The sequence below is a fragment of the Phyllostomus hastatus genome, unplaced genomic scaffold, assembly GCF_019186645.2.
Source record: "Phyllostomus hastatus isolate PE091 unplaced genomic scaffold, TTU_PhHast_1.1 phas_contig_477, whole genome shotgun sequence".
NCBI classification, from domain to species: Eukaryota; Metazoa; Chordata; class Mammalia; order Chiroptera; family Phyllostomidae; genus Phyllostomus; species Phyllostomus hastatus.
Window position 1 is genome coordinate 2,402,797 of NW_025333889.1, and position 139,278 is coordinate 2,542,074.

Genomic DNA, 139,278 nt, shown 5'->3' on the forward strand with positions numbered 1-139,278 from the left:
TCCTCAGCCGTCGGGGGAGTGAAACAGGGGTCTCGGGGCCTGACCGCCGGACACCCGCCCGAGGGGCTGAGAAAACCGCTGGGCATTGACAAGGACGCTCAGGCACCTCGCCCCACACACGGAGCTGCTTCTCGCAGGAGCAGCGCAAGGCCGAGATCCTCGTCCTGAACGCCCGGCGCCCTGCAGACCCCGACGGGGTCCCCCGAGCGGGACGAGGGCAGAGCTCCCGCCGGGCGTGCCTCAGCACCCGAGGGGGACACCGGAGCTGCCCGCACCTGCCAGACAAGGCTGCGACCCCGTGTGCAAACCCGCCGCGATGTCGCACTGCCACAGAAGTTTCTGCGTGCTCACTCTCACTGTCCGGACTCGCCGCGCTGCACACGGGGCGCAAGGGGCTCGCAGCCCGCGCCCCGAGCGACGCCGCCGTGCCCGGGTGGGGAGTGAGGACGCAGCGCACCACTTTGGCCGCATTCGCCGGGGTTGGCCACACATAGACTCTGTGACCCAGAAATCTCATCACAAGGTGTTTGCCCCCCATAAAGGTGTGGTATTACCCACAAAAAAAATGGGCAAGAATGTTTATGACACAACTGTTTATAAGAACCTCGAACTGGAAATGACCCAATGTCAGCAGGAAAAAAATATCACAGACCAACATCGCTTAGAAACATGGACATAAAACCCTTTAAAACAGCAGATCAAACGCAACGATGCAACCGTGACTAAGTCAGGGCCTCGCCTGAGAGGCGAGGCTGGCTGGACACGCGCATATCGGTACCATTTACTGCGTCGGTAAAATGGAGCATCGGAAACAACTCAAAATCAATTCATGATAACAAAGCTCAACCTAAAAACAGAACAGTTTCTCTTTGATTTAATTCCTCGATTTGATGCAGGGCATGTATGAACCCGCTACAGGGCATGGATGGACTGGATACAGGGCATGGGTGGATTTAATACAGGGCATGGATGGATTCGATATAGGACATGTATGAACTCGATACAGGACATGTATGGACTGGATACAGGGCATGTATGGACTGGATACAGGGCATGGGTGGATTTAATACAGGGCATGTATGGATTCTAAACAGGGCATGTATGGACTGGATACAGGACATGTATGGACTGGATACAGGGCATGGGTGGATTTAATACAGGGCATGTATGAACCCGATACAGGGCATGTATGGATTCTAAACAGGGCATGTATGGACTGGATACAGGGCACGGATGAGCCCGCAGAGCTGACCTCCCACTTCCTGGTGAGGCTGGAACCCTCCCGACACTGAGGGCACGGCGAGGACCCCCGTTCCTACCACTCCCGTCCCGCACGGCACCGCAGGCCCCGACGAGGGCCAGGGACACGGGAGAAAACAAGTGACGCCGGGCGGGTCGGAAGGGAAGACGCATTAGCAGGCGGTGGCCGTTTCACAGCATGCAGAGTCAGCACACAAAAGCCGGTTGTATTTCTACCAGCAACAAACAACTGGAAAATAAAACTCCAAACTCCCATTGTGGGAGCATCAAAAGCCATAACATGCCTGGGAATACATTCAGCAAACGTCACGGGGGGCCTCCACGAAAACAGCCCCGGGGGAAAGTGGGAGAGGACCGGGGTCAATGGGCGGGCCCACCACACTCTCGGATCGGATCGGGGATGCGATCTTGTTCCTACGTCAGTTTTCCCCGAACCCACACATAGATTCAACGTAGTCCTAGTCAAAGTCCCAGGTGGCTCTTGTGTAGATGCCGGCAAGTTGATTCTGAAATTTGTATGGCAACTCGAGAGACCTAAAACCAGCAGAAACGACTTTGAAACGGAGGGATCCTGGGGGACTCTCCCTGTGGGCCGCCGGGACTGACCGCGCCGCTGCGGCCATCAGGGTAGTGGGGCGTCAGGGGGATAAAGGGGCTGGGCGAGGGGGCCCGCTCCGTCCGAACACAGACTCCCAGGGACCGGCGATGACAGGCACCGAAGGCATCACCGCCATCAGCAACAGTCGAGACCAACCCGTCGCCGCGTCGCGGTGGCCACCAAACCGCCGCTGCCTCTTCAGCGGGTCGGCCGGGAGGGGGTTCTGGGGCGGGGACAGGGCTCTAGTCTTGACTGCGCTCGTGCTGACCTGGGTGCCTGTGTTTACCCGGCCTCATCACACCGCACGCTGAGGGCTGCGCTTCTGACCAAATTTCCCTCAAAGAAGCCGTAGAGTAGACGCACGAAATGATATCCTGCATTCCAAATCTCGAAGCACCTCGACGAAAGTTCGCACTGTCTGCGGCGAGGCACGAACAGCCCACGTCGATGGCAGGAAGGCTCCCCAGCCACCTGGAGACGGGGGTCACCCCCGGGAAGACGACAGAGGGGGGCCCGCGGAGAATCTGCACCGTCTCCGGAATATTTTCATTTCTTCAGGCGAAACGTTCCCCCTTGTTAGGTCTTACCGGCGGCGCGCAGATGTGCCTTCCACGCTTGCCGTTCTCCGTGTTTGAAATGTTTCGTTTCGGCCTCTAAGGTGTCAGAAAGGAAAAAGGAGCTTGAATAGGAAGTTCTGGGTGAAGCGCCGCTTCCCCCACTTTCACTCCATTGTCGAATCTGACACGGAAAACGGTATTGTCTGATCTCTGCGGGAGCCCGGGAAACTTCTCCCTTCGGGGGTGCACCAAAGCGCGGCCGCCTGACGGGGTGCCGGGGCAGCAGGTCACGGCCGAGCCCCGGTTCTCTGAAACGCTGGCGACATTCTACAGCATTGTCATCGCAGACTGCCCCAGCTTCAGCGCACAGAGCTGGGCCTCAGAACCTAACGGCGGTTCAGCTCAGAAGTACCTAAACCTGAAGACAAAGATGAAATCCCTGAGTATAGCACAGGAAATCCTTTCAGTGGATGAGGTTTTTAGGATGACAAATTTTATATGGGCTGATACAGTTACGTATTTTAAATTCCGTTTATGTTTCAAAAGACCTCTAACGAGCTTCAAAATGCCATGTTGGTTCAAATTAGTAAGGGGGACACCTCCTTCCTTCCTTCGTTCTCCTTCCTTCCTTCCTCCCTCCCTCCTTCCTTCCTTCCTTCCCTCCCTCTCTCCCTCCCCCCTTCCTCCTTTCCTTCCTTCCTCCCTCCCTCCCTCCCTTCCTCCCTCCTTCCTTCCTTCCGTCCTTCCCTCCTTTTTTCCGCTCATAAAGAAAAAGGAAGACATGGGACAGATCAGGATCTCACTTTCAAAGGACACTTTTCTTAAAAATCATTAACAAGAAATGCCCAGAATTTCTATTTAAAGTACCATTAGCTCCCACTGAGACCCTGTCCCAAAGAAGCCAGCCATTGGTGCTCTCGCTCTCATTTTTTTTTAAGTTGGGAAGGCCACACAGCCAGCGGTCTTTGCTGGTGATTGCCAGAAACCGGCCCTGAGCGGGTTTAGGCAGAAAGGAGGGGTTTAGTGGCCCCAGCAGCCGAACCAGGGCGAAGAGGGCCCGGAGCTGGCCTCGGGGTCGGCGGGACCCAGAGACTCCGGGGGCATCGGGACTTCCTCTCCGTTTCCCCTCTCTGTCCTGGCCGCATCCTCTCGGGCTGGAATCGGGGTGCCAGGTAGCTCCTGGAGTTCTCGTGTCTCCACTTCACCGCCCGGGGCGAAAAGAGACTTCTTTTCCCCCATTTCCAACATGGGTCAGGCGTCGCTCCTTCGGCCGGTCACCGTGGCCAACAAGTCAGGGCAGGCGGGGGTGACCACGCGCTGCCCCACCGTGCACACCCGCAACAGGCCTGGGGGAGACGCCGCCCGCTCTGGGAGAGAGCCCTGGACGGGCGCAGGTGCATGCGCGCCGGACTCGGCGCAGGGAAAGGGCTCTGCCTGGGTTGCCAGGGAGCCGCGGGGATGTGCGGTTCACAAGGGTCGGAAGGGGCGGGGAAGCGGCAGAGCAGACAGACCCAGTTCAGTAGCTGGACGAGTGTCAGGCGGGCGACGTAGATAATCATCTCCAGAACCAGAGCCGGTGGCAGCTGGTTCCGGCTCCGTGGGTGGCGGGGCCGTCTCAGGTGTCACTGCAGGCAGTCGGCTACATACGAACAAGGGGAAGAGAGCCAAGGGAACGAGACACCGGGTTCAACGGGCTGGGGAGCGGGAGCCCGTCGTCCTCACCAGGGCGCTGCAGCTTCGCTCCCGGGGGACCACAGCGCCGCGCGGCCACAATGCAGCGCCTCCCTTCCTCCACCCGGCACCACGCTGTTGGAGGGGGGGGGCGCAGGGGGAGGAGCCAAACCACCGAGGCCCGTCGGTCTGACCGGGCAGAATCTATCGAAAGACCATAGAAGCTTAGGAAGTTGGTGGTCCTTTTGAAAAAGCACCTGGTCCATCTCAAGCTTCAGCGGATGTAATCACACGGGAACAAAGAAGCGCTCTCTCTCGCTCTCTCCCTCTCTCTCTCTCTCTCCCTCTCTCCCTCTCCCTCTCTCTCTCTCTCTCCCCCTCTCCCTCTCTCACTGGGGAACCGGCACCCGCCCGTCTGTCCGTGCGCTCTCTCACCCAGGAGCACGCGGCCCTGCCAGTCCGGCAGCTGCTGAGGTCCTCGACAGACCATGTGGGCTCCAAAGGACTAGCATTTCACGGGAAGCAGAAACTCCGGACTCTGGCTTTTGTCTGGGCCTTGCTGAGGACACGGTTGGACTTTTTCCGTGACAGGGCGGAGGGAGATGACACACTGGAAGCCTGGAGGGCAGCTCCCAGTGCCACCGGGATGAGTCACTGGGCCGCGCCACGGTTTCCGTGCACGGGTCCCTGGAAGGCTGTCCTCGTGATCCCGCGGAGGGGCCCGATTCCACCAGCGGCCCGTGGCTGCCTTCCCGCGCCGCCTCAGAGCCAGCCACCGCTCACCGGGGCTCCCCAGGACCTTGGGAGTCCCTCCCAGACCTGACACGCAGTCAGACCCTGCCGTGATGCCCACACACATGTGGTCTCCCAGCCACCAGCTCGCCTCTCTGCCTGCTCTGTGAAAATGCACATGAGCCCTGGAAGTGGGTTTGCGTTGCCAGCTGGCTGGATCCGCGGCTGTGTCCGCGGAGGGGGCGGAGAGGCAGGGGAGTGCCCGGTTCCCTCAGCCAGGGCACCCGGAGGCAGCCAGGCACAGCCCGCGGCACCCCCGGGCGGGATTTCTGTACACAGCCCGGGTGCCCTCTGTTGGGGGACTTCCCCACGGACAGCTCTCCCGGGGCCCCAAGGACAGTCCTGCAGGGCCTGACGGCGAGTCACCGTGGCCACATCCCTGCCCCCCCGGCAGCCCTGGCTGTGCCCACGTCAGCGAGGCCCGGGCCTCGGCCCCGGGGTCGCGGCTGCCCCGGTGGCTGCCAGTCCCGTCCGCTCTCTCTGCTCCTCAGTTGCCGTCCTCCGTCCCCAACTCTCTGTCACTGTTAGCCATTCCGCCCGCCCTGCCCAAGTTCAGGTCACTGTGAGTTCCTCTCTCTGGTCTGGGCCCTGACCGGTCCCCCGCCTTGCTGCTCAGGGAGCCCCCGCTGCCTCCCACTGGGGATTCAACACCCCTGATGGGTGCGGAGACGCTGCAGGATCTGGGGCACCAGCCTCCGTGAGGCTCCCTGTTCCTTGTGCGAAACACGGAAGGATCCAGAAGCCCTGGGGGGGGGGGGGGTGGGCACGTGTCTGAGTCACCTGTGTTCCCGCAATGGAGGAATGGATAAGGGCAGGTACGGAGTCACCTGGGCGCTTTCTCTATCTTGAGACTTCCATCTGGAGATTAGGTGCCACGGAGGACTGAGTCCCCCTAGGGCTGCCAGCGGGGGGTCACCACAGCTCCTTAGGGCCCCGCGCCCAGCCCCTCAGGGAGCCTCTGCCCCGCCCCCACCCCGGCAGGGGTACGGACAGAGGAGGGACACAGCCCCAAACGGGACACATTTCCCAAAACGACTGGAATGAGTCGAGGTGACATCATGAAACCACCACCAAAGAAAACGCTTTCCTTTTCGGAAGCTTGAGTTTTTTGAGGCCCTCCCTTCCCTGCCCCGTAGCAGATGCTTGTGAACCGAACCGCCACGTCGCACGAACCCAGCACCCTGTCCGGTGGAAGCCACTCTGAACACAGCCTCCCGGGCACCCCGCCCCCGCCCCCGCCCCCCGACCACTGAGTCTCCGCCCCGGCCGCAGAGGGACCATCGGCCACCCGCAGAGGCAGCCGGCCGGCTTGCCTTCCCCTCTCAGGTGCCCGCCGGACGCCCCGTGGCCGCGCCTGCATTGACTGCACCTGTGATCCGGCTCCGACGGCAGGTCCTTTTCCGGCCCAGCCGGTCCCCCGGACTGTGACCCTCAGGCATCTGTTCGGCCCTTTGGTCGTTGGCTTCTGTGTGCCGGGGTCCTTGCTGCCTCCCTTAAAGGACCACAGGTGTAAACATTCCCAGGGTCACCAGGGCCATCTTCAGGTGGGGGACGTGTGGGCGCTGAGACCTGCGGTTTTCTCCTTCAGATCCTCGTCCCGCCCTTCCGTGCGCCCTGGAGGCCCAACCCTGGACGTGTCCCCGGGCTCCTGAGCACTCTGGCTTCCCTGGGAGTGGCCAGGAGAGAAATGTCACTGCCGTCCCACCCTCATCGGGTGTCACACAGAGCCACCAACGCCGGGCAGCTCTGGCTCCTTCTCCACAAAGGTGGGTCCGGGTGTCCTGGGCGGGGGGGGGACAGGGCTCGGTTAGGTGGGTCCTCTTGAAGAGAAGAACACACAGTCACAAAGAGAAAAGGCCAGTGGCGCGCGAAGGTGCCGGCGTGGGGGATGTGCCCAGGGGGACCTGAAGTCCGAACTTCCTCCGACGGTTCCCAGTGTCACACCCGCCCCACGGCTGCTCGGGGGCTGCGGACCTGTCTGTGTCACCGTCACCCCCCTCTAGGCGGCTCCCCCCTCGGGCCTGGTACCCATGCCCTCTGGGGACAAGCGCTTCTCTGTTGTGATGGTGCCCTACACTGTGTGTCTCTAATTCTTCTACAATAGCAGACGTCGTCATGTTTTCCAAATAAAACTGCCCCCTCACCCCCATCCAAAAAAAAGAAGTTGTCTGGGGTCACTGAAGCCCTGCACGGTGGGGCAGGACGCCCAGACAGGGAGCACAGGCTGGAGGGGGATGGCAGCCCCTGACGGGTGGTCTTCCCTGGGAGGCCGGGCTGTGGCCCCCGGGGGGGGGGTCTGACGAAGGCGCTCACTTCGCCTCCCTTCCCGTGTGAGCCAGAAACCGGCTGAATGAGCTGTGTCGTCCAAGGACATGCAGGCGGAAACAGGTCCGCCCGCCCTCCCCTCGTCTGTCCCCTCCTGTCCCGTCACCCGGAGGACACGGTTACAAGTCCCGGCCCAGGGCGGCCCACCAGGAAGGTGGCCCCCTATCACACCTCCTCTTCACAACACACATTTGCATCTTAAAAGATCATCACCGTTTTGCTCTGGAAAGTCCCCTGGGTCTCCCCGGGAACATGCAAATCACTGTGCGCCTGTGAGTCAGGGCAACGTGGGAAGAAGGGGGGGTTCTCAGGCAAGGAGCAAGGCCAGAGTTCAACCATTGGCACCTGAGTCCAAGGTCGGGTGGGGGGGCGGGGCCTGGGTCCCCGCTCTGCTGGGACAGGAGCAGGGGGCGGGTGCCAGCGGCTGGAGCAGAGCGCCAGCGCCCTGGGATCCAGGCAGATGGAGGGCTGGGAGGGCGGGGCTGAAGGATAAATCAAGCCGCCTGGGACACTGACCATGGGAGGACTGTTATTTCAGCCAGCCCAGGACACTGCTGTTGTTTGCAAACTCTCCAGCTGCCCTTTCGAAGCCATCACTCCGTGGATTAACGGGGGGGCCCCCTGGGGACAGGAGACAGGCCCCACATGACCTGTTTTAACGGTGGCATCAGCAGGCAGCCAGCAGGACAGTCCCCTGGTGCGGGGCCTGCTGTGCCTCACAGGTCAGGGGCACCTGCTTTCTGCAGCCCCCCCCCCTCCCCTGGGACCAGGAGCACACTTCCTCCTTGTGGCCGCAGGGCTCAAAGTCACAGGTGTGGTTTCTGGGTGGGTGAGCAAGGGACTTCAGCTGGCTGGTGAGAGGGGCCCCGGGCTCTGCCCGGGCACCTGGTGGGGCCTGGGAGGGACCCCGAGGCCTGGGAGGGTGAGGGAGAAGTGGGGAGCAGGGCACGCAGCCCCTCCTCAGTGTACCCAGGCCCCTGGGGTTCCAGCCCTGGGGGGGATAGGAGAGGCAGAGGCGGGGGGCAGGTGCCCTGCGGCTGTGTGGGTGCCTCAGCAGGGGGCCACTGTGGCCCCTCGGGAAAGCAGGCACGTCTCCAAAACCAGGACGTGAGTACGAGGCAGAGGCTCAGCCACCAGACGCCAGGAGCAGGGCCCCAGGGGGTCCAGCCAGCTGGTGAGCAGGCTGCGTCACCGCTGCCTCCCGGGGAGCCGCCAGGTACCGTGTCCATGACAATGACTGCGATGACAAGTAAATAAATACTCACTGAGTGTCTAGTCTTACTTCAGGGGAGACACTGCACGCATCTCTTTGAACCCTGGGACAGCCCTGCGGGAGGGATTAAAAATGTCCATCAATGTCCCTGTTTTGCAGGGGGTGGACCCGAGGCTGCGAGAGGTCCCTGCCTGGCCCAGCCACGAGGGGACCTGGGTCACAGGGCTTCGGAGAGGCCGCCGCGCCCGGGGCCAGTCTGGGCTGCACCGTGGGGAAACAAAGCAGATCCTTGCCCAGGCTTGAGTTTCCTTGAGAGTTGATGCCATCAGTCAACACGTCCTTGATGGCCGGGTGACAGGAAGAATGTTGACACACCAGTCCTAACTGTGCGGCTGGAACCCGAGACTGCGTCTTTCACCCGGCCCTGCGGGTCGGCACGCCGCCGGCCCGGCAGCTGTGCAGGCAGTGAGGTGTCCGCCCGACCCCCAGCGCCTCCTGCCGGGCCGTCACCTGGCAAAGCAGCCGGCGCTCCTGCATTCCAGGCCCCCTGGAGCCCAGGCGGGGGGCCCGAGGAAGGACAGTCCTAACTTCTCCCGGACGCCCCTCGGACCGCACGGAGAGGCCGGGGACAGCCGGCCCCTGGCCTGATCAAGGGTGCGGGAGAAGACAGGGCATGACCAAAAACCCCTCTGCTGGAGGGCTGGCGCCCTGGTGCCCAATCTCAAGGCGCACGTGTCCGGGGGCCGGTGGGCATCCCTGGTGGCCGGTCCCCACCAGCAGAGTCACAGCACCCACAGCCACGTCGGGACTGCCAGAGAGGCGGGGCCTCTCTCGGCTGCACCAGGGAGAGGGGCAGTCTGCAGACGCTGCGAACCCCCTAGCCCTCTGGAGGCCAGTGGACTGATCCGTGATCACCGCCGCTCGTCTTCCTCCAAACCCGAGACTTAGGGTGCGTGTCCCCAACGCGCTCCCTGGGTGGCCCCACCCCTGCGGTACCGTGCACCTGTCACCTGGGGGTGACAGGTGAAAACTCGGAAGGGCAGGAGGACCCCCTGAGATCCGCCTCGTGGGCCCTGCAGGAGAGACACAAGGGAGTGGGGACGCCATGGTCCCTGGGGGAGTGGTCAGAATTTTCCAGAACTGATGAAAGACACAAATCCTCAGATGCACGAAGCGCAGTGACTCTCAAGCAGAACACGTGCGCGTACCAAGAGCTCCACACGCAGACACATTACAAAGAGATTTCAAAGCACTGAGGCCAAAAGCAACGAGCTTAAAAGCAGACCGGGAAAAGACAGGCACCAGGGAGCAGCCACTAGCCAAGGCGGCGGAGGCCAGAGCCAGGCATCGGCGCCTTTCTCGGGACGCAGGAGAGCGGCCGCCCGCCCGCCTGGGGTCGCGGGCCAGGGGAGTTGCGCATTCAGAGTGAGCGCAGCACAGAGCCTTCTGCAACCACACACCGCGGAGCTCGCCTGCGCACGCGCACGCTCCGCGGTCCCTGCTGGGCTGCAGGCACCGGAATCCAGTCTCAGAGCGCCGTCGTCAGCCCAAGGACACGCTGAACTTTTAAAATTATTTGCAATTACTCATTTCCCAGTGAGCATTTCGACAGCCAGAAATACATCTTTTGGACTATCAGAAATTGAGGTTTGTTTGTTTGTTTGTTTGTGTTTTAGCAACCAAGCTTCCTTAAAGGAATTTCTTTAAAGGTTCTACTTCGGAAAGAAATTTTTCAAGAAAGGAAAAGATCTGACAGTCGGAAAAGGAATGAATGGAGAAAAGAGCAAACTTGCGCATAAGCCTAAGCAAACTCCGACTGGGTGTCTGTGGAGGTCATCCTCCCCAGCCTTCCGCAGACACGTGGGGACACGTTGTCTCTCTTCGGGGCTTCCTTTATCTAGGGCCCAAACTTCAGTCACTGTGCTTACACTCCCAGAGTGCAGGATTTGATTTATGCTAGGAAGAAAAAAATGAGTATCATGTTTTGAACATTCATTATGTGTGTGGAGAGGCTCTGGACAACTTTTATATTCTCCTTTATACTTTAGTCTGTCTTCTGCATTTTCTAGAATCATCATGGCTGAGGTCTGAAATATGAAAAGACACGTCTGCCTTCACTGGGGGGGCGGGGCAGGGCACGCTGGCAGGCCTGAGCGCCGCCCCCCTGTCCCCCCCCCACACACACACACACAAAGCCAACAGGCGGTTCCTCCTTGCATTTTATAACATCTCAGAGGACACTCTTCCTCCCTCAAATCCAATTTCTCACTCTAACCCCCACAGCCAACAACACGTTTCATTAAATTCTCAGAGAAAAAGTAGCTGCGAATCACAACGGCAGGGAGAGCCGCGCCCTGGCTCGGAGAGGGCCCGGGAGAGGCCGGGAGGAGGCTGCGCTGGCTGGTGAGGCCCCGCGGCTCCGTGGGTGGGCCCAGGGAGGCCAGCCTGCCAGAAGGGGGCCACGAAGAGGCCAGTTCCCCTTGTGGGCATGCCGGTCATCAAAGTGACCGTGTCACCTCTCACCACGTAAGAAGCGATCTTCACATCGGAAACTCAAGACGCTCAGCCCAGGCCTCTGGTTTCCCCGGGGGACCAGAAAGCATTCAGGGGCGACACGCGAACCTGGCTGCCGTTCCGAGCTTCACGTCGCACAGAGCCGCATGGCGTGTCTCCCCCAGCCACACATGGAACGAATCTCCGAAAAGGAAGCAAAACTCTTGTGGTCAGAATGTGGCTCCCTCCTTTGTAGTCGGGCTGCGCTGGAAGCCAGCTGCTCCCTAATAGCTTCGTTTCCTTTCTCACGTCCTGGAGACTCGAGGTTTTTCGGTTCTCATCGCACTGCGCGTTTCAGGCATGCGTGGCTCGGCGAGGACGCACGAAACCATGCACATAATTTAATAAATAAACACAACTTCTCTTTCTAGCAACGGAAGAGTGTTTGGCTTGGAAAAGCCAGTGGACTCCGCCGTCAGAGCTGTAAAGTATTCACAGGGGTCTTATCTCACCTCCCCCCAAGAGAAGGGGCAATATTACATGCCGTGAAATCCCCCCGTTTTATAACCCAGTTGTAAAGCGGAGCATTAAAAAGCCGTTGCGTGGGGACTGCGGTCCAGGCCGACCCCCCTGCCCCTGCCCCCCGACCCCACTCACTGCTGAAGACCAGAGTCTCCGTGGGGGAGGGGAGCAGACCCCGCCCCCCGCCCCGCTGAACTTCTGGCCTTTGTTGGCCTGAACTACACTCGCAAGACAACTGCACTGCGTCGGCTCGCCAGCTTTCTCCCTCCGACGGTCTGTCCACACCCATCCCTCCCCGGCGCCCCAGCACGGCCTCCGTCCTCGCTGCGGGTCTCGGGCGCCAGTCCTGGAACAGTTATCACGCCCCACTGGCCCCCTGGCTCCCCGGAGCGTTAGGCAGCCACGTCTCCTCTTCAAACTCAGCACGGAGGGAGGGGCCCAGGGCCCAGGGCCCGGCGGAGGGTTCCCAGGCAGGTGGCGAGAGGAGGGGCCCCCGAGTGCCCAGCAGCGGAGTGGGCGTGTCAGCGCCGTGAGTGACAGCCGCAGCCACCAGTCCCCACTGTCCGGGGACCAGAGCCCCCAAAGGCCAGGGCACCTGTCTCCCATCCTTCAGTCGCTGAGACGGAAGCGTCCTCACCCTCGCTTAGGCTTCTAGAACCGACGGAGGAATAGAAAGGACGAAGGGTGGCCCGTGAAACCCGAGGGAAGCCAAGACTGGCACCCCGAGGGGCCGCGGCGAGCGCGGAGCGTCAGCCCCGGAGAGGCCAGGGGTCTCGGGGCCGTGTCCCCGCCCCGCCCCACCCGGCTCCACCCCACCCCACCCCACCCCGCTCCACTCTGCCTGTCCCCCGCTGACTGTGGACCCGATCTCTTCTTCGGGGTGAAGAACAGTGGCCTTGTCCCCCCATAAAGATATCCAAATGTCTTCAGTTAAAAAAAAAAAAATTCCAGCCCCGGCCAGTGGGGCGCAGTGGGTGGGGGCGTCGCTCCGCAGACCGAAAGGGCGCAGGTTCCGCCCCGGCCAGGGCGCAGGCCTGGGGTGCGGGTTCGATCCCCAAGCAGTGTGCTGACAGGGCGGCAACCAACCGCTGCTTCCCTCTCTCTAACAGCAATGAAAAAAACGTCCCTGGGTGGAGGGCAAAAATAAATACACATATATAAATAAATTGCATACTCCGCCTTCTAGGTTTCTGCCACGCTCGCTCAGATTCTTACAGTAACTGCCTGCACTTCCCTCCCCCAAATCCATCCCCCAAATCCAGCCCAGACCTCTTTCCCCAGCCTCAGACCTGCGTCTCTCCTTCCTCCACGCACCTCACCTCGGATTCGGGGGCTGAGCCGAGTATCGGCCCCTCTCCCTCGCATCTGCTCCCCCTCCCCCAGCTCAGACACAGCCTGCAACTCACCCGGCTGCTCCCCCGCCCCCAAGAGAGGAGACATGTCTTTACTCCTCTGTCTCCCCTAGAGCCAGCGCCTGCACCCTCCCTGCTCCCACGGGCCCATCTTCTTCCGGAAATTTCTAGAATGTGCCCTCAGCTCTGCCTTCCCAGTTCCAAGCTCTCACCATGACAGAGCCCCCTCGCTCGTCTCCCTGCCTCCAGACCGGGGGCCACCCTGTCGGGCCGGCCACCCCGACACCGGAGGAAGCCCTGGAAACCAGCACACTGCAGTTCAGACCCCCCCCCCGAACCCCTCTCTGTGTCCACACGAAGCTCCGTGCCCTTCCCCCGGGGCCAGGGCCGGGGGGAGACACGCAGATCTGCAACCACCGCCCGGAGGAAGCAGGATTCACGGATTTGACACGTTAGTTTTGCTTTGGGTTCCACTGTCGCTTCGGTTTGCTGTGGGAGGCTGGTTCTCCCCCTCCCCTGGGTGGGATGTTCTCCCCCTCCCCTGGGTGGGATGTTCTCCCCCTCCCCTGGGTGGGTTGCTGTCGACCAGCGCGCGTACCCCAGCCAGCGGCGGTTAAAACGTTAGCGTACGTGTAATGGCTTTATCGGAAGGCGTCATTCTTGCTCCCCTCGGCAGCTCCGCCTCCGCAGGCTGGGGGCTGACCGGGGAGGGGAGGGGCCGCCTCTGTCCCCCCCGCTGAGTGTTCACGCAGCCACCCACCCCCCCGGGGTGGGACTGGGACACACGAGTGCCCACCACTCTTCTCTAGTCATGGCAGCCCCTCTCTTGTAACCTCGGCCCCCCAACTCGGGCCCGAGGTGAGAGCCATGCAACGGTGCTGTCTTCCCGCCTTCGGCACGGCGGCCTCGAACCCCACCCTGGACAACGACATCCGTTTCTCGGGGTCTCGGCTGAAACTGAAAAGAAGTGATTCCTCCTGTCCACCCCTTCGCATTCCATTCCCAGGGTCCCCAGCACACGAGCCCTGACCTTGGAGCCTGCCCCCCTGCTCCCGCTCTGCCCCCGGGAGACCCCCAAGGGCCCGAGACCCTTCCCGGGTGCTCTCTCTTCCCTCCATCTCCTATCTGCTAGAGTAGTTCCCACGCATAGTTTTACACTCCAAACGGCACCTCCTCCAGAAGGCCTCCCTGATTTCTCTTTGGGTTGAGTGACGCATGCATCACACTGTACTGAGTTGTTTATTTTCTCTGTTTCCCACAACCGACACGTAGCCCTGGAGGGCAAGAACCACATTCTCTGTCGAGTCAACGTGGAGGGCCTGCAGAGTGGGTGCGGGACAGACAGTCCCTAATGGATAAGTAGATGGGGCCCGAGGGGACAGAAAGCAGGACGAGGAGCCCTAGAGTCAGGGTGCTACCCGAATGTATGCAAGACCCCTTCAAAACACTGGGGGGGTCCCCTGCGGCGTGCACGTGCGGGCGGGGTGTCCCGGAGCGACGCTGCAGGTTTGCGCTGCGGACCAGAGACATCACGCGCTTTCTCATTTACACGGAAACCCAATTCCAGCTGAAACGCGGCTCTCCTGGCAACACCACACTGCCGCCCGGAACACGATCTGCGCCACTCCTCCCTAACCCGAAACACATGTAAGTGGGATTATGGGCTTCTCGCTGCCAATTTGCTTTGATGGCATAAAAGACCCCAGAGATAGGCCAAGTGCTCCAGGGTGATTGCTGCGCTACAGCTGGTTGGGAAGGTTTCCAACACTCCCAGGCAGTGCGCCCCGGTGCAAATAGGTGTAGCGATTTTGGAAAGGGGACCTTTGTGTTTGGCGATGGCGGGAGCGAGGGAGTGGCATGCAGGCGCGCCCGTGCCCACTCGCCGGCGGCCTCTCTGGACAAGGGCTCCAAGGCTGTGTGGGGCTCGGTCCGCCGTGGCCTGTCCGGGCCCCTCCACCCTGGGCTAGGGGTGCCAGGTTCACAGGACAGAAATCCAGGATATTTGGTTAACTTTCAGTGTCAGACAAACCACCAGTAATTTTTTCACGTTCCATACAATATCTGGGGCACGCATGGCCCGTACCTGCATACACCCTAGTTACGCCAAAAAAGCATCCACTGTTCCTTTAAAATTCAAATGTAACGAAGTACCCTGTGTTTCACCTGGCAGCGCCCCAGGTTCCTGTCCCCTTTCCGAGGGCAGGACGCCTACCGACCAAGAGGCCGACCAGGCCTGGTCCCGAAACCCACAGCCGACCTCCCAGAAGAGAGAAGGTGAAGATGGTCCCCGCCCCCCCGCCGGTGCTGTGTCCCCTCTCTGCTGGGCGGCGGGTCTTCCCTTGATCCCTCAAAGCAGGGAGGGGCACAAGTCTTGCTGCCCCTCTACGTTGGGAAGGCCCCCCCCCAGGGGAGAGCTCTCTGGTTCAAGTAGACCCTCCTGACCACATTGCCATCATTTCAGACTGGGAGAGTGTGTCACCAGTGAGCGGCTGTCTCGTTCCAGCCGGCCTGCCTTTCCGTGCGGGAGCCGTCAGGAGTGCCGAGGGGGGCCGTGGCCGTGTGGAGCGCCCGCCCGCGGTCCCAGCCGCCGGGTCAGGGCCCGCGGCCCCTTGGGCTGTGGCGGTTCCGGGACTCCGACCCCAGGTGTGCGGCCCCTGACCGGCAGGGAGGCGGGGGGCGGGCGGCTCGTGTTGCTTTTCGCACTAGGAACAAAAAGAGCCTTTTAATCAGGACCTGTTAAGAGTTGTTTGGGGAATTATTTTTAAAAGGAGCACTTTTTTTTTTTTTAGAATACCTACTTTGAACATAAACACTTTCTTAATGGGTTTTTCTTTCTAGCCTGACAACTGAAGAGCTATAATTTGCACGTGCTGATTCCCTAAAAGAAGCGCATTCCTTTGCCTGAAAGAGCATGAATATGAGTCAGTGAAAGAAGGAGAGAAAATGCGATAAGGAAATTATACCTTTTGGGGAAAGTGCAAGAAGCAGTGTGGCGCTGGCGGGGGCGAGCCGTGCGATGCACATCCCACCCGGGCGTTCTCCACAGAAAATCACGCCGTCTGGCTCATGACTGCTAGTAGCAGAAAGACAAAAACGTGAAATTAAAAGCAGACCGCATTAAAAAAAAAAACAAAAACTAAACTGGAGGAATTCAAGCCATTGCGAAGGACGGGTTAGACAGGTCTCACAGTGCGCAGGAGTGTCGGGACCGCCCCCCGGAGAGGCTGGGAACATCTGGGTCACGGGTCGCTGGGACGCTGAGACGAATTACGAGCCTGCCCCCCCGGAAAAGTGCGCACAATGTTGCAGCCCGTCTGAAGAGGGTCACACCCGCCCCCCCTCCACTTCTATTCACAGAGCCTGGGTTCAGAGCTCTAGTGAGAGCCAAAGCCACAGCCTAACAACCCTGCTTCCTCGCGGCTGACCTGCACGCGGCCTCTCGCACCCGGAACTCTCCCATCTCCCAATCGGCAGGCGGGGATCCCACCTCCGTGTTTCTGGAATCGGACCCCGAGTCCGCTGGCCAGGCGACAGCGGGCTTCACCCAGGCCGCAGTGGGCGTTTGGGGGCAGGGCCGCTGGCCTCTCCGCCCACAGCCAGAGGGCGGCAGTGAGGGGCCCCGCTGCACCACGTCCCGCCCCGCGGGGCCCGGGGAAGGAAGGGCCCTTGGTCCCTGAGTTGCTGGGTCCTCATCTGTACACGGGGCTGGTGAGAGGTGCCCCCTCCGGGCTGCAGGCAGGGCCACACGACGTCACGCGTCCGGAAGCGCCCGGCCCGCGGCAGGCGCCCCCGAGAGCCGTGTCTTCTCGGTCTCACTCCCACCCCTCAGCTCTCGGGTCGCCTCTCAGACACCCTGCTGGCACGGGTTCCTTGTCTGGGGACCCACTCCGGGAGCTCAGCCTGGGACGGAGCACCACGACGACGTTTACTGCGGTGGGCAGTTCTCCAAGGGCAGAGGCGGAGCCGGAAGCCTGGCTGGGGGGGTCCGGTTGTGGGAGCTTCGTCCCGTCCACCGAAGGCTGTGGCGGGGAGGACACCCAGATTTTGGGTTGGGTCCCCCAGTCGGGACGCATGCAGGAGGCACCTGATCGAGGTTCCTCTCTCTCTTCCTCTCTCTCTAAAAATCAATAAACATGTCCTCGGGAGAGGACTAAAAAAAAAAAGATGGGAGTGATACAATAAGACAGTCCAGTCGGGGACCACCCGGGCACCGGCAGTGGAGGACGGACCGAGGGGCTGAGGGGGAAAAGCCACCGGGTACTGGTGCGGAACGGAGGGCCGTACACGTGGATGGACCCTCGTCCCCCGAGTGCGACCCCTTCCCCGGGAGTCGCCTCATGGCGTGGTCGGCCTCTGTGCAGCCGGATCTGCGGACTCAGGTGTGGCCACCTGCTTGCCCGGAACGCAGTGGCTGTGGCTTCCCCTGGGCAGGAGCTGGGCCCTGACAGCCAGAGAGAAACCCGTGGCCACGGCCTTGGGAGGGGGGCTCCAGGGCACCCAGGCAGTGTCTGCCTCGGAGTCTCCTCTCCTTTCATCTTCGGGGCCTCGGCTCCTCCTGCAGTCAGAGGAACCAGGCCGCAGCTGCCACCGTCCTGTCTCTGGGCCTCTGGACGGGGCCTTGGAGGGTTTAGGAAGGGGAGGGGAAGGTGGGGAGAAGACCTCCCCGACTTCAAAGAAGGGGAACAGTGACGGGACATGTGGCCCCAGTGTGCTCTGGGAGTGCTGATGGGTGACCCCTGACCCCAGCCTGGGCAGCAGCTGGCCCTGTCTCCTGGTTAACCCTCCCCACGCAGCCAGCGCCGGGACACAGGTCAGAGAGGCATGTGTCCGACGGGGCGAGGAGGCCTGTCTCCTGGTTCTGTGGGATGAGAAGATGGGCCAGCCTCGGCGGCGGAGACTGCAGGTGAGGGGACACAAAGGGTCCAGGTGTGCGCCCGGAAGCCTGCAGGTGTGCCGCCCGTCCTCACCCCGTGTCCACAAGCTGGTCGGGCGCGAACCGCGTGATGGCTGCATCCGGGCGGCAGCGCGGCTTTTCTGGCTGCTTCCCAAACACGGGGCGTCGCTTCGGGACTGAAAATAACGGGTGGACAGAGTCCCTCCTCTTCAGAAATCCTCAAGGGCGACCAGACAGATGAGAGCATCCTAAACCACTTCCTGCCGGGGACGACGGAAGCTCTGAGCGTGTCCCCTGATGGCTCGTGGGAGGGAGCAGTGCTCTGCCTTACCTACGAATGGCATCGCTCGCGCGAGAACGTTTGCTCACACAGCTCTGCCCGGGCGCTCACCAGCTATCGGAGGTGTTTCTCGTCGATCCGAGGGGGCTGCCGGCGTCTGTGGTGGATACTTGTGCTGTTGTGTGTGCCGTCCTGTCCCTGGCGCTGGCTGTGCCGGGAGGCCTGCCGGACCTTCGCCTGGAGGCTGCTCGGGGCGCCGTCTCCCCGCCGTGCGCTGCGGCTGAGCGCCCCGCGACGGCCGGGGGCCGGCTGGATGCGCCGTCTCCGGATGGGGCTCGGATGTCTGTGCCCACAGAACGGAGAAGTCTGGGGGCGAAGGCTGCCCGTGTTGCCGAGTTCCCTCTTCTCCGTCGCCCGTTCCGGTGTTTTCTCAATAACACTCTTACTCTTCCGCGGCCTACTTTTCATTCACTCCTTACACTTTCCTTCCAAACCCCGCCCCATCGACCCGCCCATTTCTGATGGGCGGGCTAGGTTTAACTGTCCACGCTGAGGATCAGTAACTACTCTGTATAAAACTCCTACCCTGGGCAGAATCTATTGGAAAAACGAAGGAGCTGAGAATGTTTTGGTAAGACCCATGGCCACGTGTCTCTGAAACTTAGTGTGAAACGCCGAGTGAAAAATGCCTTGTTAAAATGTCACCTTCTTAAAAACAATCGGCCGTCGCGACCTGGCATAAAATAATCTCCCTTCCCTTCAGCCGCTCGCGTGTTCTTCAGCGAACGGTGCCAGCACCCCGCGCCCTAGTTTCGTCTGCTGTGCGCTTGCTGCCTGGGAGAAGCAGCGCTGGCCAGGCCGAGTTGGAGGTCAGAAGTCTGACCAGGGGATGGGGGACGCGGGGGGGGGGGTGGGGGCAGAGCAGACGTGGGGCAGAGACCGCCAGGCAGGGGCGGGGAGGGCGGCGTCTTCCTGGCGTTTTTCCGGAACTCTGGCTCTCGCGGGGTCTCCCACGCCGGCACTCTAGGTGTGTCCTGGGGTCTGCGGAAGGAATGCCACTTTGGGGTACATCAGTCGACGTGCAGTTCTTTCCCTCTTGCCCCGCAGTGCCAGCAGGAAGTTCCAGTGGTGTTTTCTCAGATTCTCTCTCGTCCTGTGAAAGTCTCGGGGTCAGCCCCGGCTCGCCGCTCAGGAGCCACCTGAACTTGAGGAAGTCCTATGACCTTCATTTCCAGATGTACACAGTAATACCCATAAAGCTCGCCTCATTGGCATGGGAACAGTATGAGATGGGTAATAGAAATGGGTATCAAGTATAAAATGCTGTATATAACCACTGGATATCATTTTGTCCTGAAAAGGCCCCTGGGCGTTTTGTAAGGAAAATAGCCCCTCGGCTGTTTTCTGGGTGAGGACTCCGGGGGGGGCACACAGTGCGGGCGCCAGCCCAGAGCTGGGCCTGCTGCATGGTGGCAGGGTCGGGGCCACAGCCCAGGCCGGCCGGGCCGGGCTATGTACACAGGCCCACGCTGGTGGGGGTCAGGGGGCGATGCAGATCGGGAGTGTGGCTGCGGGAATCTGGGGCTTTCTTTCGGGAGAAAACACAAGTCTAAACAGCCGGTGGCAGGCAGAGCCCTGGAGCCCCCCATCGGACCCTTTTGGGGGACTGCCCGGGCACTACGAGGGCTCAGACTGTTTGCACCGGCGCAGTTATCCACATGGGTGGGGGCCCAGCGCTCCGTCTTGCTCCTTGCCCGCGGCCTCCTCCCTGCGTCCCTTCACTCTCTTCTCGGAGGGGCCGGAGGGCTGAGAGCGGACAGGCCTGCCGTGGAGGCGCCGGAGGCCCGCTGAAGACGGGGCGGCGTGAAGGGTGTGCGCACCCCCAGACTGTCCCCTCCCCAGGCACCCGCGGTGCAGACTGCGTCGCTGTGGTGGAAAGAGTGGCTTCAGTCTCGGGAATTGTGGCTGTCCGTTCCGTTCTCCTGGTTGCGTGGAAAGTGTTATTTGGGCACACGCTTTGCGCTCATCTCATCAAACTCAATATTCTAGAAATTCGGCAAATGAAGTCTTTCCTCCTTGGAAAGCAGAAAGAGCCCGGCCGCCACCGCACAGAGCACGTGCTGTCGGGAACACACCTCACATCTCAGGTTCGGACGAAGCCGGCGCCATGGGTTGCAGCGCCGCAGCCCGGGCTGGTGTGTGCGCTGCAAGGTGCCCGCACCTTCCGCGGCGTCCGGCACAGCCGGGGGTGTGCGCCGCCGGGGCGGGATGAGTCACAGGCGAGGGGGCGGGGCCAACGCTCCTCCCTCCAGGGGTGAGTCACTTCGACCAGAGATCAGAGCCTGCTCACAACACGCAACAGCTTTAAAGTGAAGCAGGTCCGTTTGCCGTAAGTCCTAAAAGGTAAAAAGTGCTCGTTACCTACCCGTCAGCGACTATCACTTTCAGTCATTCATAACAGAAGTCGCCCGTGCGATTCCCAGCACCCGGACCTTCCGATCACACGTGGGCAAGACCAGCTCGCTCGCAGGCAGACGGCACGAACAAATGCGGCGGCGACCCAGGGGAGAATGCTGCGGGTCCCGCAACCCGTCCACTCTCTGAGTCTGGCCGGGACTCGGCCTCCCCGAGCTGGGGCTGGGAGAACGCTCTGCCCGAGCCACCAGGCAGGGGTGACACCGGTCCCAGGGGACAGAGCCCAGAGTCTGCCGACCAGTGAGGCTGACTGAGTTCCGCAGGTTAGACCGCGTTCGTTAGCCCCTGGGCTCGCCGCCAGGGTCAGAGGCCAATAAACATCCCCTTTCCTTAAGCCAATTTGGGGTGGCTTCTCGGCCGTTTACAGCCTGAAAAAATAAACAGCAGCCCTGCCGGGGTTTTGATGAGGGGGAGAGGGATCTGGGGGCTAGGAGAGGCTGGGGGCGGGTGGAGGTGGGCTCCCCCGGTCTCTGGAGGTCACAGAAGGACGAGCTGCCTGAACACAGGGGCACGAAGCAGGGACGGAGCTTTCTCGGCAGCAGAACCGGAAGGGGCTGAGCAGGGTCACCGTCGGGAACGGGTCCCTCGGTGAGAGGTCTGGGCCGGGAGAAGCAGGAACGGGGCTCCGTCCCGTCTGTCTGGGAAGAAGGCTTCGAGACGCAGAAAGAAAAGGCGGTGATTCTGGTTTTGTGCCTTGTACCCTTTCCCGGGACCGGGGGTGGTAAGAACCGGCCCTGCTCCGGCAGACAGGCAGCCTGTGGTGCACGCACCCGGCACTCTCCGGACTCACGGTGCTCGCTGACCCCGGGGCAGGACCCCGACCGCGCGGGACTCTCCAGCCCAGCCCAGGGGATGCTGACGGAGTTGTGGCGGGCAGGCCCCGTGTGCACGCGTCTCGGCACCAGGCGGCCCTCCCTGCGCCCGGAGGAGGGGAACGCTGTCAGTAACGCCTCTAACCTCGTTCCAGGCCCAGACCAGGTCGCCGGGTCCCCAGTAATTCCCTCGCCCAGACGATTTATGTGCCCACCGAGGCTATGGATTTTATCTCGGAGTGATAAGCCTTCTGGCAGCCTTTGCTCTGCTGACTGGGCCCTCAGCCCACGCCCCTCCACGCGGTGGGAAGACCAGGCACCGCTAGGTCTGCCTGCCCCCTAGCCTCGCCCCACCTGGGAAGCCGGTGGCTCCCGGCTAGTGCAGCCGCCCTGGAGGCCACTGGCCGCCACTGCGCGCTTGGGAAGTGCGTCTGTGCCCAGCTGTTTCTTCTTCGTGAGGCCGGAGGAGCTCAGAGGGGCACTCTGAGCGTGACGACACCTCACGCACGGCTGTTGGGAGGACGCCGTTCTAACATGGAAGCAGCTCTAAGAAGGCAGAGACCTCGGAGAGGGGCCCGCAGGGAGACCCATTTCCTGGCCGGCTGCGGGCACTCGGCATGCTCTGGGTGAGGGGGTCGGGCGGCGTCTGCTCGGGAGGACCCTCCCGGACGGCAGCGGCCCCCCTGCCCCGCACTGCATAGTGACCACACTCAGCTCTACACTGTGATGCACTGACGGTGGAATTATTTTCACTTTATTTTTGATGACACGGAAGTGGTCACAAATGTGACTGAGATGCAAATTCTAACTTGAGGGGAAATAGATGCAAAATACAAGAGAAGCTCAGGATCGGGGGTGTGTTAGGTCCCTGAAGGCAGCAAAGGTGCCTGGGGAGCGGGAAAGGGGGGGCCTCCCCTGTGGAGGGGAAGAGGGCTCAGGTGATGTCGTGTGTTCTACTGCGCACGTGGGCATGCAATGCACGCACAGACACACGCATGCAGACGCGCACAGACATGGTCTCTAATGTTCTTGTGCTGAGGAGCAGGGTTCATTTTGCAGAAGCTTTTCACATGCGTGGTCCCAGCCGGTCTCACAGCCACCCACAGAGGACAAGGTTTGGTTTGGTTCTCCGCCTGAGAGGGACTGGACACGGAGACCTTTCTCCCAGACAATGTCTATCTGTCATTTTCTTTATTAGCCAAAGTGTTTTTTTTTTAACCACCTGATTTTATAGCCTGTGGCAGGGAGAATTCTAAGAAGGCCCCCGAGACTCCCACCCCTGGTGGGGGGCCCCTATCGCCCCCTCCCCTGGAATGGGGGCAGGCAGCCGGTGCCTGGGGAGGGTCAGTGGTTCCTTTGATCAGGTTTACAACAACCCGCAAGACTCTGTCTCTTGCTCACAAGAGAGAGTCGCTCCAGCTGGCTTTGCCGAAGCGAGCCGCGGCATGCTGTGACAGGGCCACAGGCTGGAACCTCGGGGCAGGTTCCGGGAGCTGAGTCCCGGAGCCACCCCACACTGCAGGACGCCGCATGCTGTCCACAGCCTGCACGGGCCGGCCAGAGGACGCAGGCCCCCCCACCCCGACCCGTGTCAGCCTCGCGGGGCCCTGAGCGGGGAGCCCACGGGAGCCGTGCTCGGGCGTCTGACTGCAGAGCTGGGAGAGATGCGAACCAGGTGGTGCTCGAGCCACCGAGTGTGTGCTCCCTGGTTGCACACGGCAGTGAGCACACAGGGTGCCGTCTCCGGTCTTTACCCACGTCCCCGTTTTCTTCACATCTGTTTCTTTTCTCCACTTGCCTCTGCCCGAGCCCATTGCCCTGGGTAGCAGTGATACAGCCTCCGAGTGGCACACAGACACAGCGGAGGTGAGCCCGGCCCGTGCACCCGGGGCCTTGAGATGTGCAGACGTGGAGGCCAGCTACTCTGACCTCCGCTTCGGTGGGACGCCCTGCTTTGGCCACCGGCCTGGTCGGGCCCTGGGTCAGGGCTCGGGGCGGGGGCGCCGACTCGGAGGAAGCCAGAGCTTGTGTCGGAGTCTGAAGACAGGCAGGCAGCCCCCCACCCCCCACCCGGCGGCAGCGGGGGAAGCGCAGCCTCTCGGTTTGCGTCAGCAGCGCGCACACAGCAGCCGCGGACGCCCCGGACTCCGGCTCCGAGAGCCACCTGCGGGCCTCTGGCACTCTCGTTCTCTCTCATCCCCCACCCCCACGCGAGGAGAGGCGCTGAGGCCTCCTGAACCCCGAGCTTCTGCAGGAGGAGACTGGGCAGGGGCCCGCGTCGCAGGGGACGTCTGGATCGGATGGGGAGACGGAGGCGCGTGTTGGTGAACAGCGCAGCAGCGAGCGGAGGCGGCGTGAGCGGGTGCAGTGAAGGAACCCGAACTCACTTCCACGCCCATCGCCTGTGTAAATCCCGGAGGACGCCAGCGACTTCAGAGCTAGCATTGAAGAAAAATTGAAGAAAACACGGGCGGGGTCACTGCGGGAGACTTTTGGGCCGTGTCTGCTGGCGGTGAACACCTGCTCCCACGCGCACCCTCTGGCCCAGCGGGGTGGGGTGTGCGGGCGTACTGGAGCCCGCACGAGAGGGGCCGCGGCAGCGCTGCCCAGAAGGACCCCAGCCTCGGAGCGGATCCGCTCCACGGTACACAGGGCAAACAAACCGTGGTCCCTTCGTGCAACGGAATCCTGCCCAGCAACGAAAACCAACGTCGTCCGCGTGCAACCGCAGGATGAGTCCCGCCCCCCACGTCAGCGGGCCCCACCCAGTGCCAAAGGAGCGCGCGCCGTGTGGTTCTTCTCACACAAAGCCTACGCAGTTTCATCATGCTTCCTTTATAAGGGGGAAATAACCTTTGGGGTCAGCAGGCGTGCTCGCAGTGGGGAAGGAGACCGGGGTGAGCTTGGACGGGCCCAGGGGAGCCGCTGGGACTCCTCTGTGTCTCTCTACCCAGGCGCCGATCACACGCGTGTCTGCAAACTGGGAAAAGGCCCTGAGCCGGATGCTTGAGAGCCGCGCACTTCCTGAACTTATATTTTAATAAAAAAGTATTTTAAATGTTGTAGCTATCATTGTGTGTGTCTGTATTTTATGTGTTAGGACAACTAAAAAGCGTGACACGATTTTCTCAGCATAAAAGGCCCGAGCGAGCCGCTGCGTGGGCGGGCCTTAGGCAGGCGCATGCGCGTGAGGATTCACTACCTAAGCCCGGCGCAGCACCGGCGGAGCGCAGCCCCCTGCAGGGCCCCGCGCTTCTCCGAGGCCCTGTGCTTCTAGGCAGAAGGGTAAAGAGGGGAGGACGCCCAGAAATTCAGCTGGAAGGCGAGCGGAGGAAACACGTGCACGTGAAAATCCTGACTAGCCTTCTGCCTGATTCCTTAAGACCAAGATGATATTTCTGTTGCGTCTGGCCGTGAACTATGGTAAATTAATAGGCTAAGTAGATCTTTCCTCTGCTGTTAAAACTCTGGCCGTGAACTATGGTAAATTAATAGGCTAAGTAGATCTTTCCTCTGCTGTTAAAACTCTGGCCGTGAACTATGGTAAATTAATAGGCTAAGTAGGTCTTTCCTCTGCTGTTAAAACTGCATTTCCCCGATCGAATCAGGGCCATGGACAGTCCAAGTCTCCAAGCGGCATTAATGCGCCACCTCTGTCTTACGAAAAATGCAGCTGTTACTGGCATGCTGCCCCGGCGCCCGGACAGAGCTATTGTTTTATTGGAAGCAACGTGAAAACGGCAAAAAGGGGAGGGAAGTGGCTTGAGAAAACAAAGCAAAGCAGAAATTGGGCAGAAGGTGCTAGTTACTCAGACGCATTATCAAAATATTAGGAGACGGTCATTCTTGAGGTGGGGTTCAGACGGACTCGATCAATGGCCGGTGGAAACCGTGTTCGTTTTGAAAGACAGCAGGTGTTAAAACAATGAGAAGTGACCTCCTTTGCACCTGGGTTACAAAAGCTGCCCCTGCGTTTGTGGGAAAAAACACAGGATAATAACCAAAATAAAAAACATCCTGCCCGTGGCTGGTTCCTTTTCGTTTTTTTCTCACACTGGGCAGTTTTATTTATAGACGATAAGGCAGCCAAGCAGAAACACACACACACACACACTCACTTCCCAGCGGAAGTGATGTTTATCGGATGGAGAACAGCCCTGGTCTTTGTATCTTCTGTTCTCTCTGGGATTCCACCCAGAGCCCGACGGACGGATGGCTCACACCCCTTTCAAACCACTTCACTAGCATAGTTTCAAGAAAACCTGTCAAGGAGGACTCATTTCCCGGCCAAAATCTGCTTTGCGGTGTTACCGTCAGGGCCTGGACGGCAGCCAGGCCGCACGGCCACACTCTGCTCAGGGGGCTCCTTGCTCTCAGCTGCCGGCGGCCGCCGCTGTCAGGCGGATGGCTGCGTTACCAGCCTCAGCCGCACACCCTGGGAGGAGCAGGTCTTTGACAGCTGGGACGCCCCCCGAGGCTCCTCTGGACCCGTGAACTGGGAACGCTGCTCACTGAGCTGTGGGCTTCGAGCAGACCCCCGGGCGGCCCCTGCAGCCGAGGGGACCAGCCGCTGCACGGTGGGGTGCGGCCTCTGACTCGCGCCCAGGGCTCTGCGCACCAGGCATCTAGTCCTGGTAACAGCCCCCGGAGGCCAGCGGCACTGTCCCCGTTCCAAGTCACAACGTGTCCCGGACTTTGGGGGGTGGCTACAAGGAGTCGTCAGCGTGGATGCGTGTCTCCGAACACCAGAGGCCTACTCGGTTCCCTTTAATAGTCACAAATGAACAAAACACCTGTCTTATTTATTCCCAGCTGCGTGGGACAATGCAAGAAGCAGCACCTCATCAAGCTGCTTCTGTGCAGACAGACGTCAGACCTCCCAGGTGGCCTGTTCCAGCAGGAAGTTCAATGCCGGGCATTTTGAAACACAGCTCTTAAGGAGAATGACGCTTCGTACTCGGAAGCACAGACAACGCCTCCCCTCCCCCACTCCACCCCGCATCTGAGCTGACGGGGGCGGCCTTCCGACTCCATTCAAACCGTGCCCATTTGACGGGGCCGGGGCCGCCTTCGCCAGCTGCTGGGCCACCTGGGGGTCGGGCAGTGTGGAGGGACCTCACCGGAGCCCGTGCCCGTCCTTGGCAGCGCGCCTCCGAGTCCCCTGAAACCTCAGACTTCTCCGAGTCCAGTCCCCAAGGTCGTGGGCGAGCTCCGCCATGGCCTCGTGACAGGGGAGGGGGAAGAGTGGGAGGAAACCACCGGCAACACTCAGGCACCGAGTTTTCAGAAAAACATTGCAGGAACGAAATCACCCTTCTTCTAAGCACCGAGGGTCGCACCCTTGGGGGTTCTAGCACGCCCCACATTGGGAGCGAGACAAGCGGGTGTTCTCCACATGTAGAGATGGACCTGGGTGCAGAAACGTCACCGGAGCCGCTTCAAGCCACACTGTTCGGAAATGAAGGGTTGGGACCGGGAGTCTGACAGCTCCAATTGTCCCCAAGCCCATCCGTATCCTAATAAAGCACCCACTGTGTTTTCAAATGAATGGTGGGGCTTCTCATGTGCCCGATGACAACGTAGCCTGTTTTCAAGTGTCGGCGGAGTCCCCCAGCACCCTACGGGAGAGGGACCACAGGAGACTGGTGCTGTCACCGAGCCACGGCCGTAAGCGGCTGTGAGACGGCCTCCCCGCCACCCCTGCTCTTCAGGGAGGTTGCCGAGCTTCCTGTTCTGTAAGGGCTGGGACACTGGGTTTCCTGTTACTTGCATTTGAAAACGTGCCAGTGTGTAGCGAGTGCTCCGTTTCCTGAGGGCCTTCACACTTGGGAACATTCGCTTCAGTGAGCAGGAATAGCTTGGGTCACGTCTCCCCCAAGAACTTTGTAAACGCTGCTACTTCTTCATCTGACAGGGATGGGGACCCCCATGCCACTGTGGGGACCTCTTGCCATTTCTCCTGGAAGTTGATCGACATGTCCTGGGCATCGTTGTCCCCTGTCAGTGTTTCCTGGACCAGAAGGAGAACGTGTGATCTGCAGATGCAGTTCTTTTATTTCATAAATGTGCCCTTACACCTTCAAAAAAATTGACGTTACGAGTCTTGCTTTCAGGAACACCAAAGAACCTGTTTCTCACGGCTGCGACGCCTCGGTCTTGTTCCGCAGGCGGTGGGGCGGGCCAGGCTCTGCCCCCCGGGTCAGCGGCTCAGACGGTGCCCGGCCTCCTTCCCGGCCGTCCTGCTCCGGCCTCCGTGTCGGACAGCTTCCACCTTTCACCCGGTCTCCTTCGTCACGGAGCCTTCTGCCACTGCTCGCTGTGTTGTTTTATGCTCTCTCCCGGCTCTCATTCTGTGGTTTTCATTACCTCGCCTACACAACATCACCGACACAAAACACACGTATAAAGTTTTCTTCTGCTGGCTCACATCTTCCTCCGGACCAGGCTCCTCACCCGTCTCAGCCCCGCTGCTGTGCTCGTTTCCCCCCTTTTACCGAAGTCTCGGATTTGAATGCGAAATGTGCTGCTATTTGCTTAGTGATGTTTAACATGCGTTGCTCTCTGCAAATTTTCTACGTGAGAAATGTAATGGGGGCGAGTTCGCCATGTATCTGAATGGTGTTGCCAGCTGGGTGAGTGCACTTTTATCTGCTTGTCGGAAGCCTTGCCTCCTCCCCCCGCCCCCCCCCCCCCCGCCGCCGTGAGGGTGAGAACGGATCCGCTGGGTCTGTGCCAGGTCCGGGCTCTGCCCTCTCTTCTGAAAGTCCAATAAACCCACCAAGGGCAAGTCCACCATGCCCTTGCCCTCGCTAAGCACGCATCCTATTCCTCTGACAAAATGCCCTGCAACTTGGACACTTTGCCTCCATTCACTGCAAGGCCCCGAAAACGGTCAGGGCCTGTGGGCGGCAGGACCGGTCCCTGCTGACGATGGTTCTATCTCCCTGGGTTCTCCCAGGTGGCTTGTTTATTCTACTTCACACTTGCTTACTCCACCCCGTCAGCTCACTTCGTAGGCGGGGGTCCCCTTCGCAGTGGAACTACGAGTGAGAGTTCTGGTGTGCTGCCGCCTGGTTTCCTCCCCCGCAGGGAGTCACCGGAGGCGGGGGGTGATATGTGGATACCGCTCTGCGGCGCAGTACCGAGTGTCCAGGCTCCGGCATGAGGTTGGACTTGGCCTTTTGTTCGGTCGCTCCTTTATCTTTGGCTGGTTTCTATTCTTCTGTTGGTTGCACCACGCACGGTGGGACAGAGGCTCTGCGACCCCAACTGGGTCACTTCTGCGTGGCGGTCCTTGCCCTTCTGACTGCGTTCCTTCCGACTCCGCTCCTGTAGGAATTGCAGGGTATAACACTGGCAAATAAGTCTCAACAGTTCTACACATGTGTCACAAGCGTATGTATGTTTGTGACACCGTCCGTCTTGTCAGTCAGTCGGGCAACTGCGCGGCTCACGGCCCGCTGAGCGGCCGGCGCCAAGGAGGAGACCAGAGCCACACACAGTAACTGCTGCGCACTCGGCGTTTATTGAATGCAGGCAGGCTCACTCAAAGCAGACCATCAACGTACATTACTGTCCTACTCGCACTCTGCCCATCTGTGAGAGGAATATCACACACCCAGACATATCAGTGGGGGATAAGGAACCCGAGTCCCAGAGTCTTGGTCTGCGGTCCAGGAGACAGAATGGTGGGAAGGGAGTCATCAGCGTCTTGCAAGGAAGGATCTCCCAAGCCAGGTGGGCGGCGGGGCAGGCGAAGTGCTCCGCCCAGCAGGGCAGAGGCTCCCCCGGCTGACATCGAGGGAGACCAGCGTGCCTGCAGCAGCGGCCCTCCGGGGCGTGGAGCTGGGCTGTCTCAGCGGTGCTCCGGAACCTGCCTCGGTTATACCTTGGAAGTGATGTCCTCCACCCTGCGGGGTGTCTTGGTAAGTGTCTTGGCACCCCGCTGCCAAGTGTGGACTTTGCCCAGGCCCCTGTGGGTGGTACAAGGCTGTTCTGCGGGACACCCGGGATCTGACCACGTGTGCAGGTATCTTAAGTGTCTCCTTGCCAGCGCGTCTGCTCTGACTTAACACAGCTTCCGTCTAGGACCCAAGTGTCAGGGCGCACCGGCAGCCATTTTGGTTGACATGAATGATTCCACTTTGTTTTACAGGCTTCGTACTATCTTAACCGGACCAAGGCCATTTTGTTGGTCCTGCGCTCCACAGTGCAAAGGGACAAGGACGAAGAGAACAATGGGAGTGACTCGCTCGCTCACAAGGCACTGGCAGCTCCACTTTCATTCCGCCCCCGAAGGGCGGCGTCAGCGCCTGCGTCTGTCCTGCACCCCCAGCCCGAGTCGGCTCCTGGCCGGGAGCCGCGGGCCGGGGACTCTGAACGAAGGAACGACTGTTACCTCCCTTTACAGATGGGGAGACGGAGGCCACCGCATTCGAGGCCTCGTCCAGGACTACATTTCGGAAGATGGAGAAAATGGGGCAAACGGGCCCCAGCGGAGGATGGGACCTGGGGCCTCCCGAGAACGCCCGCGGGGCGGGCCCTGCGGGAGATCCGCCCCTCCCTCCGGCTCCCGAGCGGTTGCGACTCCAACTGCTAACCGCCAGCTCCAGGAGGGGCTGCCCCGGCTTCCGGCGTCAGGCGCGGTTGCCACGGAAACAGCAGGCGGAGGCGCAGGCGCGTAGCGAGCAGCGGGGGCAGGGCGCGCAGCTGGCCGGAGGCTGAGAGGAGGGGCACTGCGCAGGCGTAGCGCCTCCGTTGCTAGGTTCCGGCTCGCAGTCACGTTCCAGAGCCTCGGGGTAGCGCTGAGATCCATCTCATCCCACTCTCTGTGCTTGCGCATCCCTGGCTGGCACCTTTCCTTGGCCACAGTGCGAGGATCCCCCAGACACCTGCTGCTCCTTCTGGAAGGACCACTTCCTGAGTGCCTGTGGTGGGGTCCTGAGACCTGCAACCCTGCAGGCCTTTTGGAGGGCGACAGAAGAGGTTCCGGGCAGGCGAGGGAAAGAGGGAAAGTAGCCAGCCATGTCGAACAGGTAAGTGATGCGCTGCTGGGCCACAGCCTTAGGGTGGTCTTCTCCAAACCAAAAGATGCTTGCTGCGCTTTGCTTTTTTCTTCTCTTTTCTTCTCCCACCTCCTCCCTTTCTTTCTTTATCCATTGTAACAAATAAAGGTACTTCACAGGCTAGAGTATCAGCTTCTTGTGGACAAGGAATGTCAGACACTCAGATCTCCCTCCTCCCCCTCGCACTGCCTCCTCCAGGCCCCCTGCTGGGTCCCCTAAGCCCTGCTCATGTACTTTCAAGGAAGCAGAACCTTCAGAACTTCATAGCACATTGCCTGCTTTTATGTTACATTTCACAGTAACATATGCTTGCTTTGTGAAAGCACCCAGGTTCCAGTATTACATCAAGAAAGGTCCTGAAGAAGCCTTATTATACCCCCTGCTTTGCGCCAAGCGACACCAGGCAGGTGGCAGTGAGAAGGGCCTTGACCTCGCCCTGCCCCCTGCCCTTGCACCGCAGCCTTGAAATAGAATGACTTTCAATCTCACGACACCCCTTGAATGCAGAGGTGCAATATTATGTCCATTTTACAGATGAGGAAACTTGGGCACCAAGAGGCCAAGCAGCTCGTCGGTGGCAACGCAGGCACGGTAGCTCAGCCTGCACCGTTAACTCACCCCGTTGGCTCGGCAGGAAGTGGGAGTGGGGAGGTCAGGGGCCTGCCGGGGGTGGCAGGCGGGGGAGATGAGGCATCCAGCGTCGGGGGCGTTGGGTCGGAAGCGCCAGCTGGCCGTCAGACGGAGAGCAGGGAGGCAGCCGAACGTTCTGGTCTCGAGTTCGCGAGAGAGGCCCGAGTATGAAATGGAAACTGAGAGCCGTGGGTGTGTGGGTGGACTTCGTGAGGCACGGAATGAGGGCGGACGGGGGCCGAAGAGGCCCAAGGGCTCGGACAGTCAGAGGCTGGGGGCAAAGGCAGAACACAGCAAAGAGGTCACAGGCGTGACCGGTGGTGGGGAGGAAGCAGCATTGCGGGGTCCTGGAAACCAGGTTGAAACGAAAACGTTCCTCGGAGGAGGGAGTGACAGACTCTGTGAGATGCCGCTGAGGCAAGCCCGAGGGGAACTGGGAACTGACCGTCGACGTGGCTGTGTGGCGTCCGGCAGTGACCCTGACCTTCAGTGGGGCGATGGCGCGGAAAGATTGAGTCGGGTGGTGAGGGCAGGAGAGAACGGGAGAGAAACGGCAGACGGGGAGCGCAGCTAACTGTTTGAAGGAGTTTCGCTGTAGTTGGTGGCGGGGAAACGGGACCCGGAGACAGACTTTTTTTTAAAGATAAGAAACAATGGCCCATTTGTTATTTGGGGGGAATGGCCTCTGGTCAAGGAAACGGGATGCTCTGGCTGGAGCGGGGGACTCCGGTGACGTCCGCGCCGGAGAGGGCCCGGGGCCCAGCTCCAGGCCTTGGCTGCAGATGGAGGAGCGGTGGCCGCAGCCCCAGGAAGGGCAGAGTGGAGGCCCTGCAGAAGCGTGTGGTCCCAGCGTGGAGGTGGGGGGCGGGGCGGGAAAGATGGCGTAGACAGTGGGCGAAGGCCGCATCGAGGGACATGGGCAACACCTCCTGGTGCAATCAGGTTCCCAGCTGGGGAGCAGTGTCAGGGCGGGAGAATGGTCTGGAAGGGGCGACAGGAGCCAGGCGGGCCCTTGACCCTGCCCCCGACCCTTGGGAGAAAGGGAGCCTCCCCGTGAGGACTGCGGTGTCCTCAGGAGACAGCCAGGCCTCCCTCCACACAAACAGGCTGAGGGAACATTCCAGAAAGAGAGCCAACAACCAGATAATATTGGGAGAATGGAAGGCTCGGCGTGTATAACATGACGTGGCGAGAGCTCCCACTCTGCAGCGCTCGGTTTTCCGTGGAAGTCCGAGGCGTGTCTGCGCACTCGTGCCCCCCGCCCCCACTGCAGCCTGGGAAGGCAGCCAGGCCGCGCATGTAGGAATCTGGTCTTCCTCAGCTGTCATATTCCATCTCCTCCACCCGCAGTTGCCCTGACTTCAGTCTCTGTAACATCTCTAGGTCATCTGCTCAAGTCTGAAACCAATCAAGTACTTAGAAAATGCTAAGTAGCCTCATGGATAAAATAGTACCTTCTCCTTACAAGGCGCATGTAAAGTCTCCAGAACACTTCCACATCTGTTATCCCCCGCCGCGGTAATCCTGTGGGGTGTCCGGGGCGGGCGCCAGCACCCCGCCGGAGGAAGGCAAGGCACGGGGGGGTGAGTGAACGGCCCGAGCCCGGCTACCTCAGGAGGCAGGTTCTGACGTTGCGCTACGAGCGCTTTGCCTTTGAAGACCACCTTGCCACACCCAAGAGAAATACAAACACATGCCCACACGAAAGCCATACGGAAATGCTTGCGGCGGTGTCACTCACAACACCCAAGAGGCAGGACAGCCCAGGCGTCTGGCCACGGAGGCATGGGCACCCACAATGCGGCGTCCGCGTGCAGCGGCACGGTAGTCGCCACCAAAAAGGAGCGAAGCACAGACGCGAGCTGCCCCACGGGCCAGCCCCGAGCACACGAGGGCGAGGGGTGGGCACAAGGACCACCTGTCGCATGGTTGCACGTAGGTGCCATGCCCGGAGCAGACAGAGACAGATGGGCCGGTGGTTGCCTGGGGCTGGGGGCGGGGGGCGTGCCCAGGGGCTCACAGGGCGAGACTGCAGACGAGGGCGGAGTTCCTTTCTGGGGTGGAGAAAACCTTCGGAAATCAGATCCACGGGAGAGTTGCGCAACTCTGGCAACGTGCTAAAAACCACCAAATGCGCCCACTTTAAAAGGGCGCATTTACGGTTTGGGGGTTCTCTTGCCACATCCCTCATCTAGGGTGCCCTGTGCAGGTCTCCAGGATGCTGCGACCTCAGGGCAGGAAGGCGGGGCGGGGCTCCAGCGGGGTGGGGCTTCGAGGGAGGTGGGGGCTCCACAGGCTGGCCTGGCCGAGGCCCAGCGTCCAGGCGCCTGGCAGCCGGGGGGATGGAGGGGTTGTGATCAGTGGGCGCACGTGGAAAGCGCCAAAGACAAAGTCAGCCTCCAGGGTAAGGGGTATGATGCAGGGGTCAGCGTGCTCAGATAGCCCCTAGTATTAATATTTTCCCATCAGCCAACCAGCTTTGCCTGGTCTCTCCAAGGAAGGTCCCCAGAGAGACAGCAGGTGGGGGAGCACCGGCCAGAGCCCGAATGGCAGGGCCTGGAAGACTCAAGCCACCAGAAAGGTCTCTGGCCAGGAGTTCCAGAGGGGGGCCAGCTCCGCCAGGGCCTGAAGGGGCTTCTGCGCCTCGGAGCCCGGGTGGGAGCTGCACAGGCCCCGAGCTGGGGTGGCAGGGCCCTGCCTGGGTCTGCTCCAAGCACAGCCCGGGCGGCCATGGCTCTGGATGTGCTCCCCTCCGCCCCCTGGCCCGCATCCCCCTGCGGAAGCCTCCTCTCCCCCCAGGCCCCGTGCCCTTGATGGGTCTGCAGCTCTGTGGGGTTCAGGTCACCCCGCCAGCAGCTGCACAACCTTGAGGCTGACGGGTGTGCGAGGTGCTGTGATGTCTGATAAGATGCCCTTTATCTGTTAGTGTCGGCTCCACCCCCACGTGGGGAGCTGGGACTGGAATTATTTATAGAGCCTGCACTGCATTAGTGCCGAATTCCTGGTAATATTAAATCTGCACGTCGGTCTCGGGGGCCTGCTCTCTTTATATCTTGTCTCCGCAGGCAGGAGCGGATATTGCCTTCTGCCTGCGCTGAACTTCTGCCACTAGCATTCTGGAATTTTCTTCGGCTTAGCTGTGGGTTTGATCTGCGTCTTTCCACTTTGCTCTGCTTGTCGACTTCTATTTTGTTGCCGATTTCCTTGGGTTTTGCTGTGGAGTCGTTCATTGGCAGTTTTTAAATTTCTTTCGTATCAATCCCTTATCCCTTTCTGCTTCCGTTTTTCTTTCTTTTTTAAAAAAAATTATTTTTAAGGAAGGAAGGGAGAAAGAGAAACATGAATGTGCGGTTGCTGGGGGCGTGGCCTGCAACCCAGGCATGTGCCCTGACTGGGAATCGAACCTGCGACGCTTTGATTCGCAGCCCGCGCTCAATCCACTGAGCTGCTCCAGCCAGGGAATCTGCTTCTGGTTTTCTGGGGGCATTTCTGGTGTTTCCCTAGTGGAATTATCGTTGGCGTCTGGACTCCAGCGTTCTGAAGCACCGTCGCCCTCTGTCCTTTGGAGTGTGTAGATAATGCTCTTAATCAGGCGTGTGCCGTAAATTAAAATTTATGGGGCAGCATCTTGGTATCTGCGGAAACAATCTCCGGTTTTGACCGTCCCGTTGCCGGGTGTAGTTCGGCGATGGGCTGCCCTCTTCCGGATCCAGAGACGACCCCCTACCCCGAGGTCGCAGGGAATGGTCCTTTTGATCTGGCGCCGCGTTCTGTTTGCTGAGTGGAATTTCAGATCCAAGTTTAAACAAAACCAGCCTGTAATTTTCTTCTGTAATGTTGTCCTGACAGGTTTAGTCCCTAAACCCAATGGAGGCCACAGGGTGAGCGCCGGTTCTTCTGTTTTATGGGAACATTCGTTGAGCCCGTTGGAATGCAAGGCCCACGGCCCGGCGGGTCAGCGGGCGCCTCGGGCCGCTGCCCCCTCCCCGGCGCTGGAAGCCGGGGCCCCTCTGAACCCTACAGGATTTTACATTCTCCAGGCGGCGTTGGCTAAGCCTCTGGGCCTTCTGCTCCGGAGCGCATCCATCCGGCCCCTGCCCCTCGCTGCTGCCCCCCACCTCCCGGGTCTGCGTGTCTGTGTGAGCCGGGACAAGCGGAATTGCCGAAATGCCCCCGGTACTTTCACCAGGGGGTGACTTTGTTGCTCTTCTCTGGGGCTGCTTCTGGTAAAGAGCCCTGGTTTCGAGGAGGCATTAGTGGGGTGCCCTGGGCTAAAAATGACAGTCTAGCTTTCTGACAATCACCTCCTCTTTTCTGATGGGCGTGGCTAGCACAGCGCTCCTGTCTAGCACTCCTGTTAAAAGTGCAGCGAAGTTTGGAGAAATCCGGTTCTTGAACCCAGCGGGCGGGCGGGGCGCCGGGGGTGGGAGGCAGTGCGCAGACTCCCTGGGCCGCGGGGGCAGGCGGGGGAGGACAAGGGGGACACGGGGGCTACAGATGTTTGTGCCCTTTTGGTGTCCGACACATCCAGGCCACACGGTGCGTTTTCTCCCCCGTCACCTTGGCAAGAGCTCTGGCTGTCTATTTTGTGGTGCCGGGGGGTTCTTCTATTTGCGGTACAGGCAGGGGTGGCTCGGTGTTGAATGGTGGTCCGGGCTTAAATCACACAGACCTGGGCTTAAGCGCTGCCCCCCACCCGCCCACTCGGGTGCAAGCCATCTCCTCCCCCCGATGTGGGGGTGGGTGATAGGAGCCCCTTTTCGTGGACCGTCACCGGGATACCAGTAGGACAAAGGTGATGTGTGGTTAGCGGCTCAGTGAGGCTCACGACTTCTCGCTCCCGGGAAAGGGTGGCGCGTGGCGAGGAAGGGCCCCGGGGCCAGAGCAGAGCACGGAGAGGGGATGCCTGGGAATGACCTCGGGGGGGGGGGGGCCCATGGCAACAGGTGGATCGAACGAGCATGTCTGCCGCCACCTCCTCCCGAACCCCCTCCCGCATGCCAGTAAAGAGTTTAAAGGGCTGTAAACACCCGAGGGCCAAGAGGACACTGGGGCACTTGATGAGGGGTGTCACAAAACTGTAGGAGGAGGGAGAGGCGGGTCAGAGACCGTGGTGCCAGGGCCAGGGGTGTGGGGGGCGGGCAAGGGAAGGCACAGCCCTGGAAAGAGCGCGGGGAGGTCTGGTCCTTCTGGGCTGGGCTGGCAGGGTGAGGACTGGCTGGACATCTGTAAGGGGACCCGTCCACCCCAGGATCCTGGCAAGGAGGCACGCGCAGGCGGCCCGGGGACTCCAGGCACGGGGGGAGGGGGTCGAGGAGGGGCTGCCTGTGACGAGGAAGTGAGAGCCCTCGGCGCTTTGCTGGCAGGGGGTTGGGGCCGCCCACGCAGCCCCAGGGAGACGCAGCAGATGGGGGCCGACATTCTCGGGGGGCCCCGGTCCGCGGCGGCGGCTGGGGTCCTGGCCACTCCCTCACACCCCGGCGATGCCCACTGACAGATAAGCCCCTCTCCAGACACGGTGAACTGCCGTTAGCTTTTCCCGGTGAGTCTCGGCTCTTACATAGCGTAAAAGAGCCAAAAATCACCCAGTATTTTTATAGAAAGTCTCCGCCACGCATGACAAGAGAAGAGTGGCACAGCCAGCGGTGGGGACTGGTGGAGGGAGCCAGTGACACAGCTGTGAGCTGAGCGCAGGGGACCCGCCCCAGAGTGGGGTGGGGTGTCCAGGGTTGGCAAGGCCGGGCCGTCTCCAGCCTGAGCCTCGGGTAGAAGGAGGCAGCCAACCGCGTGCCGGCGCACCGGGCGTCGGGGAAAGGGCAGACCCCCACCCCCCAGCCCAGCGCCCTCTGCTACTTCCCGTGGGCTCCCGCCTGGAGCGCCCAGCGCCGCCGAGGGAGTCCTCAGAGGACAGCCTCCCAGCCACCCGCTGCGCCGCGCTCACCAGCCTCCACACCGCCCGTCTGTGAGGTCCGTGCTGGGCGCTCGGCGCTGCGGTCCCTCGCGGTCACCGCTGGGCGGCGCCGGCGACCACACCGCACTGTGCTTGCTCCTCCTCCTGCGGATGGACACCCGGGTCACCCCCGGTTCTCGCTGTCGTGAAGACGCGTTTCCGCGGCCGTTCCCGGTGCGGGTTTACGAGCGCTTCTCTGGGGAGGCCCCGTTCCTCGGGAGGGACGCGCGCACGTGTGCGCACGTGTGCGACTTCACGAGACCGCCCCGAACCGCTCTCCGGAGTGGCTGACCCAGCGTGCCCGCACCGGCTCTCCCCGTGGACGGATGCGCCGACGAGTCTGCTTGTCGGCTTCCGCGCGGGCTGCGCCGGTACGGCCGGGATCCCCTTTGCACCCCCTTTGCACCGTTCAGGCGAAAGGCTTCCTAACCTCTCCCTTCGGTGGCGGCCGCAGCGGCCGCACACAGAAGTCACACGCCCCGGGACAGCGGGCAGCGTCCTGGGCTCCCCGTTGATGACGAGCAGTCACAGCGGGCCGCCCCGGACGCCAGCCCGCGTGCCTCCCGCAGCGTGGTCCGTGCTCACCGCGCTGCCCGAACTCCGTCTTTTCCAGAACGTACAACCAGATGTGGCGCCAGACCCAGGAAGCCCTCAATTCCCTGCTGGACAAAGAGTCTCAGAAGAGGGCGGAGCCTCCCAGAAGCGAAGTGTTCATCTTCCAGATGCTAGCCACCTTCTACATCAAGTACGTGCAGATCTTCCGGAACCTGGAGGACGCCTACGACCAGATGGTGCACCCGCAGAAGCGAATCCTGATCCGGAAGGTCCTGGACGGGGTGATGGGGCGCATCCTCGAGCTGAAGAATGAGATGGTGGAGCTGGAGCTGGCCGAGTTCCACTACTTTGACGATATCTTGCAGGACCTGAAGTTGACTCCGGTAAGTACCCGGTTTTCTCGAGAGCGTCTTTTTGTGGTCGGTGAGACGGGCAGTCCCGTGGCCGCTGCTCCGCAGGCGGTGCGGGCGTGTCGACCGGTTCTTTGCCTGCAGAGGTTGAAAGGCAGCCCTCCAGCAGACGGCACTGCTGTGGACGTAGCTCGGGGGGGCCCTCATTTTGGGCACAATCTTTACAGCCTTCGGGTCTGCTGGACACTGAGGTTACTGTGATTTTGCTGGTCACCGTGGCGTCCGTCCGGGCCGGTTGGAAGGGAGATCCGGTGACCCCTTCCCGAAGATCCGGTGGCACAAACCTTCCCGGTTCCCGTGAGCAGCGCCCCTACTTCTGTTTCCCAAGGAAATCTCTCTGGCCTCTCCCTCCCGGCCCCCCTCTGCCTGAGCAGCCTTCGGTGGTTGCTGCTTCCCTGCTCCCAGGCAGATGTGCCTCCTCCATTGTTCGGGGTCCACGGTGACTCTGAGGGTGTGTGGCAGTGGCCTCCGAGCCTCGGACCCCACGACGGCCCCCTCTCCCAGGCCCTGGAGCTCTCCTGCTGCCACCCGTGGCCACCGCACCTTCCCGGGACTTCTGCCCCGCGCTGCCCTCCGACCCCGCCCGCCACCCTCCCAGGATCTCCTCCGACGCCCTGTCGCTGCCTGCCTGGCGGGTCTCCCAGGGGTCAGTGGGCGCCGCACTCAGGGGCACGGTCCCCAGAGCCCAGGCTTCCTTTGGAAGGAGTGTTTCCTTACAGTAGAGTTAAAGGGGGGAAATGTTTGACTGTCTACATGGAGGTTAATGTTTCTTCCTTTTGAAAATATGTGGGCGTCCTTGAGGGTTACGTTTCCTGCTGGGACAGAGTTTCCCAGCCGAGGCCGGCCCCGTGTCAGGACAGACTAAAGAGAATAACTGAAATGCAGGAAGGGGGTGAGGATCATTCGAAAACTTGCGTGTTTTTCACATTACAGTTTTTAGTGTGTGCAGCTTACTCACCTGCGTTAAAGTATCGTGAACAACTGAGGGCACACGTGAGAGGAATGGTCATTCAATCATAGTCCTAAATATAATTACTTACTTAATATTGAATTGGTTTCGACCAGGCCTGGTGGCTCCTTTGGCCGCATTGTCGTCCTGTGCCCCGGAACATCATGGGTTCAATTCCCGGTCAGGGCGCGTGTTCAGGGTGTGGGCCCGCCCACCAGTCGGGGTGCGCATGGGAGACAGACAGACAGACAGTGTTTCTCTCCTACGTCTCCCTCCCTCCCTCCCCTCTCCTTGTCACCTTTCCCCTCTCTCTAAAATCAATAAACATATCCCCAGGTCTGGATTACATTTATCAGTTTGATTTTAAGAATATTAAATAATATTCTCAAACCTAAGGCATGAGTTTATACAGTTTATGGGGCAGGTGTGTTCGGTTCCTCCCCCACGTTTCTTACTGCTCCAGCCGGTCTGTCTGCTCAGAGACCGACGCGTCAGGAGGGGCCGCGGAGCCGCCGGCTGGGCGCCGGGAGGGACGGAGAATGGGTGACGCCCTCCGGGAAGCCTGCGCCGCAGGACGCCGCCGACAGTGTCTCCTGCCGGCGCTGGAAGGTGCGGACCGAGCCCGGCGGCGGCTCTGAGGGCCAGCTGGTCCGGGGGTGCCTCCGGCAGCAACAGTGTGGGCTCCTCGGACAGCGTCCCGGCCAGGGAGACACGCCGATCTTGGGAAACGTCCGTGCGGGCCAGGCCCGCATTGCGGGGTGGAGCCCCGACCGACCAGCCTGCTCCGTGTCTGGGCTCCTGGAGCCCCGTCTCCTGAACAGCCCGCAGCGCCCTGGGGCCAGCACCCGGCCCCTTGTACCACGTGACCAGCACCCCTGACCGCAGCCGGCTGGTTCGGGGACCTGGTGCGGCACCTGGTGCCTCCCTGAAGGTCTGACCCAGGACGGAGGGAGAGACTGGCTTCCCTCTTGGGTCCGGGTTCTCATCCCCCGGGCCCCGTCAGCGGGTGGAGACGGTTCGGCAGAGTCTCGGGACGGCGGAGAAGGCTGCTCTTCAGAGAGGAGGAGAGAGAGGAAGCAGAGCAGACTCCGGAGGAGCAGGAATAAGCGTCAGGGCCCTGAAGGCATCTGCGTCCCGGACACGTCCCTGCTGCGGACGGACACTGGGCTGCGTCCCTGCCCTGGCTCCACAAGGTCCCCAGCCCCGCCATCGGGGTTCTCTGGGGGCTAAACTAGCCAGAGGACCGTTTCTGGAAGCTGCCGCATCGGGAGCCCTCCTTGCTAGGTCCTCTAACTCGGAAAAGCAGGTAGGGGGAGAGGTGCTCCGCCCCCAGAGGTCTCCCAGGTCCACCCGCGGAGACCAGAACCCCCGGCGTCTGTGGAGGGCGTGACACGGGCTGTGGACGGAGGCCCCGAGGCGAGCCCGGACTGCCCAGCGCCTGTCCTCCCTCCCTGCCGCGCTCAGTCGGCCGGACTGCCCCGGACCCTGCCTGCCTGCAGTGTCCTGGGTCCAAGTGGACCGGATGGAGCCCCGCCAGAAGTCTCGTCTTCGAGGTCGGGGCAGCGCTGACCTGCGCGTGCACAAGCGGGATCACAGCGCGAACTGCAAGTGCGGCTGTCTGACCCCGGGCTGCCCTTGGTCCCCCGGCCACGCCCACCGTGGACCCTCGAGCCCAGCCCGCCCCAGCACTCCGTCAGCCTGAGAACGGCTTGGTTTCAAAACCGTCGCCGCCCCCCAGAAGTCCTGGGGGTACCACCCCGCCAAGTCCCCCCAAACACACCCCTCTGTGCTGTCACGTTTATGCAGGGAAACAATTTCCCCTGGAAATTCCTGGGCGGGGAGGAGGGTGTGGGGAGTCACATCGGAGTGGGGAAGAGGACAGCTGACTCTGGACACCGGTCCACGGGTCTACCGGCAGGCCGCCGGGAGGGCCCGGGAGCACCAGGGCAGCGTGTCCCGGTGGGCTGGCCAGGGGCTGCCTCTGACCCTCCCTAGCCCGTGTGCACTCCCAGTTATTGAACCCGGACTGGCAAGTGTGTCATTCGACATCCACGACTTTGAACTGTTGGGTAACATGTACAGTGAAGAATAGAAGTTTAGATTTGTTGTATAAAAAACAAGTTTCCTAATAAAGCAAACTCATTGTGTCAGTGATTTTTATAATGGGGTAATTCAGGTAAAAACAAACCAGTTATTAGAGAAAATATGACTACTGTAAACAAAATTGGACGGTGCTGACGCTCAAGGACGAGGTTTGATTCAACAATCCCTGAGCGCACTGCTTCGCTGTTCGCATTGGCGTTGTTGTTCCAAGTAGACCGAGGTGATGTTATGTTGCTTGGAAGAAATGCATTAAGTTACCATTAGTTAGTGGAAGCCTAAGTGACGTGAATTATTACAGTGTTGCTGTAACCATGACAACCAAGGACGTGGCCACAGTTTTCCTTCTGACTGTTTATGTGACGGGTCTCCTCCCCCTGCGGCCCTGCGTGCTCACACGGGGAGTCAGGTCTGCCGCGTGCTTGCTGTGTGTTTTAATCGGGTCTCAGTCCTGGGCTTGTGACAAGCGTGCTCTTCACTTGTTGTTGTTGTTTTTTTTCTCTTTCTCCAGCAACAACTGGATATTCCCATACCCAAGTATTTCTTGAAGGAGAAGGTGGAAGTCATAAAGGAGCGAGAGAAAATCCTGGCCCAGATCCTGGCCGACTCCGGAGTAGGCCTGCCCATGGTGGTGTGTATATCCTCTTAGCAGCCGCGACGCCCCAGCCCGCAGAACCCGCTCCCCTGCTCCCGAACGGGATTCCTTTCGGTGGGGGAGGGCGGCACCTTCCCCCTTGTTACTCAGGACCGAAGCCTTCGGTGACTCACGTCCACTGTTTGTCAAGGACTCAGAGATCCAGGCCAAACCCCAGTTGTCTGCCGGGCCGGCCGGCCGGCACCTCCAGGGCCGGGTGGGTTGTCAGGTCCGTGCGGTGTCGTGTCCCAGGTTCCCCGCGCCCGCCCGAGAAGCAGCCCGGCCCTGCTCCTGTGGGACAGTCGAGGGCGTGCTCAGAGCTGCCCAGGTGACGACACTTTCTTAGAAGGCCGGCTGACGTTTCATGATGTCAGTTTGGGTGGCACGTGAATCACCCACGTCAAGGGGACTGTCTTGAGTGAGGACAGAAAAGTCCTCAAAGACCCCTCGGGAAAGCAGAGAGCGTCCAGCCCTCTGGCCCCGCGCAGCCGCCCGGCGGTCACCAGGGCTCCCGGGTCAGGGAGACCCATGGCTTCTGGGCGGCGGCCCTGTACGTCCGGGTGACTTCTCCGTGCTCTTTGGGGTCTCGCTGCACCGCACTGTCACCCAAGCTGCTTATTTCTTGAACACACGTGCCGTGTGCAGCCCAGTCTCTGCCCCTACACGGGGGATGCCTGCCTTCTCCTGGCAGCGGGGGGGGCCTGCACCAGCTCCGGGAAACCTCCGGGTCCCTCAGAGGGGGCAGGAGGGAGTGCAGTTGTTTCAGAGCAACGGTGCGGAATGGCCAGGGAATAAATACAGGGACGGCTCCCGCACGCTGGCCACCTGCTCTCTGCCCCAGTGCCCTTGCGCACGTCGGCCGACCCGAGCCCCGAACGGTATCCACCCTGACGTGCGACTCGAGTTGTGGAAATGCGTGCGCGCCACACACGGGAGGGGCGAAGGCTCCCCCAAAACTCTGACTGTGGCGCCAGCCGTGTCCCCCAGGTCACCCTGTCAGCGGTGTCGAAGTCAGCACTGTCCCTCACGTGTGTTTCACGTTCAGATTCTCAGGAGCGTTTGATTTAGGCGCTCCTGTTGCATTAGTGACACACAGATGGCCACTTCGAGTGTCACCGAATCCGTCCCATTGAAAGTCCCCGTCGTTTGCTGCCCGCCCACAGGGCGGAGCTAGTCAGTGTCCAGTTTGGACCGGTAGCAGGCGCTGCAGGGGTCCTTAGAGGGGGGACCGCAGCGCAAGCGCGCGCCCTGCGGAAACGCGCATGGCTCACGGGGAGACGGCGGGCGCCGAGCAGCCAGCACCCTCTTCGTCGGCATCCGGGAACCGCGAGGTTGGGTTGGAGGGAAGCGCGTGACGTTCCTGGGGTCCGCTGGTGGAGGTAAGCGTGCAAACGTTGATTCATCTGGACTTTCCAGCAGAAATCCCCTTCCAGGACTATGCCCCTAGAAGACGCGGTGAAAACGATCCAGACGGCGGAGCGGGCGCGGCAAGGCCGCCTGAGGGCGCTGTTCATGAAGCACATCTTCCTTCAAGAGTTCAAAGTCAGGCACTCCCGGATCATTGGCGAGAGAATAGCGGATGTGGGGGCCGCCGCCCTGCATATCCAGAAGGTGAGACGGGCAGGGAGCTCCTGGCGTGGGGGCCCAGGCGTCTGACGCAGCCGGGGGTGCGTGTCCCAGGGTGTGGTCAGCTCGCAGCCCGGAACTCCGGAGCCCTGCCTCCGGGAGGACAGGATCGATTTTCTCACCCTGGGGGAGCCGTCCGCTCAGCTCGGCCACGTCGTCTAACCTTTATTGTAAAGAGGTATGAAGCACAAGGCGTTTTCTTCACATGTTTTTTAAATCCTTGGTAACTATTGGGGAGAATGCTAGCCCTGGCTGGCGTAGCTCAGTGGATTGAGCACGGGCTGCGAACCAAAGTGTCGCAGGTTCGATTCCCAGTCAGGGCACAGGCCTGGGTTGCAGGCCATGGCCCCCAGCAACCACACATTGATGTTTCTCTCTCTCCCCCTCCTTTCCCTCTCTAAAAATAAATAAATAAAATCTTTAAAAATAAATAAATAAATAAATAAAAAGTGAATGAGCAAATTTAGAAGGATGAATTTAAAAAAGAAAAGAATGCTGCTAACAACTCAGAGAGGCTCTACACCCTCAATGAAATTTTTAAAAATCCATTTGCACACGGGCATGCAGTTCCAGGAGGGTTAGCGCCTGCTAGCTCGCCGACGTGTGCACACCCACGCAAAGCCCCGCGACCACCGCCACCCCTTTTAAAAGCTTTGCCATTTCCCGCATCAAATGAGCACCGTTGGTTTACTCCCCACCTTTTCTCACGTAAAGACTACGTCGCTCCCAGGGATGTGCGCAGCGTAGCCCGTGCTGAACTAGAATCAGGCTGGAGCGGAAGCACAAGGATGTGAAGTGGAGCAGATAGGTCAGGACGCCTGTCCGTCACCGTGGCTGAATGGCGGCGCGGGGGCGGGGGGCGGGGCAGACAGCGGGGGGGCGGGGCTGGGGGCGGGGCAGACCGGAGGCTGGTCTCTGCGCAGACGCAAGCGCTGGAGGTCCCAGCTGAGCGGTCCAGTCGGATGTTTCGTTTCCCCACACAACTGCAGGAATTTTTCTTTTAAAATCGTGAATTGACACCCTGACATCTACCACCATGCTCCTTGCAGTCTGGAAGTTTCTCTCGAAGAGACCCAGGCAGGGGCATCTCACTGAGAAGTAGAGGTCACCTCTTTTTTTCTCCATCCAGCTTTACTGAGACTTTTTCGGTGTATGACAGCCTGTAAGTTTTGAGGCGTGTCCTAAGGTGACACACGAATACATTGTAAAACAAGTATCGCAGCAAGTTAAGCATCACCCCCATCACCTTACACGGTTACCATTTCCCTTGTAGGTCAACTCTCCTAGCAGTGTTTAAGGATCGGACCCAACGGCGTGAACCGTAGTTGCCCTGCTGAATGTCAGACCCCCAGCACTCCCCCGTCTCGCCCTGGAAGTCGGTCCCTTTGCCCGCCTGCGCCCGCTTCCCTCGCCCCCAGCCCCGGCCGCTGCCCCCCCACACTGTCTCTGTAGACTCCGTCTCTGTAGAACCCACGCACGGCGGGACCACACCCTCTGTCCGTCTGCCCCGATGCACTCCCCTGAGCACGGTGCACCCGGGGTGCGTCCGTGCTGTCTCCATGGCGGGATGCCCCTGTTCGCAGCTGAGCGGCAGTTCCTGCTTCCTCCTCTCATCCGCCCACAGCACACGGGGTGTCCCCACGTTGTGGCTGAGCACTGCGGCGAATGTGGGGGTGCAGCTCTCTCTTTGAGATGCAGATTTTATTTCCTTTCAATAAATACCCAAAAGTGGGAATGCTGGACCCCGTGGTGGTTCTGCTTGTTAAAAAACAAAAGCTTTTAGCGGCCTCCATGCTGTTCCCATAGAGGCCGCACCCGTTTCCATCCCCACCAGCAGTGACAAGGGTTCCCCTTTCTCTGCGTCCTCGCCAGCCCTTGTCACCTCCTGTCTTTTTCACGACAGCCCTCCTGGCTTGGGTGGGGCTGTCTCGGGGTCAGCGGAGGGGTTCAGGTCAGCAGGTTTGCTCCGGGGTCTCAGGCCAGCGTGGGTCCTGCCTGGTCCCTGGGTGAGGGGGGCTGCTTCAGGACTCCCGGTTCACTGGGGGGAAAGGGGCGGGCTCTGGGACAAGGGTCCGCTTCAGCGTCCCCAGGCGTGTCCTCAGACAGCAGGGCAGGCCGCTGCTGGGGTTCATTCTTTCTGCAGAGATATTGCCTCTGACCCCAGAAGGAGGACGGCTCCGTCGGCCTGGCCCGCACGGGCGGGCGGCGCCCCAGGCGGCGCGCAGCTCACGTGGCAGGACCGCTGTGGTCGTGTGTGCGTCTGCGTCCTTCTGCGCGAAATCAGTGACCGCTTCTGTGTTCGTAGGTGTGGCGAGGCTTCCATCAGTGCCGGAAAACCAAGCTGGAGAGAGAGGATGAGATGGTGTTCCTGGGCATGGTGAGTTCCCTTCCGCACACGGGGTGTCGGCTGTTCTCCCACGGGGGACCCTGGAAGGCCTGAGTCTTCCTCAGAAGGGTCCTGAGGGAAGAAGGGGAGAAAAACGGGTGGCCGGTGGCTCAGGGAGACACCAGCTGCACCCCCTGAAGGTGGAGACAGCTGGAGCTGCCCACGACACGCTGCCCCGTCGGCTGTCAGCGGTGGTCACGGGACCAGGCCGCCCTGGCAGGGCTGCCGTGGGGGGCGGTGACCCATCAGAGTTGGAAGGCTGTGCTGGTTACACGCCGCTGCGGAGCAGACCCCTGCTGACTGGCACCGCTGCTGGCACCTGCGATCTCCGTCACCGAGCTCGGGGGGCTGTGCTGGGCTGGGACCTCTGCCCGGCGTCCGAGAAACAAGGATGGGCTGGCGCGGGGTCCCCTCCGTGGCCCAGCAGGGGAAGGGCCTGCTCCCAGGCTTGCGTGGCCGTTGGCAGGGTTCCGCTCCCGGGGGCTGTCGGACGGAGGCCTCGGTGTTGCCCATTGTTAGCACGGGGGCCTCTCCGCGTGCGAACTTGCCCCCCAAAGCCAGCCAGGGAACCATGCTGCCCGGTCCCGCCAGGGCCACGGGAGCGGCGCACCTCACCCCTGCCCTCTTAGGCTGTGTAGACACCAGTCACGGGGTCACCCACACCAGGCAGCGGGGGGGCACGAGCACCAGGAGGTGGCAGTAACTGGGGGCTGCCTTAGAGCCTCTGTCTCTGCTGGGGTGTGTCCTCTGTCCCCTCTCCTGCATCCCTCCTGAGCCACGGGGAGACCCCTGCTTCCCAGGGCAGCCCATGCCGCGCACTGTGGACGCTTCTTCCTGACGTTCAGCCGCAGTCGCCTCCCTGCAGTGTCCATAGACAGGCTGGGCTTCCGTCCCTGCGGGAGCTCAGAGTGTCTGGTCCCCCTTTCTCTCGACAGTCCCGCAGGCACTGGAAGGCAGCTCCTGAGTCTTCGCCTCCAGCTCTCTGATGGTCGTTACCGTCGGAGAGGGCAGCCCCCGTGGGGGGCCTGTCGGGAGAGCTGCTCGGCTCTTGTTAAAGGGACACGGCAGTTTAGAAAGGAGAGGAAAGAAAGCCTGGGGAACCCATTACAGCCCCCAGCAGAGGTGTGTGGGCGCGAGCCGGGCCCGCCTCTGTTTTCTAGTCCGGGCCTGTGGGCCAGCCACACGGGTGAGCGGCCCCTGCCCGTCATCACGGGTTTTTAGGATTTAAAAAAATATGTATTTTTTCATGGGGTGGAATATTATTCAGTCATGACAAAGGAGGCAGTCCTGACACAGGGTAGGGCATGGGTGAACTTGGAGGATGTTCTACCAGGCGGAATAAGCCAGTCACAAAAAGACAAAGGCCGTGCAACTCTAAAGGGGTCAAATGCATAGGAACAGAGAGTGGCATGGTGGTCGCCGGGGGTTGGAGGGAGGGGCGGGCGGCTGTGGCTCCCGGGTACAGGTTCAGTTCTGCGCAGTGGGGAGTTCTGCAGTCTGCTGGGCAGCACTGCGGGTACACTCAGCCTGATGGAGCCTCGGACTTAAAAGCGGCTAATAAATTTTGTTACGTGTTTTTTATCACAGTCCACATTTTTGAATTCACTGGGACCCTGACCTGTGTACTGAGATGGTCCCTGTACAAACCATGGCTGTTCACAAATGGCCCAAAAATACAAATGAGCAATTAAATGAGATACACTGTTTCATGGAATGTGAGATGTTGTCAGTTGTAAGGTACAATTGCCTTTAAAGAAAGACAATTCTTACTTGCCTTCATTTGCCTTTAAAGAAAGACAGTATTTGGTCGATTTTTATTTGAGTTCAAAGAAAGAAAATATTTGTTTTTTTATTTGCCTTTAAAGAAAGAAAATATTTGGTCGAAGAAACCAAAAACCCATCCTTGATTGTAATAAGCACCCACCCCTAATTTCAAACACATTAAACCGAAAAGGTCGCATCTTAGGGCCGGCGGCCGAGGGCGAGCTGCGCCTGTTCCCAGCTGTAACTATGGACAAGCGCGTGACGCACGCCCACTCTTGCACACGGTGCGTTGGGTGGGCCCGGCCGTTCCGAGCGACGGTGAGCCAGCCGCCACGAGGCCATTACGGTCTCTGTAGCCACCCCACCCCCCCGATTCTGTCGTCAGAAATGGAGATCTGCGTGATGCACACACGGAACTTCCCCGTGTTCTTCTTAACAGTGAGCATGAGAATGAGCAAACCCAGCGTTGAGAGCAGTGACGCAGTGAGCTGACTCACGGTGGGGCCTCCGTCCCCGTGGCAACGTGCCGCCACCAGGAGCATGTGTTTATGACTCATGTTTGCTGGCACGACAACACGCAACGTGAAACTGCAATTTAGGATTACACGTATAATGTGGTTTCAACCAAACACACGCAAACCCCCATTCACTTGCAGACAAAGGAAAGGAAACACACCCAGGTCAGCGGTCGTTTTCCATGTGGGGCCTTGGGAACATTCTTTTCTTGTCCGTAATTGTCTGTATTTTCCAAAGCGTTTGACTTTTGCTGCATTGGCTGGAAAAACAGTACACATTCAAAGATAAAAGTAAGTGGCCCAGCACATGGTTGGTGTGTTCTCCTGAGACCCCCACACGGAGTGGGGTCCCTGCAGAGGCAGCCGGGGAGCCACGCCCCGCTGCTCCTCCTCTGAGCTGCCCTTGCGGGGCGCACAGGTGTGGGCCGTGACGATACAAACAGCGGCCGTCCCCAAGTCTCTGCTTTAAAAACTGAACTCAGAGTCCGAAGGCTCACTCTGAGATGACCTGAGCTGAACGAGAAACCTGGTGTTACCAGCTGCTTCAATTCAACAGCCCCCGTGTCCTTGACCCCCGCCCCACCCACGTTCACTGGCCGCCTGCTGTGTTCACACGCCGGGAACCTAGGGGACGGACGGCCACCCGGTATTTTTTTTTCATCATCGAGTCTTAATATTTTCCATTGATACCACATAAAGATAGAATTACACGTTTTTTGTTTTGATTTTTTTCTGTTTTGCTTTGTCATTTCTCTCTGCTCTGCTCCAATAAAAAAAAATGCCTACTCATTTTTCAGCAATGCTGAGTTTGGATAGTATAGAATGACTTGTCTGCTTTCTATTAAATGTGACTTTCTCTCAGCGTTCACGGCCTGTTGAAACTTTACACCACTGTGAAATGCATGGACTCAATTTATAGAGAACGCTGTCTTCTGTCCGCTGGCTGATCACCGTAAAAATCCATTACCCCCAGTCCACACAGTGAGTTCAGTTGAGTGTATTGTCCCCTCTATCACTAATTCAGGGGTACTGTCTGCTCGCTCTGGTGCGCCGTGCCGTCGGGGAAGCCGTTGACCGGAACGGTCTCCAAATCTGCATGAGGACCTGGTGAGTTTCCGGGGGCAACTGCTTAGTGACCAAAAGCAGAATTGGAGCAAGAGACATTGCATTGGAGCAAGAGTCACATATTTTTTTAAAGATTTTATTTATTTATTTTTAGAGGGAAGGGAGGGAGAGAGAGAGAGAGAGAGAGAGAGAGAGAGAGAGAGAAACATCCATGTGCGGTTGCTGGGGGCCGTGGCCTGCCACCTAGGCGTGTACCCTGGCTGGGAATCGAACCTGCGATGCTTTGGTTGGCAGCCCACGCTCAATCCACTGAGCTACGCCAGCCAGGGCTACACATTTTTTTTTGACGTGGCCACCTTCAGTGCGGACGCTCTGACACCGGCCGAGGAAAATGCACAGCACTCTGCAAACCCACGTGCGGCCGCTTTAACGGGCGGCGCCGGCGGGGTGGGCCCAGCAGAAGGAACCCTAAGGGATGCGATGCGTTTCCTGCTGTGGGTCCCTCTGAAAGCAGCTGTCCCGCGGTCCCCACCGTCTCATATTCTGTCACCCTGAAGCCATCGGTGTTTGCGTTGGAATGGCCACCGGGGGCGCTCATTACAGAGAAAGCTGCCCCTCTGGAACGCATCCACGGAACCCTCCAAGCACCGCACCACCCTGCTCACGCCCAGGCCCGAGCGGGAAGCAGGCTGCACGCCGGGTTATTTTTTGGTCAATAGATTAGACTCCTTCCTTAGTAACGAACACCCCCCTAGGAGCCTGGGCACCCCGGAGCACCCCTCCCCCCCGAGGCGGCTTCCCGCACCCTCGGCCCCCACGGGCCCCACCTCGGAAAGGGTTGCCAGGGCCAAGGCGGGCGAGGAACCACGACGGAGCGCCTCCATGTGGTCCCACTTCAGCGTCCGCCAAAGCCGTGCCGTCCAGCCCGGCCCCGGGTGTGAGCTGTTACCTTCGGCTCCCGATAACGTCGTTTGCTGGTTTCCAGAAATAAAGGCATTCTCCGTAAAAGGACTGCCATAATGTGGGGTGTTTTGTTTTGCGTTGTTTCAGATTTGTTTTAGAGTTTAAAGGCAGAAGAGCAACTGTCCCAGAGAGAAGCAGTGTCCTAGAAGTGGACGGTGCGTGTGCACCCCCAGCGCTGACGTGTCTGCTCGCCGTGCCCGTGAAGAACCGGGATTGAGGGGGCCGGCTGGGGCGTGTGCCCGGCTCTGCCGCGGGGGGGCCACTGCGGGGGCTGGAGTGACACGCCCTCCCACCCTCCGAGTCTCAGCCCCCCCTGTCCCAGGCAGGCCCGTGCTGCCCGGTCTGAGGAGTGTTGAAAGCAGGAGGGGATGACATGCCTTCAAGGGATGGTGGCCGAGCCAACCACCTTGGAAGGGTGCAGCGTGTTGTCATGGCAACTGAGTGATTTCCTACCCTGGCAAGCTGTCGAGAAGTGTGCTAACTTTTCTGTGGAACAAAGTGAAATTCTTCACAGCAGGTCGCTGGTTTCAAAATAGAAAATATCTTGGCCTCTGTCACTCGGATCCAGCAGCAGTGCGGTGGGAGCAGCCCACCGCCTGCGTCGCAGGTGCAGCTGCCGGGGGAGATCCGGCGAGTCCCCGTGGGAGCGGGTGCCGGCCACGCACCTCGGGCACCCCATGTGCCGAGGCAGGAACATGCGCAGGCGGCGCCAGGCGGTGGGCCCGGCCAGGTGTGGGGGCTGCGGACCGGCCTCGGACGGGGGCCGAGCTCCAGGGAGGACCAAGCCCCCTTTGTGACTTCAGAAGTCCCCCTCAGGAGGTTTTGGGGGAAAAGGAAACATCACAGGTTGGTTTTTGTTTTTGTTTTCTGTTACTCGGAATTTTACAATCTGGGGATGTAGGAACTTGAGTTTGATAATTCAAGTTTTAACTTAACCCTTTTTATTATTACTGTTACTTGGCCTCATTCCTGTGCCAGTGTCCAGGTCATCAGAAGGTAAATGATGAGAAGTATTCCCTCTCTCTTGTCTCCGGATCCCGGGACCCCCAGACCTGCCTCCTCACCTGCCCCGGTTTATCTCGGATGAGGGCCCAGCCCAGGGCCCTTGAACATGGCGTGCGGAGTGGGGGGGTCCGTGAACTGCGGCGGCCCTGCCCCCGCGCCCCCCAGCTGGGTGAAGTGGGGTGGTGCCTGACCCCGCACAGCAAACCGGACGCGGCCCAGCCCCGGCTCACGGGTTTGTGCTGCCCGTGGGAGAAACCTCTGCAGAGCGTTCGGAACCGTCTGGCACACTGCACACAGTAGGTGCTGCATAAGTGCTCGCTGGTAGCTTTCTTCCGACGGCTTACAATCAGGTGCAGATGCTCACATCATCCTCTATGCAAAGAGGCTCGTTTAAAAGTTGCCGTTTTTGACCTGTTGAAGTTAACCAAGGTCAGAAACGTCACCGTCACAGCACTGGCAAGTCTGGGAAACGGGCCCCAGGGGAACCGTGTCGGGGGGCGGGGGGAGGGGAGGGACTCGCCAGCCTCTCTGCCTGCGGCGGACCGGCGACGCCTGCTGACATTGCAGGCGCACGTGTCCAAAGTGCGACCCACGTGCCCGAGGAGTGACATTCCCGACAAAGTGCTTTCAGCTGCAAGGCACCTGTCGCTGCAGAGGCCCAGCGGAGGTGAGAGGGCGCGAGCAGAGGCTCTGGAAGCGACGGCCCCAGGGCAGCCCCGGCCTGCCGCTTCCTGGGGTGTGGCCCTGGGCGCGTTCCTTGGTCACTCCGTGCACCAGTGTGTCTGATGCTGCCTGCGCGGAAGGCTGTTACGAGAACCAAATTCGTTAGTATCCGTGAACCACCTAAAATATTGCTTTGCAAACTGTCAGCACCAGCAAAGTGTGTCTTTAAGAACATTTCCAAAGGAAGCAGGACACAGAAGTAGCGGATTCCGTCTCCACCACCAATTAATTATAAGCTCAACCACAATCCCTTCCAGCCGAGCTCCTAATGATGTGAATTTTAAAACGACTCAAGATTTTTTAGAAATCAGGCTTCATGGACGAGAAAATTTTTAGCCTTAAATCGTTTGGCACCCCCTGAAAATTGCGGCCTCTTCCAATAAGGAGGTAACCCCACTGTTCCTTGAGCAGACGGCCGAGGAGCCCCAGCCCTGGAGCCTCGAACCCCGAACAGCCTTGTCTCCACGTCCGCTGGCGGCAGTGCCGCGGGGAGGCGTGCTGGTGTAAACACGGGTGTGTAAGCCCCGAGGCGTTGCAGTGGAATGATGGAACAAAAGCATTGCCGCCGTAAAGGAAGGAACACACGCGAGACGTTGAAATGGACCGACCGGAGAGCGGTTTGCTCTGCAGCACCCGACGTGCCTTTCTCAGGCCAGGTCAGGGCGGGGAGCCGCGGGCCCTGGGGGCGTCCCAGCGGGCACTGACGCCTGTGGTTCCCGGAGGAGCCTCGCTCACTCATCTCTGCATGGACCACAGCGAGAGATTCCGCGAGACGGTCGTCCGCCTCACTCGACGCCCCTCTGCCCCTCCCTGCAGTCTGCGCCCCCAGGGACGACACAGCGTCACGAAGGTGCCGGACAGGGGGCCTCACACTCGCTCGCTGGCAAGTGTGTGCGCGACTGCCGACCTGAGCAGATCTTCACTTGGACAAATGCCCGTTTCACGCAGCTCCCTCGAACGTGGGTGTGTAAAGACGGAGCCCGAGAAACGTTAGCTAAGCATCTGGAGGTAATGGTCCGTGGAGCCCTATTTCCCTGCAAGCCCAGGAGGCGTCCCCACCGTGTCCTGCGTTGCGGCAACATCAATTATTGAAATGTGTGTTTTTGCTGACGGAGGACCTTGCCTTCGACATAGGTTGCGCTGTCCGGCCCCGGGTCATTAACTGCGGAAAGGCTTGTACATATAACGGTTTGTTCCCGTGGGAAGCCTTCATCAAGACGCGTGGTTCTGCGGCTAATGTGCTGCGATACACCATAGGTCGTCACGCTCTCGATGTCCCTTTAACATTCGTCATTCACTTTGAAACGAGTTGCTGTTTACGTGACGACGCGTTCCCAAACTCAGACTCCGTGGGATCCAAGTCTCCAGGGAGGAAGAGAGGATGTTTTAGCCCCAGGGAAAAGCTGCCCATTAACGCAGGACCCGGGCCGTCGATGGCCTTGACATTCAAAAGCAACGAGACAGAGTCTATGTGAAGAAACACGCGTGAACACACACACACACACACACACACACACACGTGCGCGGGCAGCACAGCGTGAGGCAGCAGGGACTCGGAGCCCAGGGAGTTGGGAAGCTGCACACCGGCCCCTTCCTTCAGGCGGAGTGACTCGGGCGTCGCTGAGTTACGCCCTCCCTCTGTGGCCTCATCTGTCCAAGGGGACGGTCTCGGCCTCGTTCCTCCCTCCAGGGTGGATGTGGACGTGAGTAAGGGACCCCAGTGGAAGAGTGCAGGGGCTGTGGGGTTGTGACACAAGTCCTAGGGGAGCCGGGGTCCCCTGTCACACGCACACAGACCTCGGAAGCAGCAGAGAGACAGCAGAACCCTCCACGGAGAGCAACCCGCAGGGCACGCGCCCGTCACCAATGTGTCACCTCAGTTTTGGGGATGAACGGGGGGAAGAAGGCCCAGCAGAAACATGTTCTGTGTGTGTGCATCTGTGCAAGAAATTTGCTGTGAATCACCCTCAGAAATGATGTAAGTGCAGGGCGGAAGCAGTTCATGCGATTCGCGGAGAGAGAGAACCCTAACAAGACTTCAGACCAAGTTTACGCTTTCATCGGAGATGAAGGGATCCGGGTCGTTGGTAGCAGAGGCCCACTGTAACACATTCACAAAGAACGATGAGTTTTGGACGGTCCTTGGAGAAATCAGGGAGAGATCTCTACGAGAATTAGAGACGTCCGTTTCCCACGTCTAGGGCGCCGACACGCGGAACGGGCGACATCCCCGGGGGACAGGAGAGCGGGGTGCTTCTGTGCACGGTGCAGTACGGAAATCCCCGCCCCTCATGTCCACACAAGACGCACGAGACGACTGTGCGGGCCTTGGGGCCCCTCTGCAGCGAGGCGGTGCCGTTCGGTGGAGATTGTGCCTCTGTGGCCCCCGCTCCAGCTCCACTTCTGAAGCCGGGGGAGGGCTCCCCCCCCCCGCCAGGACGCCACACCCCCGCAGTGCCCCGCCCCGAAACTGTCGCTGGTCCGCTTCCCTCGCCCTCCTCGGGCGTGTTTTGACAAACGGCCTTACGTGCGCTGTTCTTTTCATCTTCCTAACTCAATTCCGTGTCACCGAGCGGATGCCGAATTCCAGCCGCATCTGGACTGCGGTTTCACGCTGAGAAATTACCCCCAGGGGCTCCCGGTGGTTTCTCGGAGACTCTGTGTGTGTGTGTGTGTGTGTGCGTGTGTGTGCACGCACGCTTGTTACGTGTAACTGTGCCGCCCATTTGGAACTGATTCCAGTGTGTGACATGAATTGAGTCTTTGAGATTATCTCGGTTTCCCCGAGTAATTGATTTACGTGTGTAGTTCTGTCCCTGGGAACGGAGCCTGGACTTGGGCCGTACGCTGGTTCTGCAGCTTGGGAAACGGGCGTGGCTGTTTTGCTCTCACCCCGGGATTGTATTTACCGGGCAGCTTCCTGGCTTTCCTGGGCTCTGTCCGCGTCGGTGCTGGTGCCGCTGGGCCGCGACAGCTGTCACCCTGTCCCCACGCCAGTGTGCACTGCCTACCACACCCCGGGCCAGGCCCCGGACAGGGCTTTCCAGGGGGGCCCCCCCACCCATTTCCACGGGGGTGCGGGGGCACAGCCAAGACCGACACCCAGGCGTGCTGCCCCGAGAGCCCAGAGCCTGGCTCTGGACCGGATGAGCTGGGGGTGGTTCCCTGCCTCGGGCAGGGGTCAGCTGTGTGCCCTTGGGAAAGTGGCTTAGCCTTTCTGGTGCGGTTTCCTTACATGGTGGCCACACTGCCTGGTGGGAGTGTGCGGGAGGGTGGGAGGAGCTAGGGGATTGTTTCTGTCGGGGGTGGGGCGGGCACGGAGCGGGGGCCAGGCAGGGGTCCCTGCACCGGTGTCTTTGATCCCTTTTTCCAACTCTTCCCTCTCCCCATCCTGTCCTTCTTCTTCCTCCCCTCCCCCGGCCCCCCTCCTCCTCCTTCTCTTCCTTCTTTTCCCTCATCGTCCCTCTGGACTTCGCAGGCCACACAGCCTGCGGCACAACTATTCAACTGGGACCATCTAAACAGCAAAATAATAAAGTGCTAGTCTAGGATTATAACCCGAAGTATAAAGAAACACCCATGAGTCCACACCGATACGCATAAATCACTGAGTCAGTTCATAAACGTGGGAGAAGGGACCCATCTTTGATGAAGAAGAATCCCAGACACTTTCAGGCTCCCCACCCCCCGGAAGCGGAGGGCGCCTGGTGACCCCCTTCCGAAGGGGACAGTGGGAGGTGGGGACGGTGACGATAGAATGGGGAACCCGGTGGACACTCCGCAGGCCGGGTGACCGAGGTCAGCAGGCTGGCCTCTCGCTAGGACGGGATGAGAGTGACGCCTCCCCCGCCACCCGCCACCCGCCCCACCGCGCTCTCCCTCTCCGTGAGCCAGACCCCGTCCAGTCCTCACCAGACAGAGCTGCGCCCGGTCTCCGGGGCCCCAAGATTCAGAGCCGCTGGTGGGGACCAAGGGTGAGGGAGCCGCCGATTCTTCCGCCCGGCCCGGCCCGGCCCGCCTCCTGGCCGCGCACCGCCCACCGGCTCCCCTGCCGGTCGGGGCCCTGGCTCGTCTGCTCCCTGCCCCAGGGCGAGGAGGGCCTTGGGTCCCCTCCAATCCAGCGGACACCCTCCGGGGCCAGCTTTGCCCTGGCTTCTGCGGGCTCTGGGAAGGGAGGCCCGCAGAAGGTGGGCAGTGGGTAGGGTGCAGAGGGCCAAGGAGTGACCGGGGAACCTTCCGGAACAGCGAGGTGCAGCCCTCAGGGTGCCCAGCGCTGTCTGTGCTGGCGACGCGCAGCCGTGGCTCTCTGGGAACACGTGTCACTGAGGTGGAGACGGTCAGAACGGGACACGGAGCCCTGGAGTGTGGCGTGGGCTGAGCCCGTGGTGCGGTGGGCGCGGTGGGAAGACACGCGTGTGACACAGAGAACACGGGGCCCGGGCGACATCAGGAGCCTAGTTAGCGGTCAGTCCAGTGAAAACGCCCGGGCAGCGATGAGTCGTCACTGCTGATGACGTTCGCTTTTCAGATAACCCCAGGTTTGTGTCATTTCGCATTCACAAATGGCTGTTTAACACCTCGCTTGGGGAATTCCTGACGACACACCTGCTGGCCGGCTGGCCGGAGCCCCGGTGGGCCGGCTCCATCTCGCCCCTGAGTCGGCCCCTCCTTGCTGACCGCCCCGGGCTGAATCTCTGCGCTCCCTGCAGCTCCGGGTCCCCACCTGCCGGGGGTCACTGCCTCCCCGCCCTCGACCTCGAGCTGTGACTCCTGGCACCGCGAGCCCCGAGCGAGTTTTCCCTCCCCCGCCCCTTCTCGCCCTGTCCGCCCGCGCCCACGGCGTGGCGCCATCCCGGAGCACCTGTCGGCCGTGCCCCGCGGCACTGCCGTCCTGCCCGCCGCGTTCCCCGGGGACTCCCAGCCACAGAGTTCCGTCCCAGCAGCCCTCTGCCCTCGCCCTCGCCGCAGCCGCCCGGGGGCTGGACGCGAGCTGGGGGCTTGGTGGGCGCTCCACAGCCAGGCGTTGGTGGGCTCGAGGATCAGCAGATTTGGGGGGAGCGCGAACAAAGGCACGCAACATCCCCCTGAAGGTCTGCAGTCAGCAGGGAGTGCTCGTCTTTGGAGGTCTGAGCAACACAAGAGATGTTTCCACAGCCGACCCGGGTTTCGTTTTTCTTGAAATCGGAGCGCCCAGGCCCTCTCCCGCAGCCCCTGGCTTGCCTCAGACGCTGTCCTGTTCTGCAGTCTTGGCCCTCCCGGCAGCCAAGAGGGTTGGGAAAAGGCTCGTTGCATGCGCCCGAGCACGCCTCTGTCGCACTGACTGGCACCCCCCACCCCCCCGGATTCCGGGAAACGGTGGGGAGTGCACCCCCCACCCAGGCAGGGACACACACGACTCCCAGCCCTGTCCGGGTCCGGGTCCCGGGTCCCGGGCTCCGGGCGTGCTGCTCCGGGCCTGCGCCAGGGCGCCCCCTGGGGACGTGGACGGGATTCGCGGCGCGTGTCGAGCGCCTCCCGCCAGCCCTGCAGCCGCCGCGGTCTCACACCTGTCCGCTCACGCTTTCAGAACCCACCGCGCCTGCTCGACAACCTCAGCGACGCGATGGTCCAGGCCCAGAGGGTGGCCTGCCTGCGGAGCTCTGTGCAGAGCAAGCACGAGGACAACTACCGCGAGGCGCTGGTGGCCATCAAGGCCGACCTGAAGCTGACCGAGGGCCCGGACATCAAGGAGAACCTCCAGGACCAGATCCGGCGCTGGTTCATCGAGTGCAGGTGAGCGGGAGCAGCAGGCGGGGCCCTCGGGGGTCTCTGGCGCAGAAGCCTGTCAATTTGTATCCACAAGGTTTGGGGCTTCATTTTATTTTATTTTGTTATTTTTAGATTGTATTTATTTATTTTTAGACAGAGGGGAAAGGTGGAAGAAAGAGAGGGAGACATCAGTGTGCTGTTGCCTCTGGTGCGCCCCCTACTGGGGGCCTGGCCCGCAACCCAGGCACGTGCCCTGACTGGGAATCGAACCTGCGACCTTTTGGCTCCCAGGCCGGTGCGCAGTGCACTGAGCCGCACCACCCGGGGCTCCGGTTTCACTTTAGCAGAGGGAGATGGCAAGGCTGAGAGTTCGGGAACTAACTCTCGGTAATGAAGTCGCTGGTGCCTTTGTCTCTAACGTGGGCCACGCGATGCTTCCGTGACCCCATGGGCTGGAGCCCCGCCCGCCCCCCTCCCCGCCGCCTCCAGGCAGGGCACACCGCGCCAAAGGGCACCGACCGGCAGACTGGAGCCGTGGTGCTTCGGGCGAGGTTGCTGCGTGGCTGCGTGGTCGCACGTGTTTCCGCGGTCAGTTTCCTCCTCTGGGGCATGAGGACAAGACCGTCCTGCGTCGTGAGGGAGCTGGGGCGTGCAGGGCAGGGAGCCCTCTGTGCGGGGCGGCTGTCACTCTGTTGTGGCGTGACGTCTGCTCGTTCCCGCGGCCTCTCCCCCACCTAAACAACAAGTGCTGGAGGGCGGGCCCGGCCTGGGCATGCGGCAGTGCGTGCCCTTCACGCGTGTGCGGGGAACACGTGTGTGCGGGGAAGCGCGTCGGCCGGGGCACTGCGGGCCGTCCCTGTCACCCAGGCACACCCAGGTGTGTCTGGAGGAAGTGGGCTCGGGGTGGTCGCATGCCAGCGGGGAACACTCCGGTAGAAAGGCGTGTTTCCGGCGAACTGAGTCTTCTCGTTAAATGTCGGGGGGTCAGAATGAAAACCTTCGTGTCACAGTTAGTGGGGACGGCACGCCCTGTGTTCTCGAACTTCCGTCGTCAGGGGCTCTGCTCCCTTCTCCGGGGACTTCAGAGGGTGGGCGTCCACGGGAACGTGCTCTCAGTGACGTGAGTCTTTACTTTTACGTGGACGTTTCACAGTCTGATTCGTTTGTAGGTGGCGAAACCAAGTTGAAAGCACCATGTACAATTGTAGCCCCAGATAAGCTAAAATCCATAAAACACACACACACACACACGTGTGCATACGTGTTCGTACACACACTTACCTTAGTGATCGCATGTTTGCCCGTGCACGGACACTAGACACCGTCCGCACGGCCACCTCTGGACACGAGGGCAGCGAAGTGACCCTCTATTTCACGTTCTTCTGTCCCCTAGAAGTCTTTCCCAGTAAGTATTATTTCTATAATAAAAAGCCTAGTTAAAAACATATTAGAAGAAAGACAAAGCAATGGAATTGGAGATCATCCCAGATAAGCATGTAAAATTTTAAAACACCCTAACGTTTCAAAAGGTTATTGCACTACGGGCACGACACGGTGGGAAGGCGTCTCTGATCAGAGACCAGGGAGACGGCGTTGTCCCCTCCCTGAGGGTCTGGAGGGGGGTGGGGATCGTGGGGGTGCGGCTGCCGCAGATCCCGGTGTGGCGGGGAGCTGGAGGCTCCCTTCGAAGAGCCCTCGGGGGCCAGCCCTGTGGGAACACACACCACGGTGTCCCCGAGCCGGCCGCTGGAGCCCTGCAGAGGGCAGCGCCCGCCCGAGGGTGTCTGGGTGTCCTTCACGGAGACGCAGCGACCCCTCTGCTGACGTGGTGGGTGGCGGGGGCGAGTTTATCTTCCCAGTGGGACTACATTTATCCGGCCGACTTTGATACTATCCTTCTCCTTGCTTTTTTAAGCCCAAGACAAATAAAAAGCAAATATTGTCTTTTAAACCATGAAACGAGACCCGCCCTCGGGCCGCATTCCAGCAGGGCACACGGGGACGGCCCAAGACCTGACCAGAAGGGACGGTTCTCACACGCACGCACGCCGTCCGTCTGGAATGCCTGGCCTGGGCTCCTTCGGTTCGTGCTCACAGTTGCCAAAAGGGTTATGCTAAGATTTGTTTTATCTAAGTCAGTGTTCAAACTACTTTACAGGGGGACTTTTTCCCAGTGCTACGAGTAACGCACGCGCCTTGCGGAGCGTGCGCCGGCCGGAGGAGTCCCAAGAAGGGGGTTAAAACCTCTCTGAGCTCCGTGTGCGAAGGGGGCCCAGGGGGTTGCTGGGGAATTTCCTTCATTCAGGTCTTTTTCTCTCCCGTGGGAGTTTTCACGACTATGGAGTCGTTTTCCGGTTTGTTTTTTTTAATTTAATATCGAGTTTCCCTGCGTCCTTAGACTATTTCCCAAAAGAAGTTTTTAATGGTTGGTTAACACCCTGGTGCATGGATCTTAGTGAATGGCCGTCTTTTTCATCTTCGGTTGATTGACAAGAGAAAGTGCCATCTCAGTACAAGTAGTTTGCATTTATTCTATGAATGGGAGAGGACCTGAGGATCTCTTTGTTTGGGGCGGCGGGGGGGGGGGGGCGGGGTTCAACAGCGTTTCTTCTTCTGTGAATGTCCCTGTCCTTCACCGGCTTGCTTTTCTGTTAAGTGACCTCTGAAGTGGACTCCCGAGTTTGTACCCGATACCAAAGCCTGACTGACACCTTGTTGCACTGACGGCTTCCCAGTCCTCCTCGCCTGTTATTGTGTAACTGGCCGACAGGGAAGCTGGAAAGAGGGAGAAAAAAACGGAAGGAGAAAGATCGGCGGTCACGAAGATCCCGGGGCCCAGTCTCTCCGACCACCCACGCCCTGACCAGCCTGTCCCCGCTCTGAGCCCACCCCGGGCATCCCCGCTCTGAGCCTCGGCCACGGCCCCCACGGCCACGTTGATTCGGGGACTGAAGGAGACGGTGCAGATAGAGACGTGGGCCCATGAGCTTCCCGGTGAGGCCACGTGGTGTAGGCGTTTCTCCTAGTTTAAGCGAGGTTCTTCTCCAAATACTGCTTTGTGTTGCTATTAATTCTGCGTTTCTACGTAGTTTGCACTGTGGCCTAACCCGGGTCTCGGGTCGGTTCCGATGGTTTTCCGGTGGATGCCCTGGGACGTGCCTGGAGTCTCAGTCCCGGGGGCCTGGGGCCGACGTGCTCTCCTGTCTCGGGCAGGAGACGCTCTGGAGTCTCCTCCCCGCCCGGCCGTGGAGCGGGGCGGGGGGCGCAGCAGGCGGCCAGGCAGGGTCACCGTCCGCCCCACCCTCTGCTGCATCTCCCTGGGCTCCCCCCCCCCCCCGCCCCGTGTCCCAGGGCCCGGCACCTCGGGACAGCGTGCGCCCGCTGGGTCTGCTGGCCTGCCACGGGCCCGTCTGTCTGCTGGCCTGCCACGGGCCCGCCTGTCTGCTGGCCTGCCACGGGCCCATCTGTCTGCTGGCCTGCCACGGGCCCGCCTGTTTGGAGCAGCCCTTTCCGTCAGCTCCCGGAGATCTGGTTTCAGCTGCGGGTGCCTCCATGGGCCGCCCCCCCACTGCTGCCACGGGAGACGCTGTGCCGGGCGCCTCCCACGGGTGCCCTGCTGGGGCGCCACGGCTTAGAAAGGCTGAGTGAGGTTCTCTCGGGCTCGTGGCTCCCGAGAGGCAGGGCTGGAAAGCAGACTTGGGCCTCGGCTCCCAAAGCCGAGACGCTTGCAGAGAGCGCCTTGTTCTGAGCGTGGCGGCCACAGAAACCCTGTCCTGCAGGCCCCCCCCAGCCCCAGGGCGCAGTGAGTGCGCCCGGCCATCCCGCGGGGACAGGGGGCAGTGGCCGAGGCAGCGAGGCTCCTTCCCTGTGACCTGGGAGCCTGGGGCTCTCCGTGTCCCCGACGCCCCCATCCTCCGGCGTCCAAGCCCGGCACGAGGAGCTGGGGGACACTTCTGTGCAGATGAAAGGGGGGGAGAGAGGGGGAGGGTGGGGGTCCAGAGCAGGGCTTGCCCAAGTATTTCATGGGCAGCAGGGTGGACCAAGGGAAGTCAGGTAACTCGGCTGAAAACTTGGGCCGTTACCGGCAGAAACAGACCTGCGCGGGGGACCGGAGACGGTCTGGAACGTGAGCGTCCTGTGCAGCCGGAGCCGGGTCTCGGGGGAGGCTCGGAACCGTTCTCTCGGAGGGCTGCTGAGGACACCAAAAGGAGCCGCCGGAAGGCCCACAGCAAACGTCTCTGGGCAGCGGGGTCAGGGCTCTGTCTGTCCTTTTCTTCCATGTTCCGAGTTTTCCACGCAGCGTGCGCCTGGCTTTCAGAATGAAGAAAGTTTCGGAGGGCAGGGGGGGTGGGGCACACCTGGGTGGTGCACGAGGGGCTCACCACCTCGAATCCCTCGGGGCACGGTATTTCCAGCCCGTTCTCAGAAGCTGCCGTGGTCTGCGGTGGAGACACGAACTCGGGCAGGTCGCTCGGCCGCGGGGGCGAACGACTTTCTTCTGCCCGCCGCTCTGGTGGGGAGTGAGTGGGGGGCATGAGGTGGGGGGGTGAGAACCCAAGGCCCCGGCGTGTCCACTGCAGCCCTGGGGACAGGTGCGCCTGCCCCCACCCCACCCCGTGAAATCGCGTGGTCTGATGTCAGCCGTCACGGTCGATCAAGAACCTCCAGCAGCTACGGGCTCTGGCGGTTTATCCAGGCGCCAGGTCCCGTTGACGGACAGGCCCAGCGGCTCCTTTGCGGACTTGGTGGACACACGCCCCTCCTGTGGGCTGTGAACACTCCCAGAGACTCCGGCCTCTGCCGGCCCCCACCCCGGGCCCCTGTCCTTCCCCCCCGCAGTGGTGAGCCTGTGGGGGCGGGGCAGGGACTGTCCCTCTGGTCCCCTCCGAACCCCGCACTGGGTGGAGAGCAGCCGGAGGGCCCGGCCTCGAGCGCCTCAGCCTGGAGCGCAAACAGGAGCTGCCATGTCCCGGCCCCGGCCCCCCGAGTTCGCGCTCGGGGGTCTCGGGGACCTGAGAGGCTGCGTCCGCCCAATCACCGGCTGCTCCTTGTGCGGTTACTGTTCCGTGTGCTACGGGGCTCGCTCCACGGGGCCGCCCGCTCAGCACTCTCTCCGCGCACACACCACGGCGCTCCTGCCCGTGGGCCAGCCCGGTCGCCGTGAGTCCGGGGGCCTGGGGGCCCTCACGTGCGGTGCCACATGGGTCATGTGGCATCTGTCCTTCCGGGCCCGGCTGCTTTCTGTCCACGTGCTGTCCTCCGGGCTCATCCGCGTTGTCGCAGAGACGGAGCTCCTTCTTTTGGTGGCTGCACGGTGTTCCGTCCTGTGTGTGTGTGTGTGTGTGTGTGTGTGTGTGCGCACACGCACCACATGCTCCGTGTCCGTGTCTCTGTCCCCAGGCATTTAGGGGCTTTTCGTGTCTCGCTGTTCTGACTCCGGCGTCCGTGAACAAGGGGTGTGCCACAGAAGACACTCCCTTTCGAGTGCCGCTCCTTGACCCGCACACACTACTCTCCCGCTCACACGTCAGGCCGCTCCGTGACGCCCGCGGGTGCCCGCCCGTACGTCGCCGGGGTTCTCAGGCTCCTCGGGGATGGTTCCAGGGCCCAGCGGGTAGGGGCTCCGTCCCAGGAGACGGCCCCCGCTTCAGATGCCAGTCTCGGAGTCCGGCGTCTCCTGCGTGCAGACGGGCGGGCCGTCGGTCAGGGTTTCTCCAGCCCCCTTGGGTTTTAGATAAGTTTCTGAAACGGCTCGCAGAGCCGGGGAGCCACGTCCACCGGTCTGTCGTAAAAGGGAGTGAGCGAGGGTGTGGGTGAGCGGGCGGACGGAGGAGACGCGGAGGGCCAGGCCCGGGGAGGGGCCGGAGCTGGCACGCCCGCTGGGGCGCGCCCCCCGCCCGGCACCCCCGAGGGCTCACCCACCCAGGATCTCTCCACACCCGTGCTTTGGGGACTTTGTACGGAGGCTTCTCAGGGAGTCGTGGTGGGTGGTTACCTCAATTTCCCTCCCTCCTCGCCTTTCTGGAGAGCGGAGGGTGAGGCCGGAACTGCGGAGCTTCTAACGCTGGCTGGGCCCCCCTGAGTCCAGCTCCCACGCGGGAGCCCACCGGGCCTGGCCCCCCAGGACAGATGACTCCCGGGTCACCAGGAAGTTCCGGGGCGTTCAGGGGCCCTGTGCCGGGAGCCAGGGTCAGTACGCGAGGAGGAACGGACAGCAGCGGTTTGGATGGGAAAATCTTCCCGTTCCTCCCCAAAGCGATGCTCCTGCCTGGGTCTTCACGTTCCTGTTCGAATGCGGATGTAAGACCGACAGGCGGAAAACAAGGAAGGTGTGCCAGTTTCCCAACAGAAGGGGACCCGACATCAGAACAGTCCACGGTGTCCTCCGTAACCTGCTGTCCCTTTGAATCAGACAGAAGCGGAGGGGGGGGTGGTGGGAGGGGGCAGGGAGGTTCCCGAGGACTCGGCAGGAGGAGAGACACGCCGTCAGTCAGATCAAGGAGGAGGCTTCCGTCCGGAGCGCCAACTGCCCATCACGCCCCACCGCCAAGCAGAGGCGCCCACGGCCCCGTCAGACTCTGTGACGGGGCGCGAGGAGGCGGCCCCCCGCCGCACGCCCCGGCTCCGGTCTTCTCCGCGGAGCGCGGGCCCTGGTAACGAGGGCCATGTGCGGCCAATTGCCGTCACGGGGTGTCAGCGAATTTATAGGCAGCAAGTGACGCTTCTGGCGGCTTCTGTGCATGGCACGAGCTGCTGGCTGGCTTTAGAACTCGGGGGAGATTTATGGGCCCGCCGACATGAGCGGAGGTGACTGGGTGACTCGGGGGGCGCCGGCCGGAAACCCCTCCGACCGTGTATTTCTCATACTTGATGAAACGCAGATAAATCTCCGTCCCGCGCGTCTGGAGCGGTGGGACCTGCCGAGGCTCTGTGTCAGACCTCGGGGGGGGAAATGGATCATGTTGGCGGTTCCGCCTCCTAAATCACGGCAGACCGGGGCTGCTCCCGCTCACGCTGGCCTGAGAGTTTGGGGCAGTGCGCATCCACTTCGAACAGGCCTCAGCGTGGTCAAAGGTGCTCCGTCTCCAGTTTGCTCACCTCCAACTTCCTCCAGGAGAGGGCGGAGAGGCAGGCCGCCGTGCCGTGTGCCCGTGGGTAAGAAGGTGCAGGAACACGAATCGTGGAAGGGATTCGGGGACACGGGCATCGCCGCCCCCCCGCCCCAGCCTTTGTCACCTGAAATCCTGGCGTTTGTGGAGCTGAAAGGCACTCTGGGAGTTGGTCGACAGGCTCACGATATTTGTGTTTTAGTAACTGAGCGAATGGGCCTCGTTCCCCTGCACCAGGAGGAGGTGGAGGGGACCCGGCCAGGTCCCCGTTTGCAGGGGCAGTTTCCTGAGTCGCACCGCTGGTCAGCGGCGGGAGCCCCGGGCTGCCTCCCCTCCAGCAGAGCACGGTTTCCGTTCCCCGGGTAGCCTCCCCAGTGCCCCCACGCCGAGGCCACAGCCTTCTCAGGGGGCTTTACTGCCGGACCCCCGGTGGACAGTGTGCCGGCCGGGCCGTGAGCGTGGCCGTGCCGAGTCCCGGGTGGGCTGCGGGCGGCGGAGGCCACCAGCTGCCCCGAGCTCCGGTCCGCTTGGACGCGTCCCTCCCGCCTCCCAGGCCTCGCCTCGCCGGTCCCTGCCCCTCCTCTGTCGCCATGGTAACCTCACTGGGGCGCACACTGTCTGTGCCATCACACTGTCGACTCCCCAAGGTGAACCCCAGTCCAGACTGCAGGAGCCCCAGCCGTGCAGTCAGTCGGTGCCCCTCTCAGGGGGCCAGGGCACGTCTCAGGCTCCCGGGTCCGGGACTGAGCTGGCATCTCGACCCTCCCACTGCCCACACACAGCTCCTCCCTCCCCCGGGGACGGTGAGCCCGCCCTCCCGGTCTCAGCCCCACCCCGGTCCGTGAGAAAATGCCGTTGGCTCTACCTTCAACATACGCCCCACGGCCACCCACTGTTCCCGAGGCGTCTTCCCCTGCGTCTGGCTCTGAGCCTCCGCAGCCCTGGCCTGGGCCCTGTGGCCACCCAACTCCTCGCCCTGCCCCACCCTGCTCCCCAAGTCTGCTCTCAGGGTGACAGCGGAGCATTCACCACTTGTTGCTGAGTGACAGCATCACCACCGAGACAGTGGCTTCAGACAACACCCACTGGTGACCGCACGGTTTCTGTGGGCAGGAGGGCAGCACCTCTCAGCGGGTCCTCCGCTCAGGGTCCCCTGGCCGCACAGGTGTCGTCCGGGGCTGGGTCTCCTCTGCTCCCACACTCCCGGGGCTGGTCCCGGGGCTGCGTGCAGTCTCTGAGACCTCGGCGCCTTGCTGGCATTGGCCGGAGGTCCCCCCACCCCCGCCCCCACCAGGTAGACCCTCACTGTGGCAGCCGGTGTCCTCCAGGCCAGCCAGGGGGTCCGGGAGCAGGTGCAAGTCACAGCCGCACAAGACAGCACCGGAGAAGCGGCAGCCCCTTGTCCTGCTGTGTTCTGTGGGTGACAGATGAGTTACAGGTCCTGCCCCACTCCAGGGAGAGGAGGTCCAGGGCGCCGTGGGCACCGGGGGCGGAGAACCAGCTGCCCCTCAGCCCGAACCACGGGGAGCAGGAGCCTTCCTGGAAACGCCTGCAGCGGGTCAGGGGGCGAGTCTGGGCCTGCTGTCCCGTGGCCCCCGGCGGGGGGCCCTGGGCTCCCGGGTGCCCCATCGCCGGGGACACCCCCCTGCCAGAGCAGGCTTGGGGCCCCTCCCCAGGAGCGTCCTCCTCGGGAAGCCCAGCCCTCAGGAGCCCCGCCTCCGGAGCCCCCCTCCCAGGACTGTCCCCAACGCCCCGGGAACTTGGGAGAAGGGAGGCCGGAGGCTCGCGCTGGCCCTCCGGCTCTGCCGCCGCGACTCGGGGAACAGACACTTCGTAGCGGCGCTGCGTGAGGCCGCGGGGTCCGTCCCCGGACACATGGACGGTCAGGCGGCGGAGGCAGTCCACGTTGGGTGCCCTCGTCAGAAGCCACGTGACCCTTCGGGCTCATGTAGAAAAACCACGTGACGAAACCAGACCCCTGCCTCTTACGTATAAAACTTCAAACCAGAAAGACAAGGTGAATCCCTCGCGCAATGCACCGAAAGCTGAAGAGAGACAGATGCTTACGCCTTCCGTTTCCTGCTTCCCCCGGGCCCCTGCAGTGCCTGCCGCTTAGTAGGGCCTCCGTGAATGCACTTTAAATGAGTGAGCGCATGAACGAGGGAGACGCCCAGTGTTTCTCAAACCCAGGGAGAGCTGTGCACTCGGCGGGGAACTCCTGCCACCCCCCCCGCACCCCCGCCCCCGTGAAGGGGAAGAACCAGGGGAACGGCCTTCACCCCTCGCAGTGATTCCTGCCACAACGTGAACCACCGTTCATACAACGACATCAGAGCCAGGGGCAGGAATACGTATTTTTTTTTAAAGGAGTAAAATCCGTGTTTTCAGTCGGAGACGGGGTGACCGTGGACGAGAAGGACACGGAGCCGGGCGGCCGCAGCGTTAAAGGGAGGAGATGAGGAAGCGCCCAGTACGTGCAGGGTGTGCCCGGCGTCTGGTTCCCGCGGAGACGACACGTGTGCTCGAGGTGATTTATAGAGAGAACGCAGTTTCCATTAGACTCCAGCAGGACTCGTTATCGGACCTGAAACACAATGATCGAAGCCGTCGCGGTCCGTGTAAGAGCAGCAAGGAGGGACAGATGGCACCCTATACCCCAGCGTGTCACACAGAGAAACCAGGGGACGCAGGGCGCTGCTGCGCAGACACACACACACACACACACACACACACACACACACACACGATCAGCGAGCGGAACTGGGCATGGAGCCCGGGGGCTGCCATGCAGAGCCGGGGGAGCAGGGAGTCTTGGCGGATTCGGTAGAAAGTAGCGAGAGTGGGGAGACGTCGTAGCTGGGGTCACCAGGCTGCCTGACAGTGCGCGGGGACAGCTCAGCCGTGCCTCAGTCCCGCGCACGCTGGCCATGGAGGGGCGGCGGCGGCCCCACCTCTGCTGCAGCAGGCACTGAAAATACGGGGCGACGCCCAGCAGCCAAGGGCACATCAAACAGATTTCTAAACTGTGTTCTCTTAGCGCGCTCCACGTGACCCAGTCACGGGGACAGAGTCCCGACCGGAGCGAAGCCAGGGCGCCCTGGAAATGCTGCCAGCCCTGGCCCTGGGGGGACAGAGCTCGGAGCAGCACGCCAAGAGCACAGGAGAACACGTGTGTGTGTGTGTGTGTGTGTGTGTGTGTGTGTGTGTGTGTGTCCACGCTCCAGATAAAGAGCTGTCGGGTGACACTCTCCTTTTCTGGACATGGATTTTAAAATGTATCTTTGAAATGTGTGCCCCACCACAGTTTCTGCACTTTCTAAGGATGAGGCTGATTCAGTTTCGGGTTAGTGATGGTTTGAACTGTTGTGGCTAAGGAGAACTACATATCTCCACTTATCTATGGAAGGTAAATGTATTTAATACTACTTTCGCAAAAAGTACTGTGGCCAGCCTATGTTATTCAATCTTACCATGACGAGTGATGCGGGGCATAATTAAGAACTCCACTGCCTGAGTGGAGTGTGTAAATCCTTTTAGTGTGTAGTTTCTATCAATTTTGCTAAGTTTGCTCTGAGTCCTCAGAACCATCCCGGCATCCGAGCGTGGGAACGCAGCGGCGTTGCTGTGGGGGGCGCCGTTGAAGGGAGGGGCCACCCGGGCCTGAGGCAGAGAGAGCCCCGGCCTGGCGTCTTCACCCAGGACCTGGCTGGGCCGGGTTTGCGACAGATGCGACTTTGTGGACAACCAGCGTCTGGGGCCCAGTGTCCGCGTCAGCCGGGCCCCATGCAGCGCGACTGTGAGACGTGAGCTCCCCAAGGGCAAGGTCAGCCTCCTTTGATGTTCAGACCACTGCCTCCCGTCACTGCACCCAGGCCCGAGGTGGCACTAAGCCGGGGTTTGTTGATTGACTGTACGAACAAGTGGATGGATAGATGGATAGATGGATTAAGGAAAACCATGAATGGGCAGGTGGATAAATGAGTGGATGCCTGGATGGATGCGTGTGTAAGGCCGCCAAAGTAGCTGCGATGATGGTAGCTCCACAGAGAGAATGTCACACACACACAGTGTGTGCTCACCTGCCACCCTCGCCGTTAGTGCACTTGTCCACACCCCCCACCCAGACGCACACACGCACACACTGTGTCGTGCTCGGCTCCTCCCAGAGCAGCGCTGGGGGTGAGTCGAGTTCTGGAAGAGCGAGCCCACAGACGAGACCGGAGAGACCTGCACCGTCCCGTCCAGACGGTGACCTAACTGCCTGGAAATGCCTGAAGGAAGGGCAGTCGCGTGGAGCAGAAGGAACCAGGATCACGTTCCCCTCTTGGTCCCCGGGAGGCGAAACGAGAACCCGGGGTCAGGTTGCAGCTGGTCCGGTGCTGGAAAGGACCCCACGCCAGCAGAGGGCCTGGAAGCAGAGGGACCGCCCGCGGCAGGGCGAGCTGCCTGTCTCGGGGGCATCTGAGTGGTGCTTCTCAAAGTGCGCCCGTGACCTTGGGGGTCTCCAAGACCCTTTTGGACCCAAAAGTCAAGCTCTTTCCCTGTGGCCACTAAGCCAGGATTGGCCATGGTGCCTGCCATTTGCGCCCAGACACCGTGGGGGGGTTAGAGGGGGGAGCAGCGGAGAGCAAGGCAGAGGCCCGGCTTGGAGTCACTGTGGCCCTCGCCACCACGCACCTGCCGGCGAAAAGGTTTCCTTTAACGAGGCCCTGGGGACGCAGTGGGAGACCGTTAGTGTGGAGGGCCTGGCCCCCGGGACACACAGCCTTTTCGTCACGTTCTGCGGGGCAGAACCGCGAGAGGCAGAAACGCCTTCCCTCCGCGGCACACCGGCGCGGCCGCCGTCCGAGGAGGGGGGCGGGACGTGGGGGGCTGTCCAGGGTCCAGCCGAACCATCCACCTTGAACGGAACCCCACTTTTATTTGGGGAAAAAACAAGTGGCCACCTCTGGCTGTTCAGAGTTGGGTCTTAGGGAGACGTTTTCTCAAACTTGAACCCAGTGAACCAGAAGGAAAAGAACCCAGAGTGCGTGTCGCCGACAGTAGAATCTGAGTTTTCTGGCGGAAATGAAAACGCTGGCACCCTCGCAGCGTGTCTGTGAGTCTGAGGGCTTCCCGGCACCTGGCCTTCGGGGAGAAGGGGGCGGAGTTAAGGCTCCTGGTTCTGGCGTGAGGCGACGTGTCCGCGTTGGGGACACCCACGCAGCTCAGAGAGCCGCACGCCCAGTGCCCGGAGTGGCAGAGCCGAGTGCGGTGGACGACCTGCCCTTCGGGCAGGGCGGGCCCGTGGGTTCCCACCTGCCGAGGAAGGACTGGGTCACGAGGTGGTGTCAGATTCCACGCCACGGCCAGCCTTTACCCACCCCGGTTCAGCGGCAGGGTGGAGTCAAAGCAGAAAATATCCTCAGCCACCCAGAAGGCTGTTGAAGGTGCCCTCCCTTCCCCACGCATGCATGTGCATGAGACCGGATGTCCTTCCCAGTGCTTCCCGCGCAGCCGCCCAGGGCCACGGGTCCGAGCAGCCGCCCAGGGCCACGGGTCCCGCCCAGGGCCACGGGTCCAAGCAGAAGCAGGTCCGAGCGGCCCGCTCACCTCTGCTGAGCCAGACCCTCACGTGACTACTTCCAAGGGGCGACACAGGAACTTCTCACCAGTTGTTTCTGATTGGGGAAACATGTCGTTCATTGAAAGTGAAATTTACACTAACATATAGAGGGTTTATTATTGTGATTTTTAACGAATTGGAAATGCAGATTTTAGAACTTTCTCAGTTTCACTCTCTGATTCAGTACCTACCAATGGCAACAACGCCGAGCTTTCCAAACGCTCTCTGGGGTGCCGAACAATCGTTAAGAGTGTAAAGGGCTCCTAACGCCGGAAGTTTGAGAACCGCTGTTGCAGGCGAGTCATTTTGAACACGGCCTCTCCTTGGACCCCGAGGTTCGGGGCGTCAGTGCAGCCACCGCGGTTCTCGCCCTCTCTTCCCGTGCGCGGGGGCGGGGGGGGGGGGGTGGGCAGGGGTAAGCACCGCCCTTGTGTCACAGTCAGTTCCTTCTGGAAATAGTGGCTACAGACTCCTTCCAAAACCTAAACACGACACTGTAAAGCCTGATTTTTAAGATGTAGACATTACACGGTTGTGGGGAAAGCACGTCACTACTCGGGAGCCGCGAGACACAGGCCTGAGCCCTACCAAAACCCGTGGTGCACACGTGTGTTGCACGCCCCGTGCTGAGTGTGCAGCTGTGACACCGCCGCCCTTCTGTTCAGTGTCGAGGGCCTGTGTTTATCCTCGACTTTAAACAAGAAGAGGTGATTTGTGCCTCTTCTGTCTTCATCCTTAACCCGGGGTGTCTCCGTGATTTAGACAAAAAAAGGGTGAGATGTTCACTCTGTTTGAGAGGGAGAGAGAAACGGTTCCCGCTGGCATCCAGCCCGCAGTTGGGGGGGAGCCCCCCGCCCCGAGGAGCCCCGCCCAGTAGCGGCCACTCAGGGAGACGGACGTGAGCAGAGCCGGCCGGCCCGGGGGTGGGGGGAGCTGCGGCGGAGAGGACCACGATCGATCGCCTCTGTCTAACCCGCCTCTTTCCCCCTCAGGAACCTGACCGGCAGCTTCCCCGAGTACCCGGACGCAGAGGACGGGGGCTCCGCCGTCATTTTCTCCAACAAGACCCCCCAGCAGGTACAAATGCGGCTGGAAAAGTAAAATGTAAACATGTCAGGACTGCATTCCCCTGGAGTTGGAAGCCGGTGGGTCACGGCTGTTTTTCCGCAAGCTGTTTACACGACGACGCTTTTGATGTGCAGCCGTGCGTGCCCTCGCGGATTTGTTTCAGGAGAAACGTGCCCCCCGCCCCCGTCTCGCCTTCGGTCTCGAGGCGGGAACACATGGTGCCCATCTTCCCGGTGCACACCCAGCGGCTCCCCCCGCCCTCCCCGGGAGCCCTGGCGCCCCCGCCCCTGCGCCTCCCATCCCGTCACCCCCGTGACTCCCACCGCCTCTGGGCCTCCTCCCAGCCCCTGCTGCTGCCCCGTTCCTGCCCTGGACCAGTCCGTTCCTGGGGGCCACCCCCTCAGTGTCCACTGCTCGGCCCTTGCACCCACCAGGACTCCGCTCTTGGCCGTGTGAGCACCTGGGTGGATGTCCCCGGCATGGGGCGAAGTGGGCCTTGAAAGCTAGTTTTGGGGATGTCCTAATAAACTGGGAATGGGAAACTCTCCTTGACCTCAGAGTGTGTTTGCGGGAGAAACCGAGAGCAGACTGGCTCTGTTGTCAACGGCGACGCGTTAGAGGCGGGCCCTCAGAGGTAGAACCCCAGACAAAGGGGTTGCCCCCAGGACTACTGGTTAGAATGTTCCTGTGACGTCCAGCTCCCTGTCCAATGTGATTAGAAAAAGAAAAGGAGTTATACATATTTTAAAGTGATCGTTTTGTCATTGTTCTTACATTGTGTGATTATCTCCCCCCCAAACCCAGTAAACAACAAAAATCACGCTGGCCTGCTGTGCAGAATCGTATAGAAGTGTATGGACGAAGTCACACTGCAGAGTTTGAAGGGGGACTTGACCCAACAGACCGACGGGTCATTTCCCTGGAAGGACTCGGTCAGGCACACACACACACGTTATCTTGTCATTTCTCCCCACACTCAGGGCACTTCCAGGCGAGTTGCACCAGCTGCGTTGACAACAGCACTCCCCAGTTTACGTGGGGGGGCCAGCACATGGAAACATGCCAGAAGGGGTTGGAAAAGCCTGCTGCTCACGGGGAACCGGCCCCGCTCTCCGTGCACCAAAGCGAAGGGTGGAGCGGTCGGGCGCCCCAGTGCTGGGGGGGAGCACACGGGCGCCCCTGTGACGACGGCGTCTCCCGCGTGCGGAGTTCTCGAGAGGCGACAGGGAAGCTCCGCGCGCCCCCAGGGAAGAGTGACAGCGAACGCACACAGAAGTCTAACCGGGGAAACTGCACAAGCCACCAACAAAGGAATTTAAACCGTGTTACTCTGCCTCTGCGCACGTGCAGGATTGGCGAAAGTCTGGGCTCGTGACAATGACCGGAGCTTCTGACCCGTGGGGAGAGCACTGGTACCCACTGCTGCTGGGCGCGTGAGTGGCCGCGACGTCGTTGGAGGGAAACGGTCTGAGTGAAAACCAGAAGCTCCGTCCGCACGCCCTCTGACCCGCACGTGCTGGTGAAGGGACTCACGCCGAGGAAGCGGTAAGACAGGCTGCCGTGGGCTGGGGCCAGCGCACGTTTTCTGCAGAGGGCCCAACAGTCAGCAGCGTGTGCGTCTGGGGAGCGCGCACCTGCTGCCACAACTACTCGGCATTGCTGTGGCGGCGTGAAAGCGGCAACAGACGCTGAGTGAATGCCTGGGAGTGCGTCCAATAAAACTTTATCCGTCACCACGGGCGTCGGGCCGGATGTGGCCCGTGCACTGCCAGCCACCGACCCCTGCTGCAGACGCTGAAAACGTCCCTTGCACCTGCGTCATTCGTGCGTTGACAGAGCAGAGCAGAGGCCGCCGTTCTTCGGGAGGGGACGAGTGGCACCACCCGGAGGCCCAGGTGGCGGCCAGACCTGCGCCACGCATCCCGGCATCCTGGCTGCCCCCGAGCGCCGCTGCAGGGACGCACGGAGTCCAGCACCCCGCGTGCCCCTGTCAACGCCTTCCCGCTTCCAGAGCCTCCCCTCCACCCCCAGGGGGCTCCTGTCTTTCTCCCCGGCACTCGCAGGGCACGTGCTGTCCACCCCCTTGCATGGCAGGTCACTGAGCCCTGGCCGGGTGACCGTCGGGCGGACTCGGTGTCGCTGAACTTCTGAAGTCCCGGTCCCGTCCCTCCAGCCGCAGCGTCAGCCACACATCCTGGCTTGAACGCCCGTGGCCGGCAGCCAGACATGTTCCGTGTTCGCGCAGAAAGGTAACAATTACAGGATTAAGAACGTCAGCGGGATGTCTAAATTCCAGATGAGAAACCACTGCAAGCAGAGCTGACATCTCGTTGAACTAAACAAAAGCGAGGCCAGGGGGTCTGGTTAGTCACTGAGTGCCATGAAGGGGCCCCAGGCCGGATGACGGAGGGGTCCGGGCAGCAGAGGGGTCCCGGCGCCGGAGGCCTGCAGCCGGGGGCCAGCTGGGCTCCCCGACCCCGTCCGCACCTGGATGCCCAAGCCACGCCCAGCTCCCGGGTCTGATGTCCTAACTGGAGATGACTCGTGCGTGGAAAGAGAGCTTCCAGAGAGCTGTAGCAGCTGTTACACGTGTTGGTCGCCGTGGGATGAGGAGGCAGGCCACGCCTCACCGTGATCATGACGCGCGTCAAGAGTCCGGTTCATACCCGCAAACAACAAAACTAGTGCAGACGATTCTTGTGTGGACTGGGCGGCGTCCCGTCACACTGACACTGAACGACGGAATGCAGATGGGGCCACGGGCCGTCTTGGCTGCGGGTACTAACGCCGGCATTGACACGAAGCATCGGCACGCTGCAAACCGGCGGCGTGACACCTGAGCAGAACGCCGCAGGGAGGCACCGGCCGTTCCAGAACGGAGGGACACGGCAAGCTCAGGGCGTGCGTGAATGCTCCGCGCCACGCAGAGAGATCCTCACGCAGAAACCGTGGGCTCGTCGCCGTGGGCGCCGGACGGGCGTCTGACAAACTCAGCACCCATCCTTGGTGTTAAAAAAGAAAACAATTGGGAGAAGCGGATACTTCTGTAAGACGACCGCATAGCTCCACCTTCGATCAAAGGCCAGTGTCACGCTTAATGAAGTTCACCGGGGACGTTGTCACTGGTGCCAGGAGACACACAGGGGCGGCCGTCGTCACCCTGGTCCCGCCTGCCTGGGGAGCGCCGTCAGAAGGACAGACGTGGAGAGGTAGCGATGGGAGGGGAGGGGGCAGCAGGGTCACTGTGTGAGCGTGACGTGCCGGAGGGTTCTGTACTTGGACAAGCGAAGACGATAAACGGAATAGCCCCCTTCAGACCCCCGAGAAGCAGCTGCGGGGGTTGGCGAGTTAATGCACAGGGAGCGAGGGCAGCAGTGGGCGCACGCGGCGGGGGGACGGACGGGACAGCGGAAGGGCCCGTCTGCAGCAGCGCGGCGGCAAGGATGAAATCCCGGGGAGTAGACCCAGGGACGCGAGCGTGTTTGTGGGAGGGAACCTCTACAGCTGTCCGAGGGGTGCAAACAGGAAGGCGAAAACTCGGGAGGTGCCCTCAGGTAAGGGTGCGCGACGTCACAGACGCCTCGCTCTCCCCACCCAGCCCCCTCGACGGAGGTCCCGGGGCCCGGCGAACGTGCCGACAGTGCTGTGTCGGAGCATGGCGGGGAGCGGGCCCAGGAAGGGGGCCGACCCAGTGCCGGACTTCAGTCACAAGCTAAGCAACCAAGAACAACCAGTAAGATTCTGGAAACAAGGTGTGTGAAGCGTGATTAGGCCTGCCGGGCGTGAAAACCCATTATCGGGGCCCATTGGTACAAACGAATGACTGGAAAGACCCATTAGCGGAGAAGAATGGGAAATCAAGAAATGTGCCCAAATACATTTGGAAGTCTAGTACATACTGCCGTGTTCTGCTGTGTATAATGCGCACTTTTTGCCCCAATTGTTGAGGAAAAAATGAGGATGCGCATTGTACATTGTACATGCACATTGTACATTGTACCACAAGTGTAATAATGGGTCTAATACACCCGTGTATAATAGGCACAAAAACGGGTGTGCATTACACGTGGCAAAATACAGTAAATGTGGCATCTCACGTGTCTTGTGTAAGAAGGGAAAAAAGACTATTTAATATGCGGTACTAGAATAGCCAGGTTGTCCTCTGAAAAGAAAATTACATCTCTGTCTCTTCATGCCAGAATGGTTCCAGCTGGATCACAGATCTCAGCGCCCAACGAAACAAAGGCAGGAGGACCTGGGGGCGCGGAGGAAGAAATAAGTCACGACCTCGTGGTGGGTGAGGCCTCCTCCCTCTGCGGCATCCCCCGGGGTCCTACCAGAACAAATGATAAATTAAACTGCACACGAAAAATATTTTTAACCTGCACGGCAAAACCAGCCCCCCGGAAAGTCAGATGTCAGGGGACACGCGGGGAGAATTATCTGTAGCGAGCGTCGCACGTGAGAGATCATTTCTGTAATAATATAAAGAGCTCCTACCGCTCTATGAGAGAAAGATCAATACCCAATATAAAAAAAAAAAAACAGGCAAAGGGCATAAACAGACAGTTCCCGGCAAAGAAAATCGGAAGGCGCACGAACTGCTGATCATACGAGGAGACGGTCAAGCCCCCACGTGCAGGAGAAACGCAGAGGAGAGCGAGCGGCAGCTGCGGACAAAACTGATAAATCGATGCTCATCAACATTCAGAACTTTTGCACTTCAAAGACATTGAGAAAATGCAAAGGCAAGAGCAAGAACAGACGAGGAGGAGACATTTCAAAACACGTACCTGGTGAAGGGCTTGCGTCCAGAATAGACAAGGAACGCTGACATCTCAATGACAGGATGAATAAGCCGATCAGGAATTTGGCAATAGACTTGAATAGACAATTCACCCCAAAAAAAAGATACATGAATAGCTAATAAACACATGAAAATGTGCTCAGCATCCTTCGTCATTAGGGAAATGGGAATTCAAACCGCAAAGAGAAACCATTCTGTACCCGCGGGGATGGCTGTTATGAGAAAGATTCTCGCGGGCTGGAACCGTTGCCGCCCCTGACAAACGCTGGGGAGGCGGAGAAAGGGCGGCCCCCCACCCCCCGCACATGGCCGGCAGGAATGTGGGATGCCGCAGAAAGTCTGTCACCTTCTTAACCGTTACCCAGAGATGCACCACAAGGCCCTCCAGGCCCACACCCACGACTCTGTGCAACAGAAATGAAAACACATGTCCACACGGGAAAAAAATTGTGCACAAGTATTCACAGCGGCGTTGCTCATAATGCCAGCAGTCTGAGACCACCTAAGTGCCCCGCCCCCGTGGATGGAGAGGGGAGGCCACCCAGCAGAGAGTTCTTCAGCAGAAACGACGGTGCCAGCCGCTGGCACAGGCTGCAGCACGGTGAGCCTCGGGGTGCTGCGTGGGGGCGGCTAGACAGGGAAGACCGTGACTCCGCCTGCGTGAACTGTCCAGGAAAAGTCGGTCTGCAGAGGCAGAAGGTGGATTGGCCCTCGCCCGGGAAGGAGGGGAGGGGCGGGAGGGGGGTGAACAACTCACACGCATGAGGGGGGGTCTTCACGCGCCATGGAAATGTTCCAGAGTCCGTTTCTGGTGGTGGCGGCACAACTTGGTAAATTGGCTAAAAACTGAATGGCACGCGGGAATGGTAAATGTCTGGTATGTAAAACAGGCCTCAGTGAAATTAAATCTATTTCTAAAAAGCACACAAAACAGATGACAGGCCAACTCTGGCCGTCAGGCCCCATAATTTACCAGAAATAACAATGGCTGAGATAATAGGCAATGAAGTGCCCTTCTCACTTTGGGAGGTTTTGCTATAGTTGAAGAGAACAAGCAAAAAAAGTCAGCGTAGCATGAAACACACACACACACACACACACCCAGGACAACCACAGTGAGGCGCTGTTTCCTAGCCCTTCAGCCAGTGGACAAAGGCGCCATAGTGGCATGCACGGGGGCAGATGAGCAGCCCCCGCCCCCCCCCCTTAGAAGCACATTTGACGACGGTGGGCGTGCACGTGAGCCAGAGCGTCTCCGGTTAGGACTCGATCCTCAGACGGGCTCAGGCGCCTGCACAGCGATGTCTCCGCGGCTGCGTGCCGCCGACAGCAGGAGCTCGGAAGCAGCCTGCCTGTGCGTCCGCCGGTGGGAACGCTGACACACAAGTTTCGCTGCCTCCGTCTTCACGTGGGCGAGGAGGCCGTCTCTGTGCCGCTGAGGAGACGTGGCCGGGGCGTATTGTTAGGAGAAGAATGCAGAGCAAGGACAGGGTATACAAGGTGCCCCCTTTTCTACAAGACAGCAGAGGGGTGCTTGTACTACCCACGTGTGTGCACATGCGTGCACAGAAGTGAGCACTCGGGGAGACGCTGCTGTGTAGTTGAAGAGCAGGAGCGAGAAAAGGACAGGGCGTTGGTTGGGAAAACGGCCAGCCACAATCTCGGGCCGTTGTCCACGGACCTGACTGGCGAAAGACGCCCGTGTGCTGTGTGTGCGTGGCTGTGTGCACGAGCACACGCATTTCGGCACGTGTTTGCTGGCTCTGGGGGCGTGTCCGGGGAGCCTGCGTGGGCGCCGGAGCGGGGGTGCCGGTGGCCGGCTCACAGCCCGGGCGGGAAGCGTTACCCTGCACGCTCTTCCGTCGTCCCTGAACGGTGCACCGTGTGACTCTGTCACCCGCTCAGAGAACTGAATTAATAGAGAGGGGAATAAGCGACATGATCGGTGAGGTTCTAAAAGATACGCTGGATTGTGTGCTCCCCAAATGAAGATTCCATCCGTTTTTCAACTGCTCATTTTTATGTATATTTTTAGATGTCTTGGCATTTCTGCCCCGGCTGGTGTGGCTCAGTGGGTGGAGTGCCGGCCTGTGAACCAAAGGGTCGCCGGTTCAATTCCCAGTCAGGGCACGTGCCTGGGTTGTGGGCCATGTCCCTAGTAGGGGACGTGTGAGAGGCACCCACACATGGATGTTTCTCTCTCTTTCCCCCTCCCTTCCCCTCTCTCTAAAAATAAATAAATAAGATATAAAAAATAAGATATAAAAAGACTTTTTTTTTTTTTGGTAAAAACTCTTGGCATTTCTGAAAGTTTCCAAACCTTCAAGAACCAAAAAAACACCCGTGCCTCCTAAGGACTCCGGGACGTGACACCCCGGGCAGCCGCGATCCGCTTCCAGGGGTCGAGGTGACCTGGTCCCCGAGGAAACATTGCTCGTGTGACGGGGGACTGCCAATCCCGCCCAAAGACGCCGCTTTATGACCGAAACCCGTGCACTACACACACGGCTGTGTCTCATCTGACCCCCCTGCTCCCCCGCCGTCAAACGCGCCCTGCGGCGGAGCCCGGCTTTGGACGGCAGCTCGGCCCCTCCCCAGCCGTGCGTCCTCGGCCGGGTCCCGGGGCTCTCGGCGCCTCGGTCCCCTGGTCAGTAAAGCAGCCGAGGAGGGCGGCTCCGCCCGTGGGCTGAGTGTAGGGGTGAAGGGCTTAGTCTCCGGGAGGCTTGGAGCCACGCCAGCGCTGTGGACGGACAGATGGACGGACGGACGGACGTGGGGACTTCGTTTTAGAGCCGAGGACACCAGCCTCAGGTCAGTTATGTCACTGGTCTCCTGGGCCCCATGGCTGGCGAGGAGCAGGGGGCCCGAGGGCCAGACGAGGTGAGTGCCCGTCCCCAGCGCCTCCGCGCCCCCGGAGCTCTGCGCCACGGCGCGTGACACGCCCGTCGTGCTGACCTGGCCTGCGAGACTTGCCACAGGCCTGTCCTGACTCCTCGGCGGTGCTGGTCCCCTGTGGACCGAGTGCCCCTTAACAAACAGTTTCAGCTTGGGAGGAGGGAGTAAGTGGGTTCGGGCCGCCGTGGGAACCCTGCCTTAGGTCACAGGGGAAAGAAGGAACCCCGAGAAGAGATGCGTGGTCCCCCACGGGCGGGCGAGGTGGCGACAGGAGCGCCTGTCCCCGCCGGAGTCCAGCAGGAGACCGAGGCCTCCCGGCTGGGATTTGGGGGCAACATGCGGACAGGACGGCGCGGAGGCCACGGCCGTGGTGCGGAGGGGCCTGGGCCCCCTCCTGTCCGTGGGGCTCCTGGGGGTCCAGGCAGCCCCGCCTCAGCGAGGAGCTGGGCCTGAAGTGCCACCCCGCCCCATCCATCTGTCCCCGGGGACCCGCCCGCTGCCTCCCACGATGAATCCACCCGAGGGTGGGGCAGGCGGGGGCAAGTGGGTGACCCCAGCAGGGGTCAGCATCCAGGGCCCAGAGCCAGGCAGAGACCGGGGCCCGAGCGGCACCAGTCCGCCCTTCGAACCGGAAGACAGCCCTCGCCTCCACGGGACTCCCTTGAAAGGCTGTCGTCGTTTTGGTTTTTTTCAACAGGTTATTGAAGATATCATTGCGAGCCAAGAAGAGGAAGAAAAAAACAAAAAGAAGAAAAAGAAGGCCAAGGAAAAGAAAGCCAAAAAAAGGGAGGAAAAGAAAGGAAAGAAAGAAAAAGATAAGGTGAGGAATTTGGAATTTTAGAAATTCGAGGCGTCTCACTCCCTGGTGGTGAACCAGGGGGACGACGTCGGATCTGCTGGGACAGGGGGCGGGGGGGGGGGCCACGTTGCCTGGGAAACCGCGCCGCCGACCACCAGGCCCAGGTGGTTTTGTGTCAACGCCAGTCGGTTGCCATCTCTTCCCCCATCCATAAATACCTATTAGCATGACAAGTGGTTTCAAAGGCTCAGATGCCGTCCGTGCGGAGCCACAGGTGGGACCGCTTTGCCTTCTCATTCCCCGGAGGGAACGGTCCCCCGCGGCTCCCATCGGGGTGGAGATAGGGAGAACCGCTCAGTAAACCATGTGACCGCCGCGAAGTCAAATAGCTGTATCTGTTTCCACCGAAGTGAGGGCCCTCGCATTCATCACTGAACGCGGACAGGCCGGGTGTGTTTCCACGGAAGTCTTTGCTTCTCGCCATCCAGGGAGAGTCAGGGCTCAGACGGCGGCTTTGGGCCAGGTCTGGCCTTGTGCGGGGGGGGTCAGAGGGGAGACAGGACTCCTTACTGCTCATGCGGGGCACCCCCCGCTGCATGGATGCCCAGGTGGGCACCCCAGCGCCCAGTCCCCGACTACCCAGAAGGGGGCTCTGACCTCCGGGTCCGAGAGCGCTGACCCCATGAGATGACCCCACACCCACGGGGCAGCTGCCCCCGAGGAGGTGTTAGGGGAAGGAGGCTGGGCCCCTCACTGGGGGGCTCCCCCACCTCCTGGGCTCCCCTGTGGCTGTGACAGTCAGCTGCTCCCTACCCCCCCCCACCCTGTGGGCACTGCGCCCAGTACAGCCGCTGAGTGTCCCCAGGGCAGCCGGCCCGGGAGACCGCCTGCTGCCCCGCTAACCTGCCCGCACCTGCACCCCAGCCATTCTGCGTTGTCCCCTCGCCCTCCCTCCAAAGATAGCCCCCCGGATAAACTGGATTTTTGTGGCCCTCCCCTCACTGGGTGAGGTGACTTTTGAGCAGCGCCCTGAATAAGGACGAGGGGAAGGATTTCTGTTTCATTCCAAGCCTCTTCCTTTGCAGAGGCACAAGGGCGTTGGCACTTGCAAAGTAAAAACTCGCTGTGGGCGAGGCTTGTCCCCCGAACCCGGGAAAGGCCAGCCTCGAAGTCCGGGCTGTGTCACCCGGAGAGCAGGCACTGTGTCACCCGGCCGGCCGTTCAGGGGCGCCCCAAGGACGATGAGCGGTTTGGGGGAAGCCCAGAGCCTGAGCAGACCCGAGTTTCCGAGGCCGCGGCCGGGGCGGCGGGCGGGGGGGGGGGTGGCGTGAGATCCCGTGACCTGCCTGGAGACGGTGGGCGGTTCCCGAGGAACGCGGGGCCACCGAGGGTGGGGCAGCGTGGCCACTGGATGGATAAATGGTGACCGGTGGTACGCGTCGGCATATTTAAGCTGCGGGGGTACGCTGCTTCGAGACCACCCTGTCTTTTCCGTCCAGCCCTGAGGAATCTGGAAGCATCCCCTGAGACTGGCCGGCCAAGCCTGCGTGCGGGAACGGGTGTTTTGGGACAGAAGACGCCCGTGGCTCCCCCTGGGTGCCGGGTCGGGCCGGGAGAGGGGGGCTGGCCGGGTCCGAGGTGGTGCAGGCGCCGCCTCGCCCGGTCGGTCCTGATCCCGGGTGGCGGAGCGGCGACCGCTCTGCGGGTGTTTGTGACCCAGCTGTGGATCCGGCGCCCGCCCCGCACGGAGGGTCGGGGAACTGAGGACAGACCTGGTGCTTGAAAACGGCAGCGGGGCTGTCGGCGCCTTCCCGCCATGCACTGTGCCCCGCAGGTGTGCGGTGTGCGGGGGCCGGGTGGGGTGCGGTCCGACCCAGGGACAAGTGCAGGCCGGGGCCCGCCGCGCAGGAGTCTGCTCCCGCACAATGCACGAGACAGAGAGGCGGCGCCGGGGCCCCTCAGGGGCCAGCAGACGGGGCTGCGCCTGCAGAGCCGGGCGCGCCTGGCGTCGGACTGGCCCTCGGGCGCTGTCGGGGCGGGGTGGGGGGGCGCAGGCGGGGCAGGCAGGCCCGGGCAACGCTCCCCGCCCCGGGAAGGGCCCGCGAGCCCCAGCGGATGCGCCTGCCGCTGTGCAGCCCCGACAGACCCCCTGTGCCCGCGATCCCCAGGGACGCCCTCTGCTCCGACAGGAAGAAGACGAGGAGTGGAAGATGTCCCCCAGCGTGTTCCTCCCGGCGCTCGAGGAAGGGAACAGCGTGTACAAAGGTCGGTCCAGGGGAACGAGCGCGACGGCGGCCTCGGGGTCCCTCCGTCGGGAAACTCCGTGCCCGGGGGGACGGGGCAGGGGAGGCTGCGGACAGGCCCCCCAGGGCCCAGGCCCCGGTCCGCCTCTCTGTTAAAATCCCCCGGGGGCCTTCCAGCCGCAGCAGGGGTGAGAGAGCAACACACCAGTGAGGCGAGAACGTAATAATCTAAACCTCAGTTCGGTTTGGAACCCTCCCGCTCCACACCCCCCTGCTGGGGGGGGGGGGGGCCCACGCCCTGGAAGACAAGGCCCCGCCCAGAGACCCGCCTGGACGCCGTGGGTCACACCTGCGCCCGAGGGGGGACGCCGCCCTTGGTCTCTCTCTGGGCCCAGCCCCCGTCCAGTGGGGCGGCCCGTGTGTGAACTGGCCTTTTGGATATTTCTATGACGACGCACGAGAACAATTACCCAGTTCCTCTGGGTCCACTCCACCCTCGGGACAAACCCCAGCACAGAGGGACCTGCATGCTGGCTGGGGATTCTGGAAATGCAGCAGGACTCAAGGCCCAGCATCCGGGGCTCAGGAAGGCCCCGCACCTCCCCCCACCCCCCACCGACTGGTCCTGCCCCCCCCACCCCCGCACGCACTCTCGTTTCTGTGACGCCGAGTTTTCCGTCGGCCCCCAGTTGTACCTGACACGCCGAGTCTCAGCCACGACCTCAGTGCCCTCTCGGGGTCGACAGGCCGTTTCACAAAGGAAGGGCGTCTGTCTGCCCCTGGGACGCCGACCCGCAGGAGAAGCTCGGAGGAGAGGTCGCCGTGGGCCGTGGGCGGGCGGTCGGGCAGCCGCCTGCACCTGGAGGAAGTCGGGGGGAGGGGTGGACTCCTGCTCACTCGGTGCCTGCGACGGGCAAAGCCCTGTTCCCCACGCCCGTCCAGTTCGTCACGTGTCACTGTCCCCTCGCCGGCGGGCACTGACGGAAGGCCTGCCGTCATTCAGGTGGGAGGGTCCGTCCACTCCTTATCCGACGCCGGGCCGGCCATCACTGCCGACGACACCCGTTCCCTCGAGGTGCATTCACTCAGCCGCCACCGGCTGTCTCCGGCGAGCCGGGGCCGCACCAGCTGGAGACGCAGGGATGGCACGTGCCCTGTGCACGCCCACGGGCGTGGTGGTGGGGGTGCCGTGGTGCACGAGGGGTGGCTTTCGCAAGCCGGGCCTGCGGCCACAGCAACACCCTGCGGGCACAGCTGGGGATTGCACCTGTGGGGGAACAGGCTGGGCGGGGAGGGGTGGGGGCTGTGCGCCCACCCGGACAGTGTTTGCGAGGGCACCTCTCTACGCGGTGCTCTCTCCCTCCCGCCCTTCACACAGCCCTCGCTGGTCCCGCCTTCCGTCCGACCTCCGAGCGCCCTCCCCATCACGCTGCAGACACCTCTGCACCTCGCCTTCCCGGCGGCCCTCCCTCTCGGCGCCTGGACCTTCCTGTGCCTTCCTGTGTCACCCCCCCCAGTCCTCTTGTCACCCCAAGTTGTTGTGGGGCCTGTTCTCCAGGACGTCCTGGGCGGGGGAACACGGGCGCTGTGTCCATCTAGACACTGTCCTGCACTCCCACTGGGTGACAGGCTCCCCGGGTCGGGAAGGCCTGGCTCTCCCCTCCTCTGACAGCACCCCTCCCCCGCTGTGCTGTGGAGAAAACGAGGGAGAGAGACAGAGAGTGGGTGGGAGCCAGGTCCTCGTGAACCGGCCGTCCTGGGAGGTGGGGGCTCAGGGCTGAAATTGCTGGCACAGGAGGCACACACACCCAGGAGAAGACCCGAGAAACAGCTGGAGCTCACGTGAGAGCACAGCACGGCACCTGCGCCAGGGGGCATAACTCCTCCTCCCACGGGCCAGCCTCACTCCCACCTCTGGGCGCCCGCCCCTTCTGTTCCCCTTGCCCGGACTGCTTGTCCCTGCAGCCTCCCCCCACCCACCCACCCACCCACCCTGTGCCCCACCCTGACCCACCCGGACTCGCCTCCCTCTGACCCGGGTGTGCATGTCCACCATGTTCCTGCAGGGGGACCCCGGGTCCCCAGGGGCAGGGCGTGCTGCTCTCGGCCCCTCCCAGAGCGGCGCCCGGCTGGCCGGCGGGCTCCGGGACACCACGAATGCAGCTGTTTGTGAGTAAGTTGCTCGTGAACTGGATGAGACATGACCGTGCTGGGTTCATGGCTGCACCGGAGCGTCCGGAGCACCTTCTGAGGAGCGAGTGGCCGAGGGGACGGGCGCCCTCAGGCGGAGCTGGAGGGCTGTCCGTCAGGAGACCGCTTTAACGCCCCCTCGCGTCGTGGGATGCAGCGTGCACGCAGCGTTTCGGCAGAAGCAGATGCTAACTTGGGGAAACCTCCTGTTTCCGGGGAAAGCCACGGCCTTTAACTGCACCGGCCCGTCCGGGAAAGCTCCCGAGACCGTGCACACCTTTGGTGGAAGATCTGTTTCCACGAAGGCAAAAAACCCAAACTAAAAACCCCCACTCAGCATCCTTCGGAGCCGACAGCGTCACCGCCCCGGCTGGGTGCTGGGGCGCCACGCAGGTGCTCTGCCGGGTCGTCGGCGCCGTGGAGAAACGAAGTGTCTTCTCAGACCTCTTTCCTGTGAAATCAGAGGTTTCCCTTCTCAAACAAACATGAGCATCTCCATCACTGCGTGCTCACGGGCGAGACTGAGGCAGGGAACCCCCCCGTCCCATTCACTCACCTGCCGTCGAGGCCGCAGGGCCCTGGGCCTCCCAAGCCGCAGCCGTGGTCAGAAGTGGGGAAACCTCTGCCGGCCCCCAGGGCCCCCGTTGCCCCCCAGGTCGGGAGGAACCACTGCCTAACAATGAGTTCCGGGGCGGGGTGGGGGTGGCCACGCTGGCTGGTGGTTGCAGGTTTGGGTCCTGCACATCCCAAATTCAGGATGTGAATTTCCATCCTATCCTGAGCACAGATGGCAGGGGGAGATCTTTCCCCAAACTGGCCCTCTTGTCCCCCGGGGGGACCCCCCAGTCCCACCGCCCGGCGACCTGCACTTCACACACCTCCTGGGGCGTGAACTTGGTTCCCCCTGACTCGGTGGCACGAAGTCCCCCCCCGTTTTCTGCAGGGTCCCCTTCCTCCCCCGCCCCCTGGTGCCGGGGCGGGGGGGCGGGAAGGCTGTGCACGCTGCGTGTGGCTTCGTGCGGCTGCCAAACCCTGGTGGGGGGGGGGGGCCTGCGTGCTCAGTGGTGCCTTCCAGTGGGGGGCCGGGGCCACGTGCCGGTGGGTTGGACTGGCAGCAGACTCCTCCCTGTTTCAGCGAATCATTCGAATAATGAAAGTGACACCACACGTTTCACAAAAAGTCGCCCCACAATTGTGTCAGCCCAGGACACGCACACGTTTCTACGTGGCTGCGATTGTGCAGGAAAGAGCCCTCGTGCCCCGCTCTCTGGTCGCCGTCTCCATACCCGCCGTTCGCACCCGCTTCAGACGTTACACACGCGCGTGTCTCCTGTGTGGGCGGCGGGGGGGGGCGTGGGGAGGCGGTGCGAGTCCCGTCACCTCCTGGTGGCTCCGTCTGTGTCCAGTGCGGGTGCCGTCCCCGCAGCGGGAGGCAGACACGTCACAGGGGGACAACTGCTCCCGTTGGTCCTCGGGTGCAAGGAAGGTCGTTCACCTTGTCCTTGTCCTGCCGGTCACAGACTTCTGGAAGAACAAAGACGAGTCGTGGAATTTTGCCCAGGACTACGACCCAGAGATGATCAAGGAGGAGAAGCGGAAGGAGCTGGAGTCGGAGATCCGGGTGCAGGTAGGGCTGCACCAGGGCGCTAACACCTCCCCCGCCACTGCTCTGGGCCGTCGCTGCACCTCCCGTGTGTCCCCCCTCCCCGTGGCCGACCCAGAAGTGAGGCCGTGTTCACACCTCGCGTGGAACACGCACAAGGCACGCCGGCACTGAAACGCGGGTGTGTTTTGGGCTCCCCTAGGTGGATGAGCTCATGAGGCAGGAACTGAAAAACCTAAAGCTGGCTGTGAACAGGGAGAAGGAGCTCCCGGCCAGAGGGAAGAAGAAGAAAGGAGGTAAAAATGTGAGTAGCGAGCGAGTGAGGGGAGGGAGGAAGCGAGTGCGGATTCCGACCCACGCCCGCGCTCCAGCCGCGTGGCCAGCAGCGCTGCCCAGCTGACCCCCACCGTCCCCAGGCCGCGTCGCGTGGGGACGCACCTTCCCTCCCTCGGGGTCCCCGTTTCACCACGTGGCCCCAGGGCGGCAGGGTCACAGCCGGGACAAAGTCAACCCCCCACCCTGCAGATCCCCGGGCCCTAACAGGGGGAGGGGAGCTGTCAGAGGGGCCAGGGCCCGTGCCCCAAGTGCCCACGCTTCTGCCCCCGCAGGGAGATCCGAGGGGGTGCGGGGCCCATGGCAATGAGCAGGGGCCTTGGGGGATGACCTGGATGTTAAGTTGCCACCGATGCACGTCTCAGAGCTTTGGAGCAGCCGATGGGATCCCAGTCCCCCCTCACTAGGCCCCTGAGACCGTGGGAAACACGGAAACGCTCTCTGCACCTGTTGCAGAGGGTGCAGAGCTGCTGAAACCCTGGTAGATGCCGCAGTGGTAAGAGCTCCAGGAGCCCCAGGGGTCCCGAGGAGGCAACTCTGGGTGGCTCCAGACGGGAGGTGTCCCCGGAAGACCACAGCGAGGTGCGAAGCGCAGGACTTCCAGCCCCGCCCCCCACTCTCCTGCCGGCCGAGCAAGGCTGGCTGGGCGGGGTCCCCACTGTGCTGGGACGGGGGGCAGCCTCCGGAGAAGGCCCCCAGGACGGGCTCTGGAGCGTTTCCCGGGTGGCGTGCGCACCCACCTACCAGGAGGGTGACTGACGCACCCCAATTTTATGGAGACAGAAGCTCCTGCACTCGGGACCTTCCTGGACCCCGCCCCCCATCTCGCTTCCTCCGGCTGTTTGTCTGTGCCCTTCACAACATCCTTGAGTAAACCGGGGGACGCGCTCCGCTGAGGGCCCTGAGGGCCCGCGTGAGCGAGGAACTAGGAGACACCAAGGGGCAATAGGGGGCAGTGGTAGGGAAGGGCCCGCCGGCCCGTCCTGGGCCAGGCCGCCCGCGGAGGCCCGACACAGAGGATGCACCGGGAAAGGCAGACGGGCCAGGCTGGGGGGCCCCGTGCCGGTGCCGAGGGACCCCCCTGGACCTGCGGGCCGGGCGCAGTGCGGTCAGAGCGGGGAGGCAGCCTGCACGGAGCAAAGGCCGCACGCTCAAGCCTTCCCCCGCTGCCCCCCGTCTCGGAGGGCGGACCCCTTAGGGAAGCAGAGGTGGGCCACGGCCCACCCCGCGGGCTCCTGATTTCAGGCCGGATGCTCCCGAGGGGGCGCGGGCAGCAGGGACGCGCGTGGCTGACGACCACCGCACACAGGTCACTCACCTTCCGTCCCGCCCAGCGGCAGGGCCAGAGGAGGGGTGTCGCCCCGCCTAGGTGCACCGGGGACCCAGCTCATGCGGCTCCCACGGCGGTCACTCACCCACTGCCCACCCCGGGGACACGGCCCTGCATTCGTGAACCCGTGGCTTCCGTCCACTCCACGTCCACGCACCACAGCCGGCCTCCCCTTGCGCTCCCCACCGCCGCCGCCGCGACCGGACACCAGCGCCCTCAGCTGGTTTCTGTCTGCACGTCATTGGCCTCCTCGTGCTTCCTGAGCTGTTGGATGTTCCCATTTTCTTGCAGAAGAAGAAGGGGAAGAAAGGCAGGAAAGGGAGAAGGGAGAAGGATGGAGACCTGACTGCCGACAGGTGAGGAGTGCTCTGTGCCGTTGTGAAGTCTGTGGGTTGGGGGGGGGGCGCGCCCCGAGGGGAGAGGGCACGCGGCCTGAGTCCCCAGCCTCGCTCTGGCAGGGGCCCTGTGGGTGCTCCACCCCCGCTGTCCTCCGCGGGTGCCGCGGGGACAGCGCCGGGCCTCGGTGGCGCAGGCCCGCTCCAAGGGCGGGGCCCTCCTGGGCAGGCGCGCCCAGAGGAGCAGCCCGGGGGGCAAACCGGGACCCACGGCTCCTGAGTGCGCGTGACCTCTTTTAGGTTTCAAAACCCATGCGGTTCTTCAGAAATTGTCTAAACTATAGCATTCCTGAGCCAACTTTTGAGGAAATGCTGAGATACTCTAAGACAACATCTGTTTCATCAAATTAATAGAAACCCGAAACCAGCATTTCTCTACCAGTTCAAGGTAGTTTGAAAGTTGAAAATGTGTCCCGTACAAAAGTGCATTTCCCTGGAAAGGTTCCAGATAGAGGTTTGCGTGGGGGGGGGGGCTTGTTAATATATTGTTTTGATTACTTTAGAGGAGACCCAACTGTATGTTAATGCTTTGTGCACGCTGCGTGTTTATGTTAAAGAAATTATTCAAGTTGAACTACCACAGTTCCCTGACAAAGGTCAGACGCTGCTATCCCGAACTCCATCGCAATCAAGGCTCCTTAATTCTCTGCAGAGAGCGCACTGCTCTAACTGTCTCTGGTAGAACAGAATCCCAGCCCCTCGGAGACTGGGGTCACTGAATTAGCATTCATCCCAGTGGTATTTGGCTCCGATCTGATATCCCAGAGTCTTTTAATCATGCTAACGCAGATCCCGGCACAGCCCAAGAGCTGTTTAAACGTAGTCATATTTGCAATTCTTCAATCTAAAGAAAGACTCGGGCAGGACCAAAGAATAAGGCCCCTAGGAAAAAAAAAAGGGGAGGGAGACAAAACATGTCACAGGATTGTGCCAAACAGCCTGTGGGCTCGGCCCGTCTGAGTTCCTGCAGGCCGAGCCCCAGCCAGCTGCACCGGGGGTCTCACTGCCTCCGCCCCCGCAGAGGGCAGGGTCTCCATTCGTTACCTCGGCCGCCGTAAGTGACCCGCGGGCTGGCTCCATGCCCGACGGCCTCTCAGAGAAGGGGGTGCGGACGTCTGTGCGCACGGTGGGGGGGCCAGCACCTCCCGGAAGAGCCTCACGCCGGGAGCCCCAGATGCTGTCTCCTTCGCTCTGGAATCATTTCCCCCGTGAGTCTGTGTTCTTCATAGACGGTTCTCTGAAGCTCCTGTGCGAGTGGCTTCAGAGGAAACATCAGCCTCATTTGTGGAGGATTAATGATCGACCACGGCTCGCAGGCGCCGGCTGCGTCTGCAACCGTGGGCTCCTCGTGCTGCTGTGACTGGGCAGTTGCTGGTTGGCGCCCGCGCCACCGCGAAGGCCGGTGGGAGGGCGGGCTGCAGGGTGACCGCCGCCCTCCGCCGCCTGACGAGGTGACGCATTAACGGGACACGTGCACGGGTGAAACACCATCTCTAAAAAGCCTCGTTTACCCCCACACGGTGGAGACGCCCCAGCAGCCCACTCCCTCGCCGGTGCACGGGGGCGCTCCGCAGCAATGGGGCAGGTTCTGGGGCCCTGCAGGCGCGGGGACTGCCGGCGGGGACACCGCTGACGGTCTGCTCCCTCCCCAGGACCATCGAGTCCCTGTACAAGGAGCTGGTGGAAGAGGGGCTGCTGGTCCAGGCCCTGAAGGTCAGCCTCTCGGACTACATCGGTAAGGCGCACGGGAACCGCGTGCGCGGGTGGCCTCCCCGGGGCTCTGAGTTCCCGTTTCGGTCGTCGAGGGGGCACTGGCAGGGCCGGCTGTGCCGTGAGGTGACCCAGAGCGTCACGCAGGGTGCAGCGTGGGGTCCGTGTGTCCCTGGGGGCTGACTCCCTCCCCGCATGGAGGAGGGGGTGCAGGTGAGGCTCGAAGCGCGGTGATGGGACCCTGACCCCTGAGCTAGTGCGTCCTACACACCTGTCGGCGCACCCCCGCCCGCCTGCGTGGTGACACCCCCCCCCGAGTCCCTGCCCTGGGGGGCGGCGGCACCACTGCCCTCAGTGTCCCCCAGCCAGCCACGCTGTTGTCTGTCCGGGGCCGGGGTCCTGTGGGTCTGCACGAGGTCACCCCCGCAGTGTCCCTGTTCGTGGCTGTCAGAGCGGCAGCCAGCTGTCCCCCCGAGCGGCTCCCGAGCGAGTGTGTGCCCCGGCACTCGCCGCATCTTGGCAGGGGTGACGCGCCAGAGCCAGCCCGCAGGCGGCTCTCTGCTGACTCCCTCTGGAAGCTGGGCGGCTGGCGTTCGCCCGAGTTTTACAGCCTGGGCCGTGGGGCCCAGTGGGTGAGAGCACCCTCCTGTGACCGAAAGCTAGCGGGTTCGATTCCCGGTCAGGGCACGGACCTAGGTGTCGGGTTCCACCCCCCAGTTCAGGGCACGTACGGGAGTTTTCTCACGTCACTGTTTCTCTCTCCCTTCCTCTCTCTCTCAAAGCAATTTTTAAAAATGTCCTCGGGTGAAGAAGAAGTCAGAGGTCAAATCATAGCTCATCATCGATCACCGGGCAGCCAGTCTCAAGGGCAAACAACATTTTTTTTAATGTCCAAAAAAATTGTATAAACAAGTCAGTACCCCTGGGTTTTAACCGTCTCTCACGAGTCACATGGTGCTTTGTGGGGTCCTCGCAGCTTGTGGGGAGGGCTGGGGCATCCTGGGGCGGGGGGCGTCCTTGGGGCGGGCTGGGACGGGGACCACGGGCCAGCAGGCATCGTTGGGCCTCCCGGGGCCTCCGGTGTTCTCTCGCCCCGTTCTCTGGGTGACTTGTTTCCCTGAGGCCTGTGTGTGTGTGTGTGTGTGTGTGTGTGTGTGTGTGTGTGTAAACCCTCCAGCCTGCACCCTCTTTGCAGCCCCGTGTGGGGCGGACTGGACTGTTAGGGGCGGACTCCACCTTTCTTGCTCAGGTGTTTCTGTCACCTCTCGTTTTCCTGTACCTGTGTCTTTCCATCTCTGCTCTCTTCGGTTACTTGACTCCATCCTGGGTAGCTGGCTAGGGCTGCCTCGACAGCCACACACTGAGGGGCTCACAGGGCCGGAACTTATGGCCCCACAGTCTGGAGGCCCGAAGTCCAAGGCCAAGGTGTCGGCAGGGCTGTTCCTTCCGCAGACGCTGAGGCAGAAGAGGCTCCTTTGCTGCACCCCCGTGGGCCCCCGCTGCCCGGACCCCCAGTGCCCCCCCAGCCTGCACGCCCAGCTGCCCTCGGGCTCCGCGGCCGGAGCTGGTCGTACACGATACCCCTCCTCCAGTCCCCGGTGGTCTGCGGGCAGCCCCGGTGTCCCTTGGCTTCTGCCGTGTCACTGGGTCCCTGCGCCCCTCCTCACGGGGCCCCCTCTCGGTGTGTGTGTCTGCGTGTGTCTGTGTGTCTGTGTCCTTCCCTGAAAGGACCCCATCAGACTGGACTAGGGTCCGCCCCACTGACCCCGTCTTCGCTAACTGCCACGGCAGCGTTTCCGTTCCCCAGCCAGGTGACACTCTGAGATGCTGGGGGCGAAGACTGCGGCAGAGGAAGGGTGAGGGGACAGGGTCTGACCCCCGGCTCACCCCCTGGCTCCCTTCCGGCCCCATCTCAGCACCCTGTCGCCCTCTGTGTCCCCCTCCCTCCCTGTGGGACCGCTGGTCTCGTGCAGGGAGGAGCCCCAGGCTCTCGGGCCGAGCAGACGACACGGGCGTGCAGCGTCCGTGCTGGGCGACCGCAGATGCAGTCCCGGGCGTCAGGACGTGGGGCCGCTCCGTCTGAACCCCAATCCACTCTTTGGCCCCCCATACTCTGTCCCAGTAAAGCCTGTGTGGGGCTTGAAGACAGGGCGCATCAGCGCGAGTGCGGGTGTAGTTAATTAAGCAGGGCAATGGGGTCCCCAGCCCCGCCTCTGCTGCCGTGCGTACAGCAGCCAGCCCGGGGCGGGGGGGTGGGGGGTTAACCCTGGCGCGGGACCGCTCCTGGCTTGGTGACGGCGAACTGAGCCGCCGTCCTGTTCGGCAGAGCGCGCGGGACTGGCAGCCACAGCAGACACTACGCGGTCACTCACGCTGCCAGCGGCGCGGCCCTCGCCGTGGTCTCCACTCGGTCACGCAGCGGTGTTGAAAGTCTGCCCCCCCCCCCCGCAGCCAAACTGCAGGCTCTCGGCTGTGCCCTGGCCACTTCCACCTGCAGTTCTCTGGGCACCTGCACACGCTCTAAAGCGCGGGATGCTTGCAGTGTTTCACACGCGCAGAGTGTGTTCTCAGTGTGTTTACGCGCACCTAAGTCTGTTTGTCGTGCGTGAGCACCGTCAGAACTCGGCCGGAACCGCACTCGTTCCAGAGTCGGGAGAAGCGATCACTCAGGATTGTTCCTTCGGGTTCCGGCGGGAATCGGGGCGGGCTGTCGGGGCGGGGCGGGGCGGGGACCCCCTCGTGAGGGACGAAGACAGCCAGGCTCGTTTTCCTGGCGCCCTCACCTGAAGCACTTCGGAGATAGCGCCTCCGATTTACGGCCGGTTACCGTTAAGCCCCTTGATGCCTTCTAATTAAACCTGCGGAGACTTGTGCCTGTGTCGTCCCTTCGGCCAGCCTGTGAAAGTGTAAATGACCGTTACCCTCACAGGGAGATGCTTCTGTTTGTCCTGGACTAGGCCCGGGTCCTTCCTCTCCCCCACGACGGCGTTCTCGTTAGACTCGGGCTCGCCTGCCCCGGTGCAGGGTCCCCGTGGGGACCTGGGTAACTCAGCCCTCGGGTTGGCGCAGATGCTCGACACCGTCTCTCGGGGCGTGAGTGAGACGGCGCGGCCCGCCAGACCCCCGTCGTCTGTGTGTGTGCCGCTCCGTCTAGAACTGGGTTCCGCGTCACAAGCCCCACGCTCGAAGGGCGTTTCCTGGAAGGGGCAGAGGTCAGCGTGCAGCCTGGCGCCCACGCCGGCGTGCCCCCGCGCCCGGGAAGTCCCTGACGAAGCCTTCCTCCCGGGACACCTGTGCCCTCCACGCCGGCCGGCCCTCCGCCCCGCGGCGGCGGTCTTTGCTCGCAGGGCTGAGTCCGCACCCCCCGAGTCGGCTTCGCAGGGGCCCACGCGGGCGGCCCGGCCCGGGGTGCGCGCTCACCTGTCCCCCCGTTTCTCCTCCCCAGGGGAGTACAGCTACCTGGGGACCACGCTCCGCCAGGTGTCGGTGGAGCCCATGCCCTCCCTCCTGGACGTCCGGCAGCTCGTCACCCTGTACGGGATCCTGCCGCTCGGTAAGGACCCCGCGCCTGCCGGCCCCTTCCGGGAGCCGGTGCCCCGCGTGCCGGCTTCGGCCACGCCGTCCTGGGTGTCGTCGCCGGCGTGGTGGTGGCTTCCCCGCCCCCAGTTTTGAGTGGGGGCGGCTCCGTCATGATGCTGCCTTCTGAGCACCCCGAGAGGCGCCCCGGGGGGCACGTCTGCGTTCACAGGGCAGACGGACGGTCCCGTGGGCTGCCGTCCGTCCGGAGGGAGCGCAGCCGCAGCAAGCACCCGCGGTGAAGACGCGTCACCGTGGACCAAGGGCGGAGGCTACGGCACGCCGTCACACCCAGACCTCCGTCCCTCCGTCCCTCCGTCCCTCCTGGGTCCCTGACAGGGTGTGTCCTGGCTCTTAGGGAGCAAGGCTCTGCGGGCTTCCCCAAGGTCCACTCTGGCCCCAGAGGGCGGCGCGGTGGTCAGACCAGGGATGCAAGCTCTGTGGAGTGCCCGGATCCGGGCCGGGGTGGCGGGCTCCCCGGGACAGAGCCCTGGGTTCACTGCTGCTTAACGACTTCAGTCTGCACGCGGCTGGAGTCGGCCGGGGGCGCCCAGCCAGCCCGGTGCAGCTGCAACGACCCTTCTGCGCTGGGAGCCGCCTTTCGTTTGCTCCATTCGCTCTAAAACGAGATGGGACTCGTTTGGGCTCTTGGGCTTAAACAGGAACTCCAACCCGTGGGCAAGAAACAGTTCGCTCCTCTTGTACCTAAATGTCGGCGGCAGCGCCCGGAATCCGGGGGTGGCACTGGCAGAACAATCACACAGCGTGAGCACGCAGGCGGCCCTGGAGGGCCCCGTGACGTGGGGTCGGCACAGTGACGCGTGGCATCCGCGGGTCCCTGTGAACAAGATGGAGGCCTCAGTGCCCCCTCACGGGGGGCCGTCTCCCTGGGACGGAAGATTCTGGAACCCGGAGACGGAGAGCTGGCGGGGTCGTAGGACGCTCCTCACCAGCGGGGCCGGCGTGCGCCTGCACCTCCGCTCCCGGGAGGGGGGACGGGGGTCGTCCCCGAGCCGCCGTCAGGAGGAGGAGGCGCAGGGAGCGTCCTGCCCGGACCCTCCTTTGTCAGCGAGGAACCCGAAGTCGCCTCCAGCCGCTGCCCCCCCAGGCCGCAGGCCGGCAGGCCCTCACCCTCGTGACCTTCTTGCATGCCCGACCGGGACACACGGAGAAACGCATCCACGCCTGCCTTTCAAGTGCTCGGTTTAAATGTCAGCCGTTGAAACCAGCATCCAGTTACAAAAGGGAATGTGTTCGTAGGCCCCGGTGGTTTGGGTCACGGCTGCCAGGACGGAGCCACAAGCCAGGGGCCCAGGCCCGGGGCCGAAGCCGCTGCTCCCGCCCGGCCCCAGCACCGCAGGCTCTGCCGGCCGCCGCCCCGGCCCCGGGATGGGGTCCGAGCTCGCTCTCCGAGCCCCTGGGCGGATAACGGAGTGCCCGGGCCGCCTCTGCCCACAGCGGCCCCCTCCCTCCCAGAAGTGCTGCTGCCCCCCCCCCCGCCCACACAGAGGGAGGGAGGGGAGGGCCCACGGAGCAGGGGGCCGCTGCTCGGCCCAGGAGAGTCCGTGCAGGTGGGCGCTGGCCCTGCTTTTCCAGACGAGGGGGCCAGCGGAGCCCAGCACTGGGGAGCGGCAGAGCCGGCTCCGGACACGGACACACCCTCGTGACGCGGACCCTCCGGACACGGAGAGCCTGGGGATTTGGTCCGTGTCTCAGCAATTCTCTGTCGTTTCTCTGCCGCTGGAAGTTGGGACGGGCAGGAAGAGCCATGGACGCGGTGGCAGGCGTGTCCCCTTCCACCGCCTACACCTGTCCCCGCCGATCGGCGGTTCGGAGGTCAGCAAGGCCCCGGGTTCAGAGGCCTTCCCAGCCCCGCCTTTACCTGCCCGAGTGACCTTGGCGACCACCCCCTTCCTTCTGGAAAGTCACTTCTCTGTGCAAATGTGCACCTTCTCCTGAGTCCCCCCCACCCTCGACCCTCCCTCCAGTTGCCCCTCTCCCCCCGCCAGATTCTGTCCCCAGCACTCAACTCCACGCTGGCCTCAGCCAGCACCTTGGCCAGTCCGCAGCCCTGACCGCCCTCCAGCGACCCCCACGGCCAGCAGCACTGTCTCCCCCCACCCCCCGATGTCTCTGCCACACCACCCATCAGACATCTGCCGCCCCCCACACCGCTGGACTCCCCAGGCCGGGCCTGCGCCCCTCCCTCGGAATCCCCCCACAGGACCCCCTTCCCTGCAGGCTCCAGTTCTGCCTGTGCTTCCGACCTGGCCCAGGTGCCACCTCCTCCTGGAAGTCCACCTGAGCCACCCCCACCCAGCCCCCCACCACCACCCCGTTCACTGCAGCAGCTTCTCTGAACTCCTGGGGTCTCTCTGGGGTCTCAGTGTCATTCCCCTTCCATCCTGGCCACGCCCACTCAGGCGCAGTAAGTTCTTTACAGAACTTCCTGGCTGCCTTCGCGTGGGAGCCGAAGGCCACCGGCCGGACCAGGAGCGGAGCGGCCCTCGGCGCCCAGGTGCCGAGGAGGCCCCCACGAACAGGTGTCTCTCTCCTGAGTGGAGAATGGTCTCCCTGATCCTCCACTCGCCACAGATAAAGCACGCCCGTTTGATTTCACTTTACAGAGACCTCGCTCCAGACTGTTTCCCAGTGCGTGAGGGGCACGTTAGGGGGCCACAAAAACTGTTTCTAAGTGTACGGTGGATGCACGATGCCTTTTCAAGTGCAGGAGAAGAGAAAAAAGGAGAAAAGCACCGTGATGATCACACTGTGGACACAGGCACGGCTGCGTGGGCAGTGCCCGGCGGCTGAGCAGGGGCACACGGGAGGGACGGCTGTCTCCACGCCGGCCCGTGCCAGGGGCACGTCCCCACCGGGGCTCGGAGGGGGCCGACCGCGAGGTCGAGTGCACGGGCGAGGACCCTCGGCGACGGCACAGTGACTCCAGTCCCTCTCCTGTCGAGGGTCAGGTGGCCTCGCCGGCTGACCGGCTGGAAACCAGCGGGAGAGCAAGTCCGGCTCCAGCCGCCGGGGTCCCCCCGTCCCCTGAGAGTCACTGACGGACAGGTGTCAGCCCCTGCCTGGCCCCCTCCAGGACCCCTTCCCGAGCTCTCAAAGGACGAGATGCTGCTGACAGGCAGAGAACCCCCCCCATCTGTGACCCCAGAGCTGTCGGAGGCTTTAAACCACGAGTGTGGGGAAAGTCCAGGGTGGGGGTGGAGGGGAAACGATGTGTCAGTCAGTTACCCAAGGGGACCCCCGGGCCCCGCCTCCAGCCCCGGCTACAAATCAGCGCCAGCTGAGCGGGGAGGCGCGCCTCTGGTCTGCGGTGCTTCGGCCCACGCATTGGTCTCGGTGGCAGAGACGGGCCCCGCCGCGGAGTGGTGGCGTCGGGGCCGGGAGTCCAGGAGCAGCCGCTGACTCGCTGGTGGGCGGGACTCACAGCCCGGCCCCGCCTCTTGCAGGCTCCGCGGAGGTGCACGCGAAGGCGCCCCTGGTGAAGTCCCTGCTACTGGCCGGGCCCGCGGGCGTCGGGAAGAAGATGTTGGTGCACGCCATCTGCAGCGAGACGGGGGCCAACCTCTTCAACCTGTCCGCAGACAACATCGCGGGCAAGTACCCCGGCAGGAGCGGCCTGCAGATGATGCTGCACCTGGTCCTCAAGGTACGCGCGCGCCCCGCTGCCAGCGCGCGTGTCAGACCCCGCCCTAGTGGTCTCCTGGGGCCGCGTGGGGCGGGCCCTGCGGTCAGCAACCCAGGCCGGCTCGAGCCTCCTTCCGCGAGGTCCCCGCGTCTTTCTGCAGATTCCGTGGTCGCTGCGTCGGGCTGGGCACCCAGCGGTGAGAGGCGGCTCCGTCCTTTGCGGGATCGCTCCGCGCTGCCCCGCAGAGCGGCCTCCTTGGGCCACGGGCGCGCTCTCGGAGTCGCTGGCGCCTCGTCGGAAATTGAATTCGGTTTCTCCGGCAGCCCACCTCCCCCCAGGAGCGGCCTCCACACCCGCATGCTCTGCGGTCCCTTCTCGCGTCACACGGGGGGAGCTGTCGCGGGCCGGTGCCATCTGCACGTGGAGCCTCACACGGGGGGCAAGGGGGCGCCCGCAGGCAGCCACTCCGGCTACAATGATGCAGATGCTCGGTTGTGTCACAGGCCAGTGGACGGAGTGTCCTGAGAGGCCCAAGTGCCACCAGCCCTGCGACCTTGGATAAGGTCTACCCTCCCCAGCCCCCCAGTCACCGTCCCCTCAGTGCACGGGCCAGATCGGGTGGTGGGGGCACACTGTCGGCCGGAGAGCGGTGGTTCCCTGACACGGTCTGTCTGTCCATGATGATGGTGATGGACAGACAGACGGATACATAGAGGATAGGTGACTGACAGATGGGCAGACAGTACACATATGTGCACGCCAGGATGATTCTATTTTAAGGCGTTTTGGTGCAGGGTATTTATACACAACACTAAAACTTCCCGGGACAACATTTTTATGTGGTTGAATCCCTCCGGGCGGACCGTACGCTGCTCAGCTGCACCCAGCGTTGTTTTGAGTTCGTTTCAGTTCAGACGGTGGGCCGTGCACTGCAGCGCCGCCTCGTTCCTGTGTTTCCTGGCTGCTCTGCAGGCTGCAGGGGCCGTCTCTAACTCGTCGCAGTCTCCGTGGGGCTAGTGTGGTGCTGTCCCACATACCGTGTGAGGACCTGCGGCAGCACAGTCTTTCATGTTTTTGTCATACGGTTTACATCTAGAAACGTGGTAAACCCCACGAGAGCGTGTTGTGGGTTTTGCGTGAGTCCTTTGCCTTTTAAAGAAAAGAAGAGGGGAAGTCCGTGTTTCGCCTTTGGTCGCGTATTTCCCATCCCCAGAGCTCTTGATTCCGTGCCGCTGGTCCGCTTCCCGCCCGTGCGACTTCCCTTCCGGCCGCAGGGCTTCCCTTCGTGCTCGCCTTCGGTCTGCTGGCAGCGGGTTCCCTCCCGCAGCTTTCGTTTCACTCATTTCACAGTGTCTTCACGTCAGCTCCACTTCCGAAGGATAGTTTTGCTGGGCGTAGAATTCTGGGCTGACACGTGTCTCTTTCAGCCCTTCAAAGTCGTTATTCCATGGTCTGAGGCCCAGGGCGTTTAAGTGACTTCCCTAGGTGGCAGTGTTGCCATGCGAGTGGTCACAGCGTTGCCATGCAAGCAGTTACAATGTTGCCATGTGAGCAGTGACAGTGTTGCCATGTGAGCGGTTACAATGTTGCCATGTGAGCAGTTGCCGTGTTGCCATTGAGCAGTTAGTGTTGCCATGTGAGTGGTTACAGTGTTGCCATGTGAGTGGTTACAATGTTGCCAAGTGAGCACACCGTCTGCATGGGAGCCCCCAGGTCTGAGTGCATTACCGGCCTCTAGCCAAAGCCGGGCTGACTTCAGCCTGTCGGCTCCCACGCTCCTGATGGCTCGGTGCTCCTGTGGGATTCTGGGACACGGCCCCTGGCACCACCATGCTGTCCTGACGCTCAGGAAATTGTTTTGGCAGCTGAGAGGTAGTTTTCTTGGTATCAGATAAGCTACACTGGCATTTTTTTTAGAATCATTGCAACCCGACATCACGTGGCCCACAAAATGCCACGTGTCAAATTGTCAGAAGGTAGACCGGCACCCTTGTCCACCGCGGCCACTCCGTGGGACAGCGCTGACACACACCTCGGGAAGCCCCGCCCCCACTGTGTGTGTAACTGATCCGTGGGGGACCCGGAGGCCCAGGGTGGGAGTCCTTCAATTACAAGGCTTGTGCCGGGAGGACGCCACGTCCCGGCATGCGTGACAGGCCAGCTGTCTGCGCTGCAGAGAGGTGTTTGCTTTTAATTAAGTGAAAGAAAGTGGGTGAGGCGCGGGCAGGGAGGCACCCCGCGTGCGCCCTGTGCTCGGTGGGCCGAAGCTCGGGGGCCGCAGTGGGGGCGGGCGGCGGAGGTGGGCCCGTGGCATTTGCTGGGGAGGTGCAGCGACAGAAGGCCCGGTGACCCCTCCTGTCTTCTGCGAAAAGGTCCCCGTTCCCGAGTTAGTCCCTGGAGGGCAAAGGCCGCAGCAGCCGGGAACCCGCCACAAGGTCAGGGCCGGCCGGCGGCCTTGCTCCAGCCCCAGCGCCCTGCACGCCCGACAACACGCCGGGAAGACGAGTCTCTGATTGTTCCACGGCCACACGTTCGAGGCCACCCGTACCCGGCATTTCCGGAGGGTTCCTTTCCTCTGCTCGCTCACAGGAACTGCAATGGAAGAGCAACTCGGAGTCCCTGAAGAAGTGTGTTTGCTGTTACTTAGAACGCTCTCTTCAACCGAACAACTCACGTAAGGTTCTTCCTTCTACTGAAGCCACACACACGTGGGAAAGAACACCCATCTCTGCAGTGAGGGGACAGGAGCAGCACAGTCCCCTAGCCAACCGAGAAACGGGGCAGGCGATGGACACTTAACGCGTGTCCCCTGGACAGAGGAAGTCACCGAGGCGAGGCCGTCACTCCGAGAGCCCCGGCCTCCTGGGGTTTGCAGGACAGGACATCGGGGTGGGCGCGCAGGAAGGATCGCCCGCGACCTCGGCCGGGAGCGCTGCCCACCCTGAGGAGTTTTGCGTGCACCCTCCCTCTCCGCCGGCCCAAACCCCTCGCGCAGCAGGAACTGACGCCCCCACTCACACACAGAAAACCGTGGCCCAGAGTGCCCCATCCAGCCAAACACACAGAGAAGCGCAGGGCCCGGCCTCTGGGTTCAAGGTCTGTCCCCACAGCCTCTCCTGGCCCCAGCCGGCCTCCGGGGCACAGACAGCTCCCTCGCACCCTGCCCCGGGGGGGGACCCGTGTCCTCGGGGTGGCCCGAGAGCAAGGCCACACCTGGGTCCGTGTCAGCTGGGACAGCAGGCCGAGGGCCCACCCAGCCAGGGTCGGGTCTGGGCCTCGGGCCGGAGAGTCTGGACGAAGGGAGGCCGCAGTGCTGCCCCCGCCTTGGTGCCACCCTGGCGCCTGGCTGGGCGCGCAGCCAGCAGCCAGGGCAGCGCGCCGAGGGGCCCTGTCCAGATGGGCCGGAGTCCGCAGCTGGGCCGGAGGGGGGGTGTGGGGGCTGCTGCTCCAGGCTGGTAACCCAAACAACGGCCGGGTTGCCACTCGGGGGTGACTTGAAAAAACACAGACACAGATGTGTAATAAATGTAATAAATGCGTTAGTCCCACCTTCACACCGTGAAACTCAATGCGGAGAGAGTGGAGACCTGTACCTGACCCAGCACACAGAGCTGCCCCAGCCAGCGAGAGCCAGAGGGAGGGGGGGCACAGGGGGCGCGGCCTCGGGTATGAAAATAAAGGGGCGGTTGTCAGAGGGCAGGTCCCCAGCGCCGCGCCAGGCCGAGGCCGCGAGCGCACCTCGGCGGCGTTCCCACTTCTGCTTGTTTTCTTTAAACCCAGACGTCCTATTTCAGGGCGGTTTTGGGTTCCCGGGAAAGCTGAACCAGCGGTGCAGGTGCACTCCGCGGGGAGCAGGGCGCCGGGCCGGGGCTGGGGTCCCAGGGACGAGCCGGGACCACAGTCGACGCCGCAGGCACCGCAGAGTTTTTCACCAGCGCGGAGACACTCGGGAGCAGGGCGCCTTCGGTGAGGCTGAAATGCGCCCGCAGGAGGAGCTGAGCGTGGCCTTGCACACGGGTGTGCACGCCCGTGCCTCTCGCAGTCGGCACCAGGAGCGGGGGCGGCTGGGAAGGAGAAGGGGGTTCAGAAGGAAACCCCCTGGCGCTTTGCAAGCCTGCCGCCCTCCAGGCCCCGCCCCCGCGAGCACAGCCCAGTCCTCAGCAGAGGCACTAACGCGTTCCTGTCACCAGGCTGCTCCCCCCACCGTGTCACCCGTCACTGTCCACGGCACCTGCGTCCCCAGCCTTCTCCTCTCCGCTGCCTCAGTTTACCTTCCTTTCCACGCAGGGTCAGCCCAGCCGCGCTCCTGACTCTCGGTCACTCGCAGTTTATCCCAACCGACACCCAGTCGCGGCTCGACTCCACAGTGTCGTAGAAGGCAATGCAAGGGCAGAGAAATCCACAATACTTTAAAACAGTAGAAATACAACACGTCCCACATATCGGTATTTGAACAGCATCTCCGTGACCACAGTTCAGGAAAGTGCGCCCCGCCGTCCCATCACAGCCCCCCCCACGCCCTCCCCAGCACGGCCGCACCGCCCTGGTGGTGCCCTGCGCCCAGCGACCCCCGTGCAGAAATAGGGGGCTCCGCTCTCTGCAGGCAGCGACCCCTCTCTCTGTTCCCAGATGCCCCCTGCCTCCCGCCCCAGAGCCTGACCCCTCGCTGATGCCCAGCCGACGTGTGTGGGGTGGGTGGGTGAGTGGGTGGGTGGTCCTTTTCGGTTTGGTGAACCCATACACAACAACTGAAAAAAGGAGGCACCTTCTCCTGGGTTTTGTGCGGCGAGCAAAGTAGGACCCTTTCAGGGAGAATCTCGGGGGCGTCCCGGGGTGGCCTGGGCAGACCCGGCCGGCCGGACACTGGGGTTTTCCCTGTGCCGCCGCCGCACCCCAACCCGGGGAGCCCAGTTCTGGCCCCGAGCGTTCCGTAGTGTTTCGTTGGGGAACGCCAAAGCTCAAACCCACACAACTGACGTGGGTGGGGAGTCTTTCGTCTTCGACAGAACTTTCCAGAATCTGAAAAGGCACACGTTGGTGGCAATCGGTCTTCATTCCAGAACTGACACAAAACGGAAACCTGCAGTGACATTTGATGGGACCCAAGAGCCCCCTAGTGGCCATCGCGGGAAACGCTCCCATGGAACCTGTGAAGTCCAATTACGCGTTAATGACATTTAATTGTCCATGACCTCCAGCTGCCTGTGGGTAATTTCGGCGAAGCCTTGTCACTGCTACACGAAAATTAAAAGAGCAAAGGATGCCATTTTTCATTAACAAATCGGCAAAGAGTTTTTTACCGTTAACACTCACTGAGAAAAGCGGAGAAACAGGCCCACTCCCTCTGGGGCTGGGGAGGGAAAGGGAACCCCCCCGGCCCGCAGGTGGGCCACACGCGTCGGAGCGTGAAGGACACCCCGGCCTGCCCCCCGGTGGCAGTCAGGTCCGCCATCGCTCCGGGGAACCCGGCACTCGTGCCGAAGGGCCCCCCGCCCCCGAGCACTGTTTGGGGAGTGAGAGGGCGTAAGCCGCCCGGACGCCCAGAAACCCGGGGCCAGGCCAGCAGGTCACGGGCACCGCGGCACAGTGACGCTGGGTGAGTGCGTGTGACATCAGCGTGGGAGGGGCCGTCTCGTTTTTGCAAGTTCAGGGCCAGGAAGGGTCCACCTCGGCATTTCGCCCCCTCGCCTCCAGCCTCGCCTTGCGCCCTCTGTGCACGCTTGCTCTTGATTTCCCAGCGCCCCGGCGCACCGCCGCCCGCTACCGGGTGCTTCGCACACGCAGCCAGCGTCCACGGGCTCCAGTGTTAAGTCCCTGACCGACGCCCAACCGCTGCCCAGGTCAGAGCAAACTCAGCGGGCTGGCCAAGGCCTTTGTGACCCCCCCCGAGTGACCGAGCAGCCCCCCCAGAGGGTAGGCCTGGCCCTCTCCAGCACTCTGACGCCCCTCCCTCCCTGGGCCCCCTCACGGCCTCGGGTCTCCCCACCCGCCATTGGCAGGCTCCTCGAGGGCAAGGCCCCACCTGGTGTATCCCAGCCCCTCCGGGACAGTTTCGTGAGTGAGGAGAGGAGGGCTGGCCCTCCACCTGCGTGCCGGGTCCCACGTGGTACACCCCCCCGGGTTCCCTCCCGCAACAGTCTCCTTGGAAACAGCCGACTCCTCCCCGAGACTCCTTTTCTCCAAGGAAGGAGCCTCCGCCCCTCGGACCCTCCTGGTGGGAGAGAGCCCCTCCTGAGGCCTGGGTCTCCAGGCCCCGCCTGTCTGCCCAGGACGGAGCGCGCTCACCACGCGCCCTGGCCGGCCCGCTGGGGAGGACGGTCGGGGAGATCAGAGACCCTGTCTCGGGGGACCGGGCAGGGGTGGTCTGGAAGGAGAGGTGACTGAGGAGGATGCGGCCCCCAGGGTGACGAAGGGTCCGGAACAGGCACCTGTGGACTGCGGTGCCCCACAGGCTGCTGCCTGGCTGTGCGGGGCGCCGGCCCAGGTGCCAAGCAGACACAGGTCCGACCCCGGCTCCACGGCTTCTGCAGCGCTGGTGGGCGCACTGCTGACCCCCCTCTGTGCCTCAGCCACCTCCTCTGTAAGAGGGGACACAGTGTGGACGCGCCCGGTGCAGCACATGGCCCTGGGCGAGTGAGGGGAGTCCTGGACATCCAGGCGCTCGGCACTGGGCGCAGGGTCGCTCCGTGTCGTTATCGGTCGTTAACGCCGAAGGACTCGCTCGTTTCACTCGACAACAGCGGTGCCTTTCCAAACTGCCGTCCTGTGCACAGCACCGGGCGCCCCGCGCAGATGACCGCCCGCCCGCCCCGGGGAAGGAGTCCGGCACGGGTGCAGCCAGGGCCCAGGCAGAGTGGAATCCCCCGCCAGCTCGGAAGGAGCGGGCCATCCAGGGAACAGTCGGCCACGTTCAAGTTCCGCGGTGCGGCATGGCCGGCAGGTCACAGCCACTTCGGGTCAGGGGCGAGAAGCAAGACCGGTGGTTTCGAGGCCACCCCGAGGCAGCGAGGCGCCTGTTTCCAGCCCACCCGTGGGGCCCGGTCGGTGAGGAGCAGGAGGAGGACCCGCACCAGCGTCCCCGGAACGCCCGCCCGCCGCCCCGTCCCACCGGGGGGAGCTGGACCGAGCTCACAGGAGCTCACGGGGGTACGCTCGGAAGACCCCTCGCCCCAAGTGGACGGCAGAGGAGGGGCCTGCCGCCGGCACGGGAGCGCACCCACGGCCCGACGGCGGGTCACCTGAACATTGTTTGTCCAGGGGTTTCGGTGCCAAAACCGAGATTTTTCAGAGGAACTGAAAAGAATAAGATCTTGCCTCTGTCATAATGAAGTGTCTTTTTTTCCTAAGAAGCTGAAGACCTTTCCCCCACAAACCTCATTTTTCTTATTTTCCTTCGGGGCAGGAAGTAGGGAAGCTTTAGATTTAAACTCAAAATAGCTTCTAGGGAACAATGACTCCGCAAAGCTGTGCCCCTGGGCACTGAGCCGGTCCCTCCGTGGCAGGGAGCAGGCCGCACTGGGAAAATGGGGGGGGGGGGCACGGTGTTGTGCTGAGCCCTCTTTTCTCCGGGTGAGCAGACCTGCGGGCACCCAGGTGCACTGGGCCGGCTGTCCTTCCAGCCGTGGGCTGCAGAAGGTTGTTCACTGGCTGACTGGAAGCCAAACGGGGTCGAGGCCTGGGGACCCGGCGCGGGACGCGCAGGCGCCCCGTGTGCCCTGCCCCGGCGGTGGGAGCAGTGGGTGGCAGAGGAGGAGGACTCGGTTGCCAGCCCTGCCACCCCCCCAAAGGCCAACACAGGGAGCCCTGGCGTCCTGCTCTCCCCTGGGGCCCGCCGTGCGCCCTGGACGGACGGACAGAGGCACGCATCCGACCGAGGCCCCCCCCACTGTCCCTGCAGGTGGCCCGGCAGCTGCAGCCGTCCGTGGTGTGGATCGGAGACACGGAGAAAACCTTCTACAAGAAAGTCCCCAACACCGAGAGGATGGTGAGGGCCCCTCCGCCGCGTCTTGGTCCGGGCCTTCCCGCCCTCCGAGGGGGCCCCATGCCAGGGCTGCCTCTGCTTTTCGAGAAGGTCTCGCTGTCCCACGGGAGGAAGGGACGAGAGGAAGGGACCGGGGGCCAGGGGACAGCCCCTCCCTCTGCCTCAGGGCCTGCCCAAGTGTGAAGCGCCCGGTGGCCGCTTTTCTGGGGCACAACTTAGGAGAAAATGAAGGAGCGTGTAGAGGAGGAGGGGTGAGGGGAGCTCCAAGAAGCCCAGGCACCTGATTCAGAGGTGAGAAGCGTTCAGAGAACTCTGCTCCGTTTTTAAAAAAAAAACGGCCCACACGGGAGTCATTGTTAGGACTTCCTATTGTTCACGAGGAGGGGCCACAGAGGGCCTGGGGCTCCGGCACAAAGAGCGTCCGTCCGCCCGCCCGCGGAGCGGAGCCGGAGGCCCTCCTGTGATTGCTTCCTTCCTCCTTTTCTCTCCCCGCCGCGCCCCTCCCCCGCACTCCCCCCCCCCCCGCAGAGCACCGGCAGATTTCCCACGAGTTAAAAAAAAAAAACGCGGACACCCACGATGGTTGTTCCACGTCAATGGGCACCAAAGCCAATAGCAGTGGTCCACCGTGGATTTCTGATCGCATCCTCGAGGATTTTGATCACTTTGGGTCCTGGGCATTAGACAGCACTGTGAGCAGGTGGAGAGGGTTTGGATGAAGGACGAGAGCTCAGTCTTTTCTCCCCCCCCACGAGCCTCCGGTGCCCCGTGGCTTTAGAAGCTTAGAGGACTCCTTTATTGCCGCATCTGCGGGCCGGGCAGCTAGCGCCCTCTGCTGGCGAAGACGCAGACCTGAAGGCTGGAGTTGGTGACCAGCCCCCACCCCAGACCACAGAGCTAGGAGGAGAGCAGGGCGGTGCTTAATCCACCCCATGCCATCCGGAGTTTCATCTCACTCCTGGGCAAGGGCTCCTCCGTGGCCGCTGGAGGGCAGCGTGGGCAGGAGGGAGACCGTGGGCCGTGGGGACTCGGGACACCTCGGTTCCTGGCCTGCTCTGCTGCTCACCTTAGCTGGCTGTGTGTCCTTGGCGAAGTAACTTAACCTCTCTGAGCACAAAGGGTTTCAGTGAGAACAGCCCCGAAGGTCGTGCAGCGCCCCCCACCATGAGGGGCGTGAGCCGTCAGCAGCTGCAGCCCTAGTGGGCGTTGGTTCTGTCCGCCTCCATGTCAGAAGCATCTGTCGTCCATCGGGGGAGCCCGCAGCACTGAAGACCCCTGGGTGAATCCAGACCGCCTGACGAGCACAGGTCCCCACCCACCCACAAGGCCGAGGGGGGCCTGAGCGATCCCAGGCACACCCTGGGCTGCAAGCCCCCAAGCACACTGCACCCCGAGGTGTGAGCCCAGCCCTGTGCCCCCACAGGCGAGAGCACCGTGGGGAGGGAACCGCTGTGTGTGTGTGTGTCCTCCAGCTGCACGCGGGATCGGGGTCCCGCTCACCCCCACGTCCTGGGCCGGCCCCTCGGAGAGCGGGGTTCCTGCCACCTGCCCGGGAGTCAGGGGCGGGCCGGGCCAGCTCCACTCGCCGGGCCCCCCACCTCTGGCTGCTGCCCTGGCCGAGTCTGCAGGGCCTGGGGCGGCGGGGAGCAGTGACCCCCATGCACGTCCTGAAGGGACACCAAACGCCAAGCTGCATCCTCCGACGGGAGGAACCCGGAGGCTCCGCACCGCATCACCCGGCCACCCCGGGACCCCACCGCCCCGGCCTCTGTTCCTACGGTGTCCCCTAACCCCAGAGGCCCGGAGCCACAATGAAAAATCCCACCCGCAGAGCAGCCAGGGGGCAGCTGCGCCCCCACCCTCCCCGGCCAGGCACACGCGGCACCCTGGGTGGCCGCCCGCCCGCCGGACTGGGGCGATCCTGGAATCACACTCGGGAGAGGTCTCACCCCCAGGGACCACCCGCCCCCTAGGAACCCCGACCTGGGTGAAGGTCACTGAGCGGCGAAGTGTGTGGGCGAGGCCCACGCAGCCCGGAGCAGGGAGGCGAGGAAGAAAGCCAGGCAGCCTGCCGGCCGCGGAGCCCTGCACCGCAGTGGGGGGACGGACGCACTGGGACCCCGGGGCTGCCGGCGGAAGCCGAGCCCAGCACGCATGCCAGGGAAGCGGCCGCCCCAGGTTGCAGGAGGGGAAGAGGCTCCACGGGGTGCAGAGCTGCCCAGGACCACTCTGGGGCCCGGACACAGGCCCACCTGGGGGCAGAGGCCGCACCTTCCTCCCCCGGGGGGAGGGGGACACCTGAGCCCCAGCGCCTGGCTTTCCGTCTGCCCACCAGCCACCCCTCCTCAGCCCGGGGCCACTGCAGACCGCGTCCTGAAAACCGCCTGCGGGCCCTCTCGTCTTACAGCCGCGGCGCGGGCTGCAGACCCCCGCAGCCCGGCCACGCCTCTGTCCCCTGCCCTGGTCCTCGACACCCGCAGCTGCCAGGGCCCTGCCCTCCCCTGGCCTCCCGCGGCCCCACCAGCCCTTCCGCGGGGTCTCCTGCACCCACCCCCGCCCACCCCTGAAGGATGTCAGGGATCCCGTTTCTCTCTCCTTGCCGTCACCACATCTCAGCTTCAAAGTCACCCCCAAACTAGTGCCTGCCCTAGTCTGTCCCCAGCCCAGGCATGCCCCCGAGACCCTGATGCAGTCACCAGAACCACGTGGGTCTCCCGGGACACCCCCCCCGGGGTGCTGCAAACCCGAGCACGGCCCACCAGGATGGCCGCCTCCATCGCGGCCCACCGCCCCGAGCTCCTGCCCATCCTGCGCTCCCAGAGGGCGGTTTCATTCCTCAGTAGGACCGCCTTGCAGGAGGGGGCGTTGGGTCCACGGGGTGGGGTAAACTCCGAGGGTCGCCGCGCCCTTCAGCCCCATCTAGGAGCAGCGTGTGGGGGTCCCCGAACCGGCGAAGGGACCTCCTTCAGGACCCCGGCAGGAGGCACCACCAGGCCGGGGGCCCAGAAGCAGCTTCTCAGAGCCGAGCGGCTGAAGGCTCGCGCAGCGCAGCGGGAACTGCCGGGAGCCTTCTGTCACGTGTCACGGTCGCGGACCGGAAACCTCCCTGCTGTGAGAGTGGCCAGAGCCCCCAGACTGGTCGGCAGGTTCAACACAGTCCCCGTCAAACCCCAGCCGGCCGCTCGGAGCAAACTGACGCGCTGACCCTGAAACCCACGTGGACAGGCCAGGGGCTCGGAACAGCCAAAGCGCTCAGAGAAGAGCAGGGCCGGGGACTCCCGCTGCCCGGGTCCGAACCCCGCCCCAAAGCCCGGCGGCCAGGCGCGTGCGATGCCGGATGAGGAGAGACGCGAGGATCAATGGAGCAGAACTGGGACTCCGGGGCAAACCCTTCTCTGTGCGATCCACGGATTTGTTTCACAAAGACGCCGAGACGACGCAACAGGGAGAGAATCCTCTCCTGAACTAACGGTGCTGGGACAGCAGGAGAGCCGCCCTCGAAAGATGAAGGGGGACCCTTACCTCGCCCAGGGTGCCAAAACTGCCCAATCGTGCCCCGGAGACCTGAACGTGAGAACTGAAACTGCAAACCCCTTAGGAAAATGATAGAGGCTGGCGACGGTGTCTCAGACACGCCACCGAAAGCACAGGTGACAGCAGAAAAATTATATTGTATCTCATCAAAACTAAACAGAAACTTGCTGTAAAAACGTCACTGAAGCGCAAAGACGGCTCCCGGAACGGGAGGAGGGCCTGGCGGCGCCGCCCGCCCGCCGAGAGACCTGCATCGGGAACCCGTTGGGGGGCGGGCGGCTCTCACGACTCGGCCACAAAGGACGCGTGGCCCCATCCGTGAAGCGGCGGCCAGGGATCTGAACACACGTTTTCCCAGGGAGGATGCAGATCGCTGACCGGCACTTGGAAAGACGCCGCACCACGTTAGCCCGCAGAGACGTCCACATCGACACCACCATGCCCGCCGCTTCCCACCCGCTGGGATGGCCGCATGGAGGCAGCCAGGGCACGGGCCGGACCGGGTGTGGGCAGGGACGGGGAAACCCTGGGGCTCGACCCTCGGGCGCCGGGAGGGGGGCGGGGCAGCCCCGTGGAGGAGCAGCAGCCGGCAGTCGTACACAGGGTGAGCCTGGAGTCTCCACGCAGCCCAGCGGTCCATTCCGTGTGCGTCCCCGAGGGAAACGAAGGCGTGTCTACACGGACTTCACAGCGGCACCACTGAGGGCGGCCACACCCTGGGCACAGCCCCAACACGCACCAGCTGAAGCGTGGGTGGGCAAACGGTGGCACTGCGTGTTACAGCCGCAACGCAGAGTGACGTGCGTGACGGCCGGGCACGCCTCGGAGACTCTGGCTAAAGGAAGGAAGCCGGACGCACACGCCCAGCACGTACCGTGTGGTCCTGCGTCCGTGAACCACGCAGAGCACACGCGTCTGCGGGAACAGGAAGTAGGTCCGTGCTTGTGTGGGTGCGAGGAAGCTTGCACCCACAGCTCAGGCTGGAGCTCGAGGTCCCTGGGTCGTGCTGCTGTCCCTCGAGCGTGCACAGATCAGACTCGGCGAGCAGGGTCGCCGTGTCGCCAGCGGCCTCGGGGAAGGCAGCCCCCCCCCCGTCCCGTGACTGGGTGTCTCTCAGACGTGAGCCCGGGCGCCTCGGTCCCCGCCCACCACGGCCGTTGGCGGGGACCCTCGGGCTCACCCCCGGAACAGCCCAGAGGAACGGGGGCCCCACGTGCTGACCCCACCCCCCCAGCGAGCTCCCTGCGCTTGGAGACCCGCCACTCTTCCCGCCGCCGCTCTCAGGGCCCAGGTGCTAGAACGTTCTGCAGGTGCTTCCTTCCTCCCCTTCCAGATCTGAATTCCAGAGAACGGGGACAGGAAGCGCCCGCCGTCACTCCCCCGACGAACATGAAGGAGCCGGCAGCCCCCCCCCCCCCCAGTGCCGGTGCCTCGGAGCCTCCTCCCCTTAACTCTTCTCTCCCCTGGGGGCTCACTCGTCCCCCCCTCTGTCCTCCCCCCCAGATCGAACCGAAGCGCCTGAAGAAGCAGCTCCCCCGGATCCTGAAGCTCCTGAAACCCAACGACAGGATCCTGATCGTGGGGACCACCTGCCGCCCCTTCGACGCGGAGCTGCAGTCCTTCTGCCGGGTCTACCAGAAGATCATCCTGGTCCCCAGGCCGGACTACGCGTCCAGATACGGCAAGTCCCCCGGGCCCCGAGTCGGGGCTGGCGACCGGTGCTGCAGTGGCGGGGGGCCCTCGTCACCCAGTCGGCTCCGGGGGGTGTCCCTGCCGCTCCCAGACAGCAGCCCAGCCCGGCCCCGCAGCCCTGACCGCCGGGCCGCAAGGGCAGGACGTGCCCCTCCGTTCCGTGGTCCACGCACTGCAGTTTCCCCCGAGACCGGAGGCGGCCGGACGGGGGCGACGATTCCGCGGCCTGGAGGGGACACAGCCCTCGTGGGTGCTAGTGCTCCCTCTGACGGGGGGGGACTGGGGTCACGCGTCTCGTGCTCCTCGGGCCCGTGCGGACGGTGTCTGTCTCCCACGGAACCGTGGCGGTTCGCCGGGTTGGGCTTTCACTTGCCAGTCTCCGAGGGAGCGCAGGAACACGCTGACGCGCTCCAGATAAACACGGCACGCAGCCGAAGCTGCCTTCTTCCCACTTCTCCTCCTCGAGTAGACGGATTCAGACGGCACCCCTCCTGGAACACTGCCGGACAGGACACCACAAACGGAGACCCTGGGGGGCAGTGCCGTGACGTGGGGGGGGCATGGGACCCGGGCTCCGACCCACCCGGCTCCGACCCCCGACCCCGCCAGGGCGCAGCTGGGGGACTCAGCCCCTCCGATGGGCATCTGAGACGGCGCCCCCTCCTGTGCGGAGGGGGAAGGGCTCGTCCGCGGGCCTGCTGTGAGCCCACACACAGCCCACACCCACCCTCTGCCCGTGGCTCTGCCCGGCACCTGGTCCCGAGGGGAACCCCCCAAGAGCAGACATCCCAGGGGTTCGGGCAGAAGCTGGAAGGAGGTTTGTGACCCGGCGTCAGGGGCCAGAGACTCACCGTCGCCACACGTGGCCAGTCCCACGGCCAGCCCAGACCCACGGGCAGTGGGCTCCCCGGGGCGTGAGCACCAGCGGTGAAGCTGGTTGCGGGGCCGCCGTGGCCTCCCGTGGTGATGGGGGCGGCAGCACGGCTGTAACGGAGGGGAGGGGACCACAGTGGCCGCAGCAGGGACGCCGTAGCGGGGTTTGGCGTTAATGACGGTTGTAAGAACGACGTGGCTTCTGCTCATCCTTTGCCGGTCACAGCAGCACCACTGAGATAGAGGGGCTGTGCAGTCTTTTGGGGGGGGCTTCGACCCCCGGTCAGCTAAGAGGACGACGCTCCCCCCGCATTCTGTGGGCTCCCCGCTCAGCCGCCCTGTTTGCAATGCGAGTGCCTTCCCGTCTCGATGAGCTGCGACCCGGGTGTCGTGAACCCTGCTGCACCCGCAGTACGGCTGGCTGCGGCCCCGGGGCCTTCTCCATCTACCGAGCGGCCTCTCTCCGCCCTCTAGGGCCCCCACCCCCCACCACTGGGTCCTGGCACCCAGCCAGCATCTGAGCACAGGGGACAGGGCCAGCCCGGAGGGCCTCACAGGAGACTTGAGGGACCGGACCCAGAGGGGCCGACTGGTCTTCCCCCGGGTCGCATTGGCCGGAATGACTCACGGGGCCCCACCGAGGTCAGGGGTGGGGTGGGGACCTGTTGTCCGGCCGACAGAGGAGTTGGCACAGGAACGGGTGAGCACGGCGGGGCTGCCGCTGACTCGGCACTGAGGGTCCCCCGCTCCTGGCCTCCTCGGGCCTCCCCCTCGCTCCCCACGCCCCGTGGTCGGGCTCCTTTCCGTGCTGCGTTGTCCTTCTTCTTCTCCTGCTCCTCTTCCTCCCCCTCCTGTTCCTCCTCCACCTTCTCCTCCCTTCCCCCTTCTCCTTCCCCTTCAGATACGTCAGGCATGATGTTATCTTAACGGAGTCAGGTAGAATGTTCGTGATTTGAGGGGCCAGAGCGTTGTTCTTGACCTTGGGTTGAACATGTCTGCAGTGTGATGAAACCATGGGTACCGGTGCCCCCAGCAAAGGCAGTTGTGTTTTTTGGTAACTTGCCAGTCATCTGTGAGGACTAGACCACGAGACACGTCCCAGCCTGCGTCCCCTCGGGCAGCGCCTCGGGGGAGGGAGGGGGGGCGCCCCGCACCTGCGGGCAGAGGACCAGCCTGCGCGCAGCGGTCGTCCCGGCCCCGGGCTCTGCCCCGACGCACCTGCTCCCTCGCGTTTCCCTCTCGGGGGGCCTCCCTCTCGGGGGGCGATCTGTGTTTGCTGCCACCGTACATGCCGGCCGGCATTTCCCCCCACCGTGACCCGGAAGCTCCCGTGGCCTCGGCGGCTGGGGCATCCACCTCAAAGAAAGCCCACTCCTGTCTTCGCAGGGACCGGAGACAGTCTCTCCCGGCCCGCAAGGCATGGGCTGCGCGTCCCACCGTCCGTCTGCGGGCAGCAGAGCGGGAGGGGCAGGGCGGGCGCACCCCCCACCCCCGCCCCGCCAGGTTCCCCCAGGCGGCCCCGGGCAGGGCCGGCCAGGCTGGGGGGGGGGGAGAAGGGAGGATCCGCCCGGGACACGCAGTCCCTGAGGTCGGCCAAATACACCTCAGCAGCTATCTTTTCCTCCCAAATCAAGCCATCGCCTGCAAAACGTCTCCGCGAAGAAAACCCGTGCCCGAGGGTGATTGATGCCCGTCCGATCTCCAGACACCCCTTTGTGCTTCCTCCCCTCCGCCGTCCCGACGCCGCCTCCTCTGGCCTCTCTCCCCCGGGGCCTGCTCCGCTAAAACCCCATCCATCACGGCCCCCACGGCCCCCGCCCGGGACCCCGTGCGTGCTCGGGCGGGTCCAGCCGCGTCTTCTGGTTTCTCTGGAACTCCAGGCCTCGGGGGCCAGAAGCGCCTCCATATCACAGCCACACCTCCGTGCTTCTGCAAAATCCCAAACGAAACCAGCTTGAAGATGCCGCGTGACCGCGAGCACGCGCCCGGGTGGAGTCGGTTTGGGGCTCCAGAACACAGAAGGTGACCCGGAGTGCGGGTCCCCCCAGTCCAAAGGAGGGGAGGTCATTAGAGTCGTCTGTAGAACCGGGGTGCCTTTCTAGCCCCAGAGAGGAAGGTGGAGTACGTCACTTGGTCCAGAGCGCACCTCCGCTGCCTGCAGTGCCCCCGCTTCCCCGGCCCCCGGGCCTCACGGCCGCAGCACTGCCAGCCCGAGCCCGTTCTGGGCGTGTGTCCTCCGTGGGCGCGGCTGGGCTGAGGCCCGGCAGCCTGCTGGCGGCCCCTGTGCCTCCGTGAGCCGCCAGCCGATGACTCACGAGGCCCCTGACGCCCTCCCAGCCCCGCGGCGGCTGTGAGCGGCCCAGGCCGTTCTCCTGCAGGCTGCTGACGGCGGAGCGCAGTGCCCCTGGCGCGGACGGGGGGCAAGTCCGGCTGCCTCTCCCGTTCTCCAGGGCTGGGGGTGGCTCTGGGCCCATGGGCCAGTACCGCAAGGTGGCCGTGACGTCCTGCGGTGTCCCGTGGTGTCCAGTCATGATGTCCTGCAGTGGCTGTGATATCCTGTGATGTCCTATAGTGGCCGTGATGTCCCATGGTGTCCAGTTGTGATGTCCTGCAGTGGCCGTGATGTCCCGCGGTGGCTGTGACGTCCTGTGGTGTCCTGTGGTGGCCATGATGTCCTGTAGTGGTCGTGATATCCTGTGGTGTCCTGCAGTGGCTGTGATGTCCCGCGGTGGCCGTGACGTCCTGCGGTGACCGTGACGTCCTGCGGTGTCCCGTGGTGTCCAGTCATGATGTCTTGCAGTGGCTGTGACATCCTGTGATGTCCTGCAGTGGCTGTGACATCCTGTGATGTCCCTCGGTGGCCGTGATGTCCCGTGACGTCCTGTGATGTCCCTCGGTGGCCGTGATGTCCCGTGACGTCCTGTGATGTCCCTCGGTGGCCGTGGTGCCACCGCAGAGCCCGGTGCTCACCTCCATGACATGCTGGTGAGCTTTGGGAGTGACCCCCGGCTCAGGCGTCCTGAGGAGTCCTGACCAGCGCTTGGACCCCAGAAACCCCGCACTTAGATGGGCAGCGGGGCATCCACAGGGGCACGCCAGCCCGGGGGGCTGCAGTTTCTCACCCCACGGGCCACGCGCGTCTGCTCGCGGGGACCCCGCGCGTCAGGAGGTGGGACGGCCGGGAGGCGGGGAGAGCGCGGCGCATGTGTGGCCCTCACGCCGCCCGCCCACCCACGGGCCCACTCTGTGCTGTGGTGGGAACGGGCCCCTGGGTGCCCACAGCTAATGCTGTCCTGGGGTCCTGGGCTCCCGGCCTGGGGTGCTCGCCCCCCACGGGCCTCCCCCGCAGCAGGCGCTCCGCCGCGGCGTCCGCAGGCTGCAGCTCTGACCCCCGACCCCGCAGCCCTGGCGTGTGGACAGGGACGCCCCGCGCCCGCTACAGTCTGCCTGGCGCAGACGGCTGCACGCGCTCTGTGGTCGCTCCGCGTGGTCCTCCGCAGTGGGTGAGCGCAGGCGCCTCGGGCACAGACCTGAACGACCGGCGACCACTATGGCATCCCTGAGACGACGGTCACACGGGGACAGAAAGCCAAGCGTGTGCCGTGTGCGCGAGCAGCGCCCTTCATGTGCCTGGTGCCCACTGGGCCCTCGCCGCGGCCCCGAGTTCCATCTTCCCCTCCCGTGTGCAGGCGAGACTGAGGGGGCCTCAAGCCCGACGGAACCCACCGGAAGTGGATCCGGGGGGCCCCGCTGTGGCTTCAGGGGTCCGGCTGAGGCCCTCTGAGCCCCGCTGGCCCCCTGCCTGTAACTCAGCCCCTGGCGCCCGCCTTCCCCGCTGTGGGGGACACCGCGGGCCCGTGGCCGGTCTGCCCCTCCCCCAGCACCACAGATGTGGCCGTGGTCCCTTGCAGGTTCTGTTCCTCGGCAATAATCAGACCTTCGCATTTTTCTGAGCATTTTTGAATCTGTATGTTTGGATGAGGTGGTCACTTAAGGAGCCCGGCTGTGCTCGGTTCAGGTGGTTATGGTCACAGCTTAAGAAAACGTTCTAGATGCTCCCCACAGAAGGTCAGAAGGCTCTAGGGATGGCTGACCAGGCCGTGTCGTCTGGGTACGGCCACCACCCCCTCTCCGTGCAGCGCCGGCCGGCTCTCAGCGGGGTGCTGTCCGGGGCGCCGTGCGGAGTCCGCTCCGTCTCCAACGTTGCGTGACCCTCAGGGATTGTGTCCTCGTTCCTGTCCCCGCGTCCCTGCGTCCTGAGCGCCTCGGCTGCCCCACGCCCCACCTGCCCAGGGGCAGATCAGTCAGGATGGGCCCACCGCTGGGGGGCTGGGCGGAAGAGGGGCGGGCCGCTTCGTCTGATACGGGGTGCCCTCCAGGGCCTCACGCCCAAGCGGGGCTGAGCCCGGCGGTGGCGCCGAGGGACAGTAGAACCTGCTCATAAAAACACGCGCTTTTAAAAACTCACGCTCCCCCTCGTCCACCCTCTGGAAACCAGAACACCCGAGGAGCAGAGACCCGCTTCCGCCGGGGAGCACTTCCCGTTCGGGGAGATTCCAAACGTCCTTAAAGGCCCACACGAGACCGCACTGACCGCTGTTTCACTTCTCCCCATCCATTCCCAACGCGGGCGTCCGCGGACCTCACCCCGCGGCGTGTTGCGGGGCTGAGGAAAAACGTCGGCGAGGAGACCGTGGCAGGGCGTGGAGTCCTGGGTTACGGCGGGGTGACGGGGCAGACGCCGCTCTCTCCGCGAGAGGGCCCCCCACCTCCGGCGCGGGGAGCCGGTCAGGCTGCCTTCGCCGTGTGACCCCGTCCCCCACGTCTCCCCCGCCCTCTCGGACCCCACAGTCTTGTGGAGACAGATCATCCAGCGCTTTGGCGGGGTCGTCACCAACACCCTGAACATCAGCTGCCTGGCCAAGGTCAGCGACGGCTTCACGCAGGGCCACGTGGTGCAGGCGGTGCGGAGCGTGCTCACGGACCGCAGGGTGCGGCAGCAGCTGCGCAAGCCGCTCGTGGCCGTGGAGTTCGTGGCGGCCCTGAGCAGCCAGAGCCCCGTCTACCAGGAGGAGGAGGACAGCTTTAAGGTGAGGGGGGCGGGCGCGGTCGCCGCAGCCAGCCCGTCCCCGGGGCGCCCGAGCTCCGGGGGTTTGAGCTCTGCCGTTTGCCATGAAATTAGGCAGACTTGAAATTTTTGGATTATAAAATCTTTCCAGACTGGGAAGCACCGTGGGTCAGCTCGGGCCCGTGGCCCCCCAGACGTCACCGCGGTGCAGGTGGCAGAGTGCTTCCGTGGGACACAGGTGGGGTGCCCACAGTTCGGTGGCCACCTGCCCCTTCCACCTCCGCAGGGTCTCCCTTGTTTCTGCGGGCAGCCCGGTGAGTTCACGGACTTCTGACCTGTATTCCTAAACGTCTGCTTCCTTTCAGAGCTGGTACGCCAAAACCCCCCTGGGGAAGAGGCGGGCCTTGGCCCTGCAGGGCGGGACCCGGAGCAAGGCCAAGGAAAAAGGAAAGAAGGGAAAGAAAGGGAAGAAGGAGAAGAAGAAAAAGTAGCGCCTTTCCGAGCAGCCATCCTGGGCCCCACCCCGCGACGGCGGCCCCCGCTCCAGTCTGAAGAAGACCCCGCGTCCACCCCGCCGGCCCAGCCGCCTCCACTGCCGCCGAGTCCTCGCGGTCGGACCTTCGCTGGGCCGCCCACCGCGACTGCGGACGCGGCGCCCCGAGCTCGTCCTAGAGTGTGTGACTGTCCCTCAGCCTCCGGAAGGTTGTCCGTAACCAGCACTCAGTCCCGGTCTTTGCGACCGGACGCTGCGTCTCGTCGGCGCCGGTTCCCAGATTTCACGCGTGACCAGAAGTACTCTCGTTGGACAGCCGGCGCCGCGCCGAGGTCTGTTTTCAGCGCCCTGGCCTTCTACCGGCCCGTTTGTATCGTGTGTTCCCTTGCACAGGTTTTGATGAGTTGATCCTTTCACTAATCATAGACTTTATATAATGGAATAAAATTTTCTGGTCCTTGAACTGACTCAGTAATTTGCCTGCTTGAGCTAAAAAAAACAAAACAAAACAAAAAAAACTTTAAAATGATCTGTGTCGACCTTTTGACCCTGAAGATGGGGACACCGAGGCCCGGGGTCACACAGAAAGGGAGTAAGAAGAGATCGTGATGAAAAAAGTAGCAAGAAGAAAATTAGAAATTAGAAGCTCAGAAATTAGAAATATAGCAATGTACAGGAAATGGGAAAGATAAAAGAGGTATGGACTCCAGACTAGACGTGGTCAGAGGGTCAGAGGGCAGGGGAGTGAGCTGGAGGGCGGTCCTTGGGGAGCCCCCGCCCCCCACAGAGGGCAGCCCACAAGACCAAAGAGGTCAAACCCACAGCCTCCAGGTAAGACCCGCAAAGACAGAGGTCCGGAGGAGAAGAAGACACAGCGAAGGAACGGCAGCTGGGGGACAGGCGAGCTGAGGGCCTTCCCGAGTCAGGGAGTCGTGGGCCCTCAGACCCCGCAGCGCTGGGCGTCCGTAGTCGCCCCTCAGTTCCCGAGACGCTCCCGGAACACGGCGGGCTAGCGGCTGCCGGAAACAAAACAGGAAAATAGGGCGACTTTGGGAAGAGCGAGCCTGAAGCAAGAGGTGAAAAATGCCGAGAAACTGGTTAAACGAGAGAAAACCAGGGACTCGTCGATGAGAAACCGAGATTGCGTGTGGCCCTGAAAGGCGTTCTCGCCGTGGGGAGACCTCGGGGGGAGACTGCAGTGGAGGTGGGTGGGTGGGATTCACCAGTACCCTCCCCGACGGAATGTGGCAGCCCCCTACGCCGTGGGCCAAACCTTGAGCCCCAGAGTGGAGGTCAAGGTTTCCCGGGATCCTCAGCAGGCTGGACCTTCCTTCCACGCCCAGAACCACCGGGGGTCCCCAGTGTCTCCCGGCTGCCGGCACATACTCATCGCCGGCGTCTGTGCAGGAGACCAGCGCAAACCAGGACAGAGGGACACGGCCACGGGCCCGCCCACGTGCTCCAGACACGTGCTGACCACCCTGGGAAGCCCCCCCGCCCCCCGCACTCCCGGAGCCCAGGCCCCAGACAGATGCTGCTCTCCGCGGGCCCTGGTGCAGACTCGCCTCCTTACACCGAAGGAGCGTCCGGACGGTGGCCCTGGCCCCCCTCACCCACTTCCCACTGCATCTGGCCGAGGCCCAGGGGGGCCCAAGGGGCGGACAGACCCCCACCCTGACCTCGGGGAGCAGTTTACCCCCCCCCCAGGCCGGCTGAGCCCAGGTCCCTTCTCTCACGCTTCGCGGGAAACAGGCCCTCGGTCAGGGCCCACGAGGAGAACTTCAGGGTGCCGGGGTCTGGCGTCTTTGGCAGAATAATGGGATCTGGGGGGGGCGGGGGTAAAAACTGAATGTTAGGGTTGTGAAGGTACGGACATTACGAAGATGCTACAGCAACCGTACCATTGAACTTGGTCTCGGTTTAACGCCAAGTCTACTTCATCGGAGCTCGTGCAGTAGTAATTGATAACCAATAAATAATAATGACAAGAGCCCAAGCAGTCCATGAGCTTTGGAGCAGCCCCGTCCGATCAACTTCCTGTGACCTGGAAACGGTCCCCTGGGGTGGCCCCGAGTCATGCGTGGCTGCCTTAGCCCTTGCAGTGTGGCTGGTGCCACTGGACTCGTCCTCACTTACGTTTCCGTGGCCGCGGGTGGCCAGTGTGGTGGGGGTGGGGACACAGCTCAGAGGAGCAGGCCGACCCTAAGGACCGACGGACGAGACCCTGAGTGTGGTCCCCACGGGCTGGCTCTCTCACGCACACTCACACGCACACACACACGCACACGCACACTGGGACGGGGCCTCCGCCGCTCACTCTGTTCTCTCCCAACTCCCACCGCGTGCCCTCCTCTCGCTCCGTCTTCTCCGCAGGTCCGCGGGGCTCCCACCAGCCCGCCCGCCCGCCCGCCCCTTACCAAGAACAACGACGTCGCCTCTCTCACGGGTGGGCTCCACCCACTCACGGACGCCCCCTGCTCTGCGCAGAGCAGACCCCTTGTGTGTGGGCACAGGGCCCGCGAGAGCCGGCAGGCCGTGCCCAGCACCCACCACACGCCCACACGGCCGCCTGCGCTGCATGTGGCCGGACGCGCAGTCCCCGAGACACACGCTCCGCTGTCTCACGGAGTGGGCGCAGACTGGCCCCACGCTGTGCTCGCTGCGCAACCCCTGCACGTCACAGAGGGCGCGTCCCTGACTCCTCCCGCCCCCTCGGGGACAGACACCCAGACTGCGCCCGCCCTCGGCTCTCCCCCACCCCCAGGAACTCCCACCTACGTCCTTTCAGGGCCGTGTCCGGTGGCAGAGTCGGTGGGGTCCACTCCCGGAGGAGAAGTTGCTGGGTCCAGTGACCCGTGGGTTTTCCATTGGGGCAGCCCCTGCCGCATGGCCTGGGGGGGAAGGGGGGGGCTCATCCCAGCCGCCACTCGAGGTCCGCCCCCCCTCGTGTCGTCACCATCCGCAGAGCAGGGCCCCCCCCAGACAGGGGATGTGTCACTGACATGGAGACGGAGAGACGCCAGCCCCAGGCGAGAGGAGGGAAGTGCGGGGCTGGTGTGGGGGTCGGGGTGGGGGGTGCGGGGGGAGGGGGGGACAAAGAAGGGGCGGCGCCCTCGCCCGGGAGCCCCGCCCACGTCTGGGCTGTCCCTGAGCCATCGAGCGACAACTAGCTGCTCTGCTGCACCTCCCTAAGTGAAGAGGACAGTAATTAATGTCATTAGTCCTCATTAAGGAGGCGCTGGGTGGAATGAAACCCAATTAGGGCGGAATTAGAGCTCGGGGCTCTGCCCTGCGCCCACCCTGAGGACCAGCGGGCTCCGGCCCCAGAGCCGTGGGTGTCGGCGCGGCCGATGCTCCGGAGATTCGAGACCCTCGGGTCAGAACACACGGTGTTAGAGCACCCCGAACAGGCCGGAGTCGGCTTCGAGGACTCTCCCCAAACACCCGTCCGCAGTTAACGCAACGCGGCGACTGTGCGGGGTGTCGCAGGGCCCCTCCCCGGGAAGGCCGCTGGACCTCCTGGACCGCCGAGGGGCGTGGCTTCCGACGTCCTGGGGGAGGGGCTCCCCCCAGCCCTCACGCTGCAGGAGGGCGGCCCCTTCGGCCAGCACCCACCAGGCGGGGCACCCACCAGGCAGTGACAGTCAAGGTTTCCGTTTCCGAGCCACACGGGGTGACACTCACAAAAACAGAGGGGACAGCAGCAGACAGCGGGGTTCGCGACCCAGCCGGCAGCGCCCCCATCAGGGAGGTTCGGGGACCCAAAGGGCCCTGGGCGCAGAGTCGCTGTCTGCGCGCACCCCGCCTCGCCCCCAGGAGCACCCTCCGCCCCAGCGTCCGGCCGCTCCTCCTGGCAGTTCAGGGTCCCAGCGCAGGCCGTGGGCGTCGCCCCCGCCTAGCCCACCGCCCCGCCCCGCCCCGCCCCACGGCCGCAAGCCCTCGGCCTCCGGATTAAGCCTCTCTGAAATGACCTGGTGTTCCAGCAAAGGGCCCCGCCTGACCCGGGCGCCGCCTCGCGCCGCCGCCGCCCTCGCGCCGGCTGGCTCTGCACTCGCCGCATCTGTGACACCAGGGCCTGCAGCCGCTGCCGCCCCAGCCGCTTCGAGGGGGAAGGCAGCTGCGACCGGTGCTCTGGGCACAGGGCCTGGCTCCAGGTGCTCAGGGACCCGCCCAGGGCGGCAGGTGCGCAGGGGCGGTCGCCATGGTCGTGGAAGGGCCGTGCAGCAATGGGATGGAGGAGGGGCAGTGGGGCGGGGGGGGGGGGGAGGCGGGGCACGGCAAATTTCCTCTGTCCTCAGGCCCAGGAGAAGGTCCCGGGAGCAGCGGGTGAGGCCCTGCACAATCGGGGGCCTCACTGTAGGGCCCCCCATCCTCCCTCTCCAACACTTTCCCTCAGCTCTTTCCCTCTGGGGAGCCCCCGCTGGCCTTGCTGCACCCCGTCCTTGCTGCACCCCGTCCTCGGCCTCCGCGTGTCTGGGAAGGAAGACCAGCCAGCGAGTTGGGAAGAGGGCCGTGGGGTCCTGGAGCCTGGGCTGGGTACGAGTTCACAACCAGCTGCATCACCTTGTCCAGTGCGGCAGCACACGTGCACACACATACACGCCACATGTGAACACATGCATACACACAGGTACACACAGCCCACACACATAAACACCCCCCACAAGCACGCACATGCAATAAACATACACACGGCTACGTGCTATCCACACACCACATGCCACCCCCCCCACACAGCCCCCACGTGCTCAGGGGAGCTGATGGCGCAGGCCCAGGGCCTTGCATCCCCACCCCCCAGGCCTCACCCGGGACGGGGGACCAGAGCCATGAACGGAGAAGGTGCCCGGCAGGTGCTCCTGGGCCTGGGGAGTGGGGGGCGGTGATGTTTACCGTCTGCACGAAGGGGGAGAGGGGGGTGGCACAAAAACATCCGCTTCCTGCCCCCTGGGAGCCCGGGAGGAAAGGCTGACGCAGGCCGCGCGGCCCCAGCTGCACGGGGCTGGTGGGGGCAGGAAGGGCCGCTGCCGCTGTCCCAGGGCGCACTGGGCAGGGCCCCGCGCCGAAGCGCCTCTCCCCCAGAAACCCAACCCGCTGTCCCCGCCCACAAGCGGGGCTCGGAGAGGGCAGCGGCATGCGTCCCGGAGGAGCGAGAAGGAGTCCAGGCGAACAGTGATGTGGGGCCTGCCCTTTGGTCCCCCGGCACCACGGGCGTTTCCTCGTCCAGAGAAGCCCTGCCGTGACCCCCACCAAGACCTTCCGGCTCCAAGGTCCCGCTACCCCGAGGTCAGAGGCTTCCCAGAGAGGAGGGGCCACGTTAGCCACGCCCCCAAACAGCTGGGCTCCCGTGCATCCCGGAGCAGGCTCCGGAGCGCCACCGGGCCAAGTCCTGTGCATGCCACCAAAGCTTCAGCCCGCACAGGGCGAGGGGCACCAGAGTGCTGAGAGTTTTGTCCTGAAAGACACAAGACCCTGCGCTTCTGGGGGAGGTGGACAGCAGGCGCTCAGAGCTGGCGGGCTCTCTCCTTACTTATTTCACGTTCCAGAGTGGCAGCTCCGGCGCCGGGGCCTGTCAGGGCAGAGGTCGCGTCCCCTTGGAGGGCAGGGCCGTGCGTGTCCACGAGGCCCCTGGCCGGGCAGAGCCCCCCAGGGACCCTGCATGGGGGGTCTGCTTTGCATCTTGCTGGAACCACGTCGACGGTTAGAATAAAATGCTTTTCTTAAGCTCTGACGAGCGCGTGCAAATTAAAGCAAAGGAAACCACCTGCGGAAAGCGGGGGCCTGGGCCGCGAGACGCTGCCCTGGGTGAGCGGCTGCTCGCGAGAGAACCGCTCGGAACGTCCCGTGAACTTGAAGGCTGGAGCAAAGCAGACGCTGCGGCGTCTCTGATCTGCTGCCAGCTTTAACTGTCATTCGCACGGAAACCCCAGTCTCGCCGCGTCCTTGCAGGGCTCACCTGGAACCCCACGGTGAGTGTTTAGAAGGTGCGTGGTGACGTGGGAAACCACGGAAACCGAGACCTTTAGGGAGTCGGCGGAGGATGAGAAGTCCTGTGGGGGTGGGGAGGCAGCTAAGCAGAGGCCCGGAAGGGGACTCGGTCGCCCTGAAACTCCCCACAGCAGACGCCGGGAGGAGGTGTGGGACGAGGGGCCCCGCTGTTTAACCACTGGATGTGCCCGCGCCGTCCCCGGCGACAACCCCTGTCCCCTCCCCGCTGGGACCGTGCCACACCCCACGCCCACGCCCGGGTGTCCAGGTGTGAGCTCACCTCCTAGAAGGGACCCAGTGAGCCAAAGGGGGTCCTCAGGACCCCCACGTTCCTACCCAGAGGCCCACCCCACAGGCCGCTGGTCCCACTTCCGCGTGCTCTGGGCGGTGACCCTGCGCCCAGGACCCTCGTGTCTGCTCACCCGGGACCCTCTTCTCCCGCCGCAGCGGCCCTCCGGCCTCCGCGGAAGCGGGAACGCAGCAAGCAGAGCGGGGCCGGCCGGACGGAAGTGCTGACCGGAAGGACGTGAGGATGGAGGGCCAGCCAGGGACGGGGGCGCCAGGCAAGGCCCTGCCCTGAGGCCTGGGACCTGGGACCCGGACACGCCAGTGGACCCAGACTCCGGGCAGCCCCCGCACCACCCCCAGTGACCTGGCAGGACTTGTCCTCTGGGTGTCCAGCGGCACGGCCACTCCTGGTGCCGTCCACCCAGGGCCGTGTGGCCCTTCACCCACGTTTCTCAGCGGGTGGGGACCCCTCGCTGCGTGGCCCCCCGGCAGGACTAGACCTGAGCCCAAAGGCTGGTAGCCACTGCACCCCCGCCACTGGACCCCCGGGTCCCCGCGGATCCCGGCGGGGCTGTGCTCAGCGGCCCTGGCCCCCGGAGGGCCCTGGGGCGCCCCAGCTCCCCGAGCCCACACAGCGCCCCCGAGGGGCCGACTCCAGCAGCCAAGGCGGAAGGATATCCTCCTCTTAAAGGCAGATTGTGTTCCAAGTGGAAATTAATGGATTCTGCTTCAGCCACTTTCCCAGTTTTCGAGAACTCTGCGGCTGACAGCCAGCTGGTGCGGCGCGCTGCCGTTGTGCCTGACGGCCAGGCACCGACCTCACAGGCGTCGCGGGGGCATGTTAATTACGCGCAGCCCCCGGACGCCGCCCAGCCCCCACTCGGCTTCTGTGCGGGCATTTGCAAGCAGCACACTGCCCACGTCCTGCGACAGCAGCGTCGCTCCTCGCATCGCGGGAGCGGGAGTCTGCGGGGCCGGTAGGGGAAAGTGCGAATGCAGCCGCCGGGAACTTTTGCTGCGTGGCCCTTCAAAGGGGGTGCCCGCCCGGCCCCCGGACGGCCACGGGACCCCTGGGGCTCCTCCGAAAACCCTCCGCCCCAAGTCAGTCTTGCAAATTATCTCTGCCCTACACGGACGGCCTCTTTACTCTCCTCGGGTCGCGGAGTGACTTTGAATCCTGCAAACGCGTCCTCACGCGCACGCAGGGCGCGGGTTATGGCGCCGCCGGCTGGAAGGAACCGGGACAACTGCGCCGGAGCCTGGTGGCAGTGTGGAACCTGAGTGCGGCCGGGGCTCAGTGTGCCCACGGGCACGCCGAGAGTGGCTGTGCCGCCCTGCGAGCGCGCTCGGTCTGCACCGGGCTGCCGTGGGCCGCGGCGTCGCCCGCCCCTGCCTTTCCTCCCGGGGTGGGGGAAGGGGAAGCGTGGCAAGATTTCGGAGGCCGACTCGCGCTCTCTGACCACCAGACCGCACAGGGTCTCTGCCGCCCCCTGTGGGCTGGGCGGTGCGCCACCTGCCGGCCAGACTGTGCGCAGGCCCGCGCCCAGGGGAGCTCCAGACCCCGAGCTCTCCCACCCTCACGGGGGGGCCTGAGGGCTCACCACGCCTGCAGAGGCCCGCCCCGCCTCTCCGCACTCGCGGTCTGCGCAGAGCGGAGAAGACGTACTGGTGGCTGGGCTCTCGGCCTCCCTCGCTGCTGCGCGCAGAGAGGGCTCTGGTTCCTCAAGGACATCCTAAGGGTGTGAGCCAGAGGTGGCCCGGGGCACCTGCCCAGGGGTCTGGCTGAAGGGCCGGCCGGCACACCGCTGGGGTCACAGTGCCTTCCAGTGGACGTCGGCAAGCACTGCTCCTCGTCAACCCCGGACGAGGAGCCTGGAGGGCCCTCCGCCGGGTCTGCCGAGGCGGAACCTCTCACTCAAAGTGTAAAGATGGCGGCGCGTCCTTTGTGCGCAAGTGTATTTATTATTAGGAGTAAGCTATTCCGCTGCTCTAATAAGTCGGCGGCGTGCGGACGCCCACGGAGTGTCTGTGTCCAGCCTGCTGGGGGCGCCCCCGGCTCGGCCTGTCCCTGCCTCCCGGCCCTCTCGCTCTGCACGTGCTCACAGGGCGCCCCCTCCCTGGCGCCGTGGCTGGTGGACAAGCCCAGGCAGACGAGGGAGGGGAGGGCGAGCAGAGTGATGAGAGACTGTCAGTAGCTCGCGGTTCCTTTGCACTGTTTTGCGTGCGGCACAGGTGTCCAGCCGCCTCCTCAGGACGTGGGAGCGGAGAATGGCCGGACCTCGGCCGTGGCACGGCCACGGGGGAGACTGTGGAGCGCACACACGGTCTCGGCCAGCTGCCCAGCCGCCACCGTCCCCGCCCAGCCCTTCCCCGTCTGAGAGGTGTTGGGGGCCGGGACATGCCTAAAGAGGCTGATGCAACATTGCCCTTGAAAAACAGGACGTTTGCGGTTAAGAGTCATGTACTCTCCTGATCTGAACACGCAGGCGACGCACCAATCAGTGCCTTGATCACGCGCCAATCATGCGCCCTCTAGCCAATCCCAGCTAAGAGCACGCCCCAGGTCCGCCAATCAAAGCTACTTCCCTTTTCTGCCTTCCTTTATCCTCCTCTATATAACTCCCCCCATTCTTAGAATAAATCGGCAGCTTGATCAGAATCCTTTGACTTGCTGTCCTTCTTTCGCACCTCCTGTCCCATCCCTTTTCATCCGTTGCAGGTATATCGGCGGACCCCGTTGACTGCCTCGCGGGCCGAGGCAAGTGGCGCCCAACGTGGGGCCCCGCTGACCGCCTGTGCGGACCGCTGTCCCCTTCGATCGCAGCGTCTCGCCCGGCTCACCGCGACTGCCCGACCGCGCGCCGGCGTTCCCTGACGACCCCCGTTCCCCGACAGCGGCATCTCAAAGGTAAGACCCAACCATGGGACAGGCATGCTCACAACGTGATTTATTCGTTGGTCAATTAAAAGAGTCCCTCAAGGTGCGCAAGATAAGAGTTCGTAAAAAAGATTTGAATTCCTTTTTCACTTTCGTTTTTAAAACCTGCCCATGGTTTCCTCAGGAGGGTAGCATTGACTCCCGCGTCTGGCACCGTATAGGCAACTGTCTCAACGACTGTTATAAAGTTTTTGGGCCCGAGACCATCCCTATAACTGCCTTTAACTATTATAACCTCATAACAGACATCCTTAAAAACCACAATAACTCCCGACATACAGCGCCTTTGCAAGGAAGGGCAAGAAATTCTCCGCAGTCACTCCCCGGCCCCCTCAAAGGCCCCCTCAGTTCACGGCCTCCCCGGCGCTCCCGCTGACTCGCTCTCGCGACCCCCCTCACGAGCGCCTTCAAATTGCCCTTCTGTCTCCATCCAGATAGACACAGACCCTCGAGTCCCTTCTCTGTACCCTCCCCTCCAGGAGTTCTATTCCTCTGCTCCGCCCCCCGATTCCCAGGACCCCGGCGGCCAGTTAGACCCCTCTGAACAGGCAGAATTAGAGGACGAGGCCGCTCGCTACAAGAATCCTGACTGGCCACCACTCGTGGCGGCAGTCCTCCCGCCATTCAAGCCGCCTCCTTATAGTACCTCTCACGCGCCCGCCGCCGCCATTTCACCCGCGGCGTGCAAGGCACCCACTACCTTGCCCCTGGCGGCCACCGCCGCATTCACGCCGTTTCCAAAGCCTCTCCTTCAGGAAACCCTCACTTTCATCCGGGATATTAAAACCGTTGCCAACGAGCTCTCCGTTCTTACGATCAGTCCCCCTCCCCACGAGGCTTTAGCGTTCCCTGTTACTAGATCCCAGACGCGCCCAGATAGGACCGAGAACGTAGATAGTTCAGCTGCGGCTGCAGCTACCCCCCTTCCTGACAGCGACAACCCCGAGGACTCTGACAGCTCCCCTTCTGATATAGACGAAGCAGAGCCCAGTACAAGAGATACTGCGGCCCCCCAAACTTATTCCCACACATACAAGAAACTTAGCCTTAAAACATTAGAAAAGGTCAAATCTGCTGTAACACACTACGGGCCCACAGCCCCCTTTTCCCTCGCCCTAATTGAAAATCTTAGTGAGCGCTGGCTCACGCCCAATGATTGGTTTTTTCTGGCGAAGGCAGCGCTAAGTGGAGGTGACTTTATTCTTTGGAAAAGCGAATATGAAGACACCGCTAAACAGTTTGTTCAGCGCAATATGCGAAAATCCTCCTCTAAAAATTGGACCATTCTCAAGTTTCTTGGCTCCACCCCCTATCATAGCAATGAAAAGCAAGCTCAATTTCCCCCCGGACTTCTAACCCAGATCCAGTCCGCGGGTCTTAAAGCATGGAGGCGCCTTCCACAAAAGGGCACCGCAACCACCTCTCTTGCAAAAATAAGACAGGGCCCAGACGAGCCATACAGTGATTTCATAAGTCGTTTACAAGAATTAGCTGAGAGGCTCTTTGGCGCGGGCGAAAGTGAAAACGCTTTCGTCAAACACCTAGCTTATGAAAATGCCAACCCCGCTTGCCAAAATGCCATCCGCCCCTATCGCCAAGGAGAGCTCTGTGACTATGTTCGCCTCTGCTCCGGCATCGGCTCTGCCCATGCTTTCGGACTTGCCATTGGTGCCGCCTTACAAAATTTTATGCCCCCACAGCCGGCGCGCCCCCCTAATCGCCTTTGTTACAACTGTAACCAACCTGGACATTTTTCCCGAGCCTGCCCCCCAGAAGAGCCAAAATCAGACTCAAATTCAGATCCAAAACCCAACAGGGCCTAGTACTAATAGTCCAGGAGCCCCTGCCACGAAATGCCCTCGCTGTAAGAAGGGTTTTCACTGGTCCTCAGAATGCAGATCTAAGACAGACATTTATGGACAGCCCATTCCCCCGCCGCAGGGAAACTCCAACAGGGCCCGGCCCCAGGGCCCCATACCGGGTGTGAACTCCAGGGCTACACAGTTCACTCCCCGATCACTCCACCCACAGATCCCTGCCCTCCCGGTAATCCATCACGCCGCTACGTCACAGGCCTGTGGAGGGCCACAGCAGGCAGCGCAGGATTGGACCTCTGTGCCGCCACCGACACAGTACTAACTTCAGACAATAGTCCCCTAATAGTCCCTACCGGCGTTTTCGGGCCCCTACCGCCTAATACTTTTGGGCTTATCTTCGGCCGAGTCAGTTCCACCCTACAAGGGATACAAGTCCTCCCTGGCATTATAGATCATGATTTTGAAGGACAAATCCAAATTATCCTTTCCACCACTTCAGATGTAATTACCATCCCCAAAGAAACTAGGTTAGCCCAAATAATCATCCTCCCCCTTCAACATCTTAATTCCAATTTTCAAAAACCTTTTCGAGGGTCAAGCCCCCCCGGCTCTTCAGATGCATATTGGGTGCAACAGGTTACCGAGGGCCGTCCCTTACTCGAACTCAGAATTAATGGTAAAGCCTTTTCAGGTATTGTTGACACTGGTGCCGATGCCACTGTTATTTCTGAGTCTCAATGGCCTCGAAATTGGCCCCTAACCATAGCTGCCACACATTTGCGTGGCATAGGACAGTCTACCAATCCACAACAAAGCTCTAAAACCCTTAAATGGGAAGACAATGAAGGAAACCAGGGCTTCGTGACCCCATATGTACTACCTAACTTGCCCGTTAATCTGTGGGGGAGAGGCTCAGCCTGTATTTATGATCAAAAAGAAGATGGCCCACGATGGCTCCCGGAAAGGCTAATAAAACATGTCAATCATCGCCCCGCCCCACCAGTTGAACCTAATCAAATCCCAGGGAATAATAATACGCCCTGAGGAGATTTTCTCTTCTTTCTATTTCAGGCAAAACATGTTCTCCCAATGGCTCTTCTTCCTGTTACTACAAGCACTCTTATACCTAAAAACATATGGGGGGCTTCAAGCGCCGCCTGGCAATATTTACCACGTCCTCTTTGGGCCACCGTGTGAATGCCGTGGAGGAACTACTACTGATCATGCCATCCCCTCGTCTTATACTCAGGTAGTAGACTGCAACACAAAAACAGCTTACCTAGCTTATTCACCCACAGCAACAGGGGGGATGTCCAAACCCACATGGTCCTGTGTACCTAAGCCTCCTATCATACCTGCCATTAATGGAAAGCCAGGACCATGCCCATGCACCTCCTTTTATTCAACAATGCACTCTTCTTGCTACAATAATGTTCAAGAGTGTACCCTTGGCAATAAGGCATATTTTACTGCCATACTCCAGAAAACAAAAAATGCTGCCAACGTAGGAGACTGGGGAAATAGCTCATCAGTCGTTGGCCTTAGTTCCACCAAATACTTACAAGCCAGCTGCCAAGGCACTGTAGGACAGTCAGTGTGCTGGGAGCAAACTCCTCCTATTCACACTTCTGATGGAGGTGGGCCTCAAGATATCATAAGAGAACTCACCGTCCAGAACCAAATAGAACAGCTCATTGAAAATCAATTCCCTAAACTCACCCATCACCCTCTGGCTCTTCCCAAGTCGCAAGGAATAGATCTAGATACCCAAACGACAGACATTTTGACAGCTACCCATCGGGCACTAAATATTTCCAACCCAACACTAGCCCAAGATTGCTGGTTATGCTTAAGCCAAGGCACCCCCATGCCTCTAGCTGTCCCCCACCAACATATCAGCCCTGAATATCACCGAACAAAATTGCACCCTCAGCATACCCTTTAGAGTTCAGCCTATGCTTTTTTACTCCTCCCCCTGCATCTATAAGAAATTACAAAATAATTCTTTTGATATTTCTGTTGGTTTCGCTAGCTTTACCAATTGTAGCCACACGCTTAATTACAACATCCCTCTGCCCTGGTCCAGGACGAGCATTCGTTTGTGGTAATAATCTAGCTTTCACCGCCCTGCCCGCCAATTGGACAGGGCTATGTGCCCTAGCTGCCTTACTACCTGACATAGACATTATCCCAGGGGATGAACCCGTCCCCGTTCCTGCTTTTGACCACTTCGCAGGACGACACAAAAGAGCCTTAGCTATTATTCCCCTGCTTGTTGGTCTAGGAGTTTCTGGAGCGGTAGCTACCGGAACTGCAGGATTAGGAGTTGCAGTTCACTCCTATACAAAACTTTCCAAACAACTTGTCGATGATGTCCAAGCCTTATCCAGTACTATTACTGACAGTCAAGACCAACTAGACTCCCTAGCGGAGGTAGTCCTCCAGAATAGACGAGGCCTAGACTTACTCACCGCAGAGCAGGGAGGCATTTGTTTAGCTTTACAGGAACGATGCTGCTTTTATGCCAACAAGTCAGGCATCGTCCAGGACAAGATCCAAACCCTTCAAGAAGACCTGGAAAGACGACAAAAAGCTCTGACTGAGAGCCCTTTTCTTACAGCCTTCAACGGACTACTCCCCTTTCTTCTCCCTCTCCTCGGGCCTTTAATAGCTATCATTCTCTTCCTAACCTTTGCTCCCTGGGTTCTCAGGCGCACCACAAACCTCATCCGAGACCAACTTAACTCCCTTCTTGGCAAATCTATCCAGATACATTATCATCAGCTAGAGATGAATGAACCTGGCACTGACTCGCAGCGTTTTCTCCAAGAACGTCCTTGCGCATAAGCCTTGCACCCCCCCCCCCACCTCTTACGAGAACAGTATAACCCTTGGCATTATACTTTACATATAAAATGTAATGGATACCGCTAGGTGCAGAGCAAAGCATCGCAAGGAGAAGCTGCCCTGAAGGTGGCCCTGCCATGTCTCCTGAGAGGCAAGTCGGCTTGCATAGAGGTTAGTACCCCAATCCTCTCCTCCGAAAAAAGGTACTTCAGAGCTCAGGAGGAGCCAGACCACTGCCTCCCCTAGCTGGTTAATGTCCACTCCTCACCTTAAAATAAAAGTAAGGGAGGAGATGTTGGGGGCCGGGACATGCCTAAAGAGGCTGATGCAACATTGCGCTTGAAAAACAGGACGTTTGCGGTTAAGAGTCATGTACTCTCCTGATCTGAACACGCAGGCGACGCACCAATCAGTGCCTTGATCACGCGCCAATCATGCGCCCTCTAGCCAATCCCAGCTAAGAGCACGCCCCAGGTCCGCCAATCAAAGCTACTTCCCTTTTCTGCCTTCCTTTATCCTCCTCTATATAACTCCCCCCATTCTTAAACTAAATCGGCAGCTTGATCAGAATCCTTTGTCTTGCTGTCCTTCTTTCGCGCCTCCTATCCCATCCCTTTTCATCCGTTGCAGGTATATCGGCGGACCCCGTTGACTGCCTCTCGGGCCGAGGCAGAGAGGGACACGAGTGCCCCTGCGGGTTTCACGTGGCCACGCACCCCGGACACCGTCGGCTGGGGGACCGTCCCTGGCCAGTGGCTGCCCAGGGAGAGCGTGGCCTTGGCCTGAGAGAGGCCCCACAGATGCACCAGCAGCTGGAGGCTTCTGCCGGCTCTGCCTCGGCGGCTGGAAGGCAGGCCCCCTCCTGGCGGGAGGTCCGGGGGAGCCTCCCCGGGGCCCCGGCACTCTCCATCTCACCTCGCCGTCAGCGCCCGTGGACCCGCCGGCCGGCTGGGCCGTGGCCGGTGTCGCCACCTCTCACCCAGAGCTGTGTTCATTGCTGCTTCTGTCTCTGCTCAGCAGATCCCCAGTGCGGCCGGGCGGGGTCAAAGTTTCGTGTGCACGGGACGCAGAGTGGGCGGTGAGAGTCAGACACTGGCCGGCGGTGGCCACCGGGGGTGGGGTCACCTGGGTCGGGAGCACCCCCAGCAGAGGGCGCCTGTCAGTCATGTCTGCCGTCACATTAGCAAGAGCGCGAGACCCCGGGGGAGGCACGCTCCGAGGCCCTGAAGCCTGCGGAGGCGTTGTACCTGCAGCCCACCGGACTGTGACGCCCCCTCACAGATGGGTGAGGGGGTCCATCTCAGGGTACATGTTCGTGCAACAATAAAATAATTTTTAATGACATGACGGGGAGAGACCATTTCAGCCTTGAGAGCTAGAGTCGCCATGTGAACAGTTCACCGTGGGACGCTCTAGAAAGAACATTTTAAAGGGGGCCCCTCAGCCCTGGCTGGCATAGCTCAGTGGATTGAGCACGGGCCGAGAACCAAAGTGTCGCAGGTTCGATTCCCAGTCAGGGCACATGCCTGGGTTGCAGGCCATGACCCCCAACAACCACACATTGATGTTTCTCTCTCTCTCTCTCTCCCCCTCCCTTCCCTCTCTAAAAATAAATAAAATAAATAATCTTTAAACCAAAAAAAAGGGGGCCCCTCAAACAGAACTGGGGAGTGCAATGCAGGGCAGCTAGCACGAGGGGCAGAGGCCCACAGGGCCCGGCCTGCGCCTGGGCCCCGGCCACCCCCGACGGGGTTTGTGCCCTCCTGACCCGCCAGGCCCTCACCGCCGCGCACCCAGGACGTGGAGATGCTCGGTGGGGGCCCCCCTCGTGCTGGAAGCCCAAGAGGCAAATCCTTAGCACCGAGAATCCGGAAGCGGATGCATCCGTTTAAATGTCTCCTCCCAAGTCCCGAGCACCCTGAGGGCCCAGACGGCAGGGACACCGTGGGAGGGCGACAAGACCCAACTCTGAGGACTCGCACTTCTGACAGTCAGCCGAGGGCAGACTGATGCGTGCTCGCACCCCTGGCCTTCCAAAAAAGGCCCCACTGTGTTCCAGGGGTGCGGCTGGGAGAGGGCCGTGCAGTGAGGAGAAGCGTGTGACCGGTTGTAACCTCTGCGACCACTCCCACTCGGGAACCTTAGCGAGTCAAGGCTGCAAAGGCCGATGTTTTAAGAGGCACGATGCCAACCAGACAGGCTGAACACGAGACGCCAACCAAATGGTTCGGAGGAAGTGAAGAAGGGCAGAGAACGTGACCCCTGCCCCTTCTCCTTCTGCCCGACCAGAGGCAGGGACCCACATGCCTGCTGCAGAGCTAAACTGACCTGTGACGGCCCGTGATTTCCTTTCTGTCGTGGCCAATCTCGTCGTTACCAGTGACCGCCGCGCCCCCCTTACCACACCGCCCTCCCACACACGCAGGCCCACATGGGCGCACGCATGTGCACCGCAGCTGACAGGTAATTTGGAGACCTGACGTCCTGACGACTTCCGTCCGCTGCGGAAGGGAGAGCAGGGCCCCCCGAACAGCGTGCATGTCCCAAAGCCGTCCTCCCGGTCGCCTCGGTGAGTCCCACGGAATGAGGCTCTCTCGGCGGCCGGGGCCGTCCACCAGGAGAGTGGGGGAGACGGTCGATAAATCTCCTGGAGCGTGGGCGTCTCGGAGACCAGCCGGCAGCCCCCCACCCCGGCGTCCTGCTGGCATTATGAGGCCAGTGAGCCCTGCTCCTGCCGCTTCCATGGGCCAGATGGTCTCTCCCAGCGCGTTGCCCCGGAGCCCGGGGCCCGGCTTCCACGAGGGGGAGGGGTGCTGGCTGGCGGAACAGATGCGGTGCCCCGCGGCCGCCCCCAGACGCCTTAGGGCAGCCGGAGGTCAATAAATTGCCCTCAGATGCTGCCCCTCATCTCTGCTGGGGGGGGTCCCTGGAATTTGGGAGAGGACAGAGATCGTGAGTCAGGTGGGAGGAGAAGGCCCAGCACATGGAACAAATACCTTTTGCTGGGGAAGAGCTGAGCGTGGCCCACAGCAAAGGGATGGGGGGCACGTTTATGCAGCCAGGAAACAGGCCACCAGGGAGGGGAGGGGAGGGGAGGGGAGGGGGGCGGGGGGACGAGTGTTTCCCGGGGACAGAGTGTCCGTCTGTTTGGGGATAGGATGCTGGTGGCGGCTGCACCGCAACGGGCCGTGTTTAAAGCCCCTGGGCTGTGCACCGCAGGTGGTTGGAGTGGCCGATTCCATGGGGTGTGTGTTCTCACTCACCTGTGACGGGCCCTGTGCGCTCAGGCGTGCTCTGAGCTGGTCTCCCGGGTGCCTGCTCTGAAGCAGCCTCGTCTGCCTTCCCCAGACCCCCAGCAAGGAGCCAACCTGGCCAAGGGTCCTCGCCACCGCGAGCAGAGACTGCGGTGGGCCAGCAGGTGGTCCGGCTCCATGAGCCCCGCCCCCCCACCCCGGGATGCTGCCCTGGCCCCGGCGGCAGCAGGAAGCACTGGCTTCGGGTCAGGCCAGTGGCGAGATCCGGTCGTGCTGGCCGAGGAGACACTTGCCGGTGTTTTACCGCCACCAGTCCCGGTGGACCCAGCCGGGGGTTCCAAGCAGTCGTGCTGTCTGGGCGTCCGGGCCTTGGAGCTAGCCTGCACCCCCGCTGGGACCGCAGAATCCCAGCCCACCGGGGAATCGGCCGCACAGCACAGCAGGGAGGGACGGACCCAGCTCCCCGCCCCCCAGGCTATGCCCAGCCTTCGGCTCCTGCACTTCCTGGAGCTCGGACCCCCATCCCCGGGTACAAACGCCCCCCCCACCTGCGGCCACCCCGGGACAAGCACCACACGCACACTGTCGTGCACGCGAGCGTCAGCCATGCAGACCCATCGTCCTCTGCAGGGAAGGGGGCGGCTGACGGTCAGCAGGCCCGGGGAGGCCGGTGGCACGCCCAGGGCACCCCGCTGACGCTTCCCTGAGCAGCGCCCACGTGATCACAAAGGGGGCGTTTCTGGATCCCCGGCCCCGGGCCCGCACTGTCCCTGTATCGGGGACAAGAAAGCCCCACGCCCCTCCCGTGGCACAGACGAGACACCTGAGTCGCACAGAAACCAGTTCGCTCCCCAAGGCGCAGGGCCCCGGGGGGGACACTGCCCCAGCCCAGCCTCAAGTTCACTGCAGCGGAACCCCAGGTCCTGTGGGTCCAGCTCTTCCTGCTGACCCCTCCTGCACAGGCGGCCACACGGATGCTGAGGGTTCTGCCCTGTCACCCTCCCAGGAGCCCCTGCTCCCAGGCCTCGGTTTCCAGTGTCCTCAGCTGGGTGTGAGCGGGGGGGCCCAGTGGCCCCTGTGGGTTCGCAGGGCTCACAACCGGCTGCTGCTGCTGCCCCCTGCTGGGCGGCCTGGGCTCAGCAGCCCTGTCTTGGGGGGCCTGCCAGGGAGAAAAAGCCCCCATGGGCAGTTCCGTGAGTGGCCAGCGGTGGGAGTTCGTCCCCACCAGCCCTGTCCCCACAGCTGGCCCTGACCCAACAGGGACTGGGTGGGGGAGCTGTGCATGGACCTCTCGGCGTCCCGAGACAGCCCCAGCTCTGTCCTGGTGTGCCCTGCCGGGCCAGGGAGCCCTGGACTGAGGCCTGGCCTTCAGCCCGGGGGGTTCCGTCTCCCGGATTGCGTGGGGTGGGGGAGGCCAGGCCAGCGCGAAATGTAGCTGAGAACCCTCGGCCCCCACCGCCCCAAAACCGCGTTGCTCTGACATGTGCTGAGGCCGAGGGGATCCACGTGACCTCTCACAGCAGGTGCCGCCCCCTCTGTGGGGGCACCGAGGGGGCCGGACTCGGGGAGCAGGGGGCGCTGTGAGCTGCGATGAGGACACTCGTCCTGCCTGGGTGCGTGCGGGCGGTCTGTGGGCGACTGCGTTCAGGTCTCCGTCCACGGCGGGGTTCAGGGTCGGGGCCCCAAAACCCACACCGCCCAAGGTGCCCGCAAATTGCAGAAGGAGCGTCCATGGCAGACGGCCTGAGGTCTGTCCCCACCCACGGTGTCCCCGTGGCGGTGGGGTCCCGAGGCCAAGTGCCCGTGTCAAAGCCGAACACGTAAAACGAAGGAATTTCATTGGATGTAAGCTACGCCCCAGGGAAGCTGAGTTGTGTGTGTGTTTCAAACATCCACTCCAGGGCCATTTCTTCCGTTTCTCCCTCAGCGGGAGGCGGCGCACTTTACCCCCTCTGGCCACCTGGGCGTCCGCGTGTGCAGACCTGCCCCATCCCGACCTTCTCGGTGGGGGGGAGGGGGGGGCGCACTGGGGAGCTTCCAGGCAGGAAGTGCTCCGAAGACTCTGAGGCCCCTGGACCCGGGGACCCCCCCAGCCCGGCCCTCCATCCCCCTCCCCGGCTCCCAGCATGGCTTCCTGGCAGTCACCTTCCGCCCCGGCCTCCGTCTCTGCACCCCCCGCTTTCTTGTCCGGACCCCCTGTCCTTGACGACTTCTCTATCAACATTCACTCCCTGGACCGCATGCTCCCACCCGAGGGTCTCACACGTCACCCGGTGCTGACGACTCCCAAATTCCCACACCCGGACCTCCCACCCCGACGGAGGGCGGTCCGGGGCGGACCAGGGAGGCACTTTGGAATTTCCGAGACAATCCAGGTGAGAGCAGGTGGCTGGACCAGACACCAACTCGACGACTTCCTTGGATGTACAGCGAGCTGCTCATAGTTAGGAAGACCCAATCCCACGCCACTCTTCCGTGTTTGCATGAAACCGGCGACCCTCCTGTCCATGTTCCCCCTTCGGGCTCCCCCCAGCTCCCCCAGGGGCGGTCTGAACCCCCCACGGGGGAGGGGGGCCTGCCCGCCTGGCTTCTAAGGGGACTTGTTTTGGCGACTCAGCACTTCAGGTGTACGCAGCGCTCCACGGGGACCTGCTGCTCCCCGCCAGCTGTCCCCGGCGGGCTGAAGACAGGCCACGTCCGCAGTGACAGCCTCTCCACGGAGGCGGGAGCCAGCCCAGAGGGCCAGGGTCGAGCACAGCGTGGAGGACCGGCGGCCGGGGGACTCTCGGGCAGAAACCGCGGAGAAGGCTGATTGTGGCTCGGAGGCGGCTGCCCCTCCGCCCTCCCCCCCACCCCCGCTCGCCCCCAGCGGGGACGAGGCTGCGAGCCAGAATTCATTTGAATGGCAAAATAATTTATGCTTAATGAGGGTGCCGGGTTTAAAATCAGGCGTTTAACTGCATAATCACGTAGACGTTCGGTCCCATTGTTGGGCCACCGTGGCTCGAGTCGGTAACGCCGGAGCCTTCTCTTTTCTCCCGGGCACCCCGGCCTCGCCGTCTCTACCGACGGTGCCAAACCAGCCTTTCGGAAGCGCCCCCACCCGGTCCCTTCCCAGGCGTCTCTGAAACTCCGGACAGCGCGCATCAACACCCCATTCCCAGCGTTCAGGGCCCACGCCCACGGCTTCCGGTCCCGCTGGCCTGGCGACGCGGTCCCGCCACAGCCTCTTGCTCGCCCTGTGCCCTCCAGAGGAGACCTGTCCACCTACCCAAGTTCCACCCAGTCCCCAAGGCTCAGTTCAAACGGCACCTGCCCACGAGCTCTCGGGGGCAACCACAGGAGTCACGTCCCCTCGCCTCCAGCACTCATGGACCCGGCCGGTCAAGTTCTCGTCCCGCGTCTGCAGCCGAGGGGCCCTGGAGCCAGACACCTCGCCCCACCGGCCTCTGCGGCCGCCCCTGGGCCCCCGAGCACAATCCGGTGGATTGGGGGACCCAAGACAGGCCGTGTCCCCCGTCGGCCCCTCGGGGCAGACCCGAGGAGGAGGGCCGAGCTCGGGCAGGAGGCCTCCTCTGCGGGGGTGCCCAGCGCGCAGGCGGCCGCTGCCCCCTCCCGTTCCCCTCTGCCCCCCCCCAGTCGGCCCCCCTGCCCGTCAGCCCCACGGGTGTTTGCAGCACTCACTTCTGGGCTCCATCTCTCCGCCCGCTCATCTCCCCCTCTCCCCCAGCGCAGGGCTCGGACCATCCTGCCGCCCAAAGAGGAGGCTCCCTCAGACCCTCTCCGCCGAGGCTCTGGACCCCGGACAGACCCCCCTCCCCCCGCCCTGCGGGCGCCGTCCTTTCTCCGCCCCGCCCTCCAGCTCCAGGTCCATCCCTCATCCCCGGCCCTCTGCTCCCTCGGGTGTTTCCCCTCCCCATGCGCTGTCCAGGACGCCCTCTGAGCCGCAGGTCCCCTCTTACAGTGGGGCCTGCTCAGCTGTCTGCGGTCTCACACGGCCACAGCTGCACCCAGCTGGGCCGCCGGGTTCCCAGTAGCCGGTTAATCCCAGGCGTGTCCGGGAGGGCGTTCCAGATGAGGTTAGCCTCTGAATCCGAAGACCCAGCCAGGCAGCCCGCCCGCCCCGGTGGGGGAAGCTGGGCCAGCGGCCTTTTTCTCTCTCCGACCACGTCTTACACCGCTGCCTGTCCTGGGTCTCGGGCCTTTGGGCCCAGCCGTCCTGGGCGGGTCTCGGCCTCCGCAACCCCGTGAGCCAGTTCCGTGCAACACGTCCAGAGAGCTGGAGAGGTGACTCCAGCGTCCGACGGCACCCCGCGAGGGCGGGCGGCCTCAGAATTCCGTCCCACCAAGCACACGGTTGGCCTCGGGGTCTCGGTCACTCTGGGGAGCCCGAAGGCCCTCTCCCGGGCGGGCTGCGGAGACCCTGCTGCGTCTCCTGCCCCTTGCCAACCACCGCCCCGCTCCCCGGCCCTCTCTTCAAGGTCGAGATTCATTCAGTCACTTCAGAGCCGCGTCCTGCTGAGCCGAAAATCATTCTCTTCTTTTTCACACGTTTAATATAAACGAGACAGTATGAGTTCTCTTACAAAAGAAACATGCGCATTATAGATAACAATATGCAGATAAGCGACGAGTAGAGTAAAATACGTCCTTCATACGTGCTTTTTACAAATACGGGGGCACAATATGCGGTTCCGAAGCCAGATTGTCACCAAACAATAAACCGCAGACACACTTCCACGCCGTGAAACGTTCCGTCCTGGCCGGCCGTGTGGCTGCGGAGAGCTCCCTGACTTGGTGCCCCGGCACTTACCCGGCCCATTCCCCGTCGCCGGCAGCTGGGTCATCTCCAGTCTGCAGCGGTTCAGCCAGCCGCCCCTGCCACAGGCAGACCCCTCCACCGAAAGGGCTTGCGAGCGTCCGAGGGACAGATTTTCAGCTTCGACACTTTTAGGGTCCTGGTCCACCGGGAGTTCCCACACTGGCCCACGCTCCTGGTCACGGCCGCTGTGGGCTTTCTACAGAAGTCCCATCTTTGACACGTCCCTCGACGGTCTCTCAGCTCCTCCCACAAGCGTGTGCTTTCTTTGAAAATAGCTTTTTCACAGCGCTTACATTAACCAGTAGGGGTCACTGTGCACACCCCTCCCCACACAGAGGGGGGAAGAGTGTGAAGGAGGCGTGGCCTCCCCCCCCCCCAGCTGGTCTCATCCTGGCTCAGCAGCCCCGCCCAGAAGCCCCACCCCGCCGGCACCTCTGTGACCGGGTGCCTGCGTGTCCCCCCACCCTGTCCCTCTGCCTTGCAGATGACTGCACGTATCTCAGGTCACGTGTAGCCGGGCGGCCCCCCTGCAACTGCCAGACGGGTGGGCCCGGATTTTCACTGTAACAACTCAGGACGGGAGCAACAAAACAAACACCTCGGTCGGCGCGATTCCGAAAGTAATCGTTTGCAGAGAACTGGGGAAACGCCAATTTTTAAAAGCACGCATTTAGAGATAAGCACTGTTAATATTTGGAATCCATCCTTCCAGTGTTTCTCTAATCATGATTACGTACGTACTTCATCACAATGCAAATCGGGCCGTACACCCTGCCTTCCGGAAACGTCACACCCCCCAGACACACACACACACAGGCTTTCCCCGTAGCGACCCCGGCACACCAGCTCCCACGGCTTTAAAGTTCAGCCAGCCTGGCTGGCGTAGCTCAGTGGATTGAGCAGTCACCTGAGAGCCCAGGAGGGGCTATGCCAGGCAGGAGGATTCTCTGCCCCTGAGGCAGCGGGCAAGGGCTCCCAAGGAGACAGACGCGAAGTTCGGGGGCCACCAGGGGCATCACACACGCACGAGATTTTGCGTGTGGAA

At 62.4% G+C, this 139,278-nt stretch overlaps 1 protein-coding gene across 1 annotated transcript; it reads left to right on the forward strand.

Annotated features, from left to right (window-relative positions):
* Positions 1 to 30,021: 30,021 nt before the first annotated feature.
* On the forward strand, positions 30,022 to 116,280 carry IQCA1 (IQ motif containing with AAA domain 1). Its single transcript, XM_045845728.1, has 19 exons — positions 30,022 to 30,279; positions 37,503 to 37,827; positions 41,415 to 41,534; positions 42,957 to 43,148; positions 45,469 to 45,540; positions 57,151 to 57,356; positions 71,039 to 71,123; positions 79,514 to 79,636; positions 81,805 to 81,880; positions 85,569 to 85,675; positions 85,854 to 85,955; positions 87,606 to 87,670; positions 89,362 to 89,444; positions 92,865 to 92,972; positions 96,463 to 96,662; positions 104,539 to 104,625; positions 109,660 to 109,837; positions 115,573 to 115,811; positions 116,155 to 116,280. Exons 1-19 carry the CDS (start codon positions 30,269 to 30,271, stop codon positions 116,278 to 116,280), a joined length of 2,505 nt encoding a protein of 834 aa, XP_045701684.1. The 5' UTR covers positions 30,022 to 30,268.
* Positions 116,281 to 139,278: the final 22,998 nt, after the last annotated feature.

Coding starts and splice junctions, on each gene's coding strand:
- IQCA1 (XM_045845728.1), top strand. Junction 81,881..85,568: donor AGGGAACAGCGTGTACAAAG/GTCGGTCCAGGG, acceptor TGCCGGTCACAG/ACTTCTGGAAGAACAAAGAC. Junction 104,626..109,659: donor TCCCCAACACCGAGAGGATG/GTGAGGGCCCCT, acceptor CCTCCCCCCCAG/ATCGAACCGAAGCGCCTGAA.